Genomic DNA, 115,434 nt, shown 5'->3' with positions numbered 1-115,434 from the left:
GAAAATAATTGTGAGCACTCAAGTTTGAAGGCGAGTGACGCCCCCCCCATTTATAATTTCTTTCTGTATAGGGGGTCTGCATAAAAAGACAGAAAGTGTCATAGAATCGCATAAAAGCAGATCTCCTTATAAATTACATTAAGTATAATAATAATAATAATGAGAAGAAAAAGCAACACAGCGTTGCTGTTCAGTAAAGTAACTTGAGCAAAAAGTACTTCAACATTGAACAGTTGGATGTGTATTCAAAGTTAAAATTAAGTTTACCTGTTTTGGACTTAAGGTTGATCCTGAAATTTCGAGAATGGCAACATTTCTTTGTCAAAGAATGGAAGCATCGTTATGGTTGACGCTCTTTTCCCACTAGGTGGCACAACTTCACGTGTGCTTGTGGCCAGTTGCGTGATGGAAAGAATGAAAATATAAATACTAGTGCTGTCAAGTGATTATTTTATTTTTTTAAACTGATCAATCACAAATAAATTCCATGATTAATCGCAATTAATCACATTTTTCAACTACTATTTTTTGCGAAGCTTGAAACAGATATTTACTGGATGCAAAATCACCGAATATGAAGTATATTTAATTCAAAGGCTGTTCCAATAGCGTTCTTTGGTTCTTGAATACGATCGAAATGGAGACATCTTTACAGGCATTTTTCTTTCTCAAAACTGCCCTCAAGCGCCAAACTCCAGCAGTGTTGCAAGGCCCAGTGGGAACTTGAACTAGGTGTTTTGTTCTGAGACTTGCTAAAGATGTACAGCTAATATGGCGCAATATTTGCAAAGTATGCTAATTATTTTTTAATTAAATCAAACTGAGTTAATTGAGTTGAAATATTGAAATATTTAACTGAGTTAAAAAAATTTGGATCAATCATCTGAGTTAATGCTTTAATTTTGCCAGCCCTCGTGCTTTGAAGTGATTTTTTTTTTTAACTAGTTAATCACAGAAAATCCATGATTAATCGTGATTAATCACATTTTTCATTTTTTTCGAAGCTTATTACAGATATTTACTTGAATAATATCTTGAAATTGATGCAAAATCACCAAATATGAGGTATATTTAATTCAAAGACTGTTCTAATCGCTTTCTTGGCACAATATTTGCAAAGTATGCAAATTATTTTTTTTATGTAAATCAAGCTGAGTTAATTGAGTTAAAATATTTAACTGAGTATAAACAATTTTGGATTAATCACCTGAATTAACGCTTTAATTTTGACAGTCCTAATAAATGCCCATTGACAGATACATTGTTATCATTAGCAATAAAAAAGTATTTCAAAATTATTTTTTTTTAACAATGTTTCAAATAACATTTTTTTCCAAGAGTAGAATCCAAGCCGAATGATAAATTATTTACATCTAGCACATTTATTTTGCTTACAGTAGTTACAAAGAAAACGTTATACATAAACATTCAACCACAGGTGTCAAACTCAAGGCCCGCAAAAGCTTGCCAACAATTTTTTCAAAATTAGCCTTAAAATTGTAACCAAATGCATGTGGAATATGATCGAGCAATTAATCCCACACTGAGCATGTTAGGTAAGAGACAAGAAGTAGCCACACACCAAGTCCGCAAACAAACACAGCGCAGCTCAGCTTCTGACGAGCGGACGACATCATGGCTAGCCATATGTTGGTGTTTTTTTTAAGTAACATGCTGTTTAAATGCAACTTCCAGCTGCATTTAAACAGCCAAATAAGACAGCATAAGAATTCTGAGAGTTCAAACTATTACTGAACTTGTTGACGTCATTTCCCAAGATGGAAACAAAAGAAAGATTCAGGCTGTTGATGGTTCATTTTAGATGACAATAAATCTCTTTGTTTACAGAAGACATTAGCCCTTGGTTTTGCTTTTGGTTCGCTTGCTGTATCGAATATGAAGAAAACAATGACCTTAAAAACAAAGGTACAGACCAAAGAGTGATTTCTGATTTCCAGTTTTACCATAATAATTGATCCCCTGCAATTATGCGACTTTATGAAATCAACTAGCATGTTACTATTCCATGTCCTCAAAGCCATGAGACAAAGTCAATAAGTGCTTGTTTTTTTTTTGTTTTTTTACAGTGTTCAACATTAATGAAATCTGGACCATATTAAAACTCTGCAAACATCAGTGAGTTTTTCTCAAAAATAAAAATACAAGAAAAGACACCTGTCCAACCAATAATCAGCTCCGTATGGACATGCTTGGCGTGGCACGAAGCAGGGATCAGTCATCAAACCGGCGGCGTTAGCGGGTCACCCACCATGTGGCGGCTACAGATGCCAGCACACCAATGAGAGAACTTGCTGTGGCAGAATGCGCGGAGTTACACAGATCCGAGTTGCAGCACTTGAATGTAAAACTGGACACCTACAAACCCCAAAAAATAGGCGTCAATATTTTCAGACGATTGTGCTTCACCGAATGATTTTTCTACCTGTGGGAACATCTGTCCCAGTCGGTTGTATTCGCAGTCTGAATACTTGAGGCATTGGCGAAAGGTCATCCCTCCTGGATCACATGCACAAAACAACCAGTTGAACCTCTTGTCATCACACATAAATAAACATTGTCCAAACATTTACGAATCTACCAAGACGTGACTACTCGTTTGTGCACTTCTGCAAAAATACAAACACAACCTGCCTACGCACAGAGTTCAAGAACACATCACGCTGGATTTAGGCACAGCATGAAAATCGAGCCAAACTGCAAGTTTTGAAAAAGTTAGATGCTGTTTCGATTCTTTTACTTTTACTTCTTTGAACTAACTCTTGTCATTAGTATATCATTTACAATCATTTTTTTGCTCTTCAAATTCCAGTGTGTTTTGCGAAGGCTGTTACACAATATCAAATATTATAAAGAAAAAAGGAAACAAACCTATTTTCAGTATCACCGTTTTATTTCCATTTTTATATTGCTAATAATACATCTGCGATCCTCGTGACCATTTCAGCTGTGTTCCCCACGTAAAGTCAGCTGGATTCGGCTAAACGGCAAAGAAAATGGATAAATGCTCAAGAAATTTTTTCTAAAGTTAGCAGGAAGCGCTTCCTCTTCTTCATTTAAAAAGGAATGTTCAATGGTCTACAAATGAATCTCCACTTTTTAAACTCAAAATAATTGTGCCATTAATTTGCTCCATTGGAGTGCAGTAAATATTAAATGTCCTTTTCAGACGCTAAAATTATGTACAGGAGTACCTCTAGTTAAGAATTGAATCTGTTCTGTAAACCTGTTCTCAAATTTAAACATCCGCATACCAAGGTCATGTTTCCATCGAAATGAACTGAATTGCAGTCAATCCGTTCCAGTCACAAAACAAAATTATAGTTAGTTTATTTTGATTGTTCTGCGGTTAAAAGTAAACTCTGTGCAATGTAGAAATAGGTGAAAGCACAATTTATGAAAAACATAAATTTTGGGCAAAAAACAGTTATCGCTACCAACCTGAAGCATAAAGCCAGTGATGTATGGCACGAGAAAAAGCACAAAATTCGAAGCCTTCAGCGGCCATGTCAAGACAGGTCGTAAACCAAGAGTATTTGTATTTGTATTTGTATTTGTTTTTATTTTTGAAAGTATACAGGGACAGTGCATATTAATCAAACAGTTTCCTGTAAATATGCCAGATTATAGCCAATGGCTAATTTGCATCCGTTGTCCCTGTAATCGGCCTGCCATGCATGTTTTTAGAGTAGTAGTAGTGAGTAACCTGAGTTTTTTTCTTTTTTTTTAAGTAAACTGGGTCATTTGTAATTACATGAACTTGTCCCCTAGACCCAAAAATAATAAATGATTTAAAATGGTAGACAACTACAAATTGAAACAAAACGTGTTGATTCTAGATTCATCCAAATTGTATGATTCAATATGGAAATTCAGATTTATTTATTTTTTTATAGATTCCAGTTTCCAGTGACCATGTGGAGCCAGACAGTACAAAAACTGTCTATTAGTGATACATATTAAACAGCTGAAGTGTAAAATTTGAAAAAAAAAATTCCAACAAAAATACCCATCCTTGGCAAGTTTCATTACATATGCACTGCAATAACACACCTAAAATGGTTCAGAAAAAGGAAGTGAGGTGGACACAAATGACCATCATAGCACCCGGGAGGTAAAGAAACTTTAAAATGTTAAAACTACTTTGACGGCCGAAATGCAAATCAGCCTATCTGGGAAAAGTGTAGTAACCATAGCAACGCTGTTATGTGTAGAAGCAAAAAGTTGGGGCACACTAATTTAAAAATGCAAGAATTTCAGCACCTCTCTCCGTGAGCGTCAGACAGGCATCGTCATAGCTGCAGTCTCGTTGTTTGGAGCAACTGGCCGTGTAATCTTTACAACTGTAACAGCGAATTGCTGAGCCTGAAACCAAATCATCACACATTTCACATCACTTGTTCACGTTATTTCTGCAAGTTTCACAAAAAGGTCATTCAAATTAAGAATACCAGTTATTGTTTGTCTAAAAGTAGGTGGTCATTGTTCAGCAACAACTCAATAGTTATTCACCAACACAATGTAACAATAAACATATAATTAGGAAGAGGAAAATCTTGAAGGACGAAACATACCAAGTCCAAAGAGAGTGAAGCAGGTCAGCAGAAAAATGCCAACAGAGAACTTCATGTTCACCTCAGCGCAGGACAAATTCTGAAATGAAAAATGTATTACCTTGAACTGTGTACTGAGTATAAACTGTGTAAGAGTGACATTGACTTCACGCAGGTTAGTCTCTTGCTGCGTGTACCACTGTGTATATTTTCACATCTACAGTAATTGTGTGTGTGTGTGTGTGAGTGCATCTATGTGTATGTCGTAGAGTCCTCACCCAACTGCAGAACTTGAGTGATGGCAAGTCATTCACTAACTGACCAAAACTGTAAGGGGATGAAAAATTAGGCTGTGAGACCACACCCCCAAGGAGGAGCCTGTAAGAGCAGGTTCAATTGGTTGGTAGAGACCAACGTCAAGACATTCTCCGGTGGATGTAAAATACATTGGTACTTTCAAATGGAAATATTTTTTGCTTGAAAAGTAGAATCTTTTTTTTTTTGTCACAGTGTTGGATTCAAGAATGGACGCAAATATTTCAACTTATAAAGGAAAAAGTCTACTCGAAAACCGTATCGAGCATACCCCTAATCGAAATACGAGATTCTGATTAAAATTGTGTTTAATGAATATGAATCACATGACCTAACTCAGACAGGAAGTGGGCCATGATTGGCCATGACATGAGCCCTGAGAAATTTGAAAAACAAGTCAAAACAAAATAAAAACTAACGATGATGAAAAATACCAAATTATTTTATCCATGGTGTGAATCCTCCCGCGAATCGCAAGGCCATTAATAAAGGGGAAGATAATAATGTGTTCAAGGAACTCATTTGTTTCGTTACCTGCACCACAACTTAGACCTGCTTTTTACCTGGTCTCTCTGTCTACTTTCCTTCACCAAACTGTCAGGTGCGCAAGGAGTTTGTAAACAAAAATGCCAAATTCACAAACACGGTAAACAAGACTGGCCCTGCCACGAAAATTAAGATACGCCCATTTTTACGCCGAGTGCACTTCCGATGAAAAAATCTCCAATTCTCCACAACTCAGTACTATATAGTCTTTGCACACCTTCAGCTATTATCTTCAAACATGTATCATGTATTTCGAAACTAATTGCTAAAATCACTTTACGAGGTCTCTAATAAAGAAAACTAACTGAACCCCGAGTGAGCGAGCACTTGGCAACAGGGGCAAGGAAGAAACCTCAAACAGGAGCCAGGCCCTGTCGGGTGACCCTCTGTCTCGGCCAACTGTGTTAAGATGTAGAGACAGAGTGGAGGGACGGAGCGTAGATAGAGAGCGAAAACAGGATAGAAATGCTGAAACGTATCAGCAAAAGCAATAGTCCCAAATAACAGCATCAAGACTGAAAACGTTCCACTCCCAATATCCCCATTCCCAGTTTCACCACCGCCAATAAGCATGAAGGCACAACAAACCAGCAACGGTTCTTGTGCATTTTTTCGCACACTGATAAAATGCTGCTAGCTGCCATGCCGCTGAGTTAGAGAACATGAAGTTGGAGTCTGGATCAGAGTGGCACCACGCTGATCTCGTCACAAGCTCATTGATCTGAGAAGAAAAGTTGGAGTGTGTCATGGTGCCACGGGACAAAGAATGCATACAAGACACAAATGGCCAGTGTGAGCCGAGACAACGGTCTGCAGCGCCAACACAAACAAAGATGCTACAGACTGACACAGATTGTTCGCTTCAGCTACAAACCTGACTTTGATCCCCCCCCCCTCGAATGATGTCATCAGCTGTTCAGGCTGGGATTGGTCCGCAGCCGACAGGTGAGCAGCAGCTGTGATGACAGATGAAACCAGAATGGCATTAAAGATTTAACAGCTTGAGCTATATTCGATGCTAGAAAGGCTGCAGGTAAGTTTCTGCTCAACTCAATGTGTGACAAAGTCCAAACCAATCAAGAGCTTATCAGAAATATTTGGTTTTCTGACTCAATATACTCATGAAGGTAATTAACTGCTATTATTTATTTGTTCCTTTATCTGCTGATATGTTAGAATTGCAATATGATCCGAACTGCAAAATTTGCTTTACTGACTAATAGAAACATTATTGTGACATTGTTTTTCATTTTCAGACTGTAACCCATCATGGATGTCAACAGTTTCAGTAAGTTCTTTTTTGGCGTTGTTTTTTTTTTTTTTTTTTTACTTTTTTAGTTTCCCAAACCCATTTTACTTTACAGAAGAGTAGTGAAAATTACAGTTGTGTCTTAAGATGGAAGTTTAATTCATTCCGTCTCAACACTTCCGACTCCAAACATTCCAATGTCAAATCATTTTTCTCGGTTGAAATGACTGGATTGGTCATCAGTCCATTTCAGCCTCCACCAAAGTAACCACCGTTTTTATAATGTGTTTTTTTTAATCGGAAAAATAGCGTTCTATGAAATTGGATTGAATCCAGTCATGTCATAATACAATGTAAAGCACAAAAAAAAAGTTGTTGCCACATTTTTTGCTTCAATTTATTGTACGTTATGCTGCTCCTGGTGTGCGGGCCTTGGCCACCTGGGGGCAGTTCAATAGAGACAAATAAAACATGTCCATTGAGTCAGTCCTCAATTAGCTGCTGTTAAAGTATTTTATTTCAGAGAGGATCAAGAATATATGCTTGAGAGTATTCTTATGTGTTCTACCAATGTATTGCTGCGTCATTTGTGTTCAAATAGCCAGAACATTGTGACACCTGTGCTATTTGTTAGCCCTTCTATGGCGCTTTGCATTATTTGCAAAAAATAAATAAATAATAAAAAATTTAAAAAACAGTCAAAAAATGGTTCATATCTCTAAGAAGTTGTCCTGTAAGTCAGGTCACTCGTATCTTGGCAAAAAAAGAATTGAAAGCGTCTCATTGAAGAATTGTTCACTGTCTCTCTAACTGCTGTTTTTTTGTGGCGAGAGATGTCAGTCCATATCTTGAAAAACTCTCAAGTCACTCGTATCACAAGGCACCGCTCTACAATCATGGCAAAAATTAGCCTGGGTCGTTTGTGGAAGTAACAGAGAGTCTTTACCATTCATCCTCTCATCCTTTCTCAATCAAATAATATACATTTATTTTTAAGGTTAATGTATGAAGGGTTTGAAATGACAGGAAGGTGTTCTGAGATCAGAGTTTGTGATTTATTTGCATGCGTTAAACAAGTCTTTGTACACCTTCAATTACGCAGTATTTGTTTGTCCATTTCAAGTTCCAGGTCTTGAGGACTTCAACAAAATCCGCCCCCCAGCCTACAGAGTAGCAATGAAGCTTGAAAGTCTACAGAACATCTGTCACAGTGGGTTTAATGCAACCTTTTCCTCTTTTTTCATTTTAAATGTCATCGTATCTAACTACTTTTTGACTTTAAGTAACTTGTCGATTTGAGAAATGCATTGTTCATTGTGCTTCCAGTGGATGTTGTGTTGGTTAGCCACATCGAGGCCGCCTTTGACCTCGGGGGCAGAGCCAAGTGGCAGCAAGATTCTGTCCTAAGCAAGGACGAAGTAACCCAGCGCCTCAACAGAATGTTCAGGAGTGTGTCGCCGGAATTTACAGATGGTTCAGAGAAATTATGCAGTCTCATATTCGGCGTTTTTGAGAGGTGAAATCTCATTGATAGGTTTCTTCCTTCACCCCAAAAAACATTTCACTCTTTGACTGCCCATTACTCATTCAGTATACAGTAGAATGCAGTACTTGACTCTTTTTGGGACACCACGTATACCTTGTTTGGTTTGTGCACGTGTACAATCAGATGTGTACTGTTTGCGTGTTTCAGGAATCACTTGGGTCAAATAAGGGCTATTTCTCTCCAGCTTGCTCTCATCTGTTTATCAGCGGAAACTCTCCTGCTGAAATATGGAGGTGAAAAATGTGTTCCCTAGGAAATAATATTTACGTTCCTTTTGTTAGAATGTGCTTGCTAACACGGGTGACTGTGTCTCAGCCTTGGTGTGCGCCGCGGCAAGTGCTTCCGGATCCATCAATAGGTCGTCTCTTGGATCTGTATTGGAGGATGTCAACAAGGTAAAACAAACTGACAAGATTTGCTATCATGCCCTCATCATCTGAGTCCTGTAACGCATGTTCAGGTTCCTGCACTCATCCAGGAGGAAGGGGTGTTCGGCGCAGTTGAAGAGGCCGTCAAGTCGTGTTTTCATGGAGTAAGAAAACATTTTGATCTTTTTGAATCGGGTTTTTGTGAGTGAAAAGCAGATCAGGTCACTTCTGGTGACTTCTAAGAATCAAGCTACACTTAAGTAACATATCGTTTACGGTAGTTCAGGGGTGTCAAACTCAAATACACAGTGGGCCGAAAAGTAAAACTTGAACAAAGCCGCGGGCCACCATTTAATTTTTTTAAAACAATATAAATGTTGATTTTTCTATGGAAAATTGTTATCATAAGTGGTTGTATTAATGTAATACAATGTTTATTTATTTTTTAATTACTATTATAATTTTGAATGTAACTATTATCATATAGAATGTAAAATGGGATAGTAGACATTTGGTATAGCCTTGCGGGCCAGAGTTTGACACCTGTGCTGTAGTTCATATCTGTGGTCGCGGTGGATGGTCAAGTCAAACCATAAAAAAAAAAATCTATATATACTACTGAATCTTAGGGTAGATACCTTCTGGAGGTTGAGACTGGTCTTCTTAGTGACCTGTTGCACCTAATGTTCACAGGTGCTGACCTCCACCGTAAGCAGGGAACACGTGTCATCATGGCTGCAGAGTGAGCCTCGCTTGCTGCTATGGCTACCTGTACTGTATCGTCTGTTCATAAGTCAGAAGGTCGTTCACGCCGTCCGCTGTCATATCTGCAAGATATTTCCCATAATTGGACTCAGGTGAGTACAGTAATCCACCGCCAGTTTCTGAATGATATGTTTTGGAACTTGAAAAAAATGAAATGAATAAACCTTGTTAATGTTTTATTTTCTAAATACTGTGTTTTTTCAAAGACATATAATGTTGTAATGCTTCAGTATTTTTTTTTCACCAATGGGGTGAGGTTACCGCCATCTCCATCCATCTGCTCCTGGTCCAGCCCCCTCGGTCAAATTTTAGAACCCATTGTGACCCGCCAATCAAAACGTTTGCCCACCCCTGCTGTAGACTATCCTAAAAAATCTGGGGGAGCATCAACTATTTGCATTCGTTCCCTATTTGCAAGTAGGGCTCCTTTCTTATCCCCCAATCAATCGAGGTGATTTAGACATAGTATAGTAATCATGATTTGAGGACTGTGTGTGTGTGTGTGTGTGTGCGTTCAGGTATCGCTGTGTGAAGTGTCTCAAAGTCCACGTGTGTCAGAGTTGCTTCCTGACAGAGCAACACACACGCAAACACAAAAGTCACCACCCAGTGATTGAGTTCTGTACAAAGGTAAGGAACAACAAGATATCGAACAAAGTTGGTCGACTGAAACAATATTCTCCACACCCTCTCGACGTCAGCCCACCTGGAGAGAGTCGGTCTCGTCATTTGTGCACCGTGCTCGTCACGCCCTGTTACCGCGGCGATATACTCAAAGAGGAGCTGACAGGACGAAAAAGAGGGAAGAGGCAAAGGACAGCCATAAAATGTGAGACATGTGTATCCATCCATCCATTTTCCATAATGATTGTTCTGATGAGTTTCACGGGTTAGCTGGAGTCTATCAGGTCACGCATAGGCAACCCTTCACACCTACGCACAATTAATTCGGAGTTTAGAAAATAGTTGGATGAAATGGACAGAGTAAACCGCACCAATCAAATATGAATTTGTTTCCCAGCGCTTCACCTCTCCATTTGGCTGCCACTCCCGAAGAATGTGGGAGCACCCCTTCTGATGTCTGTGTTTCCCATCATTCTTCAATCAAACTTCATTCCTGCTCATCCAAATCTCTCCAGACTGATGAGATGCTGCCAGAACAGGTGACCTCTTTTTTTTTTGGTCATTTGACCAGCAGCATAATTGAGAAAATGGGGTAAATGGCCTGAATGATGATTTTAGACTTCTCTCTACCTTTGTCGTTTAAATGTGTGAAATGTAAAGCAAAAATCAGATGTTACGTATGTCAGGTTGCCATAATTTGCATTGGAACATTTAAGTTAAAAAATAAATGTGGTAGGAACAAGAGGGTGACACGGAAGTGGATTTTTAATTCCATCCCACTCCCACAGAAAAAAAAAAATCCCGTTCTGGATCATAGTAAAATAAATAAATAAATGAATCTTATCCCGTCCTGGTGAAAACAACTCCCATCCCATACTGCTCCCGTTCAGAATGACTCCCACTGCTGTAACGCTCCCATTTTGGAAGTCAACTACATTTACAAAAAAAAAAAAAAAAAAAAAATTCAAGTTGAATTTTACTCATTTATTGAACAGCTGCTAATTCTTGTGATCCTGCCCATTCCGCTACATTTGTACGACATCCACTTGATTCCCTAAACCTTATGGTGTATATGTGCAGTGCCAGAGCGACAACAAGTTGTGCTCATCGTTTTCAAATCAAGCCAATCACATTCCTGCCATACGGAAGAACTCAGCCACCTATCGTTTACAAACATTCTGAAAACATCTTGCTTCGTGTGTGTGCGTTTTTTTTTTTTTTTGTGTCATGTGTTTTATATTCTATGTTTGGAGGTGTCCACTCTGCTCACTGAGGTCAGAGACCTGCACAGAGACAAACTGTAAGGGTTGATCAAATTCCGACATTAAACAATCAGTCAGGCTGCGTATTCATCATCACGTGATTGTTCTTTGGTTAAATGTTGAAGGCTACTGGAAGAGCAGCTGCAGGAGTGGCATCTCACTGTCCAATCAGAACAGGGTATGCTAAAGGCCCGGTGTGCAGAGATGGAGGTCTACATGGAAATAGTTAAAGAACACAACAGCCATCTGCAGGCGACACTCACTCAGGTGACCATTGACACAGTTCTATCATAGGAGCAGGACTGGTCTGGCCCAGCCTAGAAACAGACTAATCAGCTCCTTAGAACCTCCTGACCACTTGAGCCGTTGGGAGTACTATGCATATGAGGCAAATTCAAAATAAACCTTAGAATACATGGACATCAATGCCTCGGTTGGCTTTTATTTCAAAGTTGTTCTCGGCAGCGCATGGTGGCTGTCTCGACTCATCTCTTGACTCGTAATTGGGGGTAGTTTGCATCGCCGTCACAAACTGCTGCCACCAATGTCAACACAATGCCTTTTAAGCAATCAAAGAAGAAAAATAAATAATTAGACTGACAGTCAGCCAGCCGAGTGTCTCGTATGATGTCTGTCATCTCATGGCACAGTCTCATCACCATTCATTCCCCACCAAAAGAAAAAGAAAATTATTAAGCACATTAAATATACCTTATTTATTGTATGATTGTTTTGATATTTTTCTTCCACTTTATTCACTTTTTTTAATTGTTTTACTGGTGATTTGGACTATACAGTACATTGCGAATCTGAAATGATTCCATTTACATTTATTTTTATTACAGTTTACTTTATTTTACAACTTATTTTATGCGTGTTTTGATATTTGATTGCAAGCTTATAATAAAAAAAAATACATTATACCTCAACTTCTTTCTTTTCTAATTGTAGAATGAGGGCTGGCACCATCTACTTACTATAAGTACTGACAGTCATTTGGGATCACAGTCACCTTGAATAAGACAAAAATTAAAAATGAAAATTACACTACAAATCTAAATATATATAAATTATGAATATTATATTTATCGTGTGACTATTTTTAGTTGAACTGGATAGAAAGGATAGTTAATGAGTAAAATTGTTTGGTTGATGTCATTTGTCTAATTTTGAAATGCAATATCTTCACCCATTAACTCTCATTTAAAAGTCTGACTCGAGGCAAGTCTCGTGTCCCACCTGTGGAAGTCAACTTTCATACCTATCAGTGTTCACCTTTAACTATGAATATTTTCCATTCTTCAGACACTGAACAAGCTGGAACTCCAGCAACACGCCAGTGATATGCCACAGCACCAAAATGAGATGAACACGGAAAACACAGAGAAAGGGAACATGACACCGACTTCAGATATGGAGTCACACATGGATGAAGATATCAGCGGAGAATTCATGTTGAAGACAGATGATGAGTGGAGTGAGAATGAGGAAACTCCACCCACAACAATAAAACAGAACATTGCTTGGTCACATGACATCCACTACAAGGAGGCGAATTGTGCAATTAACAGCCATCTTTGTCAATCGATTCAACAAGAGGATGTCCGAAAGGAGGTGGATGGGGGTATGGCTGATGAACAGAGTTGTGGAATTTATAATCCAGAAGAGTTGCTGCAGCAAACAGTGGACCGACTAGTAAGTGTCCTTGGGACTAACAAGAGGAAGGATAAACAATCAGGTAAGACAAAAGTCGGTCTTGCTTATAAAATAGCAGTCTTGTATCGAGTATGTGAGAGAGATACCGTCTTAAAAGTAAAGTACAAATATCTTAACAGCAATCAATATTGGAAAACGTCAACGTTGCCATGTAGAATATTACTAATGTAATAGTCTACTTCCCAACTTCCTCCAATACAGGAAATCTTCTTCAGAATTATTAATTATTATTAATGAGTAACAAAGATTTATCCTAGAAATAGTCAAACTTGTAACTTGCCAGTAAGGTAAATAAAGCACATACGTTTGAAAATTCTACTTAAGAAGAGCAACAAAGTATTTTTAATGCGTTAAATTCATTACAGGAATGTAAACTAGCGTTGCGCTAAGTCACAAGCTGTTTTCTTTTTTTCATTTTCTTTGAACAGGTGACAAGGAGTTGACACTTATTGAGGCTGCAGACCATGTTGGAGACTCTTTACTCTACCTGGTGAATTGTGTGAGACAAACCCCGAGCTAGATGAATAAGGTTTATGCCACAGAGGACAATGTTGTGCCTTTGTGGATGCAAATTATTCATTCTTCGACATCAGTGTCAAAGGCACTTCTGTCTCCGGTACCAATGTCAAGTCTGATCATCGATCAATCAATCAGCTATCCATTCATTCAACCATTAATTAAGATGTACTCTCGAATAACCTCTCATTTCAGAAACCTTTTTTCTCTTTAGTTGGACATGTAAATAAGCGGCCGAAATGACAAATTTTAAAAATCCCTTTTTTTATTTTTCAAATGGTCTCTAAATGTTGATGTAACAAATGTGCTACTTTGGAGTCTTTTCACAACCCCTCCGCCTCTGAGACCTTCCTCGCCGGAGTTTTGGCTCAGGAAGGGACAGGGCGGCAGAGTCCTTTTGACGGAGTCCACATCTCCTGGGTGGTGGAGTTGTGCTGCGAACTCTCACTTTCCTCTTCGGGGGTCTTGGCCTTTCTTCACCACCTATTCTTGCCTCCTCACACCTAGTTCGATGCTCCGCAGGAGAGGTTTCATGTTTATGACTCCGCGACGAGTCTGTGCTGGGGGTGCTTGACAGCTTCTGGCTTTTGACCCTGGGAGAATCCGAGCCGCCCTCCCCAGACCATTTCTCTGTGTTCAAGTCTGGGCTCAGACTTCGAAACAACTGACGTACACACGGCGGCAAAGGGTTGGAGGCAGTCGAGCTTTTACTCACTTTGAAACCTTTGGGCGGGTTCTTGATGATACGATTACTGCGGTGGTCATAAAAACGCACAGGGAATTGTTTGTATTTCACCTTCACCCTGTGAAAGTCAGCTGGCCGTTGCCTTTTCCTGCTGCGTTTGGGTGTGGGGCTTACGGTGGGTGCGTAAGGGCTGGCGGGAAAAGTAGGGGAGCAGAGAAGATAGACCAGCGATGTGCTCGACTGCAGCGGCGTGATGACAGGTGAATACGAAGACGGGAGCCGAGACCATCGTACCTCAGGAGTCTTTTTTGTTTCGTCCTTATTGCCTGGATGGACGCTAGTGGGCGTGGCCTCGAGGGCTGGTTGACAGACAGTCGGCACGACCAAGCGGACGGTCTGAGTGGCGTGGCTCACTTTGACCACCTGGGGGGGAAAAAAAACAAGGAACAATTCAGTGAGTGAAACAATTTGCTATGTTGCAATGTAGGGTGGCAAAATTCAAGGAATTTGTTAAAGGTGGAAACAAATTTGGATGAGAACTGATGGAAATTGATGTGAAGAATATATCCCTATGAGCATTGTTACATTGTCTGTCTAAATGTGAAGCTGCATTTGTTTGTGTTATAAAACCACCATATAGATAAACATTAAACTCGTGCCGAGTATTATTGTCATTATCATTAAGCTAGTGGCCTAAGGTATGTGGTTCTTTTAAACACAATTATATGTAATTCTCTTTCTGTTTATTTTGACAGTAAACATCATCTAAAAGTGGCAATAATCATCTTGATCTCTTATTTTGAAAGATAATTACCAATTCTCTCCCCAAAATTGCTGCTTTGTAAATTGTTCACATAGAGGAACATGAACAACGGAGGGTTAACAACAATGACGTACCGGTTTATATTTTAAACTGATGGTTACTTTTATTTAAGGAGTTAATTCAGCACTTCAACTTCAATAGTGTGTTTTTTAACACATGTTTGTAGTTCTACCATGGAGTGTGTGAGTATTTTTGTCACCACTAAATATCTGTAGATGAATCTGTCATGCTCACCTGACACCTGGATGCCATCCTGAAGTTCCGTCTTCTTGGGACTTCTTCCTCAGCATGGTCCAGTAAAGGAAAAACACCCATGTCTGACTCCGCCGCCGTCTGATCAGGTCCGTTCACGGTTTTACTCCTGGTGCCATACCTTTTGGTTCGACACCATCAAAGTAAGTAAACCATAGGCATTGAAGGTTACAGCAATATTGCTTAGTTAAAAACATTAATAAGTCCATATTCAGAGGCACACAACAATTCAAACTCACCGTTATGGAGAATTTAGAGCAGGGGTAACGAATTGAGAGCCCCTATGAAGCCTGTTTTAGATATCGCCCTCCTCCAAAAGACCTGATTCAAATGATCAGGATGGTTATCAGGCTTCTGCAAAGCTCGCTGATGGGCTGATCATTTGAATCTGGTGTTTTACAGGAGAGAAACTAGCAGGATAGGGATGTGGGCACCCCTGATTTAGAGTGTTCAATTAAACGTAACATAAACATTTTGGGATATGGGAAGAAGCTGGTACTGTAAGTTAAATACAGTAAATGGAAAAATTTGAAATGAGAAGTTTCATGTTGTGTATTGTCAAAGTTGCAACTAAAAATATATATGACCTGGCGAGGGATTCACTGTCGAAGTAGCAGACAAAACGACCTTGTCTGAACTGTTGCACAAGGTCATCAACTTTCTTCTCATCTTCCTCTTCGATCTGGGACCACGTCTTCCCTCTGAAGGACTCTGGCAAATGTTTTGCCACTTCTTTCGGCACAGGCCTTAATACTCTCTGTTGGACCGCACGCTTCTTGCCGTGGAGGACGGATTCCAGATGATGGGAGTACACCTGTTCTGTCAAGTCCACCTGAACATCAGTCAGATGGCTGTAATCCCTCACCTGCGTCTGGACCAGCGGGACACATGTGTCTACCTGCAAACACATTCCTTAACTTAAAGGAGCGCTTGTGTATATATTTATTTATTCATTTTTGCACAATTTAAAAAAAAAAAGCTCCCAGGTGCCTTCATAAAGGTTAATTACATTTTCCTGTCAGAATACTCACAGGATAAAGAATTACTGCACAATTTAATGTCCAATTCTCACCCAATGGTAGAAATCACCCAGTTTGGCTGGAGGGTGAGGAGGGGTGGGGACGGATAGCTGTGGGTTGGTTTTGGGTTATGTCGAGTACAGCTGTCGGACTGATCGTGGAGGTCCCAATTCACAAAATTTACAACAACTTTGCAGGCACTCCAGAGACCTCGCTATTTCTATACAAGCTAATAAAACAACCCTTTGAAACACATAAAGCGGACTCAGCCCCCCAAACTCTTCCTTCTGCGCTCACCTGCCCAATTGAGTCCCAGTCACTCTGTGTTTGAAGAGAGTGAGGCAGACTGACATGAAAGCTGTCTGTCTCCTCAAGCGGAAAGGAAGTCAAACTGTCGCCATGACAACATGTTTGGATAACCTGGAGACGAACACAAACACAAAGCATTCTCATCAATAAGAGATTTGGGGGAATTGGAAAAGGACGTGAGCTCAAAGAGAAAAATGGTCCCGGAAGGACGCCCATTTTTTGGAGCATTCAAATGAGTGGAGGAGCTTCATTTACATTGCATTTACTCAGCTCAAATCATCATCTAAAAATAAGTAGGCATTCAGTATATTCTCAATTACCCCTTCTTAAAAAGTTACAGAAAATTCTCAGAGAGGTTCCAAAAAATTAACAAACATTTTGCATGCTTTGCCTCCATACTCACAAGATAAAACATGTGTACCAACCTCCTCAATAGTTTGATCCACAAGGTCACTCTGTGGCGCTGAGAAGACCTCCTCTTTGAAAGCCGCCCACCGCTCCTTCTGCCATTTGTGCCAAGGCTGTTGCAAAGAGTGAGGCAGGGGGCATGTGCCTGGATGTGGACCCTCAGCTGAAAGGATAGAGGTCAGGGACTTGCTGGTTTTCCTCCTGTCAGTCTTTCTGTGTGCCTTCCTGTGCACAGGCAGAGGGGCCTGATGTTTGGGCACCGTTGTTTGCCTTGAATAGATGGTCCTTGCCTCCTGCTGCTCATTTGCTTGTGTAGGCCTCTCTGGACCTGCCCCCTCTGAAAGTCTCTTCTCTAATTGACTACAAGGGCCAGCAGCTTCATCGTCTTGATTAGACGACACGTTGTTTGAGCTTGGTAGACGCTCACGAGTACCCAATGACAAGTTGTCGTCGTCGCCAGAAAAACAGACTTCATCAAGCTCCTCCCTCGGCAAAAGAGGAGTGGAGATGGACGGGAGGTCTGTGTGAGATGGTCTAAAGACACAAACATATGTAACAATCCATCAACTAGATATGCTCAAAAGCAGAATATGCTTTGTCAATGGCGGTGAATCGACTATTACTAGCAAAGATTTACACTTCCTGCCGATAGTGTTTCAGTTATCATTCTGACAGGTGGAGACACTAAGCACATGACAGCTTAGGATTTACAGTTTTTGTAATGATTATACTTGCCAACTGACATTGAAACAGCGTTGCAAAATTGCCGCCTGGCAAGATGTTTTTTTTCGGTCCGCGACTTCAGTTCAGCACCAGTTTATGAAAACTTGTGGCCATTAGACACTCCAATGTGTGGTACAACTTGCTCTATTCGTGGAGAGTTTTTCTCAACAAAATCTGTTCTTGACAAACGACGCTCAACACTGATGAAATAACAAAAGCCTGACGGCAGGCATTCACACAAAGCCAGCGAATATCTATCCAGAGGGCTGCGCTGCAACTCTACATCAACAATAACTCGATTCAACAGGTGACCTGGAAAATGATAAGGCTTTTTATGTACCAACTTCATATAGTCGTGAAGTCTTGAAAGAACCTGAAGAAAAACATTTTGAGATTTGGCGTATTTAGGATTTGTTACCTGGGATCATTGTAGCAATGTGGGTGGTGCAACAGGACATCCTGCAGAAATCGCTCCAGCAGAGTTCCTTTGGCTTGGCTGTTGTCAGCAAAGGAACAACTGGTGGAGCCCCTGGAAGACGCACGAACACAATCCAGGTGTCTGAGACTGGCCAGGTGCTGAGAACAATGATCAGAATTTTAGAAGCAGGGTAATTAATGCACAATTTTCGAGAGAGGTTTTACAATATCAGTTACAAGCGCTACCATAGCACAGGGATACACTTTGGTTGTGGTTGTAAGTTGTAACATTCACAGTGTTCCAGACAAAAACAACAGTTTTCAGCATTTACATGGAAAGAGCAGTGCTGTCATGCTAAAAAAACGCCGTTGTCATTCAACCTTTTCCGGAACGTTTGTAAACAACATCTACCATGGCAGAAAAGTGATAAACAACCCCTGACCTGAAATGAAACTACGACAAAAACGTGTTGTTTGAGTTTCACCGCCAGATATACCCCGAAAGGTGATATTTTTCCCTTTTTTTTTGTTTAATGAACTGAGAGGAAGATGTGGGTAAGACGATAAATCAAGTGGACAAGAGGGATACCATAATCTGGTTTGCATTAGTTATGCAGAAAATGTTTGGTTTAGTTGTCTGTGTAATTTAACAAAACATAACAGCTAGCATTATTAGGCAACAGCGCGCTATCTATTTTGAATTTCCACCATTTTTTAATCATCTCACCTGTTGAAATATAAATTAGGGTACGGGCTCCCTTGGGATCAATTTACCTCATGTAACATCTCTTTTTCAACTGACATGTCTCAAATTTAAATTACAATGGGTCGAGAAGAAGGCTTAAAATCAGCATTCAGGCCATTTAACTAGTTTCCGAAATGGCGCTGCCTTGGAAAAATGACAGAAATTGTTTGGATACTTGTTCTTCCATTGATGCTATTGCCACCTGGAACTATGTGTTACTTCATGATGATAAAGATTGACAAAGAAACGACCAAAACAAGATCTTTTTTCCCCCTGACTGCAACACAGGCCACAAGAAAAAGAGCACGTCACCTGATCTAGGTTGCTGTAGAGGACTCTGCATAAAGTGCAGTAACCTGGTCTGCATGGTGTGCATCGGGATGGTCCTGGCTGAGACTCCGCCCACATCCTGTGATATACATTCAATGCATTTTGCAATTATTCTTCACAATTTGCTATTATTTCCTTTATTTTGCAATATATTTCAACTGCGGTTGACTACAACTCATTCAGACAGAAAGACAAACTGCTGATTGTTATCATACAAAATCTTGATGATAATTTGGACTGATAATAAAATAAATAAGTCAAAATATCTTAAAAGTGGTTCAAGATCTTTTCACAAACTTTCTATTTCGTGTCCAATTAGCTTTTTAGCAAGAAGGATGTCTTACTGAATATTTTTGCTCAGTGTTGCCACTGCGTATTATTGAGTTTGTATTTAGCTCAGCCAGTATAGGATAGTAATGTTATTTAGACTATGACGAGAGGCGCTCATACTGTTTGCCTAATCATTATATCCCTGGCATACAAAAATAACATCAACGATACGATTGTTTATCATATGTCGTCCCAAAAAAAATGTGTTATCATGACAGGCCTAGTTCTGCAAATCTTTATAACAATATTTCTCTCAACCTTTAGATGGCATACCCTCTTATTGCTAAGAAAGACCTTCTATTTGTTACTGAGTATCTTTGCGCACACCACCGCCCCCCCAGGGCCCATTTGAACGGTTAAACTTTCATTTAAATTATTCTGGTATGTCTTATTTTGTTTATACTTTCCGATATGATAAAGAAAAGAAAATGCAACGACTGCTAAAGTGTGTTTATCCATTGGGGTGCGAGTCAAATTAAACAAGTTGTTTTTGTATCGGGAGTCACCGGGGGGGGGGGGGTGTAAGTAATAAATTGGGGTCTGCAAAATAATTTGTATAGTTTTGGTTACCTGTCTTTGTCAAATGACAAGCAGGGTTTGTTTACAATTGAAACGCTTTAACTTTTGCCACGAGGGACCATTACGTCATAAATGTTGCGGTTGAAATGTTCAAAACAATTCCGACATTCTGGGGTGCACATGGTAAGTGCGTTTGATGGGCACTGAGGTTTAATGGGAAGTGATTTTATAATGACCCGCTTTTAAGGGATCCCTGGACAGAAAAAGTTGTCGAAGCCCTGGACCACACAACGGCAGTTGTACAGCTGTCTCCGTGGACGACAAATCGACATTCGGTGAGGTACAACATCTAACAAGTATCGCAGCGGTTGCATCTTTCTGGCAACTCTTTACTGGATTCAGACCTGCGTTGGCCTGGGATAATCACGTGACGCGGTTTCGTTAGTGGTACGCCTTCTTATTCGGCCCTTTGCCTCAGTACAACTGTAAAACGCGGAAGTCATTCGAAACGCATGGCTCAGAACACGTAAGAGCATTTTATTTACCTGTTTTACTTTCAGACGGAACGAAATCATCTTCCGCCGCGCGCTTTTGGCTTGCGTGTCAGTTTCCGCTCTTCTTCTTCAGCGGCATGTCAGTGGATTGCGCTTGCCTTGCGCCACCAGAAGGCCAAAATGGGGAAATACACTTGAAACTTCAAAATAATCGGAACAACGCCCATAAAAACTCAATTCTACATTTTGGATTTGGAGACTATACAAATTTTTTATCTTGATGTCGCACCATGGAAATTAAGTTACATTTTTGGTCTTATTTGAATCTTTGGGGGAGATAAAATTCCACCACCAACCATTTCAATGTAATTTATATTCCAAAACAAGATCAAGTGTTGCAAACTCAAAATAAAAATTAAACCAGAAACATCAACTTTATCCAAGTGCTTTATTTTATTTTTTTTTTCCTTTTCAGATTTTGTTAAAAGCAGCAACGTCCATCGACTGGACAAAATCCTCAAAAGCTGTGATTTGCTCCTCCAGAATATCAGTGCCCACCTAAAGCAAAACATAAAAATAGTCAGACGCGTGACTCAAGATTCTTTTATTCAAATCTGATATATATAGGAGTGCACAACAGCAACAACATTGTATCTCGTTGGTTTAATTTATCAGGTTAATCTGAATTTGTCAGCAAAAAAACAAAAAAAAAAGACATACAGTATGCGCACACAGAAGGAAAATGCAATATAAATTTAAACTGTGAAATCATAGAAACAGCGAGTCTCCGTGCTGTACGCAGGCTCCCTCAACTTTAAACTATTTTTTAACATGCAGTTTAGTCGCATTTAACTTCTAAGTACAACACAGATGGATTTAAGCTTCTATATCTTTCTTTTGAAATATTTAGATCATGTCGTTTCAGTCTGCAATTTGCTGGCGACCAATTCAGGGTGCACACTGTCAATTGCCTAAAATCAGCTGGACTAAGTTCCAGCACTCTCATCACTCGTGAGGACAAGCGGTTCAAAATGTTTTCTCAGTTTTGTGTACTGCATTTTGAATCAAATGTTTGAATTTAAATTATAATTCAAGTATGCCCACCTCAATATAAAAACACTGTTAATATTAAAACTGCATTACGTAAGTGGTTTTCTATTTGAGTTTAGAGCCATCTTGTGGTGAACTAAAAAGTTAGCAGACTAGAACCTTATGTAGGAAATATTTACTTCCGTGTCTTAACAGCCCAATACGCACCTTATCGTCTTCGACCACACAGTTGATCTGCAGCTTTTTGATGCCATATCCCACTGGTACTAGTTTTGCTGCGGGAAAACGCCAACAGTTAAACACGACTGATTCACTTCATAATGTGTAAGTCAACTGAACTCCACCAATTGTTTCAGATAATTGAAGTGGCATCACAATCGTCAGCCGAAAGATGGTAAAATAAAAACATCATCAAGTGGGGAACTGCCTGAAATCAGGATCAGCTGCTACTACATGTCACTGCTATTGCCACTTGCTTACATTGTCCCCAGACGAGTCCGTCCATCTGAATACTCCGGACACACTCCTCCAACTTGGCCATGTCGGTCTCGTCGTCCCACGGTTTAACATCCAACAGAATAGAGGATTTGGCAATGAGGGCAGGTTCTGAGGAGAAGGAGGGGAGTTACCTACACAAACAATTGAACAGTGTACTAGGCCATGTCTTGGACTCCGTCAGGTAAGTATAGTGTACATCACGCGTCAGCCGAAAGATGGTGATTGATAATCATCACGAAGAGTCCAAATTTAATATCATCTGTGCTGTTGGTCCAGCCTGATGATGTCGGGGAAAAAGAAAAAAACATCACTTACTATTTGCTTTCTTGGCTGCGTACGCTGCTACACGCTCCTCTTTTAGCCTCGCGGCCTCTGCATCATCCTACCAAACGGCACATGTCAAGTTAGCATTAACGCCACCATAGAAATATAGTGGAACATTGGCCCAATTTATTATTTTTTTTATATCTATATTTTTTTTAAATCGCCATGAGTTCAGCGCAATAGCCATGGTGGCGGTGAACCTCACAACAAGCGGCAGTTTTGCTTGGTAGTAAACACTTTTTCCTAATGTCAAGAAGTTTATCAACACTCCCAGTTTAGATTCACAACTCTCCCCCCTAAAAGAGGGGGGACGACTCATGGAGCTTACCGCTAACAAAGCCAAACACTATACAAGTCGTACTTTCAGGGATCCATTTCCTCTGAGCACAGTGGCCCCTAAACTGAAATTTTAGGGATGCAAGTAAAAATGTAAGGTTGCACGTTGCAAGTAGACATGCCAAGTAAATATTCACTGTACTCATTTTCATTATATTGTTATAGAACGGGCCTAAGTGTGGTTCAGATGTTTGTCAGCAACAAAAAAAAAAAAAAAACTCTAGAAGAGTAATTTTTTTCGGCAAGAGTAGACGAGTAGATTTACTTGCGCCGTCTCAAATTCAGGGCAGTCTGGAACACTGTATTTGCATCTCACCTCATCATCAGAGCCAAACAGATCAACATCGTCGTCATCATCGTCATCATCTGCCTTTTGGGCCACTGCTGCGGTGGAGTCGCCCACACCCGCTGGGCCGTATTGACCCAAAGGTTTCTTCACACCTGGAAGACTGACACAACAGGCGGTTCAGTCCCAAAGAGCTTGTGTCTTTGTCACCACAGAGGAGGCCCGGTACACACCTGTTCTTCTGGCTCTGATAGGACTTTATATGGTTGAACCAACGGAGAGCATGGCAAAGATCAGCTGTGGGTGGAGCTGCGATTGCCTCAAAAACAGCAACATCTGCCTGGGAAGGCACATGCCTAAGAATAAAGACAAAGTTAGCCCTGTCAGACTGTACAAAGCCTGGCAAGAAGCAAAGTATTTATTCCTAGTTTCTTTTTTTTTTGCAGTAAACATGTAAATTAGTTTTGGCACCAAGCTTCTGTTTAAAAAAATAAATAAAATAAAATCAATGAGAAAAGCAAAAGTCTCAAAGCACTTAGATGGTGTCACTCAAGTCTGGACAGAAAGGAAATATTAAATCAATTTTTTCCACCTCCAGAGATGAACCCTCTGGGCTCTATGCTGGCTATTTGTGTCCACATACACCAATTTGCAAATCCAACAATTAAAAAAATCAATAAATAAAAATACAGCACCAATATACCAGTCATGCCAAATTGTATCTGCTATAATACTCATGGCCAGTTCCGGTCAACCAAACCCTGCAAAAATTAAATATTTGAATACATTTTTATTTAGTGGACTAAATCATACAATTTGGGTAAAAACGTTTTTTTTCCCAGCACATTTTGTAATTTTGGTTTTGCTTTCTGCCACTTTATATCATTTACCAATTTTTAACAAGTGTGAATGCAACATGATTTCCAAAAGGCGATTAAGATGGAACAAATGACTATTTTCATTGAATGAAATTAAACCCTTTGTCGGCTGTGCAAACACAACTAGCAATTTAAAATAAGGCAGCGCTGTACCAAGAACGTAACTGAAAATGTATATTATTTTGCTGGTGAACCTGTGCACTATGCTAATACATTTATGTTGTCTTTGTGCATGGGACCTTAAAGCCCATGACTTTCTTCTTTAATATACACTGTTGATATGTGATTCTCAAAGGGTGGTCTCCCTTTATTTGTTACGGGAAAGAATCACTCCAAACAATTCAGCTCCATTTAACTTTTTAGCACATTTTTCTTTAACCTCAAATTGTTTCGTCAACATTAAGTAGGTTCAATGTTTATTTAGCCTGCGTGTAGAACATTTAAATTTAACAGTTATTAAAGTAGCGTTTCTTGTTATTCTATATTAACGGACCACATTATATTTCAAACTATACACAACGTTGAAATGTCTCACAATAGCTGACAGTACCCATCTTGGTTGTGATTTACACTTAAGCTTACTACAGGACTGTAGTTTAATGCTGGTTATGATTAAGGTACTTCGTGAGCCAACTATTTCTGGAGGTAGCATTTGTCTTTGAACAAATAAAATGACCACTTCTGTAATAAGTGTGAACAATAAAATCAGATGCAACAATGCTTGATGGGACCCAGTGTTAATATACTCAAATAATTAGCAATGTGGACGTAATACAACTAAAACACGTGGATCTTGCAAAGGGTCATCGCGGATTTGAGGAGTTGGAATTGTAGAAGTTATTGGAGAACATTCCAAAGGAAGAGAACATCTTTACAAACGTGCCATTTTGCCGACGTGTCCAAACTTCAGTAACACGCTGTACAAATGGCATTCATCGCTAGCTAGCGGTTAGCCAACATGTGGCTCATAGCAGTAGCGGCTTAATTATTTTCCAAAGCGCGATGTGCGTCAACTCAAAGGACCAATCATAACGATTACTTATGTTCCATGTTTATGTTTGCCATCCAATCAATTACTTCAAATTTCACTTTCCCGTTAGTTTATTCGCATTGTTCTGTTAGTAAATGCTAGCTGGTAACCACGCGTAGCCATAATGGCGCCGCCGGTAACGACGAGCACCACTGCAATTTTTGCAACATCCACCTTTGCTCTTAACCACATTTGTATGTATAATGTTGCAGCTGCACTGACCCTTCTACGTAGCTGCGATCGGCAAGGAAATCATTCAGCACTTTGAGACCGGAGGGTGCTTTTAGGTCACCGAAACCCATGATGACAAGGGGTCGCTATTTGGGGAGGAAGAAGGGCCTAAGTGGAGGGAAACCGCCATTTTATAGGCGGAAAGTGGCTCCTCCTCATCCAACACTAACACCCCCACCCCACACCCGCCTGCCCCTCCCCGTGTCTTCAAAACTGAATTTTTTGGGATCGATTCAATTCGAAGTCAATCCAGAGCAAACACATTGCAAAGTCTCATTTCGTTTGTATGACACAGTTAAAAGCCAGGACTCAATAGAAAATATTCTTCCCGCAAACATTGTGGATGTCTGGATTCCCCCCTTAAATAAAGTGCCCAAAGTTATAAAAAGAAAATTAACATTTTCTCCAGCCCCGCATTTATGGGAAAATCCGCAAAGTCGAAATAACTAACATATTTTAATTCTTACTGTCAAGACAGGCATTTATAGCACTTACATTTTAAGGTCTTTTAATACTTTAAAACCAAAAAACACATTTGACCACTTAAAGTACAATATATTGAAAAGATGCAAGAGCAATGGATAACGCAAACGACTTTTGCTCCCTATATTTCAAAATATATCTGTACTTTGTATCGATTACTCTGTCAAAATAGGCTTCACCTCCACGAGCGATTGCGCAATGTAAAAAAAAAAGGTTTAAAAAAAGTAATAAAAAAGTAATAAATAGTAATATATAATAAATACCCACTGGTCAGGTCTTGTGATCTCGGGATACTGAAAAACAGGGACAGCATGACAATGACAACAGATTCAGAGAAGTAACATTTTCCCAATCATTGGCCAGCCTAATACCACTCCCCTTCAAAAATAGTCTTTAAAATCTAAAGAAACAGGCCATGGTGTAATTTATTTTCCTGGGAACTCCCATTTCTTATCCGAATGAGATGACATAGAGGAAAGGTTATTCAAAATCTAAAACATAACATATCTAAAACAAACAACTTAACATAGGATACTCCTGACCAACCTTTTTGGAAGGATGTTACTGAAGGATTGTATTACGATTACTGGCATTATTGTAAACACATACGGGACAGAATGTCGATAATTAAAGTTAGCAGGTTCATATTTGCTGACTATTTTAAACATTGATGAAACAAGAAGCATTTATCAAATGAAACTAGAAGCACGGGTCACAAGAATGACTGGGATTGTAGGCCTGATGTTTACTGATTTATTATATTATTCTCATATGCTCAATTTATAGTACTTAGTTGAAATGTGTGAACTTTATTGAAATTCTCAGTAGTGAGAATAGATTTGCGCACATAGCATTTCCATGAGCCGCCCTCACATTCACAGCACTTCATGGACAAATACGACGAAGCACATTCTCCACATTGGCTGTAGAGATGCAAACATACCAAATTGGGCACTGGAGGACTCACACAGACGCTATCAAAAGAAAAACACATTCCGAAAGACATAACAATTGGGGATCGGAGCACATGCACATACGCATACACACACGACATATACATACACCTGCACATACACACACACACATGCACACCGACAAGATTACAGAAGAATGCCAGCGGAGAGAGAGACGGAGGGACGGCCCGCCGGAGAAGGCCATCTTTGGCGTGCCAGTCTACGGGACCAGACGGGAATCGACCATCATCAACTATCCAGACGATGACTAACCTGGGGAAGACCTTCCCTTGGACGTGGACCCGTGCCGTGGGAGGGAGCGAGGACGACCGATTCAACCGATTCAACCTACATTACCCTTGACATGAAAAAACTCTTGTAAAAACTGAAGCTGGGCTGAAAGATGGTGCGCATTTTTCGACTGTGCTCACCCGAGTGGAGTTTCTCGTGAGATTAAGAAAAAGCCGCCCAGATATCTGTCTTTGTACTATTTCCTGAACTCCAGAAATTGAAGAAACTAAATATCGGAACTCTAATCAGTTGTTGAGTCTTTATTTGACCCTTTTCTTCTTGAGCACAAAAAAACGAACACGCATTGGAGTAAGTTTGGCTTTTAAAGATTGCTTTACTAACTACTTCTCATTTCCACGGTGACTCAACTCCAACAGGCCGCCAACAATGTTAAGACCCTGGAGAGTACAGAAGCAAAATAAAAGTAAACGCTTACAGAATAGAGAAAAATCATTGGATTGCAATTAAGTTATCGTTATTTCACCATTATCTGTACTTTTACTTAAGTACAGAGTGCGAGTACTTCGGTCACCTCTGGTTTTAACTTTACAATGATAAATCATCAGTGGTTTTGGGGTCCTTTTGCAGGCACAGTATGTAGTATCATGTTTGTTTTTGTGCTGCTTGCATAAAGAACATGCAGTCAAACCAGTTTGCGAAGTCATGTATTCCTTCCTTGGTTGACACATTTATTCTGCAAGAAACTGACGGGATTCTGAAGTTTAAGGTACAGAGCAGAAGAGGAGTTATGGGTCTAACTCAGTCAACTAGACATCCACAGGTAACGCAAGTTGATTTGGCAGGTTGATTTAACAACAAGCACATTGGCTTAACATGTCAAACCGACACCTTGATCCACCCTGGAACAGGTTAAAAAAAAAAAAAAGAGGCGCCACATTCGCGCTGTTTAAATGCATGATTGGAACAAACTTCAACAGTCATTTCAAGTTTTAGCTCCAAAGTGAATTTAAGATGTTAGCTTTTGTAAATGTTAACAACTGCAATGTTGTTCATGTTGCTAAAAATGCTCTGGGGTGGATTTACAAAGTGGATGTCGAACTTTAAAACAAAATGAGATTCCGTTCTGCCATAGCGAAAAAAAAAAATGGGTTCACATTTGTATTCATATATGATCGCATCATATAATCACTTCAAATATTTTGTAAACAATAAATTGATTTCTGATGTGGCAGGAAAGCCACTGAGCTGAACTGAAATGATATGAAAAACATATGTTTGTCATGTTTGGGGTTGCGGCGTCAAATTCACCACAAATTAATCCAGCGGAACCTGTCGGTAAGGAGAATAAATCAAGTGGATATCGTACAGAGAAAATTGGAGTGGACACTTTGTAAAGTGGCAGACTTGGATCAAACCTCCATCTTCGGAGTTGGAAGGAACAGTTCCACTGGTACTGCATGTACAAAACCGATGGGTTGGTTTGTCTGAGTAATTTAGGAAAATTTAATGTCTAGCCTTGGAGTATTGCATACGATCCATTTCATCGTCGAAAGAGCATGGATGAGCCCTTAATTGGCCAATTCCTCAATATTTCATTCTGAATTTCTTCTATTTCTGAAACAACTTTCCTGATGAATTCTAAATTATGGCTCCCGTTGTGTCTCACCTTTAAAAAAGTTTACTTTATGTATCATCTTGTTTTTCCTGACACTTCTCTCATTTAAACGACTTCTGTAGAGAAGAAGGCAAAAATCACAATTCAAGCCATTTACCCGGATGTCGCAACCGCTCAGCCTTTGTCAAATATAACATGTAATAATTACATTCCTATTTCCTAGTGGTTGCTCCATTGCCACCTGGAAGTATTTTGTATGTGTGGCATCGTGGAGAAAAGCTCTTTTAGTTTTAGAGATAAAATGCAAAGCTAATGTGAATGTCCAACATGGATTCAGGTGATCCTGATGGGTTTGGACTCTGCGGGAAAGACGACTTTGCTGACTCGACTGCTGACTGGACAGGTGAGGCGCAACCAACATGACGTAGTGGTTTAGCAACTGTGATCTGATTGTGACCTGACAGCTGATGGACACGTCACCAACCATTGGCTTCAACGTAGGATCGTTCGATGTGGACAAGAGGACGTCTCTGACCGTTTGGGATGTCGGAGGACAAAAATGCATGAGGCCCAACTGGAGGTAATCGAGTACTTTGCTTTTGTTTGCCGCTTCCTCGTCGTTCTTTGTCGTCTTTTTCAGGTTCTACCTGGACGACTGCAAGGCACTGGTCTTTGTGGTTGACAGCGGCGATCCCCGTCGAATGCCGGAGGCCCAGAAGGCATTGAAAAAGGTTTTGAGTGAAGAAAAGTTACGAGGGATTCCGTTGATGGTTCTTGCCAACAAGGTGGACCAGCCTGGCGCCATGACCGTACGAGAGGTAGAACACAGTAAAGATTCTAGACGCACCCTGGACCCTCTAAGCTTGAACGTAAAACCTTAGATTTGTTTGAATTAATTTTTTCATGGCAAATAGTTTTCTTACTTTTATTAACTCCTGCCAGTGTTAAAAAAATAATTTTAATATTATGAAGTGCTAAAATGAAACAATTTTCAATAACTTGACAACGAGGCACTCTAAAGTGGCCATGCCAGCACAAAGGCAATTTCTGCATGCTAGTGGATTGATTTCATGTTCTCTCCTCGCTCTTCTGCCTTATTTCTCCGTGACATGCTCACACTCAAGGCCAACAACAAAGCGTTCTAAAGCAGCCACACCAGACTATCAGAAGGGAATTGCACAGGATAACAACATTGTAAAGGATGTTTTCGGGTTCAATTTAAATGTATTTAATTCGGTATTACTGTAGATCTGTAGCCACAGAAGGAGGAAGGTCAGTTGTTTCAGGATTGCAATAATTTAACTTCATTACACAATACTTGATGACAGTTTTTTTTTTTAAATTTTGTACTCAACAACTACTCCATATATTTAAAAAAATTAAAGTAATTCAAACTAAATTAAAATTAAGCAGTGCTGGAAAAATAAGAACTAACAATCTTGGAGTCGTGGTTGTTTTATTTATTCATTTATTTATTTTAATCCTTTTTTTTGCTATCCATTTGTGGTCCATAGGTAACACAAGCAAGCAAGCAATTATGTTGACTTTATTCCAGGGGTTCAACAGTTTTTTTATTTAACCAAACCAGTTCCTTTCCATATCGAAAAACAGCTGACATGTCATGAAGCTTGCACAAAAATGATGATAGACTACAACACAATGAAAGCAAGGTAGGATGGAGATGTCATTCTTCCTTCTAATCTATTTTTCCTCTGTCCTTTCTGGACCGTCCCTTCTTTCATCGCCACCCACTCGAAATCAGATCGCCACACAACTGGGATTGTCCAACTATCCCGAGCTGCGATGGGAGATTCAAGCATGCAGCGCGCTGAAAGGAATTGGTCTGCGTCAGGCCTTTACGTCCGTCGCCAAACTCATCAAGAACGACCAAAAGGGCATGAGGAGTAATAAATGGAGAACATGAAGATCTGTGATCGAAATAGACAGGTCCGAGGTTGTGTTTTTGCATGTATTTAAGAGATAAATATAAATCACAAACCAATTGGATTCTGAAAAGTTCTGTATTTTAGTTGTATTATTTCCTAAATAAAACCATGCACAGGACATCGTGTGACACACTTTTATTTATCTATGACTGTTAGGTACAATACATATATTCTTTGGTTGCAGAAGTACTTTTTACATAAAAGAAAAGTGTTAAGTTGCATTTGTGAAAGCCATCAGAACCAGTCCGTTAGGTACATTTTCAAACTGGTTGATCAAAGTGAGCTTTGCGTGGTTACTGGTTAAGCAGCAGCTATGTAGGTAAGCCATTGAAAAGTTAGCATGATGTGAAAAAAAAACATTTGTCGATAAATGAGTTCTTGATAGATGAACATGGAATGTGCTCATATTAAGTTTGGATAAATCTTTTACGGTCCAAAAATCAAAACCTCTCTATGTCTGGGTGAACATACTTCAGTCAACATCACATGAATATTTTCAAACAAGATTCCCTCCAGTGTTTTAGCGCTAGATTTTCCTCTGTTACCCAACTCAGATAGAGAGTGTGTTTGTGTTGGTGCGTTTCAGTGTGCTGATATTAAAACATCTCTAAATGTGGTCAATCTCTTATTCCTGGAGCGACATCGAAGACTCCTCCTTGTTTTCATGGTCTTGAGGCAGCGTGGTGGACAGAGCGTAGTCCTCACTAAGCCCTTCAGATATACCGCTGACCTCGGCACATGGTTGCTCCTTCTCCGTCTGCTCCGGCGGGGCCAGCTCATTGTGGATCTCCGTGAAGGTGACCTCCTGCTCGTCACTGCCCAGCGGCGGCAGCTGGGCGTGGTCGTCCGGGACGGGGCACTCTTCGATCTGGGCGGGATGTTCTTCGAGAGGCTGGGAGGCTGAGTTGCTGCGAGGCTGCAAACACACACAGGTTAGAGGTCACACAGACTGGAAATAAGATCAAGCTCATTTAGAAGTCCTACCTTTTTAATGCCGAAGGTGACAGGAGAAACTTTGAGGCTGGACGTTTTCTGTTTGATTTTCTCTCGCTGTTCAGCGGAAACAATTTTTGTTCCGATCTTTGTCATCTTTTTCTCGATGTTTTGTCGGGAGAATGCCTTCTTCAGACTGTCAACCTTCAGAGAACGTTGGAATAAGAATGATCTTTTTTTGGCAAGTATATTAAAATACACAAGGAATTTGTCTGTGGTAGTTGGAACCATTCTAGTTCTACAGCAAAAAAAAAAATCACTGATCAAATTCACAGTAGGTTGAAGGCAAACTCAAAAGCACAAAAAGTCGCCATCCTAATCACACATGTGCAATACTGATGAACAACAAATTGTAAGGTTCATAGCACAACTGCTCAAGTAATTTTTAACATCTTATCGTGTGGCGTACCTTCTTCAGACTGGAGTGTTTCAGTTTCTCAGCTTTGGACTTCTCCATGTTCTCAAGGTCTTGAGGCCACATCTCCTCTTCCAGATCCGCCTCCAGGCCCACATCCTCATCAGATGACAGGTCGATATTTTGCAGCCCACCTTCCGAGGGCTGATTGCCTTCGACAGCACCAGATTCATCTCCCTCTTCCAGAATTTCATCACGAGGGAACGGCGGCGGGTCCTTCACAAAGACACTGGAAGGGATCTCGTTCTCCTCCTTCAAGGGATAGCAGTACCACAGTAAGCCAAAAGCAGGCCTAAAACTAAACAAGCAGTTGTTCTGATCGTTATCCAGACTAATCAAAGACTACCGTATGAATGCCTTGATATACGAGTGAATTGACTTGCAACTTTTTCGATGGCTACCAGTTGAAGTTTACTGTCGACCGAAAGAAAAAACAAAGAGAAATATTCATTTTGTATTTATAACAACTATGCGTTTGGAAAAGCTTAATTCCAGAAGTGGTGGGCATTTGTCTACATTTTGCTGCCCCGTCATTTTTCTTGACAAACTGAATTGTAATCCTCAATCCGTCGATTAGAACGTCAGATGTCCGTCGGGCAGTCAGTCAGTTCCCGCGAAAAAAAATCCCCCAAAAAAACGAGCGCGCCCGTCGGTGATGGACTAACATTCGTTGTTATTGTCGATTACACTGATGGTTGAAAAGCCACTTCCGTCATTCATCAGTCCATCATTTTTAAAAGGTGTCCTGTCATTCATCAATCGTCGGCAAAATGGGCAGGTCCATCAGTCTGGCGGAATGCCCACCTCTGCTTCATTCTGACAAATAATGAAAACGCCATGAATAGGCTAACTGTTAGCTTTGATAGTCGCCATGTTATAACCCTGCACACAATGGACTTTTGAACACTAATGGTGGAGCAAAACACGTTGACAGACTGTATAACCATATTAACAGACAAATATCCTTTATCCTTTGCGAAAAATGACATAGTAGAAAATGCAACTGGAGAAGTTGTGTGTGTGAATGCTGAAATGTTGAATGATAAATTATGGAATGATAATTAAGGCAAAGAAATAATGTGGAATAATAGTTAAATGGTGTTAGTTAAAAATGTGCAATATGTTTGTGGAAAATGTGGAATAATTTTGAATGAAATGGAATGATGTTCAAAGATATGGAACGATGCCAAAGAATGTGAATAATTTTGAAAGATATGGTGTGGAATATACGGTTGAGAAATGTGGAATGATATTTAAAGATGAAATGATGTTGCATGATATTGAATGATGGTGATAAGAAAGATGATTACGTGTTTTGAGTTGGTCACGAAACAAATGAAACATATATCTCAAAACACCACTGTACTTAATTAGCACATACACACGCTCACACATGGCCACAAGGAATTTGGGAAATGTTGCGTATTGGCGAGAGAAGCCAGAGTCATGGTTCCCTGTGATCTCATGATTTGTGAAAGAAGATAAGAGCAGCTCACATGACTTCTTTTTCCCTCAAAGAGTTGAGAAACTAAAATAATTTCAGCACACTGACCTGAAAGATGAGTACTTTAAAGTTGTTTCTGTTGATCAGATGCGAATGGTTGGCCTCCAGTTTCTTAACCTGCGTGCCCTGACGCTCCATCCTTTCTCGTACCTGAAACGCAGCCCCATTTCATAAAAAACTCCACGCAGTTGAACCTGGCATTTAACGTGTCGTCGTCGACTTCTACTTACCTCCTTCATGGTGACGGAAAGCTTGCGACTCTTGTCCAGCAGTTTGCTGACGGTGTTGGAGGTGTGACTGTGACTCTTGGAGAGTTTGATCATATCAGCCTGGATACCCCTGACCACGCCCTCCATCTCCACCTGGTGCCCCTAAAAACCCAAAGACCTTTCAGATCCTTGTGACCGCACCCTTCTCAGAGCTAACCACATATTCGCAGAAAAGAAATTGCACTAAGCATCTGGGATTTGTTGGCACGAATGGCTCGGTTGTTTTTGGGCTAGAGGGCCAAGAGTTAAAAACTTGATTACTTTTGAGCTGATCTTGAGCAAGGCTTTTCATGGATAGTAATGAGTAAAGTTTTTTTTTTTTGGGGGGGGGCGATCACTTTCTAATATTGCAAGCAGCCAATTAAAGTTTTTTCTCTTTTCAGAAGAAAATGAGAATAAAAACAATACTCAAGCTGTTCATGTGAATTTAATAATGATGTCAGCTGAAAAGAAATTATTTTAAAGCTTGAGTGCGACTGACAATTACCAATGGAAAGAATTTAGTCCAATAAAGACACAAATATGTGGGAGCTGCTTCAAGTTGAGTCAAGTTGTTCGGAATTAACTCTCATCAAGAACATGTCCTTCTTTTGCAGAGTGCGTCATCAAATGTTTGAAATCAAATGGTGATGTTTTTGGTTATAAAGTTGAGAGGTTCTCGACCTTTTCAGTCTTTATGAAATTAGGACCTTAACCCATTCTGCCAAGAAAGTCTGAAGGAAAGTGTCACAGAGTTGAGCGCGGCCCCACCCTTCACCCACCTCCATCTTGTGCTGGTTTTCCTGCACAGCGTCCAGCATGTTGACCAGTTTGTCCAGCAAAGTGAGGACCGTGATGGCGTTGACGGTCCCCATTTTCTCTGGGTCCAAACCAATCAGGCCTGCTATAGGATTTTCCAGGTTCTCTTGGTTCTCTTGTTCTTCCAGCTTGTCATCCGTCTCTTGAACCTGAGGAGGCGCCAGCAGGTCCTGGCTCTGGTGGGTGTCAGTGGTCACCATGTTCTTGCTGGCCTGATCGGCGTCCTCACTCATCAGAGACAGCAGTAGGTCAGAAAGTTCTGTAGGCTGAAAAACAGTGGAAACCGTGTGCGTGTGAGTGCGCTGTGTGTTTGTGTGTGCAAAGCTCTGATTGGTTGGCCCTTGGAAAAACATTCCGCCTAACTTCCCTGTAGGGAAGTGCACACCCTTAACTCTTCCAGTGCCAGAACAGACCGGTACTTGTGCTTGCTCTGCAGCTTGACACAAGTTCCACAAACAGTCAATTAAACAAAAAGTGAAGCAGAAGACTACAGTATTCATATACACAATTGTGGACTTTTTCATTCAAATGCAATTTACATATGAATGTCTTCTTTTTTTGTATTAATGAAGTAAGATATATATGTAAAGCATTGCATGAAAACTAAAATTTACATGACAGGGGAATGAAACTACACATTTATGTGAATAAATAAATACTAAATAATAATTAAATACTATATAAAGAAACATTGACAATGAAAGTCCTATATGCGAAACTATAAAAACAGTTAAACACAACTAAAATACTCAAACACTCGTCTTGTGAGGAAAATAAGTTTCATGGTTTTGTAAAACAGTACGTGGCACCGTCAACTAGGGAGGGGAAGGAGTTAAAAAAAACCTTACAGCCTGTTCCTATGACAACAGAGTGCAAGGGGGTGATCTCTCTCGCCTTCATGCCTTCCAGATGAAGTCATTTGGAAAGAAAAAAAAACTCTCCCTCGCTCTCGCTGACTTAAAATTGTGGTTTACATACACTCATCATGCATATGAATGTCATGTTAATTTGGGGCTTTACATTATTTATTTTAGCCGTTTGTTTTTCATCTGAGGGGAAAAGTGGTGACCTATTTTTCATCATATTTACACTTTGAACTGATCATCTTGAAATCTGCAGTTGTTTAGAAATAGCTCCCTCAATGAATAATAATCAGTGTAAATCTTCAATTTAAAGTTAAGATTTTTCCTTCTTCTTGTGTGACTTGGACTTTCTCCATTATTGAGTATTGCATTTTTAATGCAGCTAGCAAAGAGAAACTACTAGCTGCCGTCAATCAACAATCTTCACATTTAAAAGAATATTGCAATCATGCCCATGATGACTGTAAAGTATGTAATGAATTTTTATGACTTCTGCTCAGACTTTTTTGACAGATTCACTTTTATGTGTTAAGGTCTTGTCATATCAAACACTTCCCAAGGGTCTCAATAACATATCAAACAGTGTCATTCAGCAGCTTTAAACTTGTCTGATCTTCACCCATCCTGGCTGCCAAGTATGGGTGAGAAACTTGGATAAACTAGCCACAATGTGACATCACAGCAATTTAGAATGGCTTGCTCTCATTTTAAAGGGGAAGTCAAGCCCAAAATTTTCTTTACAAGAATATGTTCTATGCTGTCCCACTAGCTTAAACACGACATTTTGATTACTCATGCATTTGTGCAATAGGAGTTAAGGAGTAAAATCCAACACATTTTATCCATCTCAGGGGGCAGCCATTTTGCCATTTGATGTTGACTGAAAATACATCACAGTTGCTCAGCTCACTCATGTCACAGCTGTGGTATCATTTTCAGTCAACAGAAGTGACAAAATGCCCCCCCCCCCGATGGCTAAAAAAAGGTGCTGTTTCACTTATTTTCCACAAATGCAATATTAATCAGAATGCCATGTTTCGACTAGAAAACATAGAACATTTTATTGCAAAATAATTTGGGCTTGACTTCCCCTTTAAGACACATTTCAGAAAAAGCACATAGCAAAACACCATGTCCACATGCTAAACATCTCAAACAAGAATCAAGGAAGACATAAAGGAAGTCACATTATTTAGAAACACAATAGACTCGGGAGCAACTTCCTTGCAGCGTCGTGTTACTTCAGCAGTACTGTCTGATTTTGTTTTTTGTGTGCAAGTTGGATCCATGGAAGCACAAGCACAAAGAAATTGGTTAAAAGCATATTGGCATTCGGGTCAGTAGCAATCAGCTCACGCAGTGGCGAAGAGGACAACAGAATTTAGAGCAAGTTCTGTTGAGCTGCCAATACGTTATTGGAGAAGAAACTAAATGTTATTGAATTAGTGAAGAGGTTCATGAAGATTTTGGTACACATGCAGAATTACAGGAAGTTTGAGACCAAATACGTTCACAAAGAGGCAATAAAAGCACAATCTGTTTGCATGTGGCATATCAAAGTTGGGGGGAAAATGCATTGTGTGGAATCAATTAATTAGTCGAAGGCAGCTGAAAGGAAAAACGTTTACTGCACACACACAATGAAATAGAAAATGGTGAGGCAAAGTCAACCATTAACACAATGCACTTAATTGTGTGAATGTTGAGGATGTGCCAAAAATACTCTTTATTTAATCTCACTCCTTCCACATTTTGACTGATTCAAACTTCCTAATATTTACAAAGTTCACAAACTTCAGGCTTCTATTTTTCCTCATTCCAAAAATTCAATTCACAATTTTAACACAATTCCATATTTGACACAAGAAAAGAATGGTTACATGCGGGTGAGAGAGTCTAAATCTTTCCATTGCAATTTCAAAATGTTCAGATCATTCAGGATATTTTGGGAATTAGTCTTGCCCACACATGCCCACAAAAGGAAGGCACACATTTGAAATACCTCCCACATTTCTCAACCGGTTTAAAATTAAAAAAAATTAGCTCGTCCTCGACATCTAGGCTAATATTTATCACATTCCCCAAATTCACCGATTTCTACAACAATATTCTCAGATTAAGAATTTTACAAAGAGTATTTATTGACCTCCTCTTTCAACATTGCTTGACCAATTGAAACCGCTCCAAAATCAAAATGTTAAATTCCGTCAGATCTTGTGATGTACTTCATTTCATTTAATGAATTCCACAGCATTTCAGTTCCACATCGGCGTTTCACCATTTCTACGGAAATGATATTCTCTAATAGTGCTGCTGTCAAATTCATTCATATTATTGTAGTATAATCGAGATTTTTAGATAAGATAAGAATAAAACTTTAGATATTGAGAGATGGGTTGATAATATATTCTTAGTCAGTCACTTGTTGAAGGTGAAGATGGTCCGTTGTTTTCGTTTGAGGAATTTAGCTCTGCTTATGGTGTACGCCACATGTTCGGCCTCATGTATACTCCATGGTATTATTGCAATACCAGAGCATCCTCAAAGGTTTCAAATCCCTGCTCCGAATGGTCCAAATTGGAGCGTTCCAAACGTTTCTTTATTGGTAATACGTGCTCACTTTGTAGTGGTGAAGACTCAAATCGTTGTGCAAGGTAACACTTTTAAAAGGGTTATTGTTTCCAAACCAGCAGCATTTTTTACTGGAACAATCTATATGAAGGTATACTGTAGATTAGAAATCTACTTGGCTTTTGCCTGGAAAATATTTAATTAGAAACAACCTGAAAGAGGTAACTTTCACAATACTTTAGAGATGTTATCCTGTAAAATGAAGCTGCAAAAATATAAAATTAACACTGACCTCAATTTGTTGTACTGAAGAGGAAGCAATATCTCATTTGTTTTGGGAATGTACTTAAAATCATATCTTTTGCACTGACTTGAATAATTGAATAAATTGTAAAATTGACGCTGCAATGAATATACATTTTAGAGATGTTCTTTTAGGTCTATGTAATTTTGATAAACTGGGTTTAGATAAGCGATATGTTATGAACATTGTCTTAATTATGACAAAATTTCATATTCATTGTGTAAAATTTGCAAATGAACAACAACATTTTTTCTGTATTTAAAATGTTATTGTTAATTTATTTGAATAACGTAAGTTCTTCTTTGACCTTCATAGGTATTCAAACCAAGAAGACTATGTAAAGCCTATGGCCTATGCTAAGTGACCTTGAGTTGTTATTGTTTTTTATTTTTTTATTTTTGTCCCTCCCTAATTTTCTTGGTTTTATTTGTTTGGGAGAGAGTAAATCCTTTTATTTTGTATTGTATGTATTATAGTTTAGCTCTCAATAAAAAAATAGTTTGTCTCTGATGGAAGAACTTGTTTAAAAGTACCCCTAACTTGTTTGCTATATGAGAGTTTATTAAAAAAATAATTATAATACTGCACTGAAGTCAGACATTGTTTGTGTGATGGGCGGTCCGACAGAGGGCGCTATTGCAGCTGATTGCGACTACTGTGAAACTGCTTAAGCCTTAAAAAAAAAGAAAGTCGTCAGGTCAAATTTTACAGGATGTATAGACATAGATTACTAGTGGAGTTAAAAGGACGGGAACAATAGATAACTATATTGTACATAATATACTAAAGGGAGGGACTGCTAAATGATAGGATTGGATCGCTATTTCTTTTCCTTCACGATACAGGCTTAATAGGAAGGCTATAGTTATATGCTGCATGTATACACTATGTGATGCATTTTTATTATAATATGTGTGGGTGAGAGTATTGTCTTTAATTTAGCCCTTTGCGTTTCCTGTACTGTAGGTGGCGGTATGTAAGCTTCTATTTAGATAAAGGAAGAGAAGAAGGAGTCCTCTGCACGGTGGAAACAATCAGCTGACCAATCTCAAGCTAACCACAGTGAAAAACAAAAACTAATGCGTCCACTGCAGTACATGTATCAAAATAGTTTACATTTTTCAGCCCGATAAGTTTAGGTCTCATCGAGAGGAATACAGAGCATGGCTCTCATAACAGCCAACTGGAATCCAATGGGAGAAGCTTTTTACCGGTAAGTTTCAGCATCACGGGGCGGCCACTATCAGGAAACAAGATGAGACTGTAAACAGGCAATAGCATATTTAGAAACGAATTCACTTGTTCTTTATTCATGTTCACGTCTATTTCCAAGGCGGTACTGCAATTCTGTGACGCATGCTCTCTCTCGGGCTATATTCGTCGTAGTTTTGATGATTTCATATTTATTCCCATCTAAAAGATGACATACATCACAGGACTGGGCGATATCGCTGTTAAAAAAAGAAATGAATAAATAAATTAATAAATAAATAAAAAACAACCTTGCAACAGCTACCACAGAACTGCTAGATAAATAAATAAACAAAAATGTAAGTTAGTGTTAATATAATAACAGTGATAATGTTTATAATAATAATAATAATAATAAAAAACATCCATATTATCCATCCACCAAGATGTTGGAAAAGTCACTAAATAAGTATGGTGACCAAATCATAAAGTAGGCAGTGCTGACTGTACTTTTGTAAATTGTTTCCATTATTTGGGACTCGCTCTCGACACTCTGAACTATGGAAGCAACTTTATTAGAATCATGTTTGATTCAATTACGATTACCATTTATAAAAGATAGAAAGGAGAAATTGTTCAGGTTTCATATTTTACCTACATTTTTACCTTGTCAGAATTTGGACTCAGGCAGCGAAAGATTTGGTGTGTCTGTGTGTGTTGTGTTTTGGCAGTAAAACTGAGCTTTATGAGATGAGTTGGAACCTGAGAGATGGACTCAAAGACTGCCTGGTGGCGGCGGCACCTTATGGCGGACCTATAGGTAAACACGTGTCCGTACAATATGGACTTTTTGGGCCAACTGAAGGTTTTTGTTTGTTTGTCGTAGCTCTCCTCAGAGAACCTCAGAGACGTTCACCAAGTTGTCGTCCTCAGTTGGAGATTTATTCTGCTTCTGGAATTGCTATTGCCAGTTTCCCGGTAAGCACTAGTGGCACTACCCTTACCGACTACCTCACCTTTACCCTACGGTGAAAATTGGTGTGTATTTGTGCTAGTGGAAAAGCGGTCCTGTGATTCAGCTGGGTTGGACAGTCTCAGATGAGTTGTTGTGTATTCAAGAAGATGGTTCAGTTCTGATTTACGACCTGTTTGGATCCTTCAAGAGACACTTCAGTATGGGACAGGTAACATGATGCCCTTTTTATCTGGTAATTAATCACCTTTGCCCGTCAACTGTGCATCAACGTCAAGAGCCTGATTCTGTGAGATTCCAAATAGCAGGCGCTAGGTTCCGTGTTCACTCACGCCGGCCGATTGCGCACAGTGTTGGCAACAGGGGTGGGTGGGACCAAAATATTTAAAAGAGGGTTTTGCACAACCACATTTTTTTGCATGTATATTATTCCTCCTTGACCGCGCAGCATGAACTCAATTGTGTTGCAGGAAGTGGTCCAGTCTCAGGTCTTAGAAGCCAAGGTCTTCCATTCTCCCTATGGGACAGGTGTTGCCATAGTAACAGGATCTTTTCGGTTCATCTTGGCAACCAACATCACTGATTTAAAGCTTAGAAGGTTACCTGTCGTCCCAGGTAACACCTGCCCTGTGCGACAACCTCCTCGCACCTCAGATAATTTTCTCACATGATCTGTGTTGTATGTCAGGACTGCAGGCGGCGCCGTCATGTTGGGTTGTCCTCACACAAGACCGCCAGACCAAAGTCCTGTTGGCCACTGGAGCTGAGCTCTATATCCTGGACAATACTTCCTGCACCTCTGTGGTGAGACAGACCGACTACGGGCTGGTGTACGTATACACAGGTGTATAAACAGTGACAAGCGCATTGTGTTCTGCCCATGTCAGTGTGCCCCCGGACTCAGTCCTACGTCGGGCAACATCGTCCATATGACGGCGTCATTCAATTACAAATATCTTGCGCTCTTCACTGACACCGGACACTTGTGGACAGGCTTGGCCCAACTTCAGGTGAACCTCATTGTTGTTTCATCACAGACCACCTTGTAGAAGGGGTGTGGTCTCTGACATGTGAATGTGTCTCCAGAGCAAGCTGAGTGAGGTTGACACCAAAGTGAGGACGCCACCCAAACAGATGGTCTGGTATGTACCGTCACATGAAAGTGTACTTTTTTCTTTCCTCATTGTTAAATTAGCCAGAGATTACACCAAATTAAAGGAAACCATTTTTACTGTACAGAGGTGGCTAACAATTGTACTCGAGTAAGAGTAATGTTGCTTTAGGATAATATGACTCAAAAGTGAGAAGTCGTCCTCCAAATAATCGAGTGAGAGTATGTACCCAGTGAAAAACAACTTCTGAAAAATTTAATTTATTATTTTTAGAGCATGAATGTCAAATATACAAAAATGTCAGCCATTGCCTAAACTAAAACAATAATAAACACAAACTTTCTACAATACATTCTTATTTCTGGCTGCTGTAAGGAAGCGCTTTACAGAACATATAACAAAAAACATGCACATTAAAACTGCCCCAAAGAATTGTCTTAAATTAACGTTCTCTGTTTATACTCGCGAAACAGCACACTAAACTCACCAGGTTGAGATTATGGTACAAGGAAAATTGCAATGATGTTTTCTCAGGATCGAAGTAGAGTTTTTGCAGGTTGTAGTGCCAATATTTTAGGCTGTAACAGATGACAGCACACGACAGCAGTTTTTTTTTTATCTATATATTTTTACTAGCTACTGTATTCATCAAATTTTCATTGAATGTGTAGTAAATCTTTTAAGGTAAACAAGTTTTAACTTTTTAATTTTCAATTTTACACGCTTTGCCTTTCTGTTACGTACTCACCCTGCTTGTGATTGTCTGTATGTCCAGGTGTCGCAGACCCAAATCCCAACAACCATCTGTGGTGTTGGTATGGGACCACCTCCTCCTGGTGGCTGGAGTGTGCAACGACATCATCCAGTATCCTGAATAGACTTTCACTTTTCTTCCAAGTCTTTATCCGGGTTGTCCAGGAGTTACCTCTTCTCAGAGGGTTTTATCCTTGACCCCACTGCAAATTCCCTCTAGAAAGTCGGTGTGTTTGTGTCGGTGAGCTGGATGGTGTTCGGATCATCAGTTCAACCAATCAGGAGCTGCTGCAGGAGGTTCCGATCGTCTGTCAGGACATCTTTAAAATCGCTTCGATGGCTCCTGGAGCGTTGCTGCTGGAGGCCCATCGCGAGTATGAGGTAGCATCACGTGTTTCCCTTGGCGCTTGCTTATTGGTACAAAAGTAACATATTGCATGCGTTTTATGTGTGTGTGAGTCTAGAAGTCCAGTCAAAAGGCTGATGAGTACCTGCGGGAAATCAAGGAGCAAGGCATGCTGGGAGAGGCGGTTAGACAGTGCGTGGAGGCGGCTGGACATGAATATGACTCCAACACCCAGAAGTCCCTGCTTCGGGTGAGAACTCACACCATTTATAGAGACCTTTTCACCATTTCACCAACCTGGAATTATTAATAATTAGTCAATGTATCTTAATTTTTTTTAAACCCCCCCAGATTTTTTCCCTCAAACATTAACACATAAGATGATGAAGAAAATGAGCAAAAAAATGGCAGTTTTTTCCCTCTGTTCTAAAGCCAAACAAATGCTCAATGCCAAAGTGTTGTAAAAAAAAAAAAAAAGAAACATTTTCATAAATTGGCCGATAATCTGGTTCTGCCAAATATTATAATCATCTTCAGCCTTAGAAAAATCCATGTTTGGTCGGGCCCTATTGGATTGATAATGTTCTAATGTTGTTTTGTGTCAACATAATCATGCAGGCAGCATCCTTCGGTAAATGTTTTCTGACGGACTTCAGTCCAGAGCACTTTGTATCCACCTGTCGAGAGCTGCGCGTCCTGAATGCCGTCAGAGAGTGCAGTGTGGGTCTGCCACTCACGCACACACAGTATCCTAATGCTCAGCCTCGCAGACAGAGTGGCTGCTCTAGTTTGAGTGGGACCCTATGCAAGAATCTCCTTTTGGGAGGCTCAAATGACAAATAAACCATCCCAGAAACCGCCACTTGGAAATGTACCCCCCGCTTATATTCTTTGCGACCTCCTTAACATTTGCTAACAGATTCAAACAGATGACCCTGCAGGTGCTGATTGACAGGTAAGTCAACTTGACTCCCATCACGGCATTCTCGACAATATTATTGCAATTATGGATCCTGTGTATGTAGGTTGGTGTACCGTCAGTTCTACCAGTTGGCAATGGAAATCTGCCGTTACCTGAAGATTCCAGATTATCAGGGAGTGAGCAGAGTTCTCAAGCACTGGGCTGCGTGTAAAGTAAGTTGACACCTCACCTCATCACCTTATGCAGTACTATCTTTGGCCAATGGACCTGTCACGTATGTGTACCCCTACGTGGGCGTGGCCAGGTCCAGCAGAAAGAACTGTCGGATGAGGCCATAGCCAGAGCAGTGTGCCTGAAGGTGGGAGACTCACTGGGCGTGTCGTACTCTCACATCGCTGCAAAAGCCTTTGAATGTGGACGGACAGAACTCGCCATCAAGGTAGAAATAGTCCTTCAGTTGGTTGAACATCTTTTTTGTAGTTGTTGTTGTTTACTTGTCTCGCTGTTGCGTGCACATAAATTATTACATGCTGGCACCTCCATCTGTTAACAGCCATCGTAACAGCTTTGAAATACAAAAGTTGTAATGAGGATACTTTGGTGATTCCTTTGTGCGTTCCCCAGCTGTTGGACTCCGAGGCTCGGTCTGGTGAACAAGTTCCTCTTTTATTGAAGATGAAGAGGAGTCAGCTGGCTCTCAGTAAAGCGGTAGAGAGTGGAGACACTGACCTGGGTATGTCCAATGGTCGTGTTCACCTGCTAATTAACAAAAATGCACCGCGTGACCTGATGAATGACTGAAAACATTTGAAATTGGATGCGGATTGTTTTTGTGTGGACGTGTGTGTCAGTTTACATGGTTGTTACTCACCTGAAGAATGAAATGAACAGAGGAGATTTCTTTATGACGCTAAGAAACCAACCTGTCGCTCTGAGTCTCTACAGACAAGTAAGTACTTTTCCTTGTCACCTTCACTCTGGAGATCATGTGATTCACTCCCAGATCGTTCACCTTGGGTCTTGTGTTTTAGTTTTGTAAACTGCAGGAACAAGAAACTCTGAGGGATCTTTATAACCAGGATGACAACCATCAGGAGCTGGCCAACTATTATGTCGCCACCAGTTACAGAGAGAAGGTTTGACCCGCTTGTACAAGCCACACTTTGAAACGAGTTTAATCAATTCTGCTTGTCCCAGAATGATGTCATCACATAGTATTTATTCTCTAAGGTGATGTAACAATGTTACCATGCTGAAAAAATGAAATAGGTTGAAGTGGTTGGAGGAAGTTCTTTGCCGCTGTCTTGTGGCATTTTGGTGCCAAGGAACTATGTTGAAGGCAATTAATCAGCTTCACTTAGACAAAAGCAGTGCTTTGTCACTTGCGGCAATTGCAAGAATCAAGGAGTATGTGTGGCATCAAGGTTTAAAAGGTCTGTAGGACAACACAGGGAAACTGACGCGTGTGTTTGAATTTGTGTCCGTAGAGGTTAGATAGCCGTCTGTCTCACCTGCAGAGTGCCGTCGATGAATACAACAAAGCGAAAAATGAGTTTGCTTCCAAGGTAAGAACAAATTGGCTGAACTTTGAAATAACTTCATCTCTCTCTCTCTTGCGGACAAACACCGTATTACTATGTCAAAATCGCCGCTGACGACGAACAACCATCTTTGCAGGCCACAGAAGACGAGATGCGTCTCCTACGTTTCCAAAAGAAACTCGATGACGAGAAGGGGGCGGGGCTTATGGGCTTGTCACTGCAGGTATATACTTGGAACGAAACTGAGGATGTCTGCGTTTAAGTGAATTGCTTGCTATTATTCCTAATATGTTACTACCTGTCCAGGCAACCATGGAGTCTTTGCTTATGTTGGGACTTTACAAGCAGACAGATCAACTTTACAGAGACTTCAAAGTACCTGACAAAAGGTATGTCTAGGAAGTGATATCATTGGGCTTTGTTTATTTAGCTCAGCAGTTATCAACTATAAGACCCGCAGGAGGAATTTGAAAAAGGAAAAAATAGCGTAACAACCCTGCAGTTATGTGCAGTGTTAAGAGTTTAATAATTTCCAACAATCTGCGAGGCCCTGAATGTGTAGTGAATGTGTCCTGATTTGTGATTGGATGAGAAAGCCAAGGGGGGTCAGCCAAGGTAATGAAGGAAGTGTCGTTTAGTAAAATCCTTTTCATACAATATTATTATTATTTTTTTTTAAATTATTTTTAATAGATGAAGTTTACACAGTTTCAGGGCTGGAGTGAAATTAATTTTTACATGTCCATAATTTGCTTGAATTTTTACAGTGCACTTCTATGTTTTAAACATCAAACAAAGAATTACACATTGTGCCCAGTACAAGTCTACTCGTGCAAAGTGCAGTTTGACTGTCTGTATTAGTGCCATTTTCTCTCTTTTGGTATTTTCGTAGACGGGGTGCAGTTAGAAATTGAGCGTATGCGCCATTGTGGGAGTGAACACTACCTACTTGATTGCAGGCCAATCTAAGTGGCTCTGTTCATTCCTTTTAATGATGTGACTTTGCCTTCAAGTTTGCTAGCTTAAAATTATTTTCGCGGGCTAACAAATAGCGTCAGTGTCTCTAAAATATTTGAACACAAGCATACCAGAACCAAACAAAGTGAAGCAACATTTCGGTACTATGCTCCTCACCTATGGAACAAACTCCCCGAATACCTGAGCTCTGCCCAATTTGTCAGGGATGAAAAAAATATTGCTTCCTGAATGCTGGAAGCTGAATGCTGATTCTTATGCATCAACCCTTTATTCTCGTTTTTAAACCCCCTTGTATACGCTATCTTTTATTTTATTTATTTTTTTGTGATAAATGACGCACAGTTTTACTCATCAATTTATTTTAGGTGAATTTATTGTCATTTTCTTAATATTTTGTTTTTCTTTGTGTGTGCTTTTAATGTTTTCTGTAAAGCACTTAGAATTATCTTGTACATGAAATGGGCTGTACAAATAAACTTGCCGTAACTTGCCTAAAGTCATGTAGTCTTTATCCTCTGCAAATAAATTTGCATCTTGCTGAGAAGCTGCGACAATCCCTGTATTATACTGCCCCCATGTGGCCACCAAAGGAGCAGCCCAACATCTATTGAATTGTAGCAAAAATGTGCCAAAAACTGTTTCATTTCTTTACACCCCTGAAATAAAAAAAATTGAGTACCCTTGTTTAGCTCATCTTTAAGTTAATTCAAATTCTGCCTCTTTAGGTATTGGTGGCTAAAACTTAAGTCTTTGGCAGAGAAGGAGGAGTGGGAAGAGTTGGAGAAGTTCTCAAAGAGTAAAAAGTCCCCAATAGGATACCTGGTAGGTTGATGTACATGCCAATTAGCCCCAATGATGAATTTGACTTTTTTTAATGTGAAGAAAATTTCTTTTGTATCTTCTTCAGGCCTTTGTGGAGGTCTGCATCAAGAAAAATAACAAGTATGAGGCCAAGAAGTACATTTCCAGAGTGACGCCTGAGCAGAAGGTCAAAGCTCACCTGGCCGTCGGGTAAGATGTCACCGCATCCCCAACCCTCCACCACCATGACCACAGGAGTTGTAAAGTCCTTGCTCCAAAGGGAACATGCATCTGCTTTTCTTCTCAGCGACCTTGAGGGGGCTGCAGATGCAGCGATTGAACGCAGGAACGAAGCAGAAATATCGGCAGTCCTGGCAAGATGCTCCACTTCGGATCGATTGTTGACTGACAGGTTAAATCGGGCCAAATTGTCCACTGCCAAAAAGTGATGTTACGGTGCCTGTGTATGTCGGTTTTATCAGCTGCAACTGCTTTTTGAAAGTTGTCAATATTATGTGGCAGTCGAACTGCATAATTTCTTCGAGCCAATCAGTTCAGAATCATGCGTTTTAAACTCAACGCGCTGTGGCTGATCTGGCCGCTATGTTTACTTGAACAATAATTCCTATTTATTTGCTTGCCATAATATTCCATGTCTTCTGATTTCAGATTTGTTTATGATAAATTAATATAAAATGGTGAACAGTAATGAAATATGACTAATGTGATCATAAAGAAATCCTAACTATGATATTGCAAGTGCCGAAAACGAGTTTGACACCCCCTTCTGTTGAAAAATAATAACATGTTTCTAATAAATTCTCGTCATTATAATGGCAATTAATCATGTAGTAGCTTCAGGATGTAACATTCATTTAGCCAGTTTTGGGACTGACACTGGAGGACTCATCTTAATCATGATAGTAACATATATTGTTGTTTGTCTCAATGCCAAAGTATTTCATGTTTAATGCCTATGATGCTCTGTAAATAATGTCTGATTAAACTATTGTATGTTTGTTGAATCATGTCATCTATTTTCTTGCAGATCAGGTTTTGAGAATTCGTGAATATATGTATTAGATATATTAATTATAGCGATGACTTCTGAAAAGAAAATCCACCTGTTGGTGAACATAGCCCTTAATTTATAAATATTTATCAATAAATTATACATTCCATATATTGTTATATTATCATGACAACTTGATAATAGTGCATCAGCTTGATATGGCGCTTTACTTGACATTCAAGCGCTCACTTTGGCTACATTATGCAGACAATATCTAGAAAAGTGAACTTGCATCGCTGATTAAAAAAAATTAGGAAAGATTTGTGCACCAATGTAATGTATCTTTGTTCATCTATGCCAGCAAGTCAATTTGTGAGTAAATTAAAATAAGATCATCATTTGATTATCTTGGTTCTTTCCAGCACACCCCAATGACATTTCAAATAACCTATGCACAAATGTTGAATCATGCACTTATTGTTTAAATTCGTTCTAATTGACTCAATAAAGGTTGGGAAACACTTATTTAACAAAAGTTTTCTCAATAGGCTCAAATATCAGCGAACATTTTAGCGTTGTATCAACGTGTTTTATTTATTTACACCAAATATAGACTCAACAACAGTAACAACAACAAAAACTGGAGAACCTACAAAATGTAGAAAACTTTGTGCTCATGTTAACGTTTTGAATGAAAAGACGAAGAAGGGCAACATTAGGTCTCTGATGGTTAAGAAAGAAGCAGGCGGGAAACGGGTCGATCTGACTGAGGGTTGTTCGAGGCTCCGGGGTGGCGAGGAAGTGACGTCAGAAACAGAAACTTCAAAGCTGTTTGGAGATTTCGTGCAAGTTGTGTCAGAAACAGTTCCTGCCACAACTTTTGCCTTTTTCTCAGCAAGTAACGAAGCAAATGTTTTGAAATATCTTTGTAGACGAGTCGGTCCTAGTCTGGAACTTTTTTGTATGTGCTAGCTAGCAGAGTAGCCAGCTAGTAAGACTTGAGGTGAATGAAAGGAGGCTTGTTCATGATTCATAGCAATAAGTTACATCATCATTTGTTTAGTGGGGGGGCTTTGTTTGCTGGATTTTACAAAGTTTCATTAAATGAAATTTATAGCGACATTCCGTCGATAATAGTTTAAATACAGTTACAAACCAGTAATAGAACCCTGTATGCATTTCACATAAACCTCCCGAGGACAACCAAAGTTCTGGCTCACTCTCAAGATTCAGCAAAGCTTTTACGACCACACTCACATAGACTTGTCCAAAAACTGCTGGGACACAGTTGGGGAGCACAAGATATCAGCATGTGCTTTTCGCTGCTTTTTAAGGTTTGCTACGTCGCTCATCAAACCCAAGTGAAAAATAAAAATGTGGAACAGCTCGACTTCAGTTTGTCAATTTCTCTCAAAGACAAAAGTCAGCTTTGTTGATTGAGTGGATGAATTCTCCACAACACAATTTGTACATTTGGAAAGTCCAGTGTTCAAAAACAATTTCAAGACCAGGGGCCCAACATCGACCTGACTGACCAATTAGAAAGCATGATGTCATTGTGTTCCTCGATTAGAAATGTTCAAAGTGCTTATTGTTGCCATTAATTCAAAGTGGGCGAGGCAATGTGGAGGATCATCTTTGCCATTTCAGTAGTGTTCTTCGGGGTGGGCAGGATCGCAGAAGAATCGAGAGCTACGTTTGGCCGACCGTGCTGTGAAGGGGCCGGTTTTCAGAGCTGAGGGAAAGAATAGAAAATCGCAGCCATTAGATAGATAGATTAATGTTAACCCCAAGGCCTTATACTACTGATCTTTTTTTTCTTATTATTGTACTAGATTAGATTTTCTTTTTTTTTTTAATTTTAAGCACTTGCCATTACTATAAAATTTACAGTTGGCCAATGCACACGTTATAAATCAACCTAAAAAATATATTTTTTAAACAAATATTAACATTACAATTTTTAAAAAAAATATATTGTTAATACTTAAGTGCAGTCTTTTTGCAGTAAGTAAACAAGTTTACAATTTTTCAATGGAAAAGTAATTCTGCCTCATAGTCAAAAGTGTGCACTTCCACTTCATAAAATCCAAACTGCGCTTTTTAAACACCTCTTTCGGAAACTGCATTACATGAAATAGCTCCCTTGTTCCAAAATTGAAAAAAGATGTAATCTGATGGGAAACATAACATTACTAAAAGAAAAAAATTCAAGTGTTGAGTTTTTCACCAGTTTTTTCAAGTTGGTTTCGGCTGGCCAAAAGCAGCCATAATAGATCCAAAATTGTATGTAGACATATAGCTGCAGTTAAAAAGCTGAATTTGTAAATCACAAAAATCCACATCCTTGTGAAGTTTCATTACATTTCCATCAGCACAGCCAAAAAGGTTAAAAAAAAATAGAGCCCTGAGTGTTAAAGAAAAATATTAGTCAAAATAATATCTAAAAGGTCTTGTAGATAAAAGTGTTGAACCATTCCTTATGTAATGTCATGAGGTCAGAGGTCATTTACCTGTGATGATGTCCTCAATGGCGCCGTCCTTCCCTTCGTAAACGTGGCGGCTGTCCTTTCCTTGTCGTCGCCTCAGCTCTGTCAGAAGCTCCTGCTGCTGCCGTTTGCCCTTGTGAGATGGCGACTGGGAGTGGACAAGCGGGAATTTGAAACATTTTCCCAAGCACTGGCCGACATTTACAACATAAATTCAAAGGTATCCCGCCAGTTCAGCGATCTTGGTCTTACCTTGGTCTCTTCATCCTGCTGCTCCTCCTGTTCCAGTTTCTCCAGCATCATCTGCTCCTGACGCCGTCGCTGTTCATTCTCCTCCTCAGCCAGCTGAACGCACGCACGCACACAAGCGCGAGTTAGCGCAGGTCGCAAAATCTGTCGGACTCAAAGGCTACAAGACTTTTTGGGCCACTCACTCTATAAGCTTTGATGAAACGAACAAAGATGGGGAAGAAGACGGATGGCGGCATGGTTTTTGAGCTCTCCCCAAAAAATTTCACCACATCTTCAAAGGCGTCCTTTGGAGAGTTCAAACAAACACGATGAGAATAAATTTGTCATGATGTGATTGGAAGACACTCATGCCGTGTTTTCCAACCTTTATTGAGACAATTAAGGCACAAGGAAAAATCTCATGGTAGACGACCAAGCAAACATTTCACAAAATCTAAAACTAGGTTACATTTAACTCCCAAAAAAGAATTCGGTGCGGTTTACGGAGCACCTCGCGGTCTCTTTATAACTCGCGGTCAATTTATAACTTGGAACAGTTGACAACTGTTTCAAATATCAGAATGGGAGACCTCAGGATTACGGTTCCAAATTAGGGTATGAAACGGTGTTTAGTGTTTCAAAGTGGTCAAAGTAGGCTTTTCCAGTAGGGTTAACGTTTCAAAGAAAGATTTCAAATGAGGTTTTCAAACATATTCTATGGTTTCAAATTAGGGTTATAAACTCGGGTTACGGTTTCAAATTATTGTTTCAAAGTTTAGTGAGGCTTTCAAAGCAGGGTTGGAGTTTCAGATTAGGGTTTCAAACGAGGGTTCAGGTTTCAAATGAGGGTTTCTATTTATATTAGGATTCAAATTAAGGTTTCAAAGTAGGGTTAAAACTAGGATTAGAATTTTAAAGCAGGGTTTCAAAGTAGAGTGTCAACCTAGGGTTAAGGTTTAAAATTAGGGTTTGGGTTTCAAATTATGGTGTCAAATGAGGGTTAAGGTATCGAATTAGGGTTTTAAAACTAAGGTTACGGTTTCCAATTAGTGTTTCAAAGTACATTTAGGCTTTCTAAACTTAGTTTGGGTTTCAAATTATGGCAAGTGTTTTAAACTAGGGTTGGGGGTTCAAATGAGGGCTTCAATTAGGGTTGAGGTTTCAAACTAGGGTTGTGGTGCCAAACTAGTGTTTCAAAGCAGGTTTATGGTTTCAAATTAGGGTTAGAGTTTTAAATTATGGTTTTAAACCAGGATTAAAATTTAAAATTAGGGTTTTAAACAAGGGTTACGGTTTCAAATTAGTGTTGGAAAATATAGTTAGGATTTAAAATCGTGGTTAGGGTTTCAAATTAGAGTTTCAAACTAGGGCTGTTTCAAAGTAGGGTTTCAGACTAGGATTAAGGTTTAAAATTTGGGTTTTAAACTAGCATTAGGGTTTCCAAGTAGGTCTTTAAGCGCTAAACTAGGGTTAGGGTTTCAAATTAGGGTTTTAAACCAGGGTATCCTTTTTGTACAAAAACATTTCCTGCGCCAGATCTGGCGATCTCTCACAGTGAGTGGGTATCACCGCACGTGTGTGTTGTGTGTGTGTCCCTACCTGGGCTATGCGCGCATCCTCTAGAAGTTTGTTGAGTCGCGATTCATGCCGGCTGATGAAATCTTTCAAGGTGGCGTTGTGCTGCACGCTGAACTCACGCCAAGTGAGCTCCATCCCTCGCTGCAGCTCTTTTACATCGCACAACACATTCTCAAGACTCACTAGAGAACACACACGCACACACACACGTATGTAAGTAATCGCATATATTACGCAACGCTAGAAAGCGCCGCCGCCATGAGTCCACCTCTAACCTGCAGCCGCCTTGTCCACGTAGTGAAGTTCGTTGTAGAAGAGCGCCGCTGTGGGATATTTCTCTCTGACCACGTTGCTGATGTAATGAAGCAACGTCTGCGTTCTGTCAGTTGACTTGGTCTCCAGGAGCTGAAACCGTGCAGAGGTCCCAATTAAGTTTTCGGACTTTGGTTGTAACTTAGCGAAAACTTTCATTGTCGGATAGAACATTTTTCATTTCGAGGCGTCTTGCCGTCATGGCAGAAGTCCTCTGACCGCGCCGCCTAGCAATATTTCATTTTGTGGCGCTCGCTCCTCACCACATACACAACAAATGGGATCGTTGGAGGCACGGTGCACTCTGCTAAGTGCAGTGTGAAAAGGGCTTTTGCCACCAAGTATCATGGAGGGAAGATTATTAGCCTACATTTGAATTCCAAAGCTTTTGATAAAACTGAAAAAGAGGATGTTCCCTTTGAAGGTTTGAAATTTAAAGAGTCCCAACAACAAGACAAAATCTAATTGCACCATAGTCACTATAAGACCAATTAAGACAGCTGAGCTATGCAAGCTTCGCAGTTTAACTGGAGATGGACTGATTTAACTTTTAACAACACTACGCAACTTCCATCAACCAGGCAAAAGAGATGCTGCTTGAGGACTGTTTACTATTTACTGCTTTGACATTCAACTTTATACCGAACAAATTCCAACCTCGACACACACACACACATTTTCCTCCGTTTTCCAAAATTCCTTCCAGTCGATTATAGAAACCCTCTCCTCCCAAACTGACCTTCCCCAGCCCCGTGTGTGTGTGTTTGTGCATCTCCGTGTGTTACCAGGTCTAAGCTCTGTAGTTTGAAGCCGTACACAGCGCCTCTCTTGCTGCTGTTCATGTAATTCCCGAGCGCTAAGATGATCTGCAACAAAACATCAATGAATCAAAAAGAGGTAGTGAATGCACTCTCACTGTGGAAATGAACTGACCTCCAGAATCTTTTTCAGCTTTTGAGATGATTTTATCGAAACAGATGCCGCGATCATGGCATGGAGTTGCTGCAAGAAAACATGAGCTTGTTAGAAAAAACAAAACAAAACACACCACATTGTCAGGTGCTTCTACGATTCCATGTGTGACATACCGGTGTTAACAGCTGTACATTGTCGCTGAAGTTTCCCATGAAGGTCATGATGGACATGCGCTGGTTGAGTCTTTCGATGCGACTGAACTGGACCATGAAGCTGTCTTCGTCGCTCAGTGCCTCTAAAGGTTTTCGGTCTCTCTCATACTGACGGAGAAGCTTCATCTCAGCTTCAGTTGGCAGGAAACGCATCAGGCACTCCACAAAGTCCACTCGAATCGTCCGCAGGTCAAACCTACGTAAGCACAGTCCAGCTAAGCTCAGAGACAGTTGAGTACATTTTTTTTATTTTACTTGAGTATCATATTTATTTCTCAGGCAGGGTTTTACTTTTACTCCCTACATTTCAAATACTTACTTGTTTTTCATCCTCCGCAGATGACGTATGTGGCACATTTCGGAGTCTGGCATGAGTCTTCTACCCCTCACTACTCAAGAACTGAGCGGCTTTTTTTCACGTTAGCGGTAATTCGGTGCAATTACAACATGCCGTTATCTAGCTAGTTACGCCTCCACCCTTAAATTGTACCTTAGAGTGCCTCATTGTCAGGGGTGAGCACATGCACACCACAATGAGAAAGGTGGAATAGAAATGGCAATTTTTTACTCTTGACTTGACACCCTTGACTACGTTAGAGCGCCTCGTTGTCACGGCATGGAAATACCCTTAACGACCAGGTGGGATATATTCGAGCCACTGGCGTGGTTACATGAAGCAGATGCATCAATTATCTCTGTCGTAGCAGTGCTATTTGATTGACAGTTGACAGTGGAGCGCGGTGTGATTTCAGCCGCAGCGTTTGATGGGAAAGGCTTGATTTGAAAACATTTTGAAGCCTCATTTCACATGCAGGATTTCGCAATGTTTTAATCACTCAAACTGACAGGTCAGTAAACACTCTTGTCTGTGATGTATCAAATGCATAAGACATTTATTTTCCCTTTACGGGGATTTTCAAGTCCAAAGTGTGAGTACAGCTGAGCATGTGTCCATGTGAGTCTTACATGTGGATGGCACGGCAGATGACCTCTGGACCTTGCCCGGCCTTTCTCAGTGTGATGGCCAAGTTCTTGGCTCGGTTGGCATCCAGCAAAGAGACTCTGGATGGAGCTTTCTGGGGAAGTTTCTGTCTGGACAAAGTTAAATCCATTGCTGGACCCTGGGCCTTTGTTTTGAAGAGTTCCTCAAAGCCCTCCACATCCAGATCCTGGAAAACAATCAAACCGGTAACGACGGCATCCAACACGACAGGTTGATTTAATCGTTACCTGCAGGATGGATTCGTCGTCGATGTCATTAAATACTGTGCCGTTGATTTGACTTGGCTTCAGGGCAACCCAATTCAAAACTGGCATCCGAAACTTGGTCTGGATCGGCTTTTTTATCTTCACCGCTGCACAGGTGAGAAAACGAGGTTGTCAGTTTAATGGACAATTTTTTTTAAACAAGATTGGGTGGTTCACGGACAATGTATTGATTAAGTATTGCTAGATGGACAATAGTGAAACAGGTGCGCGGATAATGGATAGAAGGTTGATAAATGAATAATGGAGAGATGATTGACAAAGATTTACAGATGTGTGTCGTCATTAAACATACAGAATAACTTGAGTGGGCCCTCTGACAGCAGAAAAAAAAGAGAACATACGTGTTAGTGACAATCAGAGATCTGTATCTAAGCTTGATATCATTGTAAGCAAATTAAGCGTTGTGCACCATTTGAAAATTAACTCTGTACCTAAATATGATTCAATTCAAATGCAGAGCCCATAAAAATGATACCTAAGCAAATGTTTTCAAGCGAACAGTTCTGCAAGATTAAATGCGAATTTACAAATTGAGATTCAATGCCATCTGCACTCACCTGCAAGTCCAGAGTTGAAGATGACAGTGGGCGACACCCCAGGAAGCGGGGGGGCCACTGGCGGAGGAGGAGGCGGCATCGGGAGAGTAGAGGAGAGCTCGCTGGTCCGACACGGAGGGGGAGGAGGCGGGGGAGGAGGCGGAGGAGCAGGCGGTGGAGGGGCAGGGTACAGCCCATTGGACACTTGAAAGAAGAAGACAATCCACTGTTAGCAGAGGTGTCGACTTGAAGAAACAAATGCTTCGCACGCACAATTCTGGCATCGAGAGGCAACGAGAATGGCAAAATGGCAACTCAGTGATAATAGAGACACAATAACGATGACATTAAACTTCATTTGTCACTATGAAACACACAAAGTTAGGGTCAAGTATGTCACGTGACATTTTAGCTCCGCGATATCTGGAAAACATGAACTTGACTTGCGTGAAATTTAGTGGGAATTAGAATTGCTTGTTTTTTGTTCCAGAAACTAACGAAGGAATTTGGTTTAAACTTGAGAGGTTAAGATTTAAGGTTGACAGTACTTACGCCATGCGCACATTTGATCTACTCCAACATCTGGAAATTACATTTTTAATTGATAGCGTTCACAATCACCTGAGTCTGGCACTGGTGGCGGCGGAGGCGGTGGGGGCGGAGCTGGCATATCTGAAGCACCGCCCATTCCTGCTCCCATGTTATGATAGGCGACTGTCTCTGGGCTGGGTCATGGAAATAATAATAATAATGAAAACAAAAATTGTCCAAATGTGTACGGGAATGTTGGAAAATATACTACCTGGGGGAGAGAGTGGAGCAAGGAGGAGGTGAGGGTGAGGCGGAATTAGCCACACCCCCATCGCCTTCTCCTCTTTGGGGTTGAGGGGCTCCGGGACCTCCTGCGTGTTGGGCCTCCTGGGCCTGTCGCTCAAGACGACTCTGACGGCGAATGGTCTGGTCCTTCTCCCGAACGATCCGTCTGAGTGTGTGCACCTGTGTGTTGGCATTTGCATACACGTCCTGCGCAACACACAAACAATATCTTTTCAGCGGAAGCATGTCGAAACATATTTATATATGGTTTTCGTCGTAGCTGGAGAAAAAGTGAAATTGTGATTTTTGGGCTTCCCAGAGAGAAAGGTTGGATTTATTTAACACGACTGACCCGGAGCTGGTCCAGCTCTTTGTTTGTTTGCATCAGCTGTTTTTCCAATTCCACGATCTTCAGCATTGCCTCATTTTCTACATCAAGCAGACGCTCCGACATCTGCGGGGAGAGTCACGTGAGAGGGAAATAGTCGTCGGTGTCAGCATTATGTCTCGCCAGCCTTTCTTACGGTACTCAGGTTCTCCTCCAACTCCTCCACTCTTTCGAGAGCTGCAGTTTTAGTTTCCGCATCTTCCAGCAGTGTTCCGACGTCAAACACATTGTCCAGGTATGCTTGGATCTGCACCTGTAGTCTGTCGCTCTCCGTGTGCTTCAGCCTCTAGCAGAGGGAAGAGAAACACGACACACGTGTGGACACAACTATTTTGCCGGGTCACATCCATTTGGACAGAGACGAGGTGACCGATGCCGACTGTTCGATTCCCCAAACGGAGGCACGCGGTCCCAAATGTTACCTCTAAGTGGTCATCCAGGTTGAGTTTGGTGAAGTCATACTGCAGATGCACTCGGAAGTTCATGTCTTCCACAGAGTGGACCACGATGTTAATGAACTGCATGCACGCCACCTGTGCAACAATAAGAAGAAGAACAGATGGGCAAAACAACCAGAATGTTATACAAATTAAAGCCAAAGTGACTTGCGATGCTCATTGAAGTGATTTTGTGGTTTTCCCACTAACAAGGGACGATAGACAGGTTGTCACGGTTTTTGACCTTACCAAGAAGTCGATATTGTCGTCTTCATTTTTGAAATGCTCCATCAACTTTTCAAAGCGCATGGACTCTGAGCACACCTGGAAAAGATCAATGAACCAATCAACAATCAATCAACAAGGCGGTCAGTCAATCAAGGAGAGATGTAAGGAAAGCTCTCAAGCAGGGGTCGTCAATCCTGTTCCTTGAGGGCCGCTGTCCTGCCTGTTTCCCCACCTCGGCCGGCTGCAACACACCTGATTCAAACAGATAATCAGTAAGGGCTGCAGAAGCTAGATAACGATCCTGATCATTTGAATCAGGTGTGTTGCAGCAGGGAGAGATGGAAAACAGGCAGGACAACGGCCCTCGAGGAACAGGATTGAAGACACCTGCTCTAAAGTCCATTTGACTTCATGTGTTTACAGTTTTAAAGTTGTCAAAGGCCGACAAGATGATCTCATGTCCTCCTCTGACCAAACATACAGCCGCCAACAACTCCAGCACCAGAGCCTTCGTCCTGAACGAGACACACAGATTGAAGTTCAGCTTTTAGTTGTCATGCTGTCTGATGCGTCTGATTGTTGCTTGTGTGGAGTGTGCTAGCGACCTTGCATTCCTGTTGTTGAGGCTCAGCGCAATTTCATTGACTCCATGCGGATGAGACATGACCATGTTGAAACCGTACTGAGGAGTTCAGAACAACATATTATTTCCACGCTAGCCACAACTCGACATGCGACAAGGCACATGTTTGTATTTTTCGCAGATACTTGTTAGATCTCATGAATGCAAGGACTTTAAATCATTTTCCCATATTGATTTTGTCCCACCTGGTAGTTCATGATGGCTCGTAGACACATGATGCACACATGGACGTCGTCTTTCTTGCAGACGAGTCGGGAATTTTTCAGAGTGCGACTACTGGGCAGCGTGTTGGAGCGGGTTACCAAAGTGGAACTACTAGCGAAAGAAAACCCCATCAGAGATCAGTGCTACAAAGTGTTCTCTTTTGCCGGGTGTTACCTGATGGAGTGCCGCGCTGTTCTGGGTGCGGAAGACGAAGGGGACGGGAGACTGCAGTCACCATGGAGGTCCTCTATGGACCGGCTCCATGGAGAGTCAATTGAACCGGCGTCTCCTCCAGACTCTGATTGCTCGCCATCAAACCTGCGCAGGGATAGTTGGATGAACAGAGACAACAAATTAGCTGATAAAATCTGACCACATTGCTTTTCCCTGTCTGAGTAATGCAATCTGATCTGACGGCTTCGTTGATAAGGTGCGCACAGTGGTTACCATGGCAACACAGTCAATTGAGGTTTGTCTGGATAGGAATCGAAGTCCATATTTGCGCTAATTCACCTAGGATGAGCTCACACGGATCCCTAACGAGGTATCGCAAATGGTTGGATGAAACGAATAACTGAAAAATCACAAGACTTACGTGACAGCATACTGAGCGAAGGATAAATACTCAACCAGGACATCCAACCCTCGATTCTCCTCGTTTAGAAACTCTCGAACCCACCTGCACGCAAAAGTACGTGTCAGACAAACCAGGAACTCGGGTGATGGAGACAAACAACCAGACACCCGTCGGGTACCCGATGTGGTTTGTGCGAAGGGAGATCTCAAGTTCTCGGAGAGTCTGAGTGGACTCCTGGACCCGCCTCCTGAACTTCTGCAAGAAAAAAGACAAAGTTCAAGCACAGAGTAAAAAAATGAAAGTAAGCTCATTGATAGTTCCCAATGTTCATGGCTTGATCTTATATTCCATGATGCCTCTGCTGACTATCAAAAATGCTTGACTTGGACTTAACAAAAGTCATAGCAGCAAGTGAAGCGACGATAACGTGGTCCAGATGGAGTGCCGTGCTGTTCGTTTCTACGGAAACGATCTGGTCCTACCATTGACAGCCGTGCGACACACACACTTGATGCACCGGCACGAAAAGGAGTGCCGTTTGTGTCAAGTCGCCGCTCATGTCAGAAAGAATGATTATTTTGATGATTCCTTTCAGTCCAATTTCTTTTCCCTTCCACAAACATTATAGGTCTCCATCTCTCGTCCAGCTCACCTTGCGTGTGACAGCCGGGTCGAGGAATCCTCGCAGCTTCTGGATGTATGTGTGCGGAGGGTTTTTCACCTGGAATCTCTCCTACATCCCCAACAGAACCGTTCCCCTGAGGATTAGCAAACTGAAAAGGGTTGTCTTCAAACTCAACTTCATGAGGAGCTCCTACCTGATCACAGATGAGCTCCCACTTCTTCTCATTGTCATAGGAACGTAACAAACGCACCTTGTCTGGAGGAAGGTTCATCGAATTCTGAAACACAATTTCATTTTGCAATTCTGTGAAATCAAAATGTCTGGCGCCACAACCTTCTGTGGATGTTTCCTTTGCAGGTGTCGGCTAAACCAGCACCTGTCTCGCAGCCCCCCCACACACAACAATAAACGTCAGTAGTCTCCACCAGGCTGCTCCGTCCCCCCCCCCCACCTCCAATGTGTGTGCCATTTCTTTCCGTATTTGTGTAGTTACCAGTGCAATGGAGAACCTCTCCTCTAGCTCGGCGGCGTCAGGCATCGGCAGTCGCACCGGTGCGGCTCTGGACCGGATCACGGCCAGCTGGCTCTCCATGCTCTCAGCGTTCCCCATCACAGACACACTTCACACACGCTTCTACCCAAACACACCCACCACAGACAGAGCGCTCAGCACACACACAGCAGCAGGAACATGTGGTCAGCCATAGCACACGAACACGACTGGAGGTGATGAAGGCCGTGGGTCTGTCCCTCCTCTCGTCTCTCCCTCTTCCGTCCTTCTGTCTCTCTTCCTTCCCGTCCGTCAGGCAGTCTCCTCCGGTATGCCTGTCTGTCTCTCCTCCGATGGTGATATGGTCCGAGTTGACCCCCCCCCCCCCCAGCTGTCTCACTCTTTGTCTCTCGCCTGCCACCGATGGTGATGATGTTGATCCCGGTGATGCTGAGCAGTATTTGGTGTGTCTATATAGAGTGTGTGTGTGTGTGCATGTGTGAGAGAGAGAGAGAGCGCGTGTTGCAGATCAGCCGGTTAATCCTCCCCCCCTTTCCTCCCCCACATGAAGAAAGAGAGTTGTTGCCGCCTCCTCTTTGTCTATGTCGCTCCACCGCTCGCTGGCTTGCGCTCCGTGTCTTTGTGTAGTGGCTGCTCGAACCTCCCTCCCTCCCTCGCTCCTCTGCATCCTCAGACAATGAGGCCTCTGCTGCAATAAGCTCCGCCCCCTGGCATGCTGACGCGCACACATCCAGTTCATTTGGAAAGGTTTTATTGGCCGTCTCGGCGATACAAAGTAGAAAAAGTCGATGTGGATGAAATCAATCTGAACAAATGTGTAGACATATTCAATTCCCTCCTCTCTTTCACATTTCTTGACCAATTCAAACAATTCTAACGCAATAAGATGGGCAGGATTTTTCCTAAATTTTAAAAACAAATTCATACTTTTTACACTCAACATTTGAATTGGTTTCACATCGTTTAAGATCAGCTTGGTCAGCATTCTCATGTTCTATTTTTTTTTCTCAGAAATTGTAATTTGCATTTTTATTGGCTTCATCTGGATTGGATTCATCTTATTCATCATTATTAAAAAAAAACATTAGATCAGGGCACATGGAATATATTTTACATTATATTTAAACTTTACAAAATAAAATCACTAAATGAATTGCCAACAATTTGATTACAATAAGGCCCTCAGGTTTGAGTCGTGTTGTTGACAATTTTGAACAAATGTGTAGCTGGGTCCAAACGCAATTTAGAGACAAACAATGATTTTGATACAAGGCAAGTTTATTTGTATAGCACCCAGGTCAAGAAATAGTGATTAAAAAACAAGATTAAGTAAAAATTTGAAACGCAAGATTAAATCCTAACAAAGTAAGGTGACAGAAAACTGTAAAATGACCAAACACAAACAGCTTATCAAAGTAAAATCACAAAATTAAAGCAAGATGTGAAAACAAGAGATGTTTGATTTATAAAAATACATGGATTTAAAACGACAACAAAAAAGTGTGCAACTGAGATAGCAATTGATCCAGTTAAGTCCTCTGAGATATTCACAGCATTCTTAGAATTAGGAAGATTTGGTATGTGCAAATTCTTTGGATTTTTTAAAAATATATATATATATATATATATATTTAATCAAATGCTTAGTGATGGCATAGGAATAGGAATTTTTGTTTAGGTTCTCCTGTGTGGAGTTTAAATGTTGTGCCCTCTGCTAAAAACCTGCTTCTCGCTGAAGACAACACGCCAATAGGCGTGAGCGCATTTCTGTCAAGCTGCTATTACTACTTCAAGCCGCACCGTCACTTGGGGCCCCCCACAACCTTAGGCATGACATCATTTGCGATTTTTCATGATTCAACAATCTCAAACTACGTATTGTTGCAACTTCCCTCAAACAATTATTGATTGTCATCACATTCATTTCGACATGTCTCTGATGGCAGGAAACAGTCATGCATCCATAGTAGTGTTAAACTTGTGATTGATTTGGCATGAAAAACTGGTAACCCAGACAATGAAGCAAATGGTCAGTTTTGAAATGCATGAAAAGAAACATCTTCTAAGTAATAGGAAGTGAATTTTACCAACAGACGGTTTCAGAAGGTTTGTAAACAATAGGCGCCGGGGTATTTCCGGGTGGCAGAAAGCAACTTGGGACGGACGGAAAGGCCTTTCGAAAAGATATCATATGTATAAAATCTTTGATTTTAATAGCAGAGCAGAGGTGGGCATTTTACATTTCCGTCTTTCGTCATTCGTCAGCGGCCACAGCACCCGTCTGTCACTGTTAGTCGGTCATTTTTTCAAGCTGAACCTAAATGTAATCGACAGTCTGTCAAATCATTTTAAACGCGCTTCCCGTCAGGGAATACTTTAAGACGCCAAACGGCATTTTTATAGCACTGTCAGGAAAGAAGTCCAAAATAAACAGTCCAGTCACTATATGGATTTCATTTATTGCAGGTATTTTGGGACCTGTTTACTCATCCCCACCAACAAACATGCAGGACACCTGTGTGCGTTTCCATCAGTAGCAGTCCCGTCAGTCTAACGGAATGCCCACCTCTGGAATTGAGTAATCAGATCTACGTCCCGTCTGTGCCATTAATCCAAGTAATAGAAAAGTGACTTATCCATCGTTTTTTTTTTTTTGGTTGACTGCACCAGTCTTTGTCGCTCCTCGCTCTTCTTATGGCCTACCATCTTTTCTTGTTGACCTCCTCCTAAGGAGTGAATTTTGTTCTCTGTTTTGCGGAGGATTTGAGGACGCTGCAGGTGCGATATTAGTCTGTTCTGTCTGCACATCTGAAGCCACAAATTTTCGTCACATCTTCTCTAACTCTCGCACCTTCACGCTGGGTGTCCTTCTCCAAGGTTCAAGGGCTTAATTCAGTGTAGAGTCTCCGTAATCCAGGTCATGGATACCTCTGAGGTGTCTTAAATGTTTCAGATCGTAAAGGAAAATGCAGACGTTTTCTTCATGTTTAGAATAATTGCAAGCTAAACCAGTGAGCAGACCATCCTTGCAAAGTTTTACCCATTTCAGATTCAATCGGTCAATCAACATTGATTAAAATCTATGGATTTGTTCAACACCGTTTAAGAGCTAATGATTATAATTTCTTACAGTTGTAATTGTCCTTTAAACATCTGCCCCATTTATCTACAGAGTTCTTTTACATTCAACCAACATCTTAGGTCGTCTCATTCACAAATTTGCCGCAATCGTTCAAACCTTGGAGCAAACTAAGTCATAACACAGAGATTGACCCCAAAGTGACACTTTCAAATATTTTCACCTTTTAAATAAACTTTCTGGATTTTAAAGATCACCTCTTGAATGTCCTTAAACCCTGACGAACCTCATCCTCCTCTGCTTACATCCGCAATTTCAAGTGATTGCCATTCCCTCAGCTTTGCTCAGTCAGGTTGCCTTTGCTGCCTGCATGTGATCCACACAAAGTTATTAGGAAAAATGGCCGAATTGGTGCTACAAATGAATGTGTGTAGCACAGTGTACCTCACCTGTTTGGCCGCTTCCAATAAAGCTTCAGCCTCAGCTGGGCCCAACTGCTCGACCAACCTATACAGGGCACCATCTTTGTTCTGGAGAAGGTTGACTGGGCGATCCAACTCCTGTATTCTACCCTCATCCAGCACCTGAAGACACGGGTGCAGGAAGTGTCACTTGCTGGCCGTATTGGGCTCTGATTGACTCCGTGGCAAGAGGTGTGTCAAAGTGGATTAATCAGATGCTCACCAAGATGCGATCGCTGTCTATGATGGTGTTGAGTCGGTGAGCAATGGTGAACACGGTGCAGTCTCGGAACTCCCGTCGGATAGTTACTTGGATCAGCTCATCTGTCCTGCAATATTGGCCAAAAATCCCCAATTATCTGAGAGTATAGAGCGTTGAATGATTTTGAAGTTTAAAAAAAAAAAAGGAAAAAATAAATAATTTTCCCCCAATATTACGATTGCGATTTAATACTTCTTCGTAGGAGCAATTATTTAAAAATTTGAATTTCTAATGCAGTTTGGGTAACCACAACCGGTTGCCCTCCAGTACCTGGGGTCCACGTTGGCTGTGGCCTCGTCGATGACGAGAATGCGGTTCTTCCTCAGGATGGCTCTGGCCAGGCAAACCAGCTGCCTCTGACCAACACTGAAGTTGGAGCCACACTCAGCTAGAACTGTCTCCATCTTGGAGGGAAGTTCCTCCACCATCCACTTTAGCTGCACCTGTCGGTGATGCCAAAACATGGTCAGGACGAGGTGCGTGTCTGTGAGTGAAAGAGAGTTGGCATCGACAGACGATAAGACGGATATTTGCCTGCTCCAGAGCCTTCCACAGGTCAGCATCTGTATGCTGGTTAAAGGGATCCAGGTTCTTCCTCACAGTATCAGTAAAAAGCACTGGATCCTGGTTTACAGGGGTACAAAGACCACAACAAAATGACTAAAAGACACACTTTAAATATTTTTTTTTTGTTGACAACCACCGCTCCTCCATTGATTAAGTTTCCCACTCCTCATGGCCCCTCAATTTCATCTTTTTTTTTTTACTACCTTTTAGCTACTGCTTACCGTTGAGAATCGCAATGTAGGCACCTCACCTCACCATACATTCTTACATTTCTTTATCATATGTTTCCTTTAGCAATCACGCGTCATTAATGAGAATCAACTAATAAAGTTTAACAGCACAACAGAGAACCAAATTTTATTACCGCTCATTGCCTATGTTGGTACCAAATGAATTCCTATCTAAAAAAATAAGACAATCACAACCTACACCACAATATAGCACATCATGCGAGCAAAACCTTTCAGCTAATTGATAGTTTGGGGGATACTTTGATCCTTGTTGTTTTTTACTTTTGATAATTTGGTGTTTTTGATTATACAATTGTTTTGGTTTTCTTCTTTTGAAAAATACATACATTTTGTTTCAACACATTCAGTGCCTCTGCTTCCCTGCTTTTGCGTCTTCAATCACACATAACATTGATATACTTCCCTCCCCCCAAAAAAACACGAAATTTAAAAAGAAATAAAAAAAATAATAGAAAACTAGAACGCTATAATCTACTTGTAAACAACAACATAATGATGCAAAGATCTGAACAGTTTGTCCATCATTATTAATCCATTGCGACTCCTTCTGTCATGTGATGTTGGGTGGAAATATAATGCAGTCACTAAGACACAACTAAAGAAGACTTTCACAACTACTGTAAATGACTGAGTAAATTCAAATTACTTTATGCAAGTATGATATCGAAATCAGAATTTTGATATCGTAACAACAAAGTATGTGTGAGCTTGTGGTGAAAAGGTCTGTTTTGACTGAAGAATGTCAGCCCTTACATTATAAAAGAGAGAATAATATTTGTATGTCTCATGCTGTCGACGGGCGGGGCTTGGAAGATACCTGAGGTATGATCGACATCTTCTGTCGCAGGTCGTGCAGGCCCAATTTAGAGGTCAACACGCCATCTATGAAGATGTTCCCCTGTGGCTCCACCAGGCGGAACAGAGCCGCCACCAAAGAGCTTTTCCCCGCTCCCGTCCGACCCACAACGCCCACCTGATCAAAGGAACACTCGGACAGTGGAACTTTTCCTTATTGGAGGAGACACTATGGGCAATTTATCTCACCTTCTCGTTCGGGCAAAAGATGGCGCTGATGTCCTTGAGGATAAGAGGGCTGTCGACGCTGTACGACAAATGCACCCGGTCAAAGGTAACCTGGCCTCGACTGGGCCAATCGAGAGGCGGCTGCGTCGGGGTTACCCAGGATGCTTCACTCTTTAACTCGGTGTACTCCACCACCCGCTCTACTGATGTCATCTGAAGACATGCTATTTGATGTTAAGCATTGACACTGACTTTGTGAGAAATAATATATGTGCATGCTGAACAGCATATACCATGTTCTCTAACTCTGCACTTTGCCTAACAGTCCACTGGAAGTTTCCGACAAGCGTCACTGCGTACGTCAGCACAAGGCCCACTTCACCGGCCTCCAAACCTGACACACAAATAAATGAAAACAAATATGAAACAAATTGACTTATTTGTTTGTTACACTACGACAGATGGGGAACTAGAGTCACATGACTTGACTCACCAATTTTTGCACTTAGACTTAACTTCACAGTGGTACCTCGAGATGCAAGTTGAATTCATTCCATAACCACGCTCGAAGCTCAATTCAATCACATCTTACATATTTTACTAATGATATATTACATATTTATTAAAAAAAGCTGGTGAGCACGCCTTTTCCAATTTACGCACACGACGGGAGAATATGCCCCATTGCGTCTTAGCCACACCCACAAGTGATGACGTATGATATGACGAAACCTAACCAATACTGTGATTATGTGTACGTTTTTGGTCTTAAATGTTTCCAAATGGTCGAAGCGGGCTAGGGTGCACATAAATAAATCGTCCAGCTAAGGAAGATCACAGTGCAAAAAAGTCCAAATGTGTCAGAGGCCTAAATCTAACAATAATCAGAACCAGAATGCCCTTTATTGTCCTTGCACTCAACGAGATTTGAGAGATCCCCTTTTTAGTGCAATATAACAAATAATTTAATTAAATATGTCAATTAAATTAATTAAAGATTAAATAATTAATTACAAAATAAATCTGAAATTAAATAAACAGAACACATTATGTTGCAGTTCTACAAGGTTAGGGTCGTAATAATCTGTTTTTAATCCACAATTTGTACGACTCTTTGATTTATGTTTAGTTTGAGCATTAACATCTACTTATAGTGGCATTAAACATCTTCAAGCCTCTTTTTTTCCCGGGAAGACGAACACAATTTGAATAATATTTGCTAAATTGATGGTTGTTGTTGAGTGAGTTGAGTTGCATTCAATGCCACCACACGGCACTCAGAATTTTTCCTCTGCAAAAAAAGGCCTGAAACGACAGCTCGTATCTTGAACGTGGATGACAGATGACTTGTATCCCAAGGCACAACAGTTCGCAAAACTGATCAGAGAAGACAGCATATCAACATCCTCACCATCTCGAAGTAAAATGCATCCAAATGTTGCAATGGTGATAAAGATGGAGCAAATGCTGTCCAGACGGAGAGCAAACCAGCGGGAGGTCATCAAGAAGAGAAACCACGCTTCTGAGATCAAGGACAACACTTGATCGAAAACACATCCTGTGTATCATACATGAACAAATGCACACAAGGGAAGAACCTGAGTGTCGGTCCTGGTGTGAGTCAAAGGCTTTGGTTAATCTCTCCTCTCCTCCGAAGGCTCGAATGCTGCAAAGGCCCTGGAGGGATGATGAAAGATGGGAGAAGACCGGACTGCGTGCTGCAAAGGAAGACGGGGAGTATCACGGATCGTAGTGTGAACCGGCACGGTTTACAAACCGCTTTTAAGACTTGACTGACGTACTTGTGGACTCCAGACGTTTGATATCTCGAGACGTCGAGAGGTAGTAACGCCGCAGGTACAGGAAGAGGAAGATCAGGGGAGCGATGGAGACTAGCAGGAGAGGGATGATGGAGGCCGCCACGGCCAGAACGCCCACGTTCTGCAAAAAAAGCTACGACAGACACATTTTTTTTCAGCAAACTCAACAAATATATAATTGGCCTCAGCCTAAGCCAGTGATTCCCCGACCACTGTTCTTCTCACATTATCAGGTGTGCCGCAGTAATTTATCCTATGTCAATTTGTTGGTGTGAACCTTTAAATAAATCAGGTAGAAATTATGAATCTAAACTGAGATAATTATGCCAGCGTTGCAGACAGACATGACAAGCAGAATGATTAAATGCTCTTCCACTAGATGGCAGAGTATCCACGTGACAATACAATACAACAGAATATCTTTCTTTTCATTTTAATAGGCCCGCATTTCACGTAGAATAAGTCAAATTGTGATAAACTGATAAAACACATTATCTTACATTATATTGTAATACAAAATGATCATTATTTCAACATACACTGGTACCATGATTTTAACCACCATTTCATGTTACATATTTTAACTAAAGAAAAATAGCACTTTACAGTGGACCAGACAAAATTTGCAGGTAATTAGCACCCATTCTAAATGCATTGAAAAAAAAAAAGAAAATATGGGAATAAATCTCCCATAAGTGTTTTCCACGAAAAATGAGGAATTGACTCAACACAAAAAACAAACTAAATAAAAAATATGTGTACAGTTGTGAGCCTTTAAGGGGGTGTGGCCTAGTGAGTGAGATCTGAGAATGTGACTCCAACTCTGTTTGGCTATTTCCTACACTCTGCACCATGCTCCTTGTTTGTGTTTTCATTTTGTATTTCTTAAATGTCTGAAAGTGCATTGGTAAGTGTGGCTTTCCTTTTTTTCTTTCACTCCACCAGAGTGGCAGCGCATCTGAATTGCTGTTGTGATTCAAATTTTGGCCCACAAATCAGAGCAAAAACGAGGGAATGAACGGCTTATTTGGTGAAAAACTCATGAATTCGGACACTCGAAGGTTTAGGTACCCTTGTATATACTTGTTTTTTTTTTCCTTTGTGGAGTTTCTTTCTTTGGTGGTGTGCTGTGACTAGCCTCGAACGTAAAATATATGCCTTGGCTGAATAAAGGTTGGAAAACACTGGTCTAACCCAATGACTCCTCACTTGATAAAAGTCGACAAAGGTGAGCGGTAACAGGGAGTCCATCTGGCTGATATCCTTGGAAAAGCGGTTGAGGATTCTTCCTACCAAACGGGGGAAACAAGCAAATGTTTGGATCAGCTCAGAGCTGAAACAATGCCATGATGATTCTGAGTGACGCCCCAGTCCTACATGACATGCAATGTGACCTGATGCACCTCGAGAGATTACATTTCCAACCATTTTTTTTACCTATGGGGTTGACATCAAAGAAGCGGACTGGGGTGCGGAGGACAGCGTTGAACATGCGGTTGTGCAGCGTTTGAGTGGATCGCACCAGCCCGTTAAAGATCACTAAGCTCCTGGCATAGCCCAAAATCACGGCAGCTGCAGTCAAACCTGCAGAACACAGAAAGCAGGTATGGGAATGGATTTCAACTTTGGGAGAAATTAAATAATAGTAAGGATAGGGGGCATTATTAATGGCATTATCATCAAAATACAAAAAAATACAAAAATATGATAATGCAAAAACATTTCCGCATAGGTGCGAGATATGGATGAAATGTTCTTCAGTGGACTCCCTGGAATAGCGATCAACCTCAAATAATTGACGACCATTTTAATTGCATTGAAAAATATATACTGAAATGATTTTTTTCCATAAATAGAAGCCATAAAATAAGCAAGCATATACTGCCAATCAGCGTTTTCCATTAAAACGCGGGTTGCCCCCACAGTAAAGTTAAAAAAAAAAAAAAAGTTAAAAATACTGAAAAAAATACTGAATAGGTGAATCTATGGGTGTCCATTGTAATCCCAATAACAATTTAAATATGGTCCGCCTGAGGCTGCAGATAGTGAAAATCACTATTTTTTTCCCTTCAAAATCAATTAGCAGATTTGACTGTTTCCAATATTGCATATAATGTATCATGCAAAGACAAAATAAACAACCATCTGAGTTGTCAGTTGTGTTGTGTGAATGTATTTTGAACAGTGAAAATTGTGAGCAATGAGCTGGCAGAATGTCAATGCAACACAATACTGTTGAATTGAGTCCCATGCTGGCCACCATGTGACAATAAGTCGCCAGAAAAAAATAAGTCTGTTATGCTTGTTTCCTTTGGTGTCCATGAGACAATTTACTAGTGCAAAGTACCGTATTGCATGCGAGTCAGCAGTTCACCTGGAAGGCGTTGTGTATTTTCCAAAGCAAAAAGCTGCTAATTTGAAGCAGTTTTTCAACTTCTTTGCATGAAGGCAGTGAAGCTGCTCAAGTGTAAAATTAAATGAATTTCAAAACAATTTGGTACTGGAGTGCTCAGTGCCCAACATGCAACAATCTCTTGGGAAAAAAAAAAAGGGCTGAATGAATGATTTTTTTTTAAATTTCACAGCACACTGCCAGAAGATTTGATTTAAATTATATATCATTTTAAACTAATGGGCCTACATGTTACACTCCTGGACCATGTTTTTTCTGAGAACCACGCACACCTCAGAAAAGTAAATTTACATGAAAATTAATGGCTATTAATAACAATACAATGGATAACAATTTAATGAATAAAAAAATAAGTAAGAAAATCAATAAAATGATTTGTACGTGATCTTACCGCCACACCGATGCAAACAATTTGACCGAAAGCCTAGTAGTGTAAAACACGTACAATTGGAGAAACCTTTCTGGAAAAAAAAAGGAGCAAATAAGTATTTTGGGACTGACCAGAATAAATGCCCAAGTAAAATGGTAGACTGTTGCCTTGGTGCACGCCAGTCTCATTGGCGCTTTTCTCAACAGCCACAACCGTGCTGGTGTTGTTGTCATCTTTGGCCCTGTCGACAACAATATAAGCACAAGGTAACATGTGAGATTTAGATGCATGTTTGTGTAGATGCCAGGGCTTTGACTCACCAGAACACCAGCCACCAGTCCTGCAGAATATATGCAGCCTAGGAACAACAACAAAGACCCAAAAGGTGTACAGAACATGCAATGATGTAAGTCACAACTGCCAACTTTTAAATGAGTGGTTTCATTGCTTAAAATAATGTGCGAGAATCACATTTAAACATGCTTTTTTCAACACAAAACACATTTTCAAATAATTTGATCAATAATAATGCTGAATAACCATGCTTGAATTCCTATTTCCAAAAAGTTATTCATGATCTCAATTTGAGGTCATCGTAGCACAGACAATCAATAGATCATAGTCCACTTTCAAAACCTAAAGAACCCCCACCCCAAAAAATTGGGAATCAATAAGTCTGAAAAAAAACAAGATGCATTTGCGTTTGTCTTTATGGAAAAGGCTCATTAATCTACAGGAGAAAAAAAAATATTATTTAGCGTCTATCCAAAAATGTAATTAGCATCTTCCGAAAACATTTTGCAATTCAAGAATTCATGTAGTCATTAGCATCTTCCGAAAACATTTTGCAATTCAAGAATTCATGTAGTCATGAGAACACCTTTTAAAATTATACCTTGAGAATGATAATAACTGCCAATAATTCAAATATATTACTTTTAAAAATTCACTGCAATAGGTTTTAAATGCTGTTAATCAAATTAGATGAAAAATGCCATATTGCTGTTTTCTAATTTGCTTCTAATTTCCACTCGGTCTCCTGCCTCACATTTATCTCATACATAAGATTATGTTTCTATTGTGAAAGAAAAAAGCAAATAAAACAATGATTACTGATTAGTACCACAAAAACAGCTGCATCACGATCTTGGCAGCGGCTTTCATGGCACTAAACCATTTCAATTATTGAATGACATTTACTGTAACTTTTGTTGGACGTCCACAAAAAAGTTCTGACTAACCTCAGCGATGACACTGAGCAGGAGTATAGACAATAAGATTAGAGGATGACAGTGGGCGGTAAAATACTTGACATAAATGTCCCGGCTGACATTTCCTACAGCACGAGACTCCTCGTCAGCAGCATGTGCGCTCTCAACCTGTGAAGAATCAAAAAATGAGAAGTGAACACAAACAAATCACCACAACAGGATTAGCGCCATTACTCGCTTAAAGAGCAGGCGTGCAAAAACAAAACAACACGAGCACTTTCACAGTAGTTTAAAGTCATTAAAATTACCGTTTTGCATCGACTCATGATAGTAAATGTTAGCATTTAAAGATTAAATTGCAACGGCAAAGAAGACAAGACGAGTTGCTAGTAGCTGCATTCGGAGGGTAGCAAAAAAATGAACACGTGGTGAATTAAAGCAGACGAAAAAAAACAAAAAAAACTCATATACGCAGGTGTTGACAGCATTAGCAAAATATGTAATTGTGATGCTTACGGGAAGCAGATCAGGGCCGCTGCCCTCTGGTAGCAGGAGGGTGCTGTGCGAGTAGAGTGAACTGTTGGAGTGATTCGTCATCTTGCTCGAGAGTGATTCCTTGTCACAGTTGGCTGACAGATAAGGATGTTCCTGCTCCTCCTGACTTTTTAGCAGGAAGCCCACGTCAAGGCTGGAGCTCTGCAACTCGCTGTAGGTTCCCTGGGCCATTATACTGCCCTTAAAGTAAGTAAGAAAAAAAAAAATGTCAGTAGAAATAAAAAACCCACCAGCGGTTTTCTGAATATTTATTGACTCATTTTCAATATATTTTTTAACTATTTTCTAATGTATATATATATTTTTTATTTTATTGATGTTACTCAATGTGAAGTATGTGGCAAAAATTTTAAGCAATTAATACAAGCACAATATTAATTAGAATGCTGTGTTTTAGTTACTCGTGGGGCAGCATGGAACATATTTTTGTCGATAATTTCTTTGGGGGTTGACTTCTCCTTTCAGAACAGTTTATTTGCAGTAGATTTCAATGATTTAAATGCATTTTTTTTTTTACTTCATTTAAGCACACTGTTAATGTTCAAACTGGTTTAAACTTTTGTTTTTATCCAGTGCAGTACAATTTCAAGTAAAACTGTATTTTTTCAAAATACTGTTGAGTTGAATCTAATGTTTAAGTACAACATGTCAGGGTTTATTTTTTTACCAATAATGTACAATTTTGATTGCACTGCTGTGTGGAATTCATTTAAATGGAATCATGATTTACGGTAATTTAATTGCAGCAGTCCATGCAGCGAGCCTTGTGTTTGCACCAAATTCAGGATACGCAAGCAATTGTGCTCCACCGCAGTTTTGCAGTCTACAAAATTAGCGCAACATCACGTGGAAAATTGACCATAAATTTTTCACCCGAGTTTGTGACACCCACCTCCTTGACCACCACGATGTGATCAACTGTCCGCAGATTCTGAAGTTGGTGAGTAACCAGGATGCGACACTTGTTCTTCAACAGGCCACAGATGCACCTAATGAATTGACGAAAAAAAGACTCACACTTAAGGTCAGGACAGAGATGGCTAAGACAGCATTCAAACACGCTGCTCCATCTTCATGGAATCATTTAAAGAAGGATCTGAACTTGTATGAGCGTATTACTCTATCTATTGTAAAGGAATGTGAAACATAGGACATTGTGACCGCTTCTAAAATTGTTTTGAACACGGACATGTCAAGCAAAATGCTCCACTGGGTCTAACATCGGTGACTTCTTACTGCGCAAATGCTCCTTTGGATGAGCGGATAAGAAAATACAAACTAAACAGGTCATTGCAAAATTAGAGGACATTTTTTGTCTGGCCAGTTAGCATAACAGCTAACACAGCTAGCATGTACGCTTGAGCAAAAAAAAAAAAAAAATAAAAGAAATGATTTGCAACCCTGTTTCTTACTAGAATAATACTAAAGCAAAATTAGTATTCACATAAAAAAACAATGAAAAAATAGTCAGTTATTTCAAAAATGTTGGTCCCTAAATTGACTTCAAATTCTGGAATGACACATAATGTAAGATGCTAAATGGTTGAGCGATTGACACTCACGCTTCGAAGAGATATTTCCCAACTTCGGCATCCACAGCACTGAGAGGATCATCTAAGAGGTAGATATCTGCTTCCTCATACACTGCTCTGTGAATGCACACGCATATACACACACACGCACACACACCCCGACATGAGTATTCTCACTGAGCATATTTCAGAAAGCAAATAAAACATTTTCTCACCTGGCCAGGTTGATGCGAGCCTTCTGCCCTCCACTGAGGGTGCCTCCCTTGTCCCCGATGAGCGTCAGATCTCCATCCGGCAGGAGCTCCAGATCCTGCACTCCAATACAATGAACACAACACAATGTGCAGTGTAAGGCAATGTGATGTCTCAAATTTATGTAACTAATTTCCAATCCCAACTCACCTTCTTAAGAGCACAGGCCTTAAGTACACGCTGATACTTCTGAGGATCTAGCACTCTCCCGAACAGGATGTTACTGCGGATGGTCCCCGGGAACACCCAGGGCTGCTGGGATGCGTAGTTGAGTTGACCTCTGATCGTCATCATTCCGGTGTCGGGAGGCAGCTCGCCCAGGATGGCGCTCAGCAGGGACGACTGGCAGAAGAGGGGTGTGGTGGTAGTTACAGGTGATCAACTTAGCAATGAGTCCTACTCGTGGGAGCTCGCGTTCCAAACTTTGAGAATTCATGAACAAGTTTTAATCTCACCTTCCCGGACCCCACCGGCCCGATTACAGCCACGAGCTGATGTGACTCCACTGTGAGAGAGATGTTCTGCAGAGATGGTGAATCCAGAAGCTGAAAAAAAAGATATAGTTGCGAGTAAAAATGTGAATACAATTATGATGGGTGGAATGAGTATACAATGCACCTCTTTAATGTTTTTTTTTTAAACAAGAATTGGGAATACAAGTTTGAATTCAATTGTTTTTTTTTTCTAATCCTCACCGGCTCAAAAGTATACAAGCATAGAAGACAAAGCCAAAGAATTGCAAAGTTGGCTGGGGATACCCACAACATGCTGGGAACATGAAATTTGCAAAGAACACGGGCACCTCAGCATTAAGTTTATATATTTTTGTATTTGGACTACTGTATGAAACTTGCAAAATAAAATGTCAAATCACAACATAGTTTGGGCATGTATTGTCAATGTATTTATCAGTACGGGAATAGAGTGAAAATGAGAGGAAATGGGAATATTTACTTGGAAAGTCACCCGTCAAATTTTAAGTTAGAGGCCACTGTGCTCCAAGGTAAGAAAATAAAAAATAAATGAATAGTTTGGCGCCTCGAATACCTACCAGAGTGTAAGACACAAATTGGAAAAACTGTCTTTCTGTAACGGCTTTCCAAAAGCCCTGACCTCAACCCTATAGAACATTTGCATTCTATGTTAAAAGGGTCTGTGCATGGAAATCCACCATATTTGAACACTCTAGCAACTCTGCCAAGAAGAGTAGTCAAATGCAGGAATGCGTATGCTACCAATGTGCTGGTGGCCAAAGTTGCAACAGGGTATTATTGTGGGTAAAGTATACGTATATATTTGAGACTATCGTAAATATGTTGTAAAAATCATAAACTCAGACGACGACATGATATTTTAGTAACCCGGTCATCACGCATTGGAAATATCCCCGTCTTTCGAACGTGATAATCACAACGTCTCGTTGACCTCAGAGAGAGAGCAGACAAGGTCACAAGACACATTTTATAAGCGCAATAATGCATTTCAATGGACCAGTCGATTTCGCAACATGCAGTTAAACCTTCGCAAATGCAAGCTGTTAGGCTGCAAAAAATTGGTCTTTTGCCAATATAGCAATGTGATCATGTGAGTAGAGTTATCTTGTTTCAGAGATAAATCTATCTCGCTCTTCTCGGAAAGGTCTGATGGTATATAAGGGGATTGATTTGTGTCGATGATAATGAGAGATGCTTTTTTTTTTAATACTCCATGTTAATTATTTTCGAATTATTTGCGGAGTAAAGAAAATCTGAAATTCAGTTCAAATTTATTGACCCAATTGTTGTTATGTTTCGACCATTGTAGATGCATCATCACATCACTTGACTTCAGGCTACTGTGGATATGAAATGGAGAAAAAAAACACCTGGTGTGGCCACCGTCATCACCTGACCTCAACCACATAGCCTAGTCTTCCATCCTTTTCCTCGAGACGCTGTCCTGTCTGTTTTCCATTGCTCCGTAATGCAACACACCTGATTCAAAACCTCAGCATTGTAACGCAGCTTCTGCAGACCTTGCTGATGATCAGATCATTTGAATCAGGTGTGCAACAGGGAGAAATGGGAAAAAAGGCAGGACAGCAGCTCTTGAGGGACAGGATTGAAGACGTGACAATCCGGTGCGCGTGACTGCCCGTGATGGAACAAATAACCCCACATTTGATGCACAGAACAATCCAAAACTTGTAAATGATTCATACTATGGTTTGTCTTTTTTGACCCGGAACACCAGAGAGGCCACTTTCGTTCAACACGGTTTAAATATTACTGACCGAATACCTCGTATGAGCTGTTCAAGAAATTTACTCAAAGGGTGCAACATTCCCATCATAATTTCTTGACTTTTTATTTGATAATGTCATTATTGTATATTTTATACAGTTATTTTTTTCCGTCACTGGTGCGCTTTTATGTTGGCATCACGAAAAAGCCTAAGAAAAAGCATTGCGGAGTTAATCCTTTAATACTCTCATGACTCATGATAAAAATGACGTCAAGTCTGACGGCAGTTCACCTCCTGGATTTTTGTGTACTGCAGTATTTGTTCCAGAATATTTCAAATTGTTCGGCGTTCAGCCGTAGAAATAACACCGTACACAGGGTTGAGTGGTCACCTTATCCCAATAGCACGTCAACCTCGTCATTTCGATGGTGTTTGGGTTCTTCTCCTCCATTGTCAACTTCCTTCTATTCATTTGATCCAGTAGTAGAAAATTCTAGGTGGGTTTATAAACAAGAATGAGCAGAATGTCCCGCATGAGAAATAACATGACTGTCAGAATATCCAAAATAGAGCAACGGTTCTTCTTTTACCTTTTTACAACAATGACCACATCAAACAATAATTGAAGACAAACAGCACTAAAGAGTAAATGCAACAACATTGTTCATAAAAGTTGAATACAACTGAACTGTACTGAACAAATGGATTCAAAGTTTAAATCTCGATAACAATGCACAATTTGAGTGCCTGTGTAGCTTTGCGAATCACTGCAAAACACGACTGGGTCAAAAGTCCAAAGTTTTTACACTTTTTGTTTTCCACTATCGGGACTCTAAACCACAGGTGTCAAACTGCGCTTTCCTGCATGTTTTCCATTTCTCCCGGCTGCAACACACCTGATTCAAACGAGCAGGATACTTATCAGGCTTCTCCAGAGATTGCTGATCATTTGATCATGAGCATGGAGGAATGCGGCCCTCCAGGACTTGAGTTTGACTCCTATGCTCTAAATCAGGGGTCCTCAAACCTGTTCCTTGAGGGCCAGTGACCTGCAGGTTTTCCATCTCTCCCTGCTGCAACACAGCTGATTCAAATGATCGGATAATCAGCAAGGTCTGCAGAAGCTAGATAACGATTGCTCAGGTGTGTTGCACCAGGGAGAGGTGGAAAATGGGCAGGACACCGACCCTCAAGGAACAGGATTGAAGACCCCTGCTCTAAATGGACAAAAGTATCGGGATACCTACCAATTACACCTGCAGGAAGTGAAACGGGAAGAAAATATGAAATTTGTTCTGCTTTTGCTGCAAAAACAGCTTTCCTAATTCTACAAGAATGTGGAGTGTGGGGGATTTTTGTCCACTGAAGTCAGACATGAGGGATGAAAAGCTCAGTCAACTATGGGCTCAGCTGTGCGTCGAGTTTATAAAATGAAAGTTTTGAAGGAAAGGTCGAAAAAGTGAGTTGAATGCGTTACCTTGATTCTGTGAATACTGACGATGGTCTCTGAAACTTTCTCAACAGCCAGCGGGAAGAACAGCGTGACGGTGAGCTTGATGGTTCCGTACAGGGACGCGGTGACAAACACTCGGCTGGCGCTGATGCTGTTGCCCAGCCCCGCGTACATGGCAAAGGTGACAAACACCACAATCTTACTGCTGGCAAAGAATGATGCCATGTTGAGTCCTCGCAGGTAGGAGCTCTTCATGATCTGGTTTATTTCCTTTCTGATGAGACAAGAACAAACACAGGAAATTGAAGCTGCCTCGGCCTTCCACCAGCAGATCAACTGATACCAGTCAAATAAAGCAACCAGCAGAGATGGACATTTCGTCCCTGGGGCAGAACGGACGAACGCACGCCCATTTTTGTGAGGAATAAATTAATTCAGGCTATGCTGGTGGTTTCATTTTAGTCACTGCATATGACTGCAAAGCAATTGCCAAAGACATGGTAAATTGGGGGCATTGCCAAGTTGTTGCCTCCAGAATTAAGCATTAAATGACCTTTGTTCACCTTTCAAAAACAGTCAAATATTTCAGAATTGAAATGTTTCAGGTGAGAAACAAACCGTGTTTTATGAATACATTACATTTGAAACTGATGAGGTACAGTGCTGATTACATTGTAATTACACCATGAAAAGAAAACATTTTTGGATGTTGCTTCTCCCTTGGCATTCACTCAAAAATCTAGAGTGAGGGAAGGGAAGAAATACGTTGGCACACATGCAGGAATTTAAAAAGAATAAAAGAAATTAAAAAAAAACACAATTAAAACTTTCCAAATACCCTTACAAGTCTGAACACTGGTTTTCAAGTCAGATCAAAAGGAATATGCTTTTATGGAACAAAGCACATAGCCAAGAAGATTATTACTGATTAACATTCACTAGCTAACACATTCGGTACACATGCATAACCTGAGGGAATCGGCTACTGTATCAAAGCTGCTTTGAGTCAGACAATCAGCAAGGTAGTCACTGGGTTACGAAATGTACAGTGTGTATAAGGATGTATGAGGGGTGTGCATTTCTCCAATAAAGGATCATTAAAGTGTTACTTATCCCGATACATGGGCTTACGATTCAAGAACAGCACAGTGGAATGGTTTGAGACAGTGGGATTACAATTTGATTCCATATGGTACGGCTGTAGCTTTTCGACACGGTAATTAAACATGTATAACCCAAACTACTTAAGTTAATGCAATTCAAAGAAACAATCCTTGGTAATCTCGAACATCAACAGACAGAAAGACATGCCAGATCTACTGAGACATGGTCATTAAATTGCAGTAAACCAACAAATTCCAAAACCTGCACGTGAGGCCTCAGGGGAACTAACAGCTTGGGAAAAAAATGTAAAAAAAAAATAAAAGAAAAAGGCTGACGGTTAAATTTTTGACCTCATTACTTTAGTTACAACACACCAATTGAGACATAAGTTGGAGAACCAAGAAACAAAAATGCATCAAGTAAGTGGTTAGCTGCACATAATAAAGTCTCATGAATACAAACATAAACTTTGAGCATGATGTGGCACGTACGTCTGGGTGAACGAGAAAAAGCGATCTCTAATAGTACCATGAGTAGTCATGTGACCAAGGCAAAGCAATTTAAAAATTGGCTAGATTTCTTTTCTACAACTGATTATAATTTTGTCATCCTCCGCTGCATTAGCAGGAACCGAGATTTAAATGATTTATCTTGTAAGATGCAACAACTGGCATTCCCAGTAAATGTTAAGAAAGTGGAGTCGCATAAATAGTAACCACATAAATAAAATGCCGGTTTCGCAATCCCGAAAGTTTCACCTAAATTTCAAGCAAAAGCTCTTGGGGCGAAGGAATATGGTGGATACATTTGACATCGAGCTCTTTGTCAAAACTGATGATGAGCGTTAAGTGTGTTTGAGCGTGTGCAACATAGCTACTTCAGCCGTCGTCTTATTTTTTTGTCTAAATACGTATTAATTACACAAATACAGAATTTCCGTTCATAGCTGCTGGCTCTTCGCCCTAACTTCGTTCAAGCCATATTTCTGTGCCGATACACCAAAGCACTAATTTTGGGTCTTTCTCTTCTCTACAATTAGCATGCTTAGGGACTCCTCGTTCGCCACTTTGTCAAAACGGAGAAGGGGGATCCACATCAGGCAGCACCTTGCTGCTGCGACGCAAGGATTTACAAAACTATACAGACTTGAGCTTTTGCGGAGCAAGCTAGCACAGCGCCTCGCAATCGGTCGCTAAAGAAATGACTTCTGGTGTTCTGGATGACAGCTGGAACGTGACGTAGACGCGACGCTTTTTATTTTGTTAACCAGTTCGGAGCTGGTGAGTGTGACTTGAGATGGCAATTTCGATCCCAAAGCGATAAATCGTTTAGCCCTTCTGGCCAGTGCTTACAAATATTACGAAGAGCGCTAGCTGTTTTGTTACCTTCTGGACTCTGTGACCAGAGCTGAGAAGGGGGTTTCCCAAGCGTACATCTTGATGATTCGGATGCCAGACACCACTTCGTTCATGATGCGGATCCGACTGTCGGTTAGGACCGCGGTTTTGCTCCTGCACAAAAAAAAAAAAAAAAAAGAACACAAAATAAAACATTTTTGGACACATTTTGCAGGATTTCGGTACAAGATGCGGACATTAAATGTGGTTGTGAATGTGAATTAATGTAATTCATTCATTCACAGTTTATAAAACCAGTGCTTGATCCAGACGAGTGTGCTCTCGTTGACTTTTTTTAAATCATCATCACGGGATGGGCTGAGTGGGTAAGAAGTCATGATGTGCTTCATTGTTTGGGTTTCAAATCCACATTCACGCATTGGGTCTTGTTTTAAATTGAGATTAGTTGAGATTTTCCTCCCAATGATAAGTATTTGTTGAAACCTTTCAGAAGGAAGTGTGAGAATCATATTTGATTGAATTGTACTTGATGGAACTCGGCAAATCATTGTTCGAGATTGTTCAAGTCCGTGTGTTGTAATGGAGGGACCCTGACAAAACTCTTTTGTGAGTTCAGTCTGGCTTGATTGGTTATGTGGTCATAGAGTGGGTGTCGAAGGTCAGTAATATCTTTCAGCCGTAGTCGTTTGGTGTTGATGTCTCTTCGTATATGTGGGGAAGCAAAGGAAGCCAGACAGTACAAGATCGCAAATTGGTGTTGGTTCGCAAGATGCCAGAAATAATTCTACATGCCTGATTTATTCTGGGTCAATTATGCAAATGTGGCATGAACAAGACCACACTGGTGCACAATATGTGGCAGTTGAGTACCACAGAGCCGTTTCTGTCAGCTTTAGTATGTGTTTATCTGCTCCCCAGTTTGAATTTCAAGTTTTTGTGAGCGGATATTTTTTTTATTTTTTTTTTAAGTTTGACCATGTGTTGTCAGGGTCGTCTGATGGCGAGGAGGTGGGTGGACCCAAGAGTGCGGGGAAGCCAGGCATAAGGGTAACTTAAAGGGAATTTATTAAATGAATCAAACAAGGACAAACAACGTGGCAGGGTGCAAAATAACAAAGGCGAACAAAACGTGACTAACAGAACTAAACTTGACGGGGAACAAAGACAGCGACAAACTTGCAGAACGAGAACAAGAACAAGATCAGGGAGCGGCCGTGACAGTCCTGGATTGCGAGTAATGTTCCGACAATGAGTTGTTGGGATGAGGTGTTTATATAGTCCAGTCATTAGGAGTGCGGATGGGCATCAGGTGTGTGAGGTTAATGGGGAGCAGGTGCGTGGCTGGTGAGGGCGAGGTGCTGAGGGGAAACGCCCATACTCAGCTGGCAAAACAACAACAAAACCGCATGCACACAAAAACAATAACAAAGAACCCTGTCATGCCCGATGCGGATCATGACATGTGTGTCTTGTATGAAAGATTTCTATTGAGTGTTACACGAAAGTGAACCGGGTTGTGGAGTAAATTGCAAGTTGACGTCCGATTTGATGCCAAATTTTTGACTAGCCTTGTGATTGTTCAGGTGAAAATACAATACATCTCCAGATCTTGGGGATTGTTGCGTGAGAGAAGCAGTTGTTGAAAAACTTTAAGGAAAATGAAGAATTTGTTCTGTTGTAATTCCATCTGGGACTGCTGCGTTGGCATTTTTCAAGTGTTTTAAGGGCTCTTTGAAGTTCTTCTGGTGAAAATGGATTGTCACTCATCTTGACAACCAGCGAGCTAACTCGGTTTGGTGTGTCTGCTGCCTGGGAGTTACGCGTTAGGTGATCAGTGTTTCATTTTTAATGGTAGCCCACGCTCTCTTACTATTATGGCGAAGGTCAGTTGATTCTATTATTTCTCTCCATTGTATTCGCTTTTCTTCACTAATTTTATTGAGTCCTGCATTACAGAGATCTAGAGACGCTAGACTGAACGGGTCTTTGTTGTATTCAACGAGGTAATTATGGTTAGTCTGGGGATATATTCCTTATGATTTCCTCTGTGGTTAGTCATTTTAAGACTCTCCAAACCAAATTTTTAAAAGTGGGATCTGATTGGTGCGTTGGAGGGATTTGATCAATTTCTGTCTTCAAATTGAGAATATACTCTTCCCAGTTAGTGTAGCAAATTATGGCTATTTGAAGTCTCCTATTATGAGGCACGGTTTGCTCTTATCAAACCCAAAGTTCTTTGAGCAATAAAATGGTGCTGGCAGGGGGGTTATACTCCAATAAGATCACCAGTGATTTGGTTTTGATTTGGTCTGTGGTGAAGTTGGCTGTTTCTGTGAAGTGCATTTTTTTGCTGCTGAATAATGTTATCGTTCTGATTTTCTTATAAGCAAATGTCTGGTTTGAGATTGACAACCTTCGCTTTCACGGCTATCAAGCCCTCTAGGTTGAAGCTAATTTTTCTCATCATAGGGGAGAGGATCTACCCTTTTACAACCCTCGAGGTGTTGACGCCTAGTGTGTGTTGTTGAGCTTGGTCTCTTGTATAGGATTCACGGGGATCGCCACGGGAAGTCTCTGAACCTCATTGTAATTGTTTGAAGGAAACCAGGAATTGCCCAAATTCTAAGGTGGAACTGTTAATGAGCAAAGTACAGAGGTGCTTTGGGATACAAGGGGCCTGATTTAACGTCTTATTATTGCATCATACAGTCAGTTGTAAAACGCTTCTTTGTGTGTGTTTCTCTTTTCTTTCTGTATTACACAGCCCCAGACGCACACCTCGAAAGGAGCAGCACAAGTGAATTAAAGCAAAACACATATGCATTCTATTCAATTATGTTATTATCCTGTTCTTTTTTTTTTCTATTCAAAAAACAAAAATTATTCCACCCCATTTGTAAGCCTACTCACCTGTAGATTCCAAAAAGCTTTCCAAACCATGTTTGCACGACCAACATGAAGAGGAGGACAGCCACACCTGCTAGACATGAGAGCCCAATCTCGTACCAGAGGAAAGCAATGACGACAGCTGTCTGTAGTGGTCCTACCCACAGGTAGTGCAGATTGAGCGTAATCTGCACAAAAAAATACAAGCAAGCAATGAATTTTATTTATTGGACCATTCGAATTGGCCCTAGGTGTGTTTGTGAGGGGCGGGTGGTTGTTCGTCTACGTGTGCCCGGCGATTGGCTGGCAAGCAATACATGATGTACCCCGCCTACTGCTCGAAGACCGCTGGGATTGGCTCCAGCACGCTCGCTTTCCTCGTGAGGAGAAGGGGTTCAGAAAATGGATGGATGGCTATAACCACAGCACACACACAATACAAAACCGAGTATCGAGTGTTGTCTGTCTATATGTGTTGCTCCACCGTTAGTGTTAAAATATCTGTTGCTTGAGGTGTTATGACACCGCCACATTAAGGCAACTTGTTAGGGCATGTATGACCATTTTCCTTGATTTTTATTATTAAGATGAGCAGACTTTTAGAAGCAAAGGTAAGCGGTTGTTTTAAATGCATGTACGATTCATTTTATTTTGTTGGTTTGTTAGTTTGACAGTAAACTTCACACAAGAAGAAGAAGCGGCAGAGAAGTTCCCCTTCTACATTATAATTGTTGTCACCACAGAGCAGAGAAAATCCCTTTGAGTACTATTTTTTTTTAAGCCATGCTGCTGAGAGAATATATACCTGGGGGTATTGTGTTCCTCTATTTGTATGTATTGCTGTAACGTGGGTGTTGAAGGAACAGTATTTACACATTCTGACTTGATGTATAATTAAACGTGGACGCCTCTGGGTGGGTTTGACTGTTTTAAGGGAATATAAATAGAGAGAGAAGTATGCTATGGAAGTGGTGTTTCAATGTACTGTTGCGTGAATAACTTCCAAAAAGGGAGCTAACTTGATAAATAACACGTTTTTTTCTTTTTATGTGTCACTTAAAATACACTTCAAGAAGTGTAAGTAAGAGAGTAAACGCTTATTACATAAGTAAGCATGCTTTGTGTTAAATTTTTTTTGTTGAGCTGTGCGAGCTAGGGAGTGAGAACAAATACCAAGGGATACTTTAAAAAGTGTTTTAATTAATTATTCAATGTGATTAAATTATTTGAAGTGTTTTTTAATATTTTTAAATGTGTTTAAAGTGTGTAGGAGCGGTAACGATTCATCACTGTTACAAACATTTTTGACATGTTATTTCCTCTTCTCGCCTTACTGTGCCCGTGCGGCAAATGTATATGCCACAAGAAAAAATAAATAAATAAATAAACTAAAATCTGTATAATGCGGCGGTCAGTTGGGGACCACTTTTATAGCGGGTAGGTCTGGAACAGAAACCAGCACTATTTTACCGGTCCCATCTTTTTCCGCGAGCGTGGCACCCTTCCGTCATCCTTCCTCCGTACTTATTCATAAAATAATCCCCCACACAATTAAAAAAGAGCGAGTGTGCATGACTAGAGACTAACTCCAGAGGTTTGATAATTCATAAATTAAGGCTAATTTCTTATTCACATTCACTTACCGTAATTTCGGGACTACCAAACACGGCTGCTTAAAAGCCACAAAAATTTAATTTAGCCATATAAACGGATTTGTACATACAATAACTCCACATTATTAAATGGAGTATCATCTATATTGTAAAGACCGCAAGATGCTATTTTCCCCCAAACGATGCCAAACACCGGAACTTTTGTCAGACTTTTGTTGTCGCACGAGCCAATAAGCATGAGCTCGGACCGGGGGGCGCATTGTTGAGATGGCTCTATTTATTGCACTCCATCCCTTTGCTCAAGTTAAATGTAACTCAAGATGTTTATTTTGCCTCTCAATTGCTTCTTCACACATTTTTAAGCGCTTGTAAGCACAAGGACAACTTGCCAACTCGAGATTTCTCCCATGCCTTCTGCATCCATCTTTGCTCTCTCTTGTGACTTTGTATTTTTGCATATAAAGACTCTGTGAATCCTGTCTGCATTTCCTGTCTGCTTCTGGATGGAGGCATGCACATGAATTCTCTTCACCAATGCAGTAACAGTTTTACAAACAAGGAATGTTCAAAATACCCCTAATCATAATGGAAAATTGGTACTTGAAATGTGGCAGCACACCTGACCTCATCGAAACGGTTGATGTCATTTGAAAGGAGGTTTACAATTTGGCCTGTGGTAGTTTGTCCCATTGCTTGGCTGCTGAGACGAAGAGCCTGAAGAGAGCCACAAAGACATTAAATCAGTGGTGGGAATTAAATACAATTGTTTCACTACCACACAAGAGGATTTGTTTTGAGGTATCTGTAAAATTCTTAAAAATGTAAATAAAAATAGAATACAATATGTAAATGTAAATAAACAGAAAATACAACAATTTGCAAATCATGTTCAACCTATATTTAATTGAATACACAAGACAAGATTTTCAAAGTCTCTTTTTCTTGATGTTTTCATCATAAAAATGCATTCCCTCCCTCAGCCTGACTAAAAAGCCATAGGTTAGCGAAAATTGACCCGTGCTTCCCTTGCCTTTGACTGTTTGTATCAACATACAGTGGCTCAAACAAAACTATCAAACGGGCTGTTTTAGCAGTTCGGTTTTAGACGTCACTATCGCAGCGTGAACACCACCTTCACCGGCTAACTGCAAAGCTGCAGCAGGACTATGGGGGAAAAAAAAAACCAAATGTTAATATTTTATTATGATACAATACGTTCGAAAATTAAGAAATTAAACATTCGTAACTGTGCGGTTTTATTATGTCTGCAGTGAATGATTTCCATTTGCTTTTTTTCCCATAATGCCACGAGGTATGTTCACGCAGAGGGAAATGCCCCCGTGGCATTATGGGAAACGATGCCAAGTGGGAAAAAAAGTGCCATAAAAGGAGACTCCCTGAATTGCTGTCATTCACAAGTGATGATGGGGCGCGGTTCGTCTCTTTGTGAACAACTGCTTGAGAAAATCGTTCAATAGTTTAATAACAATATTCCTCAACATGCAATTTGGGAATTTAATCCTCTACAGTCTATATGATCATCAAAAGCTTCAGAGAATCTGGAGAAATTACTGCATGTAAGCGGCAAGGCCGAAACCAACATTGGATGCCCGTGAGCTTCCATCCCTCAGGCAACAAAAACTGACACAGCTGGGCTCAGGAACACATCAGAAAACCATTTTCTGTATGTGCAACTTCAAACTGTACTATGCTAAGAAAAAGTCATTTATCAACACCCAGAAATGCCGCCAGCTTCTCTAAGATGGAGAGATGCAAAGTGAAAAAGTGGCCTGTGGTCTGACAAGTCCACATTTCAAATTGTTTTGGGAAATTGTGGATGTGTGTCCACTGAGACAAAAAGGAAAAGAACCATCCGGACTGTTATGGAGGCAAAGTTCAAAAGCCAGCATCTGTGATGGTATGGGCCCGTGTGAGTAACTCTGTGAAGGGACCATTAATGCTGAAAGGTACACAGCGGTTTTGGAGAAATATATGTTTATTGAATGTTGTTAAAAGAAAAGGGGATGTAACACAGTGGAACATGACCCTGTCCTGGCTTTTTTGGAATGCGTTGCAGCCATAAAATTTTAAGTTCATGATTATTTGCTGAAAACAATCAACTTTATCAGTTTGAACATGAAATGTATTGTCTTTGTAGTGGATTCAGTTAAAAATTGGTTGAACATGATTTGCAAATTATTGTATTTGATTTTATTTACATTTTGCCTCGACATCCCGACTTCAAGTGCGATTGCACATTTAATCCCGACATTTAAAAACACCTATCTATAATTTCTACTCCATACTTTGTCAAATGTTTTTTTTTAACCTCTGTGGATGACATAATATAAAAAGATGTAACCACTAAGACTAAGGGACAAAAAAGAAGCTATTTTATTCATTACATATTTTTCTAATTAATTGATTACAAGTAATTGTAATATAATTAATCAGTAGTTAAAAGTTAATTGGGTTAATTAAAGTTAATAAAAGAGGTAAACTATTTTATGTGCTGAGAGTTTTTCCTCTGTGCCAAAAGATCCAAAAAGCTATTTTTAAATTTAAATCTGTACTTTTAAAAAAAGAAAATCTACAATATCCTCACTGACCTTGCAGTATATCACGTGACACAAGGCCACTCTCATCTTCATGCCGGTTCTTTGGACAAAATAGTAGTAGAGATGCTGGAGGATTGTCAAGCCAAAAGTGGAGACGGACATGGCAGCAGCACAGCCGTATGCCATGCAAAGACTGCCCTGGTCATCTGGATCATAATTCTCAAAGAACATTATTATTCGTCCTAGAAGAAGTGGCTGGATGACTCTAATGGCCTCCTGTAAAAGAAAAAGTGTTGCATTAATATTTGTTGCAGTCACTCGCTCAATAGTCAAAGGGGCAAGAAAGAATTTTTGGAAGAGGACTTAGACAACAGCAGAGAGTGCCCGTGTGTTATATTCCAAAGGTGACATCAGCAGGATGCCATTATGTCATGCACCTCACTGCTCACTGGACTGGAAGCAGCAAATATGCGCCTGGTCTGCCAATTTAAATTTGAGATTATCGGACAGGCTTTTTAAGACGGACTCCTGCTGATATCTTGGATGGCTTGGAATTCAAAACGGCAATGAGGGACTTTTTAGTTGTTGGGACTTTCGGCTTGTCTGTTGCCACAGCAAGTCACCCGCATGATTTGTTTAGCACAGTTTATCATGCATTTTTTTTTTTTTACCCACATTTGGCTGGATATTGGGGCACTGGCCGGGAATCAAACCCTTGCTATCTGCATGAAAGGCAGCACTACACTGGCAGTGCTAAGACAAAATAAGTTAAATACATTTTTAAAAGGAGCTCAGAGAGGGGCATGTTAGTAGCAATGTTTGTTGGTAGTGAATAAATTAAGTGAATAAATCTCCCAAAAGCAATAGAATAATCACTTATTCTTAAAATCCATGACAACATATTGTCCTTATCAGGTCATTGAGTCAGGGAGCCATGTTGCAGTACATACTAAATTTGGTTCAGATCCTAATTGAAGTGTGGATCCAATGTTTGTCTTGAAGGTTGCAACTCGACATAATAGGAATAATTTATTGCAGCAGGTTTTCTCCCAGCCATTACTTTTTGTATTTCTTTTCATATGAATAAATACAGAAATGTGACTTTGGGTGACATCAAGCTTTTTGAAAGCCAATCAGTGCATACCAAGGAAAATGCGAAGATTCCCGCTACAGCATAGGACTTCCCATAGCACTTAAGAAGGACTTTGGTCAGTTTGGGCTGCCGTAGTTGTTTTGTAGCCCTTTTAACTTCAAGATCCCAGCACCTGCAAGACACAAGGTGCAAATTACTGTGGAGCATCTAAAGCAGGGTCAGTCACAGAGAAGGTTGAAAAGTTGTGGCAAATTTCTATGCTGGACAGTTTCCATTAGTACATTTGTGAGTAAATGAGAGATGAGCTCCATTATCCAAGCCGCTCATCGTCACAAGGAACGCGGGCATGCTGGAGCCAATTTCAGCTGTCTTCATGCAGTAGGCGACACTCTGAGCTGGTTGGGGCACACATAGAAGAACAACCATCCCCACTCACAATCATAACTAAGGACAATTTAGAGTCTTCAATTAAGCTACCATACGTGTTTTTGGGATGTGCGAAGATACCGGAGTACCCGGAGAAAACCCGTGCAGACATGGGGAGAACATGCAAACTCCACACAGGAAGGCCGAAGACGGAATCGAAACCATGACCTCCGCACTGTGAGGCCATCGTGCTAGCCAGTCGGCAACCGTGACTTTGGCACCTTTTATCCAAGCTGTTTTTGCATCGTTGCCATGGAGACAATTTTTTTTATTCATTCCTCCATTGAAAAAATATATTCTAAAGCTATTCAAAAAAACAATAATAGTTAATCTGACCAATAATATAAAACAATATCTCGTATGATGGCTATTAATTTGAAAAATTTATGAACAGCCTTCCAACCATTTTCTATCGCAGTTATCTTCACGAGTAGGCTGGAACTTACCCGGCTGATTCTGTGCGAGAGGCAGGGTACACCCTGGACTTGGTTCCAGCCAATCACAGGAGACATATAAACAAACAACCATTCCCACTCACATTCACACCCATTGACAATTTAAAGTCTTCAATGAAGTCTTTTGGAATGTCGTCGGAAACAAAAGCATCCAGAAAAAAACTCATCAGTCCATCACTAAGTTCCCATCAGTATTCAGGGCACACCCAAGTGGGCCCAGTCCATCCCTCGCCGACGACAACCAATCAGCAGCGAGAACATAATTTCTGTGTCACACGCAGATCCCGCACAAGCAGACACGCAGCCAAACAAAGAAGAAAATAAAAACAACACACACACTCACACATGCACAGTGTGGTGATTGTTGAAATAAAAACAATATGGGACACGTTATTGAGGTCTGTAGACTGAAAGGAATACAACGCGGGTTACATTTTTTTTTTTTTTTTGGCTCTGTGTCAAGTGTGCAGTACCTGCGTGTGACGAAATGGTAAGACCGTTCTCGACGCCGTTTGGCTGACTGACGAATGCCCACCTCAGCCTGTTAAACATCTCCACAGTTACCCAGGACCTCACGCAGCCTTGGATTTTGTCACTGACTTCCTCCTTCCCAGGGTCCCTTGCTGATCGATCCTCCAATGCTGTCCTGCTTTACTACTTTCGCAAAGTTCCCTTCTACAATCCAAACCACCGAATCCATCTCCAAGGTATTTCCTCGGATGTTATTTTTGACAGGGGCTCAAGGTTCACTTCTCACGCCTCAAAGTCCTTAGGGACTATTTTCATAGATAGGCGCACATGCGCTGGGTGTAAAAACTAGCGTATCTTCTTTTTTGTGCCGGGGAAGTCAAGATTAGTGTATTTGGGAATCTGGCAGAAAGCGCACTATGCCTTGCTGGGCATTCCACCGGACCGAAAGCGTTTTATACTGCACACACCGTGGCACCTGACAATTTGGTGACAGAAAGTAGACTAGACTTTAGACCAGGTGTAAGCAAGTCTAAATTGTGCGCAGGTGGTGGAACGTCAAATCCCAACCGCAGGAATCTCAATCAGCATTCCCTCAGGTTCACACCCTCAGACTGTGCGCAACAATCAACATCGATAAACTTCCCTCCAATGTTTGTCACATGCTACCCCCCTCCACCTGGGAGACACAGCGAGCTTGGATCAAATTTGTCGACAACAAAATGCGAGCACCTCCTTGGCTGGACTCCAGATCTTTAATTTCTTTTGACAACCCAGGATAGACTTAGGCCCAATCCCAATAGCACCCCTTGACCCCTCGTCTTGTCCCTTCCCCCTTGAAATGCACGTTCACGACAAACAAGACATGTCCCAATTCTCCATAAACGTTATGGGTGGGGTTACAGACATGGGGCGTATTGCCTTTCAGCACCAAGACAGACCCGACTTCCCTAGATTCTGCACACGCCCCCTCGGCAACAAATGCAATGTCTGCAGGAATGATATCAACGAACGAAAAGAAGCGGCAAACACATCAATGTAAATCATGTATTTGTGTTTCATAGCGTTGATGCATGGTTTGTATCAGATATTCGATACTTTTCTACAATTATGTGTTTTGAGTTGTGGGTAGAAATGCTCTCTGCAGAGCTGGCTGTCGGCCCAAGCAACAATGCTACAAGCCAGGTCGTACAGTAGTGTTTTGTCTGAATGCCGCGACAAATTGATTTTCATCTCATCCACCTAATTAGCCGTGTTTGAAAAGTTGTGGCTTAACGCTCGCTGGCACGCGGTCGGAGCAAATAGCATCGACGCTAGACTGCGTCGGAATTATTTGGCGGATGCTTTTCATTGTTTCTTGTCTGCCAAACTGCTTTTTGTGTTTGTGTTTTTGGGGTTGAGTCACTGCCACCATACAGCACTTGTATCTCAAGGTTGTGGACACAAATCACCACAAAGAAATGGCTTGTATTTAAAAAAAAAAAAAAAAAACTCTTGAGTTGGGTTGGGTCACTTGTGTCTCAAGGCACCACTGACAACTTAATTGATTTCCGACTTGCACTACCTCTTTTGTTGTACAGGTGCAAAGAAGAACAGTACCTCTGCAGGTCTTGTCCCAGTACTTCCGATTCATCTTCAGGAAGAATTGTGTAGAGGTCACGCTCCTCCAGTCTTTGCTTGTGGCCGAGATGCAGCAAAGGACTCAACCAGCTGAAAAATAAATATGATCATCAGAAGAGGTTCGTTGAAGAGGAGCTTTTTTGTTCATTCTTTATTTATTTATTTATTTTTCAATATCCATAAAAAAACTCGAGTTGGAAGAGAACAGAGATCCAACAATAGGCTCCTGGCATGTCATAAATTAACAAAACAAATTTGGAGCCTTACTTTTTAATATTTGGGTGTGGCATTTAACGCTCCTTTGCTCCCGGTGCTACCACGTTCAGAATTGTTTCCCGCAGGACAAACTGGCAACCAAATATGAGCAAACAGTTATTTGGCCTTTCAGTTGGTAAAGTGGAATGGCCTGTTTTTGTCTTCAAACCATGAAGCACCATTGAAGAAAAACATTGATCTTTCTACTTATTTTACTAAATTCCATACATAACAATAATTTGAAAAAAAAAAAGCTAATAAATCAAGACATGTTTTTTAGAAAGCCATTCTGGTAAAACAGCAACACTTGGGAGTTGATAATAATTTGGATAAGATTGAAAGCATTTCAAACTCCAGCTTAAAATTAATTTGCACAGGTACAGAAGGTCGTCTGTTTATAATGGACTTCTGTTCCTATAGCAGCAACGTAAACGTAAAATGTGTATGTGCTTTCTATATCGTAGTCCATCGCTAACGCATTAACACTAGAAAAGTCATAAGTTTGTGTATTTCTATTAAATACACTTCCGAAGCCAGTGCGGACAAAACTCCTTCCTTTGCCAAAATAGCTTGTTTCATTTTTTCAAACTCTATGCATGGCCATGTGAGATAAAAAAAAAAATCTGTGGTTGAGTTTTTGACTAATTGAAAAACTTGGAGTCTTATAAGGAAGAAAAAAACAGACAGTGGTAATATGGAAGATGTTCAACCAGGGAGCGTTCGATACGATGATTCAAATGAACCAAACATTTCAAGGATGATTCATGACAAATGTGTTGTACAAACACCATCTCCTGATGTTCAAAGAAACTCCTTCAAATCTGAAAAAAACATGAAGGTAAGGTATATTTTTGGGGCAGTTGTCATAATTAGTTAACACAGCATTTGCTGCAACTCAAATTGCAAATTACTCAGCACGACAAGGCTTGTTTGAACTCCCAGACTCGAGTGTGTCTGCCACTCAGTAAGCATCCTCTTGCCAGGACTTAATCAACACTGATATCAACAGTGTCACGCCTCTAAAAAGGGTAACCACTTTCCCTATTTAGAAGCCTCGGATGAGTGGACGTCACGTTTGCTTATTGATACTTCCAAGAGGATCAAGCAGAGCCATTGCTTTGGGATTGAGGAGCACTTGAAAACCAACTCCAACCCCGACGCATGGGGCAAGGCATGCAGGCCGGATTATAAAGCCATCAACCCTAACCACCAAATCAGCGGAATCTCCTTCCATGATGCTTAACAAGCCTCGACAAGGCAAATGAGGAGGTGACCCCCAGCCCGTCACACTTTTCCCCCCACTGTGCAACACTGAGCAGGATTAATGAACACTAGGCTGCTTCCCCTCATGGCATCCTCCACGCATGCTTTTATATATATATATATATATATATATATATATATATATATATATGTATATATATAAATATATATATATATATATATATATATACATTGACTCCAAATTACTGCAACATGACTGAGTGAGCAAGTTTTTTTTCTTTATTTATTTCTGTCTGGGTTAACGATTTTCTCTCTCTCTCTCTCTGTGTGTATATATATATATACATATATATATGCTTATGTTATATTAACTACCACCAACTTTACCTGGCAACGGTCTAAGGGGCGTACAGGTGCTTTTTCCACTTAAAGCACTGCACGTTCGTAACCACGAAACCACGTATGTCGGGAACGTCGAACAAGACCCGTGCTTCCAGTTAATTCTTTATAAGCCCATTCACACATGACGTGACTGTACATTTACAGTGGGAAGTAAAGAATGAAAAACGCACAACTCTTGAAAGTACTGCATGAAAAAGGTGAATTTACCTTCACTCAGCGCAATGGGGGAGGAGCTCATTATTAACTCCATGCGTATTACACTATTCAAAGCACTATTACTCAAACGCAAGTTGACAACTTGACCCCGACCATGTGCAGCCACGACGCGTCGCTGACTTACCACAAAAAAAGCTGTGAAAAAAATCCTGCATTTGTCAGAGGGTTCTGTTTCCCAATTTTTTCGTCCTCCGGGAACATTTTCTAATGCAGCAAAACTCTTAAGTGACCTCGCCGCGGCTAGCTCCAACACTGGACGTGCGACAGACGCGTGTAGTTTGGTGACATCACGTAAAAAGCAACCTTCCGCAGCTTTTCGCTGGGTCTTTTTTATCTTGAATATTTTCCGATAGCCGAGCCCAAGTTAGGGTAATATGATAAACTTTTGACGATTTTCTCTCTTATATTGTGCATTGTAATCAAACGCTATCGCTATGATTGATCGTGGTTTACAAATTTAAGGGTAACGCGGAGGAACACCTGAAAGCAGCACGTGAAAGACACCCCTCCTTGGAACGACTGTAACGATATTAATTATAATTCTTGAAAGTATTTTGTAGATTTTCCCAGTGAATATCAACTATATTGTATTGGCAAACACAGTATATACTTAAATGTGAAATGGTAAATGAGCTTACAGGTTGCCGTTATTGGCAGCCAGATGTTGAGGCTTCCTCCTTGTGACCCACATGACATCTCACGTGACCATATCACAACTGTGCTTGTTTTGATATGATAGCGCCACTCCATGGATGCAGATAATAATATTATTAATACAGCATTATTATTGATAATAATCATAGAAGCCATAATGATCAAATCAACGTTGATTCAGAAGACTCATTGGCCATTAAAAGACACATACAAGCCACAGTAAAATAATTATAAATATTTCATAAATAAATAACAAGAATTTTAACTAAAACTAATTATAAAAGACAACTGTACCAGTGTTTCCACATAGATGATAGGTATCTCACAGTACTATAACCAGGATTTGACAATAGCACAATCAATGAGTCAGTCCTGGGAGGCATTGAAATGAGATAAAAATCTATACAGAAGATTAATATTCATCAACAGGGCATAAAATGTTTTTACTCCGACACCACATCTCACTTGCACTATCCCATCTTTGCCTTCAAACCATTACTCAGGTTGTCCATTTACCGCTACGGGGTGGATAACGTAGGCACCCAAATTAAAGATTCGGGTTCCGCCCGTAATCTGGAATTTTTGGCAAATTGTGTCATTCCAAACCTGTACCCAAGCTACATCCCTCCCCGCCTTTTTCATCACCTTGTGCTGTTCGTCCGGTTTCTTCTAGTTTACCTTCCTCAGTAGCTGTACTTCTGGACCCTCGTGTCTCTTGCGCTCTCCAACCTCAATCGTGACCGGCTGATGAGCCAGGCCCCGTGCCGACACTTCCCCGTGTGCTGAGGCACCGCCAGGCCTCAACCCTGCTTCGGCAGAGCAAGTCCGATCTGTCTTTAACTTTGGTTTTGATTTAGAATTTTGTTTTATGTTGTCCTCAAGTTCTTTCATTTGTACCTCTCATGATCTTATTGTGTCCAGTGTTGTACGTATTGGTTGTTCCTTGATAACTCCTGATTTATCATCTGCTATGACCTTTGCATGTGTTGGTTCTTTGTCATACAGGCCTGACGTCTTATAGTATATAAAATCGGGTTATTCAGTGACACGTTGTCAGTATGTCAAGCTTTTTTCCCTGTCTTCTGCATGCAGGCCTGCTCTCGGTTGTTACTTCATATTTTCATAGATAAACATGATTATCTTTCAGCTGTCATGTCTGTTTCTGGTTCCAAATTCTGCTAGTCACAAATATGTACTTAAATATTAATCATGGAAAAAAAATTACTGCTCACAAAAGTTGAACAGAAACTGGAACTATTTGTTTTTAAACCAACAAGTATTAAAGATTCAAATGAATTAAAATGCAATAAAAGTTTAAACTGAAGAGTGTTCTGAATCTTTCACATTTCACCTCGACGTGAACTTACATATTCAACTCATTCAGGACATCTTGAAATATTTTCTAGATGCACCCAATTCTTACTTGCCCCACAAACGCATATTTTCATTAAAGTCCAATTGAAATGAAAAACAAGATAAATTTATTCAAGATGTCCAAAATTTCTAACACAGACAATTGGCTTTCTTCATTTCTCAGACAACTTGAGGCATTCTAACTTCAGAATGTTCAGCTCACTCAGCACATTTGGATCACTTTTCTCATTCTGCATTTCAACAATTAATTTTACAGCTTTACAGTCCAGCTTTTTAGAACTCAAACTGATTTCTTTAAAATTATGAAAAGAAGAAAAATGTGACAATTGTTGGTTATTGATTAATTGAAAATGGGGGTCGGGTCATGATTCTACTTCTGCACTTTTCTTTAGCCGCACGTGCTGGCAGATAAACAACTAGTCCATCATGGTTCACACACATTTATGGTTCAAATGTACTCAACTTCTAGACTTTGAAACACGAATGGCACGAAACATAAATGGCAGCTTGTGCCACGTAAGCAACACGCAAGTGAGACAAAATTAACTTGTGACGAGAACATGCAGTCACCCTACGTTGGACATGTGAAGGTTTTCTTTCTAAATTTCCAGTTAGCATAGCAGCTAACAGAGCGAGCATGTACTTTTCAACCAAAACCCAAACCTGTTACTCGAATCCACTTACAGTATATGACCTATTCTAGTACCTGTATTTCTTAAATGTAAAGAACAAGTAAAATAAAGGGTCAGTCTTTCAAACATGTTGGTAGCTAAATTGTTATCCAGTTCTGATTCTAGTAGTTACACTGTTACTACATACTGTAATCTTGGAAACTTACAAAAGAGTTGCTTGCATGTTCATGAAATTGAGCATTCTGTGTGCATGTTCGTCTCGAAATTTTGCGAGAAAGTTGATCCATGTGTGACTGAGGGTGACATTGTCCCGTGTGTGACCGAGATGGGACATAATAATTCACAATTTGTAAATGATTCAAAAAACAGCTTGTGTATTCATTGCTAGGTTAACCCTTGGGTCACCTTAAAGTTTGGTGAACGTTTAAGATCTTCAGGAACAAAAATGAACCCATTGAAGTAATGAATGAAATATATTTATATTTAACACATTACATCTTCAATAATTTCTGATCTAAGTATAGCTGTAACATTTATTGTATTAATTTTTTAAAATTTGTTTTTTACACCCTATTTGTCATAACAACCCTTTTTTTTTTGGGGGGGGGGCGTTTATTCCGAAAACTCACTCTCACTTGGGGATGCAAATTAGACCGACTTATAAAGGTGTTAAAATATCTAATATGTTCTTGTAGATTGAACAATTACCATCTTTTCAACAAAAAATATTTTGGATTAATTATAACCCATAAAGGTGAGTCAAAACAAATATTGCGCATGAGTGAAGTCAAGTCAAGTCAATTTTATTTGTATAGCCCTTAATCACAGACAGTCTCAAAGGGCTTTACATAGCCACAATCGACATCCCAGATCTTAACCCCCATGAGGCAAATACAGCCTTGAATAGGTAAATAATTGATAATACTGCTTTTGATGCAATAGGAATTTTAACACGCAACACATTCAGTATATTCTTCCTTGGATCGAATGTGTAGCATTTGGGAGAACGCAATCTTAATCTGCATTTGGGGACTTCCTCCTCCTCAAGGCCACTGTATGATCGCGTTGGACTCTTCCTCACATCTCTCCCGAATCTTTTGAGAAGCAAGCACTTGTGAGAGCCTCGTTCTCATCCAAGAACTGTACGACTACTTGGCTTGCTCCTTGTAAAGTTGCTTTACGGCAGCCGTCTTGAAAATGAGCAGCGACTCTCGATTGCAAACTTATCTTGCAGTCTTGAAACATGCATGTGAATGAACTTGCTCAGTCCCAAATAGAAGCGCTGAAAAGGCGCTTTCAAACAACAGATGACAATTGTCCTTTATACAATACGATGAGCACATTTCAAAACGTTTATAAGCAGTCATTATTTTTTGCTTTGACTTCCAAAGGCAAATATGAGTGCGTGTATGGTGACAGTAAACTCAATTCAACTTTGCAATTTGATGTTCTTAATAAGGTACTTTTGTTCTCTTTGCATTGCCTTTGAATGTCTTCAGCTGATTTGTTTGGAAATGCCTTTTAAGAGTTTGGCTTTAGGTTGTCTGAAGCATATGTGAAGCTAGAATTGAATTTGCCTTGCCTTCAAGCTGTTTGTCAGTACCAGTTGACGTTTTCTGTCAAGCTAAACAATTTGAAGACAATAACACGTTATGCATTTCAAACAGCCAAAATTTGCCTTTCTAACAGCCCGCTAGCATAATATTAACAAGATGGAAAATGTCATTGATATGCTCACGGCTAGCATCGACATTTGCTGTTTTAGATACCTTTAACCAGTGGCGATTTCAATCCCAACTGTGAAGCAACACCTTGACAACACATGATGAATAAAAACAAAAGTTACAGACATATTTTTAATCCTCTTTGGAAATTGACTAATATTCCAAGATTTTAATGCATCACTTACAATAGTAGTAGAACTGCCAGTTTTCGTTTGTCTACATGACTGCATTATACTGCCCCCTAGTGGCCAAGGCAGGCACAATAGATGGAGCAGCACAATGAAATGAATTGCAATATTAAATCACACAAACTACAATATCACAGAGCGTCTTTTTCCTGATAAAAAAAAAAAACAATATATTTTGTATTTTGGGGGGGTAGCTGGAACAGTTTAATGGCATTTTCATTCATTCCAAAGGGGAAACATTTGAGAGTGTTTTTAGTTAAAAGGGTGTACATGGAATCAAACTCTTATCGCAAGGCACCACTGTAGAATATTCTTACTTCCAATTTCTTTGTTGTTCTTAGGGACAGATTATTTTTCACCCTGTGATAACGAAAACAGTTTTAGAGCCTCCTTACGTCAAATGAGATAAGGGAACAAGTGCAATAAGGACTTCATTTCTCCTCAGCGTTATGTGTCCGTCATTTAGCAGGTAGCACCATCATCGGCTACTCGAGTCCTGCACCTCATCATTCTGCGGTAAACTGAGCAGCTCCTGGATTCTCTTCAAGTCGTGTTCCGCCTGTGAGCCCACCTTCAGGTCGTCTATCAACTCATCGGTCAGGTGTAGTCGTGCTGTCCTGATGATGGACAGGACGAAAACCAAGGCATTGTATGGTCTTTGCAACAGTTACAGGATCTAACTCACCACTCTGCAAGTTTCAGCTCATAAATTTCCCTCTGCTCGCGCCGCCTCCTTTCTCTGACACTTTCTCCTGTCATCGAGTTCATGCTCATGATCACAGCGCCCGTAGGAATCCTAGGAATACAAATCATGTAAACTTGGATCCAATGTACACTTCATCTTGCTGCAATGCCTCAATTTTCCTAATAGAAGATTCTTAAAAAAAAATAAAAATAAAACACCTCATGTCCACATTACGCTTACATAAAGTTCATTTTTCATACAGACATTACTAGAGGTGAACGATTACCATATTTTCCTGGACTATAAGGCGCACTCGTATATAAACTGCAGCAACTCTTTTTGGGGAAAAACAGAAAAAAACTATATACAGGCCGCACCAGGCTATAAGTTGCAGTTTTCTATGTAGAAAAAATTAGTTGTTTACTGCATGTACAGAACGATTTTGTACTGTGAATGCACATAAAGGTACATAAACAGATTGTTAAAACAATGCCTTTTAACACAGCAACAACTTTGCCAATTAAAACAGAACAGACCCAAGGAAAAAAAATTAAATTAAATTAAAAAAATCAAGGTTAATTTAGCGTATTTTCTCAACTATAGAGTGCTCCTACTAGTGAAAGAAAAATCCACAGAAAAGCTGCACTGTGGTATTGGCCCCATGGTTCAAAATCTAGGAAAAAAAGTAGCGACTTATAGTCCGAAAAATACAGTAATCAAATACAAATCGACATAGCAATGTAGTAAAATGCAATTTTCAGATCGCAAAGGCTGCAATTTCGCGGAGGAAAACCACTTAATTCGAATCTACGTAGAGGCTTTTTTTCTTAACTCATTACACACAAATCTTTGGAAGAAAATTAACCACCATTTATGTACTATTTTTGATATAAGAAGTATGGAATGATCTATGTTGTGTTTTACTCACACTGTGTAACCATCAATGCATTGTTGGACATAGAAAACTAATTGTATTCCCCGCACCGTAAAGTGGAAGGCTGTTGCTTACGTCGGCCAGAGTCCCCCGCCCCCCTCTCGCCGGAAAAAATAATCACATATGAAATCCTAATCTCAATATTGAGGAAAAAATATCACAATTAGAATATTTTTCCGGATTGTTCATCCCTACAAGTACAACCAAGTAATCAAAGCTCTTGTCCACAATATTTATATCTTGGACCAAATGCAATTTGACTGTCCATTCAATCTCAACTACAGCCCATTATGACAAATCTGACACGATATCTGGAGCGTGAGATATAGCCTAACCTCCTTTCACTTCTACTATGCCTGCACCTGCCACAGGCCAAACTGATTTGCACGTCAAACTCTCCAGGTGGATGGTCACTTGGGAACACATTAACCGGGGAGGAGGTGGTAGCGATGCGTGTGACGGCAGTGAAACAGACAAGGTGCAGGCCGAAAGGAAGCACATCTTCAATCTGACCCACAGTTCTGTGTCAAAAAGAACCAGGGTTGAATTCTACCTTGAAATAGACCAAATTTCGAGATTTTCAAGTTACGATCCATTACTTTACCAACTTTTTGCCTTGTGTTTCAAGCCATGCAGACAGTGAGCCACTAGATGGCGGCCTTGGACTTCACAACAGTCGGCTTGCATCATTTTATGTGGTTAGTCGCGATGAAATGACACTTTTTACGCATCAATTCTTTTCACAAATCTAAATGATTGGTCAGACCAAATGTGTGGATGCTATATTTACACATTTTGACCAATCCAAAGTGATGAAAATCACTTGTGCTCTCTGACAATGCAATGTTAATGGTTGAACAAATGGGAGTCTCCTGAAAAGTGATGATTTTGGAGGTAAAAGGATTCCGCCGATAGATTCTTTGCATGTTGACCCTTTGTCTAAAACAGCTGTTTTCGTCCTTGTTAACAACTCCCCCCACTCCTGACCTTGAATGGGGAGAAGTGGGTGCACACATGTGGACATCAAATTGTTCCCAACTACGACAATCCTACTTGTGCGTGCTAAGCTACAGGGAAAGTTGAGGCAAATGAGCGCAAGTGCAGCATTAGTCCACGTTTGAAGGAGAGGAGAGGCTGGGATAACAGAGACGGGGGAAAGAAGAGGGGCAGCTGCTGCCTTGGCCGGCCTCTCCGCTCTATTAGCCAAGCCACAGCACTACTCCATGCACATGAGCGCCTCTGGCAGCCAGCGCAGGGTTGAGGACATGGGTCGGGGAGGGGGAAACTCAGCTGGGGCACAGAGGGTTGCTGGAAGGGCCGCAGCTGGCTGCCAGAGTGCTCGTTGTGAACATGCACAACAAACATGAGAGTATAAACATGGACGAGTTAATGGCATAAGCGGTGGATGGATGAGCAAAGGACGACGGGCTGCTTACCCGAGCGCCGCTCCGATGATGGTGCCTGCCACCAGGCCTCGCAGCCCCAGGTTTAGTCGGAAAAGACCTCCCGTCACAGCTAGACAAGCCGCATACAAATTCATTTTTGTGAGTTCAGTCACACAAATCGGAAGAAGGCCAAGACATTTTGGCCACCTGCATGGCACAATGAGCCATTATGAAGGCTGTGCATCTCTCCGATAAAAAAAAACAATTCAAAACATGTCTGGATACACGGGATGCGATACGATTCAAGAACGATTCGATTCAGTGGGATTCTGATTTGATTCAATATGCTAAGGCTCAGTTTGAAAGGCTACAATGTAATGAGTTTCTTGTTGTCATTTTACATACGGTACATATAAAATTGTCAGTGCAGTAAATATGGCATTTCCAACTAAAGTTATCTATCTCCACTAAGAGATACACATCTCAACATATTTTAAAGTTGGAATGAGAGAGCTCTATAATGAGTTCTGTCTTTATTTCCTATAACGATCTTCAGTTCGATGCCCGGGCTATTAATTCACCATGTTTTCATTGGAGCGCCATCTTAGCGTAGCAGACAACCTTGCGTGTTCATAAGGGCAACACATAACTATATTTATAATTTCTTATGTACCTGTGGGTGAAATAGGGAAACTTGTGGTAAAACTCTATGCGGAGTAGCATACGTATGTCAAGCATACGTTGTTTCATTACAACGATCAACTAATGTTAGGACGGGCATCATTGAATCGAGGATATAGTACAACTTTACTAACAATATGAACAACCATTAGGCTAACGTAAGAATTAATGAACTCACCGCCAGCTGCAGCAAAATTGCTGACAGTGTACTTGTCGCGGTAAACTGACAGACCAGTGCTGACAGAACTGGAGGCAGGACAGAGAAACATGGACACCGTGATTTCATTTCATCATCTATATATCTTGTAATCCTGTCTGAGGTTGCTGTGGTGATGTTGTCCTCAACACACAGACCTGATTGTATTATTGATCTTACTTGAACAAGGAAACAAATGCAGCAACTCTCCAGCTCCATCGGAGTCCATATCTGACAAAACCTCGGATAGCCGCATTGTGCGCCAAACGCTGATTTGACAGAACACACGGAAAAGAAAAATAAATTAAAAAAATCATCATTATATTTCATGGACCAGTCCATCACACTTTCAAAAGACCCTCAAAGTTCTCTATTTTTTCCCCTTTCTTCTAATATACATATTGAACAACTCAAAATGTGTATTGTACCCGAGTTAACGCTTTAATTTTGACAGCCCTACTTTAAACACAATACATATTAATGGACAACGCTTTATTGAAATATATTTTCATGTAATTGCTTGGGGATGCAAATGATGCCAATTGAGTTGAATGTAAGCTTTAACAGAATGTGTGATGGATACTACACGGCTACTTTAAAAAAAAAAAAAAAAAAACAGAAGACATAAACTCACAACATGATGCAATATAAAACTAAGTGGTGGTGTGGTGTTCTGTCATTTTTCGGTCCGACATGCCGGCGCGACAGTTGGCCACAACGGCCGACGTCGGATTGGTGTGTAGAGGCCTCTACATTCCAATTAATGGGAAAGAGAGTCACGAACTACGATGGAAATAATCTATATTGAAATGTGCTTTACTATGAAATTGCTTATAGTTTTCAAACATCTTTTGGCAAACTCAAATGTCGTGCGGTGGGGTTTGGCGATTTCATGAGTAATCGACGAAATAATTGATTCTAAAAAGATTAGTTTGTGACAGCCCTTGAGTAACCCAATGTATTCAAGTTATGCGTACTTGGTGTTTGGCAAAGTAAGATGGCCGCCGGTGGCTTCAATTCTCGCTACAGCGAGTAAAATTTGTAAAATAAATTACCCCCTCAAGAATGTGGATTAAAGTCCAGTGCGGCTTGAATGATTATTTTTTTTTTTACTTCTTCATGATGCATTTTTGACTGGTGCAACTCGTACGTCGGAGCAACGTACAGTCCGAAAGCTACAGCACTAATTCAAAAAATATCTATTCTTTTTGTTTGTTTGAGAATGTTGTGGGAGGCAAATTTTGGCCTTCAAGATCATAGAGGAAAAAAAGCATTTTAAGAGGAGCATCCATCCTGCGCAGATTTAAATATTTTACAAATGGTAAAAATGCATTTTCAGTCACCCATCTGTCCTTAGTATAAATTGCAAGCATGGCATGTGCATATTAAGTCTTGTAGCGCTCACTTACCACTGCTTCTACACGACTGGTGTAGAGTTCTGCCTGGCTTAGCTGGATGTAGCGCTGCTTAGCATGACGAGCCGCTGGCAGGCCTCCGTAGATCAAGCCCGCTACAGCGGCAACAAGCCCACTTTTTAACACGCTGGTCACCTCCTCTGGGTAACATTGGGTCACACTAAAGGGACAGCATACAGTGGCATAAAGTCCAAGTTGAATTAAAAAAAAAAAAAAAAAAAGAGGTTACCAATTTTAAGATTAACAGTGGTTTCATTGTTCCACTCGTGATTTGGGCCCACAATAAATTCAGACTACTGTGAACCCCTACATTGTTGTGGTTCATCTTTCACAGCCCAGAGGGGTAAAAATTTTTTTTATTTTTTATTTGCTCTCTGTGTGTCACAGTTGTTCACCTGCTCCCCGTGGTAAATGGGAGTTCACAAAGTTTTTCTCGAGGAATTATTTCAGAGAAAAACAGTGAAGGCAAAGACAAAAGCACTAACTCTTTTTGAAAGAGATCCTTAATGCGGTCCCAGCCCGAGTCTGCGAATTCCGGCTTGCCTATGTTGTTTGGCAAGGTGCTGGCAGTGACGGGGTGTGGAGGAGGCGCACAGGTGGAGGAGGGCGACGAGGGCATCTGTGCAGGCTGGGCAGAAGCCACGTCAGCTGCATGGACCCTAGGGAGCAGGAGGCAGAAGCGAGGAGTTCTGGCGCTCTGGCTCAGGCCCTGCACTGGCCCGGTGCTCAACATGCCCCGAGGGGCCGAATCTGCCAGTCGTCTCCGAAGGGTGAAGCCTGTTGTGGGCTGCTCTGGATGCATCACGCTTCAGCTGGCGTCAGGCTGCGGCACAGAGGCACAAACACATGGCTTAACAGTTAACAGTTGCCGCTGCAGCTTCGACTCCCCCAGCCCCTTTCAAAACAAACAGCCTTAAGGCAGAAGTAACCCTGGCACAGGCAAGAGAGGCTGTCCAAATAAGCAGATGTCAAGTGGTGCAAGGTCTTTAAAAACATGTCGGCTCTCAGCTATACTATTACTCTATAGTATCTACCTAGCCTTTCAGTTAACAGGTTAATAATATACTGTTTGTGTTTGGTTTGCATTGTATGAAGCGTATTAATACCAATTAAATATGGCACAATGCAACCATCCTTTTTTGATACCATTTCATTAGCGGAGAATGTATTGCTGGTGGAAAGGGGGAAAAAATGTAACCGAGCCCTGCCATGAATAGGAAAAAAAAAAAGAAATGTGAGGAATTGGCGCCCATTCAAAAAGGTTTGATCACCTATAAATGCCTTACTCTGAAGTCAAAACACTTCCTTCAAATACTGGAGACAAACCTATGGGCTGACATGATTTAATTAAATGAAGTATGAAGTAAAAATACATTGTGACCTTAAGTATAAAATTTTATTATCTATACATTAGTGGATTCGTTATTTTTCAGCCTACTTTGTACTTCTACCCCTTACCTTTTTACACAAATAACTGAACTTTTTACTCCTTACACACAAAAAAAGATGTGGTATTTCATTTTGGATTGTGTTCATTCCAGTTTATCAGTTCATAACATCAATCATTGCAAAGGGGAAAAAATGTTTTCCCTTGGAATAACTCACGCTAGGATAGGTGAAGTTATTTTGATTGTGGTTGGATAAAAAATATAAACATAACATTCCAACACTCTACTGGTTTGTACGTGATGCATTGCACTTGCATGTGACACTTATTAAAGAAAAAAAAATCAGCTTTTCCGGAAAGATGTCTGCGTCCCAACCAAGTAGCAGCAGTGAGGAGGAAGCCAGACAGACATGTCACATGCTGGGTGAACTTGCGGGGAGTTAGATTAGGGTAATTTAAAACAACTCATTTCAAATACTCTGCAGACCGAAGTACTGCCACCTAAAATGTTTTAAAAAAAAATCACCAGCAAGCTTGAAAAATCATATTGAGGTAATCTGAAAATTCATCATCAAGGGTGTTGACTTTAAATCTTATACAAAGTAACATTAGTTTCATTGATATGTATGATTGCGATATGTAATGCGTCGTAATTTACCAGGGCAAACCAGTCGTACATGGGTAATTGGAGAGACATGCTATGGTTTACTGACAAGCAACAGGCTGTGATTTAATGTTGCAAGCTCATTTGGTGGGATAGTGTGTGATATTTACAATATAAATATCTGTTATACTTTATGCAAGTTCTATTATTGCAATATGCATTTGTAAGTAACACCAATGACTTTTGGTCAATTTTGTCATCTTAAATGTGTGTGCTGGACTATCAGTAGTCATCATATCTTCCGCTCCATGAAACACACATAAATGCTCAGTAGTCTTTAGTCTTGTAGGCCTCTTAAATTTGGTCATTTTAATGGCATGAATGCATCTTAAACAAGTAGCCTTTAACCTAACATTTTAAAATAAAATTGTATTGTATTGTATATTGTACATTACAATCATTATAGCCATTCTAAAAGTGTTTCTTGGGGGGGTGCTTGGCAACAAGATACCGCTAGGTGGAGCCAAAGTACCAGGATCGGGATTTGAACGTACATATGGCAGTGTTATTACCAATTGATCCAAAACAGTACGTAAATGATATGCAGGATGCGTTACATTGCAGCAGGAGAAATAAGAATAACTAGACAGAATATACAAGTGGGAATGTAATACAATAGAATGAGGAACAGTATATAAGGAATTACTGTTGTAAAAATACTGTATAATGTTACGTGTACGCGGGTGTGTATAAATCACGGAAACTGATCATTTTATAGTTATTTTTTAGAGACAATGTAAAAATTGCTAGCAGTAAATACATTTTAATAAAGCCGAAATACTGCAGTCCCTTCAATAAAATTGTATGTCGGACTACCGGTGTCTTCGTAATGGACAGCGTTAGCCATAAGCAGCCAATGTCTTGATTAGCTTCAAAAATTAAACTTACCTCAATTACGTTAACAGCACAGTGCCGCGTGGAGAGGGGCGGGGGGTTCGTTTTAATTAATTGGGGTTACTGCCATTTCCCTTCACGAACTTGATTCGTTATCGTCCTTGCTATTTCATGACCTCTCAACTTTGGCTTCTTCTTCTTCGGTGTTTATTGGCGGTTGACAAACCTGTTTGATATTGCATTATCGCCATCAGCTGGACGAACGAGCGCAACAATTGGCGTGGGAGTGGGAGTTTAAATAATCCCATGTAGAGGTGGCAAAAGTACTGGCACTCTGTACAAGTACAGATAATTGAGTGGGGAAAAAAATACAGTCAAAAGTAAGACGTAATTCTCATTTGCAATGCCGACCTCACAAAACTACTATTGGCTAAATAAATAATAAATAAATATGTGAACTGACAAACAAAAACTGCTGAACTGGTTAATAACCACAGATATTTGTTTTCTCCAGATCACTGAGACATAATGTTGTGCTTTTCGCATATCTGAATCTCCATCATCAACCTCAAATTTGCCCTTACTCCAACCACCCTCTGTTCTTTTCGAAAGTAGTTTAATGAGAAGACCTATTATTTTAACCTGATAACCAAAAGAGTATTTATAAAATCAGTATTCAACATATCCAAATATTTACCATCCGAATGAATATTAACAGACAGAAAACACAGGACATTGGGTCAATACTGTATAAAGTACCAACATTTTTATTGTCAAGAAACACAACCTTATTTTAAAAGTTTCAATGTCCCATACTTGGACCAGGTGTGTCATCACAGCTTTTTGGTCGAGTCAACATGCTGTAACTGTGGAACATTCACACATTTGTGAAACAAATACAAACTATGCACACTATAATGTGAATACTACAACATATTCAACTTAATGCTTCCACTGTAATGTGGCCCTCAGCTCCCCAAAAATTGCATTTGGTAAAAAGTGAGCAATTGTTCCGTTTACAATCACAACAGCTAGCCAGATTCCACACAGAGTCTTGATCATAGCTCAGTCTTGCCGGGCTTGTGCATTATCTGACTGTAGTTGTTGCGTCTTTTGGGTTGGTAGGTGAGAAGCTGACTAAACTCTGTGAGGAGTTGCTCCCAGTAGCAGGAAACATCATGCATTTGCAGGTGCTCCAAGATGAACTCCATACCTCTGTGAAGCGTCAATGAGAAATACCAATAGTGCCGGTTAATCCTGGCTTTTGTGAAAAAATTCAAACAACATTTTTGGAGACTCTTACATCAGTGCCTTCAAAAAAAACAGTAGAATACCTTCTGGCAATTTCTTGTGCGATGGAATCGTTTTCTTTGACGAATTGTAGTAATTCTCTGTCAACACATTTTCAACATGGTAAATTTAATACATACATTGCACATGTGATATAACAATAAAAATAAATTAGAAATTAAATATTATAAATGTATTTATTTATTTATAATTTATGATTGACTGCAAGAGCAAAGCGCAGAATTCTCGACAAGCTGAGGAAGAATATGTTTCTGAAAATATTTAACTTCTTGTAGAAATTGGCCCTAAGAAAGGACAGTACCTGACATCAGAGAGATCCTGCTTCACTGGGACGTAGTGCACCCAGGGCTTGAGCTGTGGGTAGAAAAACTCTTGCCATTCATCCCCCACGTGAAACACCAGCGAACCGCAAAGAAAGAGATGCTTGAAACGAAAGCTGGCAGCCACTCCTCGGAAGTTGAATAAATACCTGAAGGAGGAGAAGACAAAACACAAGCCATATTTTCAGGTACCAAAACATTTGCAAAGTAAACAAATCCTTGTGGAAAAAAATAGAAATTCCACTAAGGACTGTGACATGTTAACCAGTATTCAAATCGATAGCGGGACAAAAATCTATTAATCACAAGCCTCAACAAATCAAAAGTTGTTTCATTTCTTTCTGTGGGAAAAAAAACAGACAAGAAATATGACTTACTTATACTTGCAGTGGTAAACCAGTGGGATTTCTTTAGCTGGTGGTCTCCCAAGAGTGTCCTAAAATAAATGATCCAAGATTTCAAACATAATCAAGCACTATATTTTAAAGTCAGGCAACAGAGAGGAAAAGATTACGAAAAATGAGACTCTGACCTTGTCAGACTTCCAGGCCTGGTTCTTTGTGTATTCTGCATCCACCAAATTCGGTACCTCTCGAGAAAGCAGGATCAAAGGGTCACGCTCTGGACTTGTTCTAACAGCGGAGAAAAAAGGGGCAAGTCGAGTTCATCACATTATAATACTCTGGCCTAAAAATAAATAAGAATCTGATCTCTCATCAGTTTGCATCAAATCAATTGAATGTCTTTGAATTAGGCCTTTTAAGGACCATTCCTTTTCCAGCGTGCGAATAATAACAAAACTCCAATGATTTAAAGAAATAAATAATTAGGTACTCAAATTTTAATTCAGAATAGATTTTCTTGAACCCACACACATGGTCAAAACTATACATAAAGAGTCAGATCAAGATCAATCAAACAGAAATAATAAAGACATTAATGCTCATGATGAGTGTATGTAAAGGTCAGTGTATGAATCCAAAGCTTAAATCAACTACAGACAGAAGGTTGCACACATGACAAATAAAAACTTGGTTGGGGCAATAACATTAAAAAAAATAAATAAATAAATTAAAAAAAAAAAACAACAAGAACCTGAAAGAAATTTCATAAAAAGAACAACTAACCTAGATCCTCTGAAGAATCCTTTGGACTCTTTCTTCTGCCAAGGCCACTGAGCTGCAGACCTAAAACATCATTCTTTGTTTACATCTTTAGACTTTCAATAGTCAGCAAATGTCCGCCGCAGGTTACACAAAGACATCCTCAAGTCTTACTTTTTGAGATCATGCCTCATTAGATCCCATCTTCCAAGTCCAGTGGGATATATGGGCCACACGGCAGGGCCGCCCTCCCAAAACGTCCACGCTGGATACATGATGTCCTGGTAGTCTGAAGTCTACTCATGCCACACACACACACACAATTCTGGTTTTGAATTGGATTTATTTTTTTCATTCATTTTCCGCCATCCATCGCTTTGCAACTTTTGTTCATGGTCACACTAACCTTACTGAAGGAGAAAATGGGTAAGGTTGGCTTCATCCAGTTGGGCATTTGAGGATAATCCCTGACATTTACCACCATCTCCAAATCAGGTAACTTGTCAATCACCTCTAATATGAAATGCTCAACCCCACTGCACCTGAAGACACAAAAGGAAATTACATTTTAAAAACAGCAACACAATTGTGATTCCGTCTGCTCGGTCTGGATGTCAGTTACTCGGCAGAACTGACCTGGCTGGAAACATGCAGTTATGTTCTCTGTACAATTTATGTCCAATGATCTGGTAGTGGGTTCCCATTCCTTTTTGGATTGTTGAAGCCATGACATTCTCGGAAATTCCTCCCTTAAAGGGAGCCAAGTCTTGCTGCAAGACCCTAAAGTAGGGAGAACATGCAAAGTTGCATGGTCCAGGCTTTGAGTGGGAAATCATGTCAAATTCATGAAAGCAACATTATAAAATCAATCAGTCAGTCAACGTACGTTCTGTCGATCATTGTTTAAAGAGTTGAGGAGCACACTCACTTTAGATGGCAACTGCAGTTGGCAGAGTTACACCGAGTATAACTTTTAACAGCCTCGGATATCATGTCCCGTATTGCCTGTTTGCCTGGAAAAAGAGCAGAGAAATGCTTGAAATCATAGTCTGGCTTCCACACGCTTTTCATTGAATTGTCCTTATGTGTGAATCTCTTCTTTTTTAATAATGGCTATAGGATGGTGATAACCCACATAACCCTGCTCAAATACCAGGTTTATGTGATAGGACCTTAAATAAAAAAAAAGAAATTCCACCATTAATGTGATTTATAAAGACAATTGTCTTTTTGAGAGGAAAAGTACACGTCCCAAATTTGAGTTATGTGGGAGCAAAATCTTGCCTACCCTCATTGAACTGAAATGTGGCTGGATTCAGAATTATTACAATGAATCAAAACACAATCAAATTCAAATTTGAGTTAAATGGCAGCCAGCACACACTAGCTACCATTGAAAGTGACTTTTATTAACCCCTAAAAAATCTTATATGTCCTACAAGGCTTTTATTTAGTTTTCAAAATCTTCTAATTTCTTTCTTTTCTTTTAACCTTCCTTACAGAATGACTGAGCATGAACTGAAAACACTATTGTTGCTGTTTTTGAGTCAGTTTAAAGGGACAACACTTGAAAAGCTGGCTTCTTCTAACCACTTATGAACATAAACTATTTTATTTTAGGTGACGAATGGACTACTTGTTTGCTTATACCATTTACAAGTCAGCCTTTTTTAAAAATGTTGAATAAAGTACGTTTTAAAAACATTTTCCTGATATTTTTTTATCATTATAGATTACACCGAAACATGATGCTGCCAGCATCATGCCTCCTGTAGGTTTGATATGATGTTCTTTTGGTGATGACCAGGACTGCGTTTGCTCAACACGCCTTTTGGAATGATGGCCAAAAAGTTCAACCTTGATTTTTTTTGGCAGACCATATTTTCCATTTTTCTTTGAGATTGACTTTCATTTCAAAAGTTCTGTAACTATGTACTATGACTACATTATAACAGGCTAAACATCAACTCGCGTGTAAACAATGTCGCCACGACCAGTACAACAAATAATAGAAAGCAGAACATTAAATAACTCACGTGGACTTCTACAATGTGGAAATGGCACACGCGTGCAGACGTGTAAAAGTGACAGAAAGATTATTAAATTTTAGATGGATTAGTTCCGAGCTAGCTAGTGGCTGGCTAGCTCGCGAGCTAATAAATGACAAAAGGCACAAATGGACAGCGAAAACAAAACCGTTTGAAACTGTAAAGTAAACAAGACAAAAACAGTACCTGCTTCACAAAGCAAGCACAAAATGCACATTTGCAGCACAAACACAAAGCTCCAGAGATAGATGCGTTCCATTGTTCACAATGCGAAAGCTTTGTCTAAGATTAGAAGAGACGTGTGTCTATCTGGAATCGACTTCTTCTCTCTGAGAGCAAGGATTACGGTAATGTGCACCACAAAACTTGGCCTACCGTAAAGCTGAAACCATGAGATCAAGCGGGTTTCAATGAGATTATGACCACTCATTTAGATTCAATTTAGTTAAGTTATTTTTTCTTTTTTTTTTTTTTAACCCCGAATATTGAATGTTTTAGGGCGCAAAAATCTCAACTCAACAGTAGTGTTCTTAAGAATTGCTACTTTACGATACATATAGTACAGTCAAAGATATACGGTTGATATGAAACATAGCTAGATGTCAGATCAACTGACAGAGTCATTATCAATGTCTGTCTCGTATGTGGGTGAGGAGGAGGAGAAAAATGCCTCTCATGAGATTTGGCTAGGTGATGGAGAGAGGGAGAGCAAGCTGAGAGGTGGCTAGAGAAAGTACAGCGCAATAGCAAGAAGAGCACAAAGTGGAGCCATTGTGCTACAATTAGTGCAATCGTTTTGAATTGTCATTTCTAGACCTTAGTTTGATGTGTCCCGATTACTTTTCCCCACTCTCACCATCGGACAACAATGCTGGGAATGCGCCTGTCTCTGCTTTGTACCCTCTGCCTGCATTTCATTTTGTTTTGTGCTGCAGAGGAAGGTCTGGAATTCCCCAATTTTGATGGCAGGGACCGAGTGTTAGATATCAACGAGCGCAGCTACAAGAAGGCTCTGAGGAAATTTGACCTGCTATGTCTATTCTACCATGAGCCTGTACTTGCCAACAAAGGCCTGCAGAAGCGATTCCAGATGACTGAGCTGGTCCTGGAGGTGAGAAACATCTGACACAAAACAGCATCATCTTGTGATAGTTTTGTTTGGATTGCCTGGACTTAACTTGCTTAATCTTTGCCACACTAGCTCAGTACATGCTAAAAACTTGGTTAAGATTCACGACTTACTAAAGACTTGCACATATGCAACTTGTTCCAACCGCTGGACCTTTTATTAACACATTTAAGGACTAAATACCTTAATGACTATTCTATGTGAACACCACCTAGCTGACAGCTCAGGTGCTGGAGAACAAAGACATTGGATTTGGGATGGTGGACGCTCAGAAGGATGCCAAAGTAGCCAAGAAGCTCGGTAAGCCATTTCACATGTATTGTATCTCCAGTCTACAGAGAGTGTTCTCCTCTTATTCAACCATTCTTGGTCAGGCCTAGAAGAGGTAGGAAGCCTGTACATCTTCAAGGACGATCGCATCATTGAGTTTGATGGCGAACTCTCAGCAGACACTCTTGTGGAGTTCCTCCTGGATGTGAGTGTAACAGACACAACTACCATTACAACTCCCACAAGTTTGTTGGAGTTGTTCTCCATCCGAAAGAAAACAAAATGCGTGATGACTATTTAAGACACATTATACTTTTCAATACCCTTGGCTTAGATACACAAATTTATTCGGATTCCTTGCAGCTTGTCACTGTGTTGCCCCTCCCCCTCTTTCTGCAGGTGCTGGAGGACCCAGTGGAAATAATCAACAACGCAATGGAGCTCAGAGCCTTCGAAAGGATAGAGGAAGACATTCGTCTCATTGGTTACTTCAAAGGAGAGGATCTATGTTAGTTTACCACTGTGTGACACCCTTACTCGTACGCACTCATTTGCTATCAAACAGAACAAAAATCATGTCCTCTAACAGCGCCACGCTTCATCCCAATAGGCCTTTAATGAGATCTCGATCTTGCTGTCTCCTGATTTTACTGTGCGGTTTCTCTCAAGAGAGGCTTTAAATAGCATCTAGTTCACTGACTACCCGTAATAGGTCAAACTGCAATTATGATCTGGAGACAAGATGCGATCTGGTGCATTGTACTCATGGTGTGTTATTTCACAGTCTGCCAACACGACATGCTGAGAGTTTCTAACGCTGTCTTCCCACCTCTCAGACTACAAAGCTTTTCAGGAGGCCTCAGAGCGTTTTCAACCTTACATCAAGTTCTTTGCCACTTTTGATAAATCGGTAAGCGCAAAAAAGAAAGTTGTCACATGTAACACATGCGACGTGTGGATTCGCTGAAGCATTTCGATGTGTTTCAGGTGGCCAAACATCTCTCCCTGAAGATGAACGAGGTGAATTTTTACGAGCCCTTCATGGAGGAGCCCGTCGTCGTGCCTGGCCGACCTCTGTCTGAGGCGGACATTGTGGACTTTGTCAATCAACACAGGAGGTCAATGTGGTGCTTTTTACTCATATTGTTCAAAGCCGGCACTGGATTTGAAATTTTGCTGCCATTTGCAGGGCCACTTTGAGGAAGCTCCGGGCAGAGAACATGTTTGAGACATGGGTAAATAGAATTCAAATACTTGTACTGTGACGCATGCAGAAATGGTGTTAAAAATCATGTTCCACCCTTCAATCACCTCCAGGAGGATGACATGGACGGAATCCATATTGTTGCATTTGCTGAAGAGGAGGATCCAGGTATGAAAATATTTTCTTCTCCTTTAGTCCCAAAAGGTGTTGACCTGTAAATTGTTGTGCACCCCAACCCCACTCCTAGATGGCTATGAATTTTTGGAGATCTTAAAGGATGTGGCCAGAGACAACACCAACAACCCAGATCTCAGCATTGTCTGGATTGACCCTGATGATTTTCCTCTGGTTGGTCCACACACACCTGTGACTTACCAAAACATTAGCATAGCTAAATGTGCGAAAACTACAACCAGTCACCACTGGGGTTCGTGTGCGCATTCAGCCCGTGTAAGTGAAGAAGCGACAGGCACGCTGTTTTTGATTTTGGGGAGGTGATCATGTTTTTTTACTCATATGAGCTTAGGTTTCATCCAAAATATTGTGCAGAATGCTTTGATATTTTCACAGGTTTACGTGGACAAGAGAAGTAACATGCATTTGATTTTGGGAGGCGATTGTTCACGTTTTCAAACTACAGAACTGACAAAGCAAGCAATGTTACTGCTGAGATGGGAAAAAACAAAAAACAAGCGAGACTCTGTAAGGGGGCGTGCCAATTTGTTATGTCATCACTACAGTCTTTTAGGAGGTGAATTTCAGTACTGATGTCATTTTTACATGCGTACCTGTTATATAAGTGTCAAATGTTAAACTCAATCAAGTGTCCCTTTAATGTGTAGCGCTCTCTGATGAGATTATTAGAGCAGATCACACACACAATACAATAAAAAATGTTTAATGCCTGATTTTCTTCCTTTATGTGTGGGGTCTCCAACAGATTAAAAAAAAAAATTCTTAAGATTTAAAAAATCTTAACGTCTGTACCATGGTTTAAACCTACTTTATGTTGTCTTGGGAGGCAGTAAGCACCAGAGGTGGGGAAGTTAATTTCAGTGACTCGTGACATATCAGGTGACTCGAATCAGACTTAAATTTAAGGGTTTGGAATTTGCTTGAAATCCGAATCTCAAGATTTAAATGTACTTCCGATTGGCACATAATGTACCGTAACCTAATTCCACCTTTAGTAAGCCCAGCATGGTTCAAATGTGAGCAGCATCTTGTCTCATATTTTCTAGCTCACCACTTACTGGGAAAAGACCTTCAAGTTGGACTTGTTCAGGCCTCAGATCGGTGTGGTCAACGTCACGGATGTAAGCCAAACACAAATCAAGTATGTAAAGTCGATAGACCTTAACGAGATATCCGTTGTGCACTCCAGGCGGACAGCGTGTGGCTGGACATGTCCAACGATGAGGATTTACCCAGTGCCGAGGAGCTCGAGGACTGGATCGAGGACGTCCTGTCGGGCAGAGTTAACACAGAGGACGATGATGACGACTTTGAAGATGACCGCGACGATTTTGACGAGGACTTGACAGACAACAATCTTGACCAAGATGATGACCTAGATGACTGAACTTGTTAGCAACTTTATTATATCTCTTCACTTCTCGTTCAGATTAGATGTCCTCCTAGAGATTTTATGTAAATGCTGACAAATTTAATCTACTCTCTTGAGATGACATGAAGGCAACCTAATACTTAGTGTCATGATTATCACGCTACATCATTACAAAATTGGCTTTCTTACTAAATGTAAAATACAGCAGAGTGCTGCCTTGACTTACCTGGTTAATATCCTCAACTCACTCATCTCTCAAATCACTTGTTCTCATTAAAATTAATGGAAATGCCATTAATCCGTTCCACCATCCCAAAAAACACTGTAACTTGTTATGAATAAGCGCACACTACAGTGTTGTACTTTATTTAAAAGAAATCCAGTAAAAAAAGATTGAAAAACAAAAACTATACTTCATAGAAAACGTAGTAGTAAAATTGTAAACCGTTTTTGCATCATTATAATTCAATGGGCATTGTGCAGCTCATTTTGACCCCATCCCATAATGCTTCACGGTTTAAGATGAAATCTTTTGCATTCATTCCATGTCCCAGAAGTTAAGAGTTGTTTGTAGTGTGACTGTTGGCAAATAAAAGGGTTTGTTTGAACTTTTTTAATTATTCAGTTTTGTTAACAAAAAGTGAATTTCAACAAGCAGCAGGACCAAACAGCTTGAAGGCTAATTTTTGATAACTATTGCTTGTTGTGACATTCGCTGCCGTCATAGCTAGCCCTCATAAATGAGATTTTTGCTCAACTCAAGACAAAAAAAAAAAATGGTATCTTCTCTAAACATCATTTAAATTGGCAAAAGCATCAAATTGAAAATCATTAAAATGTATTCCAAA

At 40.4% G+C, this 115,434-nt stretch overlaps 12 protein-coding genes across 16 annotated transcripts; 4 read left to right on the top strand and 8 right to left on the bottom strand.

Annotated features, from left to right (window-relative positions):
- Positions 1-1,359: 1,359 nt before the first annotated feature.
- On the bottom strand, positions 1,360-4,883 carry LOC148340370 (CD59 glycoprotein-like). Its single transcript, XM_088290652.1, has 5 exons — positions 4,850-4,883; positions 4,593-4,671; positions 4,282-4,383; positions 2,444-2,517; positions 1,360-2,376 (listed from the first exon to the last, which is right to left on the bottom strand). The coding sequence occupies exons 2-5, from the start codon at positions 4,645-4,647 to the stop codon at positions 2,254-2,256; spliced, it is 354 nt and encodes a 117-aa protein (XP_088146778.1). The 5' UTR covers positions 4,648-4,671; positions 4,850-4,883; the 3' UTR covers positions 1,360-2,253.
- A 1,451-nt stretch (positions 4,884-6,334) lies between these two features.
- On the top strand, positions 6,335-14,639 carry dytn (dystrotelin). Its single transcript, XM_088289734.1, has 14 exons — positions 6,335-6,377; positions 7,805-7,891; positions 8,008-8,197; positions 8,375-8,460; positions 8,543-8,622; positions 8,688-8,759; positions 9,289-9,452; positions 9,879-9,990; positions 10,062-10,189; positions 10,382-10,523; positions 11,232-11,284; positions 11,372-11,513; positions 12,552-12,984; positions 13,391-14,639. The coding sequence occupies exons 1-14, from the start codon at positions 6,335-6,337 to the stop codon at positions 13,480-13,482; spliced, it is 1,824 nt and encodes a 607-aa protein (XP_088145860.1). The 3' UTR covers positions 13,483-14,639.
- zdbf2 (zinc finger, DBF-type containing 2) lies at positions 12,509-20,701 on the bottom strand. The gene is made up of 8 exons (XM_088292175.1): positions 20,584-20,701; positions 19,172-19,268; positions 18,116-18,273; positions 16,992-17,508; positions 16,555-16,677; positions 15,826-16,136; positions 15,221-15,359; positions 12,509-14,586 (listed from the first exon to the last, which is right to left on the bottom strand). Exons 2-8 carry the CDS (start codon positions 19,265-19,267, stop codon positions 13,786-13,788), a joined length of 2,145 nt encoding a protein of 714 aa, XP_088148301.1. The 5' UTR covers position 19,268; positions 20,584-20,701; the 3' UTR covers positions 12,509-13,785.
- A 265-nt stretch (positions 20,702-20,966) lies between these two features.
- On the bottom strand, positions 20,967-25,315 carry eef1b2 (eukaryotic translation elongation factor 1 beta 2). Its single transcript, XM_088291747.1, has 7 exons — positions 25,157-25,315; positions 23,260-23,382; positions 23,057-23,189; positions 22,396-22,462; positions 22,063-22,188; positions 21,790-21,857; positions 20,967-21,090 (listed from the first exon to the last, which is right to left on the bottom strand). The coding sequence occupies exons 1-7, from the start codon at positions 25,234-25,236 to the stop codon at positions 21,004-21,006; spliced, it is 684 nt and encodes a 227-aa protein (XP_088147873.1). The 5' UTR covers positions 25,237-25,315; the 3' UTR covers positions 20,967-21,003.
- A 2,231-nt stretch (positions 25,316-27,546) lies between these two features.
- On the top strand, positions 27,547-30,532 carry arl11 (ARF like GTPase 11). The gene is made up of 5 exons (XM_088291603.1): positions 27,547-27,673; positions 28,806-28,871; positions 28,933-29,048; positions 29,109-29,286; positions 30,231-30,532. The coding sequence occupies exons 1-5, from the start codon at positions 27,641-27,643 to the stop codon at positions 30,390-30,392; spliced, it is 555 nt and encodes a 184-aa protein (XP_088147729.1). The 5' UTR covers positions 27,547-27,640; the 3' UTR covers positions 30,393-30,532.
- Positions 30,533-30,534: 2 nt separating this feature from the next.
- Positions 30,535-34,740, bottom strand: cavin2b (caveolae associated protein 2b). The gene is made up of 6 exons (XM_088291602.1): positions 34,357-34,740; positions 33,557-33,697; positions 33,375-33,476; positions 31,817-32,074; positions 31,399-31,551; positions 30,535-31,330 (listed from the first exon to the last, which is right to left on the bottom strand). The coding sequence occupies exons 1-6, from the start codon at positions 34,624-34,626 to the stop codon at positions 31,040-31,042; spliced, it is 1,215 nt and encodes a 404-aa protein (XP_088147728.1). The 5' UTR covers positions 34,627-34,740; the 3' UTR covers positions 30,535-31,039.
- Positions 34,741-39,124: 4,384 nt separating this feature from the next.
- Positions 39,125-47,773, top strand: vps16 (VPS16 core subunit of CORVET and HOPS complexes). Its single transcript, XM_088291868.1, has 24 exons — positions 39,125-39,344; positions 40,054-40,142; positions 40,209-40,300; positions 40,378-40,506; positions 40,766-40,910; positions 40,984-41,099; positions 41,183-41,305; positions 41,382-41,437; positions 42,183-42,272; positions 42,370-42,541; positions 42,625-42,756; positions 43,125-43,252; positions 43,426-43,461; positions 43,532-43,640; positions 43,733-43,867; positions 44,053-44,161; positions 44,280-44,377; positions 44,460-44,564; positions 44,916-44,993; positions 45,106-45,192; positions 45,276-45,358; positions 46,673-46,769; positions 46,855-46,958; positions 47,056-47,773. Exons 1-24 carry the CDS (start codon positions 39,295-39,297, stop codon positions 47,195-47,197), a joined length of 2,505 nt encoding a protein of 834 aa, XP_088147994.1. The 5' UTR covers positions 39,125-39,294; the 3' UTR covers positions 47,198-47,773.
- Positions 47,774-49,203: 1,430 nt separating this feature from the next.
- fmnl2b (formin-like 2b) lies at positions 49,204-60,360 on the bottom strand. Of its 3 annotated transcripts, none has more exons than XM_088291243.1 (28): positions 59,714-60,360; positions 59,414-59,497; positions 59,248-59,328; positions 58,774-58,850; positions 58,614-58,697; positions 58,193-58,336; positions 58,000-58,129; positions 57,777-57,853; positions 57,593-57,686; positions 57,193-57,267; positions 56,929-57,039; positions 56,643-56,792; positions 56,471-56,572; positions 56,105-56,325; positions 55,924-56,027; positions 55,324-55,506; positions 55,059-55,079; positions 54,728-54,852; positions 54,464-54,666; positions 53,459-53,693; positions 53,304-53,372; positions 53,156-53,236; positions 52,334-52,463; positions 52,080-52,240; positions 50,684-50,785; positions 50,502-50,594; positions 50,274-50,397; positions 49,204-49,495 (listed from the first exon to the last, which is right to left on the bottom strand). In XM_088291243.1, exons 1-28 carry the CDS (start codon positions 59,828-59,830, stop codon positions 49,407-49,409), a joined length of 3,267 nt encoding a protein of 1,088 aa, XP_088147369.1. In that variant the 5' UTR covers positions 59,831-60,360; the 3' UTR covers positions 49,204-49,406. The 3 variants fall into 3 exon arrangements, with proteins under 3 accessions (XP_088147369.1, XP_088147371.1, XP_088147370.1); XM_088291245.1 differs by having other exon boundaries at positions 58,000-58,126; XM_088291244.1 differs by lacking the exon at positions 55,059-55,079 and having other exon boundaries at positions 58,000-58,126.
- Positions 60,361-61,366: 1,006 nt separating this feature from the next.
- Positions 61,367-93,230, bottom strand: LOC148340362 (ATP-binding cassette sub-family C member 4-like). 3 transcript variants are annotated; one of them, XM_088290432.1, is made up of 31 exons: positions 93,006-93,229; positions 90,764-90,874; positions 87,867-87,987; positions 86,774-86,998; positions 84,789-84,878; positions 82,576-82,739; positions 79,693-79,818; positions 77,228-77,477; positions 76,142-76,243; positions 73,983-74,072; positions 73,678-73,869; positions 73,491-73,585; positions 73,306-73,392; positions 72,636-72,732; positions 71,705-71,923; positions 71,219-71,356; positions 70,298-70,335; positions 70,109-70,218; positions 68,632-68,778; positions 68,404-68,483; positions 67,177-67,327; positions 66,973-67,092; positions 66,786-66,896; positions 65,668-65,768; positions 65,396-65,587; positions 65,169-65,324; positions 64,068-64,157; positions 63,804-63,976; positions 63,495-63,600; positions 63,260-63,394; positions 61,367-63,176 (listed from the first exon to the last, which is right to left on the bottom strand). In XM_088290432.1, the coding sequence occupies exons 1-31, from the start codon at positions 93,080-93,082 to the stop codon at positions 63,159-63,161; spliced, it is 3,912 nt and encodes a 1,303-aa protein (XP_088146558.1). In that variant the 5' UTR covers positions 93,083-93,229; the 3' UTR covers positions 61,367-63,158. The 3 variants fall into 3 exon arrangements, with proteins under 3 accessions (XP_088146558.1, XP_088146559.1, XP_088146560.1); XM_088290433.1 differs by lacking the exon at positions 76,142-76,243 and having other exon boundaries at positions 93,006-93,230; XM_088290434.1 differs by lacking the exons at positions 90,764-90,874; positions 93,006-93,229 and adding an exon at positions 89,170-89,361.
- Positions 93,231-96,328: 3,098 nt separating this feature from the next.
- Positions 96,329-105,853, bottom strand: timmdc1 (translocase of inner mitochondrial membrane domain containing 1). Its single transcript, XM_088291940.1, has 8 exons — positions 105,689-105,853; positions 103,235-103,572; positions 102,744-102,909; positions 101,515-101,603; positions 101,317-101,384; positions 100,509-100,587; positions 98,139-98,249; positions 96,329-98,070 (listed from the first exon to the last, which is right to left on the bottom strand). The coding sequence occupies exons 2-8, from the start codon at positions 103,549-103,551 to the stop codon at positions 97,932-97,934; spliced, it is 969 nt and encodes a 322-aa protein (XP_088148066.1). The 5' UTR covers positions 103,552-103,572; positions 105,689-105,853; the 3' UTR covers positions 96,329-97,931.
- Positions 105,854-106,378: 525 nt separating this feature from the next.
- poglut1 (protein O-glucosyltransferase 1) lies at positions 106,379-110,731 on the bottom strand. The gene is made up of 11 exons (XM_088291145.1): positions 110,603-110,731; positions 109,297-109,381; positions 109,005-109,148; positions 108,775-108,910; positions 108,543-108,664; positions 108,393-108,452; positions 107,798-107,897; positions 107,643-107,701; positions 107,247-107,414; positions 106,969-107,025; positions 106,379-106,849 (listed from the first exon to the last, which is right to left on the bottom strand). The coding sequence occupies exons 1-11, from the start codon at positions 110,673-110,675 to the stop codon at positions 106,693-106,695; spliced, it is 1,161 nt and encodes a 386-aa protein (XP_088147271.1). The 5' UTR covers positions 110,676-110,731; the 3' UTR covers positions 106,379-106,692.
- A 389-nt stretch (positions 110,732-111,120) lies between these two features.
- LOC148340359 (calsequestrin-2-like) lies at positions 111,121-115,194 on the top strand. Its single transcript, XM_088290367.1, has 11 exons — positions 111,121-111,527; positions 111,761-111,845; positions 111,920-112,020; positions 112,215-112,323; positions 112,652-112,725; positions 112,803-112,933; positions 113,005-113,050; positions 113,133-113,187; positions 113,267-113,367; positions 114,261-114,335; positions 114,404-115,194. The coding sequence occupies exons 1-11, from the start codon at positions 111,285-111,287 to the stop codon at positions 114,599-114,601; spliced, it is 1,218 nt and encodes a 405-aa protein (XP_088146493.1). The 5' UTR covers positions 111,121-111,284; the 3' UTR covers positions 114,602-115,194.
- Positions 115,195-115,434: the final 240 nt, after the last annotated feature.

This window comes from Idiotropiscis lumnitzeri, chromosome 3 (genome assembly GCF_059441095.1).
Source record: "Idiotropiscis lumnitzeri isolate Australia: NSW breed Sydney's pygmy pipehorse chromosome 3, RoL_Ilum_1.0, whole genome shotgun sequence".
In the NCBI taxonomy this organism is placed as follows: domain Eukaryota; kingdom Metazoa; phylum Chordata; class Actinopteri; order Syngnathiformes; family Syngnathidae; genus Idiotropiscis; species Idiotropiscis lumnitzeri.
The sequence above is the reverse complement of the archived record's forward strand: the minus strand, read 5'-3'. Positions and strand labels throughout refer to the sequence as shown.

What these genes read in the sequence shown, in the direction of transcription:
- LOC148340370 (XM_088290652.1), bottom strand. Translation starts at nt 4,647, where the DNA reads ATGAAGTTCTCTGTTGGCATTTTTCTGCTGACCTGCTTCACTCTCTTT. An exon ending in TCTGACGCTCACGGAGAGAG is followed by an intron (nt 2,518 to 4,281) that starts GTGCTGAAATTC and finishes CATGTGATCCAG; the next exon opens with GAGGGATGACCTTTCGCCAA. An exon ending in TGGGACAGATGTTCCCACAG is followed by an intron (nt 2,377 to 2,443) that starts GTAGAAAAATCA and finishes TGGGGTTTGTAG; the next exon opens with GTGTCCAGTTTTACATTCAA.
- dytn (XM_088289734.1), top strand. Translation starts at nt 6,335, where the DNA reads ATGTCATCAGCTGTTCAGGCTGGGATTGGTCCGCAGCCGACAG. An exon ending in GCAAAGGACAGCCATAAAAT is followed by an intron (nt 10,190 to 10,381) that starts GTGAGACATGTG and finishes TTTGTTTCCCAG; the next exon opens with CGCTTCACCTCTCCATTTGG. An exon ending in GACCTGCACAGAGACAAACT is followed by an intron (nt 11,285 to 11,371) that starts GTAAGGGTTGAT and finishes TAAATGTTGAAG; the next exon opens with GCTACTGGAAGAGCAGCTGC.
- zdbf2 (XM_088292175.1), bottom strand. Translation starts at nt 19,267, where the DNA reads ATGTGGGCGGAGTCTCAGCCAGGACCATCCCGATGCACACCATGCAGA. An exon ending in ACTGGGACTCAATTGGGCAG is followed by an intron (nt 16,137 to 16,554) that starts GTGAGCGCAGAA and finishes ATGTGTTTGCAG; the next exon opens with GTAGACACATGTGTCCCGCT. An exon ending in GGATGGCATCCAGGTGTCAG is followed by an intron (nt 14,587 to 15,220) that starts GTGAGCATGACA and finishes TTTCCCCCCCAG; the next exon opens with GTGGTCAAAGTGAGCCACGC.
- eef1b2 (XM_088291747.1), bottom strand. Translation starts at nt 25,236, where the DNA reads ATGGGTTTCGGTGACCTAAAAGCACCCTCCGGTCTCAAAGTGCTGAAT. An exon ending in GATCGCAGCTACGTAGAAGG is followed by an intron (nt 23,383 to 25,156) that starts GTCAGTGCAGCT and finishes CTTTATTCTTAG; the next exon opens with GCATGTGCCTTCCCAGGCAG. An exon ending in TATCAGAGCCAGAAGAACAG is followed by an intron (nt 23,190 to 23,259) that starts GTGTGTACCGGG and finishes CTGTTGTGTCAG; the next exon opens with TCTTCCAGGTGTGAAGAAAC.
- arl11 (XM_088291603.1), top strand. Translation starts at nt 27,641, where the DNA reads ATGGGTCTAACTCAGTCAACTAGACATCCACAG. An exon ending in AGTCAACTAGACATCCACAG is followed by an intron (nt 27,674 to 28,805) that starts GTAACGCAAGTT and finishes ACATGGATTCAG; the next exon opens with GTGATCCTGATGGGTTTGGA. An exon ending in GCGCCATGACCGTACGAGAG is followed by an intron (nt 29,287 to 30,230) that starts GTAGAACACAGT and finishes ACTCGAAATCAG; the next exon opens with ATCGCCACACAACTGGGATT.
- cavin2b (XM_088291602.1), bottom strand. Translation starts at nt 34,626, where the DNA reads ATGAGTGAGGACGCCGATCAGGCCAGCAAGAACATGGTGACCACTGAC. An exon ending in AAAACCAGCACAAGATGGAG is followed by an intron (nt 33,698 to 34,356) that starts GTGGGTGAAGGG and finishes TTGGGTTTTTAG; the next exon opens with GGGCACCAGGTGGAGATGGA. An exon ending in TTTCCGTCACCATGAAGGAG is followed by an intron (nt 33,477 to 33,556) that starts GTAAGTAGAAGT and finishes GCTGCGTTTCAG; the next exon opens with GTACGAGAAAGGATGGAGCG.
- vps16 (XM_088291868.1), top strand. Translation starts at nt 39,295, where the DNA reads ATGGCTCTCATAACAGCCAACTGGAATCCAATGGGAGAAGCTTTTTAC. An exon ending in GACACTTCAGTATGGGACAG is followed by an intron (nt 40,507 to 40,765) that starts GTAACATGATGC and finishes ATTGTGTTGCAG; the next exon opens with GAAGTGGTCCAGTCTCAGGT. An exon ending in GTGTGCAACGACATCATCCA is followed by an intron (nt 42,273 to 42,369) that starts GTATCCTGAATA and finishes ACCCCACTGCAA; the next exon opens with ATTCCCTCTAGAAAGTCGGT.
- fmnl2b (XM_088291243.1), bottom strand. Translation starts at nt 59,830, where the DNA reads ATGGGGAACGCTGAGAGCATGGAGAGCCAGCTGGCCGTGATCCGGTCC. An exon ending in ACAGCGCGGCACTCCATCAG is followed by an intron (nt 58,130 to 58,192) that starts GTAACACCCGGC and finishes TTCTTTCGCTAG; the next exon opens with TAGTTCCACTTTGGTAACCC. An exon ending in ACGACAATATCGACTTCTTG is followed by an intron (nt 57,040 to 57,192) that starts GTAAGGTCAAAA and finishes ATTGTTGCACAG; the next exon opens with GTGGCGTGCATGCAGTTCAT.
- LOC148340362 (XM_088290432.1), bottom strand. Translation starts at nt 93,082, where the DNA reads ATGTTCCCGGAGGACGAAAAAATTGGGAAACAGAACCCTCTGACAAAT. An exon ending in ACATCGTGGTGGTCAAGGAG is followed by an intron (nt 71,924 to 72,635) that starts GTGGGTGTCACA and finishes ACTTACTTTAAG; the next exon opens with GGCAGTATAATGGCCCAGGG. An exon ending in GTGCAGAGTTAGAGAACATG is followed by an intron (nt 65,588 to 65,667) that starts GTATATGCTGTT and finishes GCATGTCTTCAG; the next exon opens with ATGACATCAGTAGAGCGGGT.
- timmdc1 (XM_088291940.1), bottom strand. Translation starts at nt 103,551, where the DNA reads ATGCATCCAGAGCAGCCCACAACAGGCTTCACCCTTCGGAGACGACTG. An exon ending in GCATTTGTTTCCTTGTTCAA is followed by an intron (nt 101,385 to 101,514) that starts GTAAGATCAATA and finishes TCCTGCCTCCAG; the next exon opens with TTCTGTCAGCACTGGTCTGT. An exon ending in ATCATCGGAGCGGCGCTCGG is followed by an intron (nt 98,250 to 100,508) that starts GTAAGCAGCCCG and finishes TTGTATTCCTAG; the next exon opens with GATTCCTACGGGCGCTGTGA.
- poglut1 (XM_088291145.1), bottom strand. Translation starts at nt 110,675, where the DNA reads ATGGAACGCATCTATCTCTGGAGCTTTGTGTTTGTGCTGCAAATGTGC. An exon ending in GGATTCTTCAGAGGATCTAG is followed by an intron (nt 107,898 to 108,392) that starts GTTAGTTGTTCT and finishes CTCCGCTGTTAG; the next exon opens with AACAAGTCCAGAGCGTGACC. An exon ending in AGGCCTGGAAGTCTGACAAG is followed by an intron (nt 107,702 to 107,797) that starts GTCAGAGTCTCA and finishes CATTTATTTTAG; the next exon opens with GACACTCTTGGGAGACCACC.
- LOC148340359 (XM_088290367.1), top strand. Translation starts at nt 111,285, where the DNA reads ATGCTGGGAATGCGCCTGTCTCTGCTTTGTACCCTCTGCCTGCATTTC. An exon ending in TGACTGAGCTGGTCCTGGAG is followed by an intron (nt 111,528 to 111,760) that starts GTGAGAAACATC and finishes AACACCACCTAG; the next exon opens with CTGACAGCTCAGGTGCTGGA. An exon ending in GTGTGGTCAACGTCACGGAT is followed by an intron (nt 114,336 to 114,403) that starts GTAAGCCAAACA and finishes TGTGCACTCCAG; the next exon opens with GCGGACAGCGTGTGGCTGGA.